Source organism: Aphis gossypii, chromosome 2 (genome assembly GCF_020184175.1).
Source record: "Aphis gossypii isolate Hap1 chromosome 2, ASM2018417v2, whole genome shotgun sequence".
Lineage (NCBI taxonomy): Eukaryota > Metazoa > Arthropoda > Insecta > Hemiptera > Aphididae > Aphis > Aphis gossypii.
Genome location: NC_065531.1, coordinates 5,320,053 through 5,464,231, shown reverse-complemented (window position 1 = coordinate 5,464,231; position 144,179 = coordinate 5,320,053). Strand labels below are relative to the sequence as shown.

The 144,179-nt window shown below is 26.9% G+C and overlaps 5 protein-coding genes and 1 long non-coding RNA gene across 8 annotated transcripts in view; 3 read left to right on the top strand and 3 right to left on the bottom strand.

Annotated features, from left to right (window-relative positions):
• LOC114129775 (alpha-N-acetylgalactosaminidase-like) overlaps nucleotides 1–1,876 on the bottom strand; it is a 3,339-nt gene extending 1,463 nt beyond the window's left edge. The window contains exons 1-6 of the mRNA XM_027994606.2: nucleotides 1,515–1,876; nucleotides 1,269–1,443; nucleotides 663–837; nucleotides 494–588; nucleotides 92–253; nucleotides 1–5 (exon numbers count right to left, since the gene is read on the bottom strand). The exon at nucleotides 1–5 is cut by the window's left edge and continues 193 nt beyond it. Coding sequence (XP_027850407.1) covers nucleotides 1–5; nucleotides 92–253; nucleotides 494–588; nucleotides 663–837; nucleotides 1,269–1,443; nucleotides 1,515–1,684 — 782 coding nt within the window. The 5' untranslated portion in view covers nucleotides 1,685–1,876. The remainder of the gene's footprint in view (nucleotides 6–91; nucleotides 254–493; nucleotides 589–662; nucleotides 838–1,268; nucleotides 1,444–1,514) is intronic.
• LOC114129774 (oxysterol-binding protein 1) overlaps nucleotides 1–12,289 on the top strand; it is a 16,691-nt gene extending 4,402 nt beyond the window's left edge. For both annotated transcript variants that reach the window (XM_027994605.2, XM_050202093.1), the window contains 12 exons: nucleotides 3,501–3,706; nucleotides 3,923–4,164; nucleotides 4,778–4,937; nucleotides 7,193–7,341; nucleotides 7,400–7,531; nucleotides 7,611–7,811; nucleotides 7,875–8,120; nucleotides 8,180–8,327; nucleotides 8,413–8,582; nucleotides 8,645–8,811; nucleotides 8,908–9,137; nucleotides 9,734–12,289. In XM_027994605.2, the coding sequence (XP_027850406.1) occupies nucleotides 3,501–3,706; nucleotides 3,923–4,164; nucleotides 4,778–4,937; nucleotides 7,193–7,341; nucleotides 7,400–7,531; nucleotides 7,611–7,811; nucleotides 7,875–8,120; nucleotides 8,180–8,327; nucleotides 8,413–8,582; nucleotides 8,645–8,811; nucleotides 8,908–9,137; nucleotides 9,734–9,903 (2,221 nt within the window). In that variant the 3' untranslated portion in view covers nucleotides 9,904–12,289. The remainder of the gene's footprint in view (nucleotides 1–3,500; nucleotides 3,707–3,922; nucleotides 4,165–4,777; nucleotides 4,938–7,192; nucleotides 7,342–7,399; nucleotides 7,532–7,610; nucleotides 7,812–7,874; nucleotides 8,121–8,179; nucleotides 8,328–8,412; nucleotides 8,583–8,644; nucleotides 8,812–8,907; nucleotides 9,138–9,733) is intronic.
• Nucleotides 12,290–27,308: 15,019 nt separating this feature from the next.
• Nucleotides 27,309–128,738, top strand: LOC114129789 (TWiK family of potassium channels protein 7-like). 2 transcript variants are annotated; one of them, XM_027994627.2, is made up of 5 exons: nucleotides 27,309–27,827; nucleotides 42,885–42,917; nucleotides 97,444–97,631; nucleotides 110,647–111,164; nucleotides 126,397–128,738. In XM_027994627.2, exons 3-5 carry the CDS (start codon nucleotides 97,492–97,494, stop codon nucleotides 127,269–127,271), a joined length of 1,533 nt encoding a protein of 510 aa, XP_027850428.2. In that variant the 5' UTR covers nucleotides 27,309–27,827; nucleotides 42,885–42,917; nucleotides 97,444–97,491; the 3' UTR covers nucleotides 127,272–128,738. The 2 variants fall into 2 exon arrangements, with proteins under 2 accessions (XP_027850428.2, XP_050055646.1); XM_050199689.1 differs by lacking the exons at nucleotides 27,309–27,827; nucleotides 42,885–42,917; nucleotides 97,444–97,631 and adding an exon at nucleotides 100,474–100,733.
• LOC114129790 (uncharacterized) lies at nucleotides 44,332–67,312 on the bottom strand. The gene is made up of 18 exons (XM_027994628.2): nucleotides 67,220–67,312; nucleotides 63,432–63,510; nucleotides 61,837–61,949; nucleotides 60,792–61,305; nucleotides 59,205–59,531; nucleotides 58,985–59,139; nucleotides 57,958–58,086; nucleotides 57,283–57,431; nucleotides 57,114–57,215; nucleotides 53,820–54,090; nucleotides 51,562–51,772; nucleotides 50,057–50,208; nucleotides 49,362–49,482; nucleotides 48,967–49,170; nucleotides 48,683–48,814; nucleotides 46,752–46,878; nucleotides 46,487–46,595; nucleotides 44,332–44,474 (listed from the first exon to the last, which is right to left on the bottom strand). Exons 1-18 carry the CDS (start codon nucleotides 67,294–67,296, stop codon nucleotides 44,381–44,383), a joined length of 3,066 nt encoding a protein of 1,021 aa, XP_027850429.2. The 5' UTR covers nucleotides 67,297–67,312; the 3' UTR covers nucleotides 44,332–44,380.
• Nucleotides 67,309–78,378, bottom strand: LOC126550550 (uncharacterized; the record flags this gene model as incomplete). Its single annotated transcript, XM_050202370.1, has 9 exons — nucleotides 78,286–78,378; nucleotides 78,129–78,222; nucleotides 77,932–78,064; nucleotides 76,713–76,962; nucleotides 73,889–74,091; nucleotides 72,469–72,594; nucleotides 69,741–69,839; nucleotides 69,486–69,586; nucleotides 67,309–67,420 (listed from the first exon to the last, which is right to left on the bottom strand). Coding segments are annotated over exons 1-9 (1,152 nt in total), but the record flags the coding sequence as incomplete, so codon positions are not given.
• A 10,256-nt stretch (nucleotides 128,739–138,994) lies between the features above and the next one.
• LOC126550196 (uncharacterized) lies at nucleotides 138,995–141,918 on the top strand. Its single transcript, XR_007604235.1, has 3 exons — nucleotides 138,995–139,488; nucleotides 141,270–141,535; nucleotides 141,615–141,918. It is a non-coding gene; the product is annotated as an uncharacterized LOC126550196 (long non-coding RNA).
• The last annotated feature ends 2,261 nt before the right edge of the window (nucleotides 141,919–144,179 follow it).

The following is a 144,179-nucleotide window of genomic DNA, read 5'->3' as shown; positions in this document are numbered from 1 at the left end:
AATAACTTAAAAAATAAATCATTTTTTATTAATATTTTGTATTGATTTAAAATTTGAGATAAACTATTTTATAACTATTTTAAAATCTTACCATGTCTGGGTCATTCCAATGTCCTGGACCTGCATATTGAGCCCAAATATCTTGTTTCACCGCAAAATTATCAAGAACATCGATTAAAGAATCATATGATTCTTGTATATCTCCATAGTTTCTCCATAAATTACAAGATTGTGATACAAGTGTATAGTTGACCTTTTTTTAACAGTATTTAAGTAATTAATTTAATATTAAGTGCCAAGCTACATTATCTGTTTTATCTGGTATCAGTTTATATTGTGCTATGATCTGGAAAAATTGTTTACCATCTATATACATATAAATGTGTTTTATTCTTAATTAGTTTTAACTTATCTGTTTTTATACATTTACTGGTCCACCTAGTCAAAATGTTTGTAGCTTGGCATTTTATCTTAAAATTATTTTTCTACTTACCTGCATTCCTTTACCTTCTTGATAAAATGGCCAACAACAAGAGTAAATCATTGGTCTTCCAGTTTCATTTAAATATTTTCCAAATTGCGGAAAATCTATTAAATTTATTGTATAATTTGAATTTGTTTTTATGTAAATAATTAAATTACTATAGAAAGTATGAAATTACTTGTGTCCATTTTTCGTTCATCTGTATAGCATCCATCTAATTTCACATAATCAACTCCCCATTCTGCAAATGTCTGAGCATCAATTTTTTCATAACCTTTAATACCAGCATATCCTTCACAAGATTTTGTTCCAACACTTTCATAAATTCCAAATTTTAACCCTTTTGAATGGACCTAAAAATATCAACATTTTAGCGTAAAAGTAATAAATTGTTTTATGTGGAAGAAATATTTATTTATTTTTGTGTTCATTTACATAATTTTAATTTTAAATTAAATGTTCATATGTAATCATTTATAGTAGGTTATGATTCAAATATATTAAATTTTTTTTTTATGTTGTGTGATTAGTTTCTTAATAATTGAATTATTACTTAAAATAGTTACTTAATAAATAATAATTAATTGTATCAAAAATATTTTGGTTTTATTATAATTTATAAATATACATAATATATATTAAAGTATTATAAGTTTGGCATTTTATTTAATTAATTATAAATAAACTAAAAACTATTTGGTTACTAAAAATGCATTATTTAATAATAATTATGAAATTCCGCTATTAAAGTTTTTCTTATGATAAGACTTGTTTATTTACTTACATAATCAGCTAAAGCTTTAATTCCATGTGGAAATCGTTTTTCATCAGCTTGTAATTTTCCATCTGCTGTTCGATTGTGTGTCATCCAACAATCATCAATTACAACATATTTGTATCCGACTTTATCATAGCCTTCACTTACTAATAAATCAGCAGTAGTCATAAACAATTTTTCACTATTTAAGAAATTATTTTCATGATAACCATATACATTATATTTAATTTTAATTATATATTTTAATTTTACCTTACACATTCGTCTGGAAATGTTTCACAATCAATAGTACATCTGAATCGTTGCCAAGCAAGCCAACCCATTGGTGGTGTTAAAGCTAATCCATTATTAAGTGCTGATGATATTTTGCAGGCTACTAGTATACATAACCATACTCTAATTTTAATTTTATAACCCAACATTTTTGATTAAATAATTACTATAAATATTAAATTTGTCTAATAGATAACTATACTTATAATAATACAAATAATTTAAAATTATTAACAATTAATTATCAAATAAGTTAAATATTTTTGATCAAAAATTTGTTATTTTAAACTATTATTGTGTATGCCAAGAACGCAAGAATCTCACTTTTATCTAACAGTGTTTTTAATCTGAATATCAGGTAACCTTATGAATACACAGATAATGAATGAATCATATTGTGTAATTGCTGGTTGTTATATAGTATATTAGTCCGTATATTAGTTATGAACGTTCAAACAAAATTAATGAATAACCTCTTCATTAACAGTTAACAACATTATTTTCTTCACCTACTTTACACATTTCTAGTCAGATAATTTTAAATATATCATCAACAATATTAATTATATAGGTGTAAAACCTAATGACTTATTTATAGTTGTTATTCTGTATATAAATTTTAAAGTAAAACACAAATTAGAAAAATAAATAGTTAAATAAACAATAAACAATATATGAAAATTGCACTCCTTGAAAATTAACTTTGTCTACATTTACTTGCTTATATTTTCTTATTTAACTAGCTAATATTTATATGAATTGTAAATGTAACTTAGTTGAAGGGGGATATCTTATTCATTCAGAAAATATATATTAAACTTGTATTCATTTAGTTTGTATAATATTATGTATAGCTTAAATATATTATTATGTATTAAAATAAAATCAACAATATAATTGAACTCCGTAAAAACTTTACTTCAATAGCTTAAGTTATCATATTATTTTGTTTGGTATACTCTAAAATCAGCTTCTGTTGTGTTTATATTTTGCTTTAAATAATTTTTACTGTGTTATTTTGTAAATATTTTGAACATTTATCATATTATAAGTTTCTTGTGTTTAAATACAATGTTGAAAGTTTCAACATTTTAAGTTTATATTGATGTTCCGAATCATATTATATAACATTATAACTTACTATTTTAAATACATTGGTTTCTATTTTATACGACCTTCAAAGTTCATTTCCTTATAGTCAAAATATATTTTTTGTTTTCTTTATATATACATTGAAATTCTTAATAAATTAACATAATGAGTTTTTAACTTAATTTTATGTGTAAGATGTATAAATAGAAGTTTAATTTTAATATTTTTTAAGTGGACAGAGTTAAATAACATATGCATAATATATTGCTTTAATTGTTTAAAATGTTAGCATAGTTGCTCACAATTAATTTTCTTTGGTACCTACCTATATTGATTATGGCAAATTTTTAGTTATACATTTTAATTTAAAGTTAAATTTTTTAAATTAGGTACTCTTAAGTTCAATGAATACAATTAAGTTGATCCAAGCTTATTTTCACTATGTATTTAAAAGTATAATTAGGTAAAACGTTATACAGACATTATTGAAAAAAACAAAAAATATAATTTTTATATAATCACAAAATTATTTATTATTTCTAAAAGAGATCAATATAAAGTTATTTAAATATTTTATAGGTATCTATAAGAAATTATGTATTTATTTTTTATTTTTGGCAGAAATCTTGAAATTATTGCTATGTTATGTGTTTTAAAATAATATTGAATAATATTAATTGAATATTAATGTTATATAAATTATTTGTGTGAGTTCATTGTTCATAAATATGTGTGCTCTTCTAAGTGCTGTATAGATAGATAGTAATGTATGTTAGTATTTAATTTATGTTATCTTAGAATGAGAAACTGATGTTACTTACATAACTATATAGGTGTATAATCTTTTTTTAATAATAATTATTTCTTTTTCAGAACTCAAGCTGAAATATCACAGTTATGTCGTGGTACCATTAGTTTGAATGGGGCTACAATACACACTGAAGATTCATGCACAATTGTTATATCAAATGGCGGCACTCAAACTTTTCACCTCCGTGCTACTAGTGAAGTAGAACGGCAAAGATGGGTAACTGAATTAGAGTTGGCCAAGGCTCGAGAAATTGGACATACAAATACTGGTAAATGTAGTAAAGATATTAAAACATATCTTATTTTTTTTTACATTTTCTTTATCTTTTTTTCTTATACAATTTTATGGCTTGACTATATAATAGTTAAACTATTAACATAATTAACTTAATAATCTTGCATGTTTTTACAATTTTTTTACTGTGGTATGATAATCTTCAAATTATTTATAATGTATTTAATATTTATTAAATTACTGTTTTTAGATAGAGGCAAGGAAAAAGAATTGAGTGCAAACTTAGAAGTTTCATCTGTAGTGTCATCATTAAATACTAAATTATCTGAACTGCGATCTCAAAGTGAGATTATATCTAAACATAGCAAAGCTCTTCAACGGTGCTTAACTGAACTAGAAACCATAGACATACCTCCTGATGTCTCCACAAAAATAAAAGCATGGATGGAACGTGCAAATTTGATACGTATAGCGTCAGTTGGTATGGTAACCGTGAGTATATAAATACAATTATTAGTTTGTAGTTGTACCTACACAATTATTATATTAAGTAAAAATATAAGGAAACATCATTTGTATGTAGTATTGGTTTTATAGAAGAAGACATTTTATCATACCAAGTTTGAAATTTACATTTGTTTAATAATTTTGAATAAAGTTAATTTAGATTTCATGTTACCAACTCCATTTGAGATAAATTCTTGAAATTAAAACAAAAATCAAAATTGGTTTTTTCAAAACTCGGTGTTGTATAAATATTTAAAATCTCTCCCTTTAAACTGGTTTCCTAATTATATAAAAAAAGAATTGTTTGGAATTTCTAACTTTTCATTCCCTCTTTAAAGTATTTACTAGATCAAATTTGTTTCAAGACTGCGTTTAAAGTTGAATATTGAAGCAAATTTTGTGGAATGATATGGTATAAATATAATATTATAAAAACTAAAAGAAATTATTCAATTTTTATATAAAAGTTTTTGATACATTATAGTGTACTACCATAAACTATTATATATTCATAGTTATTATAGTTTACTTGGTAATATTTAAAATTATTGTTAACCAAAGTTCATTAATTATTGTAAAAATATACTATGTATTTTAGAATTGTTCGGAGTATTTAGATTTGGCTCAAAGTCAGGGTAATAAATGGCAAAAGATGTTGTATAATGAACGGCGACAGCGTATACAGTTAGTAGAAATGGTGGATCAAATTGCTAGGGAACAAACTGTATTGGAGCATGTAGCTAATAACGACAAACAAGGTAATTAAATATTAATAATATATACCAGTATAAACAAAGACATTTTATAGTATATTTATATATTATTATACAGATAGATTCATTTTAGTATTGTGTTTGATTATGGTAAAATAAAAATAAAAATAAATTATCATTTGAACCATTAATTTGATTATGTGAATTAATATTATCTTAATTGTATAAATCAATAAACATTATTAACTTGCATGAGTTAATTGAAGATCCAATGAATGTTAAATGAATTTACTATTTATTTATCACTAATATTTTATAGGGTTTCCTTTTATACATTTGTATATTTTTTCATACAAGTATAGATTAAGTTTAAATGATACAGATTATAATGATCACATATTAATAGATTATTTTAAAATTTATAGAATAGCCGCTGAATAAAATTATTTAAAAATAAAAAAATAAATAAAATTTTATCCATTTGATTTTGTTATTTCATGGCTTTTTAATTTTTTTTCTTCAAAAGTTATACAATTAGAAGAAATGAAAGATCTAAGTTCGAATAATTTATTCTCGATTTTAAACATTCTTTTTATGTCAAAAATTATAATCAACTATTAATATAATATTATCTGTTTAAAATTTTTTAGTTGACATTATCAGACTTAAAATATATTTAAATTTAAAATATTAATATAAACTTTTATTTAAAAATTTAAAATAATTAATAGATAATTTATGACATAGTATAATTAGTTATTATATCAATTCAATTAAATTTTTTTACTGTGCTCTCGTCAGACCGATTTTTGAGTACAGTTCAATGGTTTACAATCCACATTGTGATAATTTGTATTGTTCAACTTGAAGATGTCCAAAAGAAGAAATACCTCAGTTATGCCAGTTATACTTCGTAGTCAAGAAACCTTCCTCATGATTTCTCCTGTCCTAACTATACTCAACCTATCCATTTTAGCTAACAGTTAATACTTACATAAGTTATCCTTCTTCAGAAAACTCATTTTTTAAAATATTGATACTTCCTCTCTTTTTCCTCTTGTAAATTTTAAAGTATCCTTATGGCCTTATGTCTTATTTTCAGTAAAATTTCTTTTCATATTTCTCTCTGTTCTACTAATCGTATGACTAATGAGCCAATTAATCATTTAATGAAGCTGGCAAATGAGAGCCTTTTTTTTCTTAATATTATATGAATCCATTAGTGTTATTTACTTATTATATGTTTATCTATACTTGTTATTTACTAATTGTTATATTGTTTGATATTACATTATATTATATTATTTACCCTATTTACTTGGGCGCAAGCCAATTTTGTATAAAACAAAAATATGTTATAACATTATTATAACTTTTTTTTTACAAAGTTAGGTATTAAAAATTATTCTCAAATTAAATTCTAAATTAAATTGTCATCTTCTAGGATAAAATATTAAAGGTTTAAGAGAGAAATACTTAATAGTTATTTATTGTGGTGTAATAAAAATTAATCAAAAAAATAGCTGGAATTTTGGAAATCGTAAATCATAAATATAATGCTTTATCAATATGATTTTATAATTTATAATAATTGTGTTATTACTGAAACAATAAAAAAAATTTTAAACAAAATGACTTATTTTTATACATGTGTTTTGTTGTATTTTCTTTGGTGTAACAAAAAGACATACATTTTCTTAAATTCATTAATTAGTCTTGCCTTGAATATTTTTTATCAATTAAATCTTATGATAAACCTATTACAGTATTTTATTTGTTTATAATAACGATTCAAAGGTTATATTTACATACTATGTGTTATTGTTTCTACATTATAATTAGAGAAACCTTATTAATAAATATCAAAAATATAATATTATTAACTGTAAATATCATAATATGTTTGTTTTCATTTTAAAGATTTGTATTATTAAAGTATATTATATACAATTTTTATATTAATACGTATGTTAGCTTTATTTTTACTTTGTATATATTTTTAAAACTTATCAATATACTTGATTTTTAATTTTTGTTAAAATATTTTTAATTTGTATGATTTTTACTTAGATAATATACACAATAATGTGTATTATCTAAGGATTTTTATAATAATAATTATATTGATTAGGTTAGTGTTAATCATATATTTCTTTTAATCGTTGCATTCGAATAAACAATAGTATACAATATACATAAATGCGTTATTATATTATTCACAATGTAATATTATTATTTATTATTGTAATTATTTTCTTACTTAATATATGTATCTAAATATTATGTTTGTATATTTTTAGGTGATTCTACCGATGAAGATGATGCTTCAGACAGTTGTGAATTTTTTGATGCTCAAGGTGGTGATTCCTTTGATGTAACCACAAATAATTATCTAGTTAATTGTCAGTCTCAAAATATTATCCAACATAAATCTCTTTCAAGCTCACAGGTATTTTATAGAATTTATTTTGATTGCTTTTAACTAACTAAACTAAAAATTATTTAAGGTTCTTGAAAAATTAGTTAATGAAGAATTAGATTGTAGTGGTGGATCTAGTAGTGATATTGATGATCCTGCTGAATCATCAGCTATATTAACAGCTGCGATTTGTTCATCAACTGGTTTAAATACTGATCGTGTATGTATATATGTATTATATTATCAATATTGCATAGCAAATCTAAAATTATTTTGTTTTAATTATTATTTATTTTTAGGATGAAAATAATAAATCTGCTAGGATGTTTCCTCAACTCTCTGAACATGCAAAAAAAATTCTAGAGGATGTTATTAAACATCCTTTAAAACAAAAAGACCAACGAAGATGTAGAGTCACTGACAAGCCAAATCACCCATTACATATTTGGAGTATTTTGAAAAATTGTATTGGAAAAGATTTGTCTAAAATACCAATGCCGGTATTGTTAAATTAATTTTCTTGATTAAATTTTTAGTTTAATTTAATGTAATTTTTGTTTTAGGTCAATTTTTCTGAACCACTATCAATGTTACAAAGAATTACTGAGGATTTTGAATATTCAAATATTTTAGATACAGCAGCTCAATGTAAAGATTCATTTGAGCAGATGGCCTATGTTGCTGCATTTACAATTTCATCATATTCAACAACTGTAAACCGGACAAGTAAACCTTTTAATCCATTGTTGGGTGAAACATATGAATGTGATAGAATGTCAGACCTTGGTTGGAAAGCATTTAATGAACAAGTAAAAATAGTATTATTAATTAATCGTAAGTAACTGTTTAATTAAAAATTGTAATCAAGGTTTCACATCATCCTCCAATTTCGGCCCAGTATTGTTCGGGTAAAGAATGGTCTTGTTGGCAAGAATTTTCAATGTCCTCAAAATTTCGCGGTAAATACTTACAAGCAATTCCCAATGGTATTGCTCATCTTGAATTCTCAGCATCTGGTTAGTTGTGAATCTTCAATTTATTGAAAATTAAATGCAAACTATTTATAGATTTTAATTTTTAACAATTGTTCTTTATTTGCAGGGAATCATTATACTTGGACTAAAGTCACAACTACTGTTCATAATATAATTGTTGGTAAATTGTGGGTTGATCAAACAGGTGATATGACAATAACAAATCATAAAGATGGTTCTAAATGCCGTTTAAGTTATATACCCTACAGTTATTTCACTAGGGATCAGCAAAGAAAAGTGTGTTAAAAATGCTGTAAATCTGTATGTATTTTGTAATTTATAAACATTTTTGAGTTTAGGTAAAGGGATATGTTATGGATAAAGATAATGAAATTAAATGGGTTATAAATGGTACCTGGGACAATAAAGTTGAAATAGCGCCTGTTACCAAATTTGAAGGCCCTATTGAAAGTCCTACATGTCAAACAGGAAGTTATATAACTGCCTGGCAAAGACAAGCACCTCCGTGAGTTTTGTAGAAAGCAAAAATACATGTAATACATAATAATGATAAATAGTATAATCATGTATTTTTGTTTTATTATTATTGACATATATGAAGATCTGACAATGAAAAATACTACTATTTCACCGTGTTGGCAAGCCAATTGAATGAAATTGAAGAAGGTATAGCACCAACAGATTCAAGGTTACGACCAGATCAACGTTTAATGGAGTTTGGTCTTTGGGATGAAGCTAATATTGAGAAACTTAGGTTAGAGGAAATGCAGAGAGTCCGAAATCGCAAAGCAAACAACAGGATAGCAGATTCTAATCAAATCAACGAAAATGGTACAATATTTAATACTATAATAAACATTATTTGAAAATACTTTATAACCATTAGATGTTTGATTAAATCAGTAGTAAATAATATTCTAAGAGGACACTACACACTCATAATTTATTTATGAAAATGATTTTATGCAAGACAAACTTATGTAGGTAACATTTACAGTAGCCTTATTAAATTTCTGCCATAAATTATTGATTAATTATTTTATTTTTATTTATTACAAGTTAGAGTATTGATATAAAAATATAAAAACACTATGACACAGATAAAGTTATTTTCCATGCAATGTGGAAATTCGGTAAATCTACTGTAAATAATATTATAATAATATACTTATAACTAGTTATAAGTTTACAAGTTTACAAGTTTGTACCGTATTAAAGCGGTTTTTTATACAATCTTATTTTTACGTAATAATTATTGTTGGCACTGATAACCACTTAAAAATTACTTTTAAGTAGTATTTTTAATATATTTAAGATAAAACATTTTAACTCTTCTCAAAATTTAATTAAAATTGTCTATAGTAAACTCTTTACATATTGGGTATGTGTCATTCTCATTAAATGATTTTTATAATTTTATTTTATAGAAGAAGAAGATGATGATACAATCCAAGAAAATGATAACAGTGCTATCAAACCAGCATGGTTTAAACGAGATGTGTGCAAATGGACAAAAAAGCCTTGTTTTACTTATACACATGAATATTGGGAGTGCAAACAAAAAGGAGACTGGAGCAGATGTCCATCTTTATTTTAAATACATGTGATAATTTGTTTTATTAAGCTTAAGCAACATTATTTATGGCCATAATATGTTGAAATCTTAGATTAAATTTGAACAGAAAGAAGTATCCCAAAATTTAAGTATACTACAAAATACTCCAAAATTCACGGTAGGCCTTTTCATGTTAATATTATCTTCGTAACTACTTTATGACTAGTAATTTTTGAGTATTTTTCCACAATTTGATTTCTGAATCTATTGCACTGTGCAAATCTTGTAGACAAAATTAGCCTAAAGACAATATTTTAATTAATTTGTAAATTTACAAATTATTGTTTATGTACTTTATTTTTACATACACATTTCATCTTTAATATGCTTTGTTACCTAAATTATTTACACCATTGTTGTCCTTGTATTATTTATTTATTATCAATTTACTTCCAATTATTTATATTTGTTTTATTCAATCATTGTACAATTTAATGATAATTTTGAAATTATTTCTTTGAAAGATATTATGGTATAATATTTAAATTATTAACATGACAAAGTCTATATAAAAATATTAAAATGTTTGAATAATAATATATTTGTTCATTGAAAATATTATGTTTAATGTGTTTTATAAAAATATTAATTGAATACTTCTTGTATATTAATAATTGGTGTTAGATGTATTTTTAAAACAAGCTTCAACTCAATTAAAAAAAAAAAATTATTGATTCAAATTATTTTGAAAGGTGATAACAAATAATAATAATTATTTTTTTGTAACTCAATCAGTTTTTAATAATTATTATATCTATTAATGTTTCTATACATTTATTTTGGAGTTGTTGTTTACACTAACATAAATAAAAAAAGGTTCTAAGAAGTTAAATAGATATTGTTTAAAATTGTTTTTATAAAAAGATTTTTTTGATATACCTATGACAATAAATTGTCTTATTACTCACCTACAAGAGCGTTATGTATGTGAATCACTGTTTAGCTTTAAATTATCTAATTAATATAAATTATGAGTGGCAAAATAATCAACCATAGGTTGTAGGTATTCTGTTTATAGGCATAAAAAAATAAGAATGACCGGGAAAAAAAAAATGTATATTATTTGGCTAGTATTTTTAATTTATAGCATTCCATTGATATAATTGTATTTTTTTTTAAATCTATTCAAAATGTTATTTTGTTAAATAATTCTCATATGTATATTATTTAATTTTATCTTGTTAGACATACAAGAAAACATAGTTGCTTTTGCAATGGCTCCAGTTTTCTTTTTCATATTTTTAATTCATCTATATTCTCGTTATAAAAATAAATTATTCAGATATTATTTGTTATACTAGTATTGGTACATGTAAAACATAGGTCCATAATATACATATATTTATTTTTTGTTTTTGTTTTGTTTTGTTAAAATATTTACACAACTTGTACGACTAACTAGAATTTATGACTGTTTATATTTAATTTTAAAATTTAAATTTGACATGTAACTGTTTACTCTATCTATTCTAATTTTTAATAGTCGTTTAATATATTTGAAATATGTAAACATGTTACAATGTTATTATTGATAACTCATTATTAAGTATTATTATTTTATATAGATTTATTAATAATTTATTTGTGAAACAACTGTATCTTATAAATATGGTTAATTTTTAATTTTTCTTATTATTGTCTTTAAACTTTTTTTACACATTCAACACTATAAATTTATATACAATTTAAATATTTTAAATTATAAATTTTAAAATAAAGTCAAAACAAATTCTAAAGGAAATTATTAGGTACAATATAAATATATTCTAGTGAGCCGTACAACTTGATATATAATTTATTTTGTATTAAATTAGTCATTCTATGTTACCATATAATAATGTTCTTGTAACACTGTGTTTGAAGATATAATAGTCAACAGTTTTATTTTATTTTAATTAAACTTAAGGGCTGTGAAAAAAAAATCAAGAATAAATGCTATAAGCATAGGTTATCAGTATTATACAAAAATTGTCAATGTATTATTTAATATATATTATATTTTGATGTTTATGTATCTGAATAATTGTCAACACAAAAATGTAAATTTAATTATTATACATGTATAATTTTACTGTATGGATCAACAGAAATATACATAATATATTTATACATATTTTTAGTTCAAAAGAGATTAGTATCTAAGCAAAAAACGGGTGTGGGTAAACCATTTCGTTTATAATACAGTTTTGTTTTAAAGTTATTAATATTAATTTAAGGTTATAATACGTACTTATAGTTTTGTTTTGTTTTATGTATTTGTGTTTAAAATTTATTATATAACTATCAAATAAGTACCAATAGTATAATATAATATGATAAATTATATTATAAATTTATGAGAAATAAAATCTATGATAACAAAGAAAAATTATGTTATTAATTATTGTTGAGATGTTTTTAGTAATATTACCATTATTTAACAACACACGACAAATTGTGAAAAAATAATGTTACACAGATAAGTAGAGAACAAATTAAATATTTTTTCCACCATTCGACCTACGTAGAATGTATGTCTTTTATTTTATTTGTTATAAAAATAATGTCTTTTGCTTTTAAGTAGGAATGATTTATTTTCAGAACAGGTAGGTACATAACACAGTGTCTATCAGTCATCGCGATAGTTTGTTATATGTTCTTAGGTTAATCAGACCTTGTTAGAGCTCAAATCAGATTCTTATAATATTCACAATATTATATTCTTTTTATATAATTCTTAAAATGATTAATTATTATTGATTATCCTTTTGTAATCAATTTGGTTTTTGTACTATTCAATTAGTATTCATGTATATCTACTTGTATAATCTTTCATGCTTTTTATAATTGTCAAATTGGCTCTTCCAGCAGCAAAGTTCACTTAACATAGTGCCATTATCATTTGATTCTTAATGTTTTGGCTAGGGTTTCTATTCATAGCACAATAGTTTCTTCTTTGTCCTATCTTTACATTGAAGTTGCCCAAACTAGTATAATGTTTTCCTTTACAGACACATAAAGGTCTTTTTCTATTTTGCAAAATAGACCTTTTTCATACATTGACACATGGGTATATTAGTATGTTTGCACAAAAATTATTAATTGGAATTAATTTAATAACCAATAGATAATAAAATAACAAATTTGTCATATTAAACGTTTAAAATAGTTTTTAAAAGCATCTAAAACTTATAATTTTTCATACTAATATATAGGTACATGGTACTTTTAATATTAATAATATCACTATCATCATGGCATTTAGCAAAATTCTTTATAATATCGTCAAAATTTAACAATTTTGCTTCAAACTTTTCTTTAGTAATTATGCTTAAGCTAGATGGAATATTGTGGAGCATAGATAATGTCTCGAGTATGTTTTTATCCTTTTCATATAGTTAAAAACACTTTAATTTATGTGGCTTGAATTGGTACCTACATACTTTTCAAAATGTTTAAAACGATGTTTACTCACCTACATTACAATATTCTAATGCTTACACATTGTGTCACAATATTTTTGTATTCCTATCGGTCTTAATTTTCAAGGACCAATTAATGATTGTGTTTTATTTTAAAACTATAAAAATTGAATGAATCCCAACTTAATAAACTTACATTTTTGGTTGGGCCTTGGGGGCTTCAGATTTTTTTAGATTTATTTAGGGCTACTCTGGTCCACCCTGGACGCCTCAACTTGTACCTATTTATTATATTTTATAAAGTTTTTAGTTTTAAAAACAAATAAAGTTATTTCCGATCAAGGCACTGCTATATTGGCCACTTTCGATCTTCGTTTAATTACGTTTTATCAGAATCAGGAATCAAATACTACTTAAAATAATATTATACTTTTACATGTAACATGTATGGGTAGTGATTCTCATGACCAGTAAAAGTTTCGCGATGTCAGGCGTTATTGCGAACGGGTTCGAAGGGGCGGACCGGGGTAAGTGATGCACGCAATCGTTTAGTAAATAAAAGTCGCGTATTATAAAATAGAATGTGTTACGGACTGTATTATATGGGTATCTAACATAATAAACCCTCGCACACATTATTCTATATATATATATACATCCGTATTTGAGTATTTCGATATGGCTGAGTAGAATTATATATTATTTTCTCGTCAAATTGAAAACCGGATCTTTTGTGAGGCTCGTGTCGCTTGGTATATCATTGTACATCAGCAGTAGTTGTAGATAGATAAGTATAGGTATAATATATATTGTGATGGTTGTGGGTCTTTCGGTTATTAATCAATTTCCCCTAATACGGTATCCTGGGCCCTCGGGTGTGTACGGCGGAGATATATACCTATAATAAGTAATACATGTTATTAGACTTATGTCCTGTATAGAACGATTCTTATTTTGACGGTGACTGAAAACTTATCATTCGGAACTTTTTTTCGCTACACTCAGTGTACCTACGATACACGTGACCATTAAAATTTCATTTTAAATTTCCGATACTTTTCTTTCCCTCTGAATTCAGGGTAAATTTCTAATTATTTTTTTTATTTTTATTCGAGTGTTTGACTTAAATTTTCTGGAAAAGTGTATACGGTTTTCAGAAATAACTAGTTCACTGTTAAAATAATCACACTGAAAATTAAAGTCTACGTATATAATGTCTATTGTACTGCGGGTATATAATACAGGTGTAGGTATAATACCGCTACGAAGATACGGTCGACGAGATTTTATTTTGTGTACGGGTAGGTGCGGTTAACTCGATGCCGGAATAGCTACACTTAATTGAATAACACTATATACATATAGATATACTCGTTTTGAATTCCACACCGCAAATCGGCTTACCGAAACAATCTAAATGCGGGGTATCTGTGTATGTTTTTATTTACCTACAGTGTGTTAATTAATTAAAAAGTTTTGTACCCGATCCTAGTTGTTGTAGGATGTAGTGCAAATATTTGAGCATAATTTATTTAAATGTAATATTATACCTATTACGTCTAATATCCGTAGACCTTATACTATGATATACACACGTATGTTATAATATATTACCTACATTAAACAAAGCTGCGTGCATTAAAATATTCACGCTACTATTAACACCAGAAGGATTTTCATGAAAAAATATTAAAAATTTACTAGGTACGTAGTATCATTTCTTCTCGTGTTTAAAACATTAGGTATTTGTGCCTATGCTAATTATATTTTAAATTATATATTATGAAAACTAATTAATTTTTGTATTAAGTCACCGCCTGTGTTGTTTAATTGTAAAAAATAGAAAATATACAAACAAAATTAGAAAACAACTATAGGAAAGTTTTGTTTTTTCATAATAACATATAAATCATAACCTATAACTATCAAATATAATATAGTTATATTTTATTTAATGTTAACATTTATTCTTCTTCTGCCCTATTAATACGGACCATTAAGGTCCTTTTCCGCTTCCATAATCCTTCTCCACTGATCCCTATCCTCTACTATTTCGATATTGAAGTTGTTGTTTATTTTGGACAGGTCTCCGTCTCTCTACACCGTATCAAACAATTTCTGGCGCGGTCTCAATATTAACATTTAATATTTATTTAATATTATGAATTCTGCGTATTTTCTCATAGTATGTTAGACGTACTTTTAATACGTTTGTTTAACATGTAATTTCAACGCAAAATGATGTAAATGTTTTTGTGAAACAAAAAAATAATATTAATTGTTTCTTAGATTCAAAACTTACAAAGTTTTATATTATTTCGATTAATTTAAGTGTTAGTAATTTTAAAATTCTTACTTTGACTCTTTAATCCTTTATTAGTATACTAGTTTTGAAATATAAGAATGTCTCATTTAATTCTAAAAGCAACGGTTTTTTGAATTTTGTAGATCTTTCAAATCTGAAATCTGTAGGATTGTTGATTGTTTGATAAACTATGTGAAAACATTATTTAATATTCTGTTTAAAATGTTCTTAATCTATTTTTTTTAAACTCAAAAGATTGAATTTAAACACTTCAATTTAGTTCTTCTTAAGCTTGGCGTCTTTTAGTATTATATTCTATTCATTTTTAGTTTGGAGATGTTATTTCTTTCAAAAAATAACACCGTGTGAAAAAGAGAATTCAAATTCAAATTACATTAGTATACGAATACAAATATAATAATATAGGTTGTTTAGATTATTTATTTTTTGGACTTCCTAAGCGTAAGCTATGTGTCCATGTCTACTGAGAATAGTTTTCTTGACATGCAATTGTAATGGTTTAGTGGTGGTATATATTAAGTTATTCTACTTGCTGTTACAACACGCCACTGGCTTTAACTATATGCGACTGGTGTGTAATAATTGGGATACCAAGAATTCCACAACACAACCTTAACCACGTATGTTTGGTCGAGAAGTGCGTCATCTTGGCCAATTTTTTCGTTATCAAGTTTACGTTTTACAATTTAGATTCCAAGCAAAACCTTGGAATGTTTTCATTTTAGGTATATGGTTACTTGCTTTAAAAGTTTCTTATAAATTGTACATTGGTCACAGATGTTGTACTTTAGATATCAAGATAATTTTTAAGATTTCCCAGTTGTTTTCGAGAAAATTGCAAAAACAGCGAAGTTTTTGTCACACGGGAGAAAAATTGTTTGGATTATTTTACAACTTTTACATTTTTTTGATGATATTATTTTTCGATTTAATTTTACAACACGGAACAAAAAATATGTTCATGATTAAGAGTAAGTAGTATTTGATTCTGAGCGGAGTGACACTACGAATGTATTGCTTTTTACAGTGATATGTGATTTTTAAATTTTTTGTTTTGTATTTAGAGTTTAGACACACTTCATCATCTTTTGGAGAAGTAAAAATGTTTCAATTTACAACTGTGGTTTCTTCGTCATGGCTGCATAATATGTTGCGTATCGAGCATTGTAAAATTTAGTACATTTGATATAGTCTTATATTTGTGCTAACTTGCTTCATAAGTCACAAGTTTTTTTGCATACTGTATAATATCGACAAGTGAATGGTGACTTGTGAGGTAGTATTACTTGTTATCTACATACCAAAAATCACTGGGTATTTGAATGCCTCACGAAATCGATTGAAACGTAATGGTTACAATAATTGTTTAATTAAAACAATAAATATAATATGTCGGTTTCGATTATAAAGTTTTCTGCTCCAGTATCCTAATTTAAAAATAAATATTCATTCTTATATTCCTTAATACTAGGTGGTATCACCGGAACTTAAAAACGTGAATTAACATGAGCATACGGGACGTGGCGTTACAATCAATACGCTCGTGGTAGCGAAGGAGTACACGTCAGACGTGAAAAACAACCATTTTGTTAATAGTCTATACCTTCTAATTTGTTTTATACATGTATAAATTTGAGTGAATTTATCACCCACTAGAAGTGAAGATTGTGGAAATTTGTCGTAAATAAGCGGTTTAAACTTTAAATAGCTTAATGTTATGTAAGTTTTTAAGAATTCATTTAATGGGCGACGTAAAAGTATAAACTTGACAACAAATAGATGTATTATTATATTTAAGATGCCGGTTAAAAGCCGAGTATTGTAAATACTTTTTTTTTATTCAAAAATTAGACCTTTCTAACTTTATGAATAAACATATTACCTGGCTAGCTATTAGTAGCTACACTCCAACCGCAGTTTTTAGTTGTCAGCCATATTTATACTCTATAAATTATAATTTTTATGATATACAATATTGTTTATTTAGTAGGTATTTTACATTGATTGATTATTATAGTGACCTATAAATACTGGAGAAATAAATTGTACTGTAGTATAAAATATTTTCAATTTCTAATGAGAGCTGCGAGTTTCAAAATATTAGTTATGTGCACAATAAAATTGTCACGACTGCAGTCGTATTCGCCTATTTAACGCCATCGCGTTTATCTCTGTAACAATGTATTTTAAGCCGCACAGCCGGTGTTCAGACTCACCCTATTCATTTATCAAACAGACCACTGCCGTTAACCATGTATTTTTTCAAACAACGATGGTAAAGGATTGTAGTAAAACGCCAATTTATTTAAACAAATGTATACGCTTTTTGCTACTGACTACTGTCTCACGACTCTTGCTGACTTCTGACTAATGGACTAATGGTGTGTAAGAACTATGCGTCTATGCAGTGTATTCGTATTCTAAGAAAGATAGAGGTACTAAGAGATCGAAAAAAATATAATATATAGATTCCAAATGAAGACAATTTTATTTTGACAAAAACAAATTATAAAATGAAGTTTATAGACTGTTTATTGTTTTTTAAATGTTTTGATATTATCTATATGCTAGGGAGGTATATTATTGCAATATTATATTATACATGCTTCACAAAACCCAAATGAACCAAAGCGTTTGAATATTAACTATTCAGCATATAACGTCATATGTATAGAATTTTTGAAAACGCTATATTTAAAATATAGATAAAAACTTTCGTTTGTGTTTTTTTTTTATATTTTACGTTATAATATGTATTATTGATAATTTCCAGAAAAAAAAGGTGAGAAATTGGGTATCAAGTAGCTGTATAATAGATGTCAAGTGAGTCACTGTAATGAATGTGTTAATTTTTTATTCAATTATACGTCATTGTATACGAAAAACTATTCTGAGTGGAAACGATCTATTAGTCAATAGATAGTATATATATATAAAAGCACTTATAATAGATGTTTAATAACTAATAAGTAATATATTTTATCTTGTACATAATCTACGTTATTTTGTAATATTCTTATTATATACGTATAATTTAATATGGTAGTACACAAATTAAAAATGTTTGTACGATTAAATTGAATGTGTCAGTTATAAATTCTTCATATTATGAAATGAAATCAATAATAATAAATTCATTGTAATTATTTATAACACTTGCAACAATAATAATAAAAAAAAATGAAATATGAAAATATTCTAAACAATAGGTATGCATATAATCAGCTTTTTCACGAATTATTTTTTTCCTGGATTGATATTAATTAAAATCATGATCATGTCACTACAATATTTTATAGCATTCATAATGTATATATATACAATTTATATCGATATTAAACCATACATACATCATAAGTTACAATAACTTTAGTTATACATACATATTATATAATAATATCTAAGCTTGTATTTATTTCAAAATCGTTTTAGTAACTATTATGAAAACTCTGATGTATCAAAAATATGTTTTTAAACAAAACATATAATATTGGGTTTATGTAGGTACATTACCGATTTGTTTATTGACCTGACATATCGTCTTCTCTATAAATATTTGATTCTAAATAATAATAATATGTAAAATTCAATATTTGTTATATCCAGACTCGTTTGGGATTTACTGAAGTGCAAAATTATCAACGTGCGTTCTGCTGAAATCGTCAAGACGGTTTTCGTAGATTGTACAGCTCGCTTATTCGTTGCGGTAACCGCAGCGACGTTCGTCGAAAAACTGAACGGAATATTTTGTCGTTTCGTGAACTACGAAGATACATTAAATGAGAATGTTGGTCTCTAAATCTCAAGCAATGTACGATTTCCTATGAGCCGTATGTGTAGAATTATGTGACAACTATGAGGTACTTATCTGTTGATTGGTGAGACGACGATCCACATAGTAACCCGTATTTTAGCGATGCTGCGGTTTGTCTGTCTATGTGACGAGACGATGAGCTTTAAAACCTTATCGAAATCTTAGAGTATCACAGACACACAGATAATAATATATAGTCCTTTCTGTCACAAGCATCACTATCGATAAAATAGCAGAACACCTTAACTCTCCGGTTTTTGTCAGAGACAGTTCACTGTAGGTTGATCGTTTTCATGGTCTGAAGCGCCTTCTGTTTCGCCGCCTATTGCCACTAATTTTTTGTGACCCGTTGCTCCTAGGTCTTTGTGGCTTGTAGTTGACGCTACTTATTCGAGACCACAAGTCAAATCGTCCTCGTAGATTATCAAAACTGTGTCTTCGCAGACAGTTGTCGAGTTATCTTCGTGGTTCGTTACTGCTACACAGTCTCAGACAGAAACTATTTTGTATGAAACACTTCGGTCAGTGAAGGCTCGACATATATATTCGGTCAAGTTCATTGTTGCTTCGACCGCCTTTATCAGGGCGATGACAGATAATTTCGAGGCCTAAACGAGACGCCAGGCAGACAAATATTTGTCCATCACAATCGTGTGTGATGGCTTTCCCTACGAAAGACTGGCCATATGGTCTTATGACGATGGAGCGTCAGCTGATGACCAGACAGTTCGTTTTGAGGTACAGAGGAACAGTCTCACCGAGTCCTTGGGGCATCAATGCGATGGAGGTAGACCTCTGTATTATAGAATACCGCTTAACGAGAATTCGCATGACTTGTGGTGAATTGTTATCGTTCATGAAGCGGCCGATAATTTAAATAAAACTATAAACATTATTAGAATAGCAATACCACTTATGTGTTACAAGTGATGTAATATTATAGTATACGCTTTTCCGTCTTTGTGACAACATATATATATATTTTTCACATATATAAATATGTTGGTTTTGCGGTAACGTATCTTTTTTTTTATTTTTACATGTACAAAAATTTAATGTTACCAAGGTAATTTTTGGATTTTTCTAAATTAAAAATGTCCTTAAATTATTATTTATGTTTTTGTATTTAATAATATGTGATAATTAATAATGTATTAAGTGAACAAAAGCTCAGACTGACATAATCCGTCGATGTATATAGAAGCTATATGAATATTATTTATTCTTTGTACAAGGTAAGTACCTACATTTTTTTTAAACGAAAATTGATTATTGGATATATTCAATGATTAGTATTGTGAGCAGTAGAAAACATCATGTATAAGACGAAATAAAAAAATGTACAGTACTGCAGTAACAGTAAAAACACCATAAAAAACATACACACATACAATATGTGTATATTATATACACAGTGTATCATGGAGGTATGACATTTTACATTAAAATTACATTTTAACCCGTAAAATCATTATGTTACGCTTTGTACATGAACCGGTTAAATTATTTTTATTTATGATTCGTTCATGTATAATAATCAGTTAGTCTGCTGTATAATATACATATATCGTAAAAACACTTCTTCCAATAAAGCACAGACAATGCTGTTACATTTAAGTATGATTATAGCACGATGAGAATGTTAATATATTATAATACAATAAAATTAAACTAATCGTACTACTGACCATAATCTGTTCGTGCTTATGTGCATTGGCAGACAAAGGAAACAATGCATAACCGAGGGTGTGGTATAAAACATATTATTATTTATTACCATTTGTTATAAATACTAATATTTAACTATAATTTTTTATCGCTATTTAATTTTACTAGTACTTATATTTATACAATCAATGCTATTATGATATTATTATTAAGCTCATGCCTTGCTCATGTACAATATGCATAGTGCACAATAAATTCACGAGTAGTTGATAAAACATCATGAGAACTTTATTATAAAAATATTTGACTTGAATAGAATTATATAAGAAAAAAATAACTTTTTACAGAAAAAGTTTAATTTAAGAACTAATAAATTAAAAAATAAGTATCTTAACATTTAAAAATCATTCAAATACACACACATATATAATTATTATTTAAGTAATATTATTAATTTATAAACGATAAATTATGAGTTTAAAGCACTAAAAAATCTATCTTTTTAAAATTATTATGTTCAATATTCTTTTCATACCCATAATGATTTGGACGGTTTTTCTAAATTGATAGTGGATACCTAGTTTCTTTCATTATTTTTTCATATATTAGCCTGAGAATAAATTATTATTTAGTTTCACGATTCATAGATGCACTTATGTATATATATTTTTTGTTTTTGATTTGCTTATCTAATTATTCTTTTTATTCCAGTATGCAAATCAATTTAATATTTATACCACTAAATATAATTGCATTTTCTAATTTGGTATTAACTTCTTTAGACACTATCATTCGCTTCACTAACAATAATACAATTTAGCAAACTGTAATTATGTTATTACATATTGTAATTGATTCACCTAAGCAGTCGCCAGTCAACAGTATAAGACGTTTATAAGTGTTCAAGTTATCAACTTTGTTATGGGACTTCTAAAAATTATATAATATTTTAAACTATTAGTATTTAATTATAATGATATATTTATTTAAATCATATTATATTATTGTTATTAACTTTTGATTCAATATTATAAGGTATTAGTTAATATATTAATTGCTTGCTTTAAGTTTTTAAATTGTTAATTGTTGTACCCCTAAAAAATTTGCTCAAAAATTCCTATAATTTCATAATGCTTACTTATTAAAACTACAAATTTGAAGTATATTTTAATTGTTTTCTATTATTGTACATATACCTGTATGAAGTAAAAATGTGAATATTTTTATAGTTTTATTAATATCATTACATATTAATTTATAATGTATATATGTATTTATTTATATTATACATTTATAAAACTCGTTGATAGCTGGCTAGAAAATAATCAAAGTTTTCTCGAGTAATTTTTCCTATAAGGGTCCATAACATTGAACTACAACTACGTAGTATTGCATTCTGTAAAATAAGATAAGCAAAAAGTTTTTTTCACTCGTGATTTTCCAAACTCAATTTCGAACATTTTCAAAACAAATTTGTTTCCGTCAAAACCACCAAAACTTCAGATGGAGAAAATCTAACGCCTGATTTATCATTTCCTTCATATAGTGTTATCTGTATAGTGTTAAAGCCCCAATCTATTTTCAGTGTACACAACCCACCAATGATAAAACAATATATATATAGTTTCCTTAGTTTAAATTGGAAAATACTTATTTTCCGTTGAATGGCCGACGGCCGTATATATGTAGAGACCAATATTAGGTTGATTTTTATAAACTAAAATCTTGACTCTTTAGATAAAATAAGTAAGTAAATGATAATTTGATAGTATCATACTAACATTTATAAGCTACAAATAATTTAATATCGTGCTTTATTAAACTTCAAAATAGAAATAAATATACGAGGAAAATTATGGCTTAACGGATACTAAATGTAAGCATATATATACCTCGCGATGTGTATATTTTCTATAGAGTTATATACTTATGTATATATATAATGTTTGATTTAGTACTTCATTTTGCTCGTGGGTTGATGGTATTATAATTAAAATGATTTTATACCAAGAATATTCTCAAATAACGTATGTGGTTCAAGAACTTTCTTATAGATTAACTTTCTTTAAATTTTATTTTACTACTTAAAACATTTCATGCATTATGAGTCATTTTTCAAAAGTTTTTTTTAAGTATTGTAAAACTTGTTGTTACAGATTTAATGAGTTTAAGAAAATGGAATTTGAGAATATAAGTATACTATAACCATAGGTAATATTTTTATGAAGGTTATAAACGCTGTACACGTCAATCACTCGTAAGATGGAGAGTAATAGCTACAAAATCTATTAAAATATAAAATGCAAAATAGATTTTAAATTGTTTAAAAAAATGTTTGAGAAAGTATTTGAAATATAAAACACAAAATACAGGATATTTGAAACACATTATTCGGTGATAACTATTGACATTTGGCAATAAATTAAAACTGCTTTAAAGTAATTTAGAATTGTAGACTGTAGTTAATTATTACATAAAAATCATGATAAATTAATTTTAGGTGGAAATTACTCAATATAAATAAAATGCAATATATTTGATTTAATTAAACTTAACCATGTTTAGATGTAAATATTACGTTTGTACTAAATTCATAATGATTTGATGTAAAATATAATTAAACAATAAAAATTAAAAATGAGTATTTATAAATTAAAAAAAAAATTATATAAAATAGACTCAATATAGTACTTATAAGTAATAATGAATAAACTATAAAAAATGTATGTAGGTTTAACTTATACTTTATCACATTTAGTTCGTGTTTTTATTGTACAAAAAGAAGTAGTGTTGATTAATACTAACATAAATATCTATAGAAAATAGGTGATTAATCGTTGTACGTCAATCCACTTCAAATATTTGGTATGGCGCTCTCAAAATGTCTGTCGTCACATGACATCCATTATATTAAGCAGCATAGATTGTATGAAATTGGAGTTAATAATGAGGCAATTCGTGAGTGTGAGTTTATCTAGACTGATGTTCACTTGGTGTTTTGATGTAGGAAATTAATAAACTCTAAAATACCTACTTAGTTATTCGTAATTACGAAGGAAGAAGAACTGTGTCAATAATTATTCATATTCATTTTAATACAGCTTCACTATTTTAATTGGTATTCATAATATATTGTAATAAAATAAAATATTCCGAATTAAGTACAAATATTTAATGTATTATAATTCATAATATCTAAGTAGTATAATATATTATGTATTTTTAAATTAACTATTTAAGATTATATTATAATTTATGTATACAATTAATAACTATGTATTAATTGATACTATATTATGTTGTATCATGTTTCAATAAATCAACTCATTTATAGTTAATATGAGTTTTAATGAATTTTCATACAATATATTACATACTATAAACTAAAAATACATAGTAACTTGAATAAAAGCAATAAAATATCGAGTTTGAACTAATACAAATATTTAAAATTATTAGGTTAAATATTTTTTGCCTCACGAGTATATAAATTGTAATTTTAAATTAATAATTATAATAGGAAAGCAATTAATAAAATAATATAAATATAATATAATTTTAAAACGTAGAAAACTACTACATGCATTTTAAACTTGTTCGATCAATTTCATTAATCGCTCAATTTTAAAGTTCAGGAAGGTAAAACAATAGTAAAAGTTTGAGGGAACTGTTGAAAAAGTTTTCATTCATCAATTTTAATTAACAGTAAAATAATGAAACCATGCAATAAATAATAAGTGAAATTATCACACAAAGAAGTTAGCTAGTAGGAGTTGATACAGCAATAATTATCATATTATTATTTTGTTGTTATAGAATGTTAATGTATTTATATATTGTTTAATTTAAATTTGAAATTAAATATTTTAAGTTTGATTTTAATGTATTATTTACCATTTTTTCAATGTGATTCTTTTAAATTATATAAGTTATATTTATTATTATGTAAAATATAATATTGGAGTACATATAACTATTTGCACACATATTAATTAAATATCAACTATTCAATATATAATATATATATTAGCAGAGTAATTATTATTAATAATAATCATAATAATAACAATATCAATATTATAAAATACACAAAATATATTTTATACAAACATAATAATATAATATTACAAACCTTTCAAATATTTCAATAGTATAATTATAGTAACACGGCGTCTTGGATAGGCAATTTAGCTACATTTAAGTTGTGGTTTAATTTTTCCAGTATCATAAAATAATAATTAATAGTATTGGATTAAAACTAATATTTAGGTTTGAATATAACCATAAAATATTAAAAAAAAAAAAAAAAATCATTTGTTGGATTTAAATAAAAAATTTAAGTAATTTTGCATAAAATAATAAGTACAATTCACAAAGTATATAATTACATAAGTTTGCTTAAAGGATAAATATTACAATATAATTGTGATTATATCATCTACTCTTATTTATTAACTCTTTTACTTATAAACATTTATTTAAAATGTTTGAATATAATTTGATTTTTAAATATCTTATTATTTGTTTATGCTGTTTAAATAATGCCAACACAGTGCAACAAACTATTGTATCGTGTCTTGTTATAAAAAAGTCCATGTTTTGCACATTCGTCTTGACTTTTCATTAAAAAAAAAACAACTACAAATTTACTCAGGGTTTATTGTCACAATACGTATTATTTTTGTCTGTAATGTCAGAAAGGTCGCCAATTTTATAACATCCAAGAGGGTTGAAAATAAAACAAAAAAATTCTTGCAAGTAAAAATGTACGTGCTCTAAGCATAGAACGAGTTATCAACTTTTTTAATTAAGACATATACTGAAAAGTAAAAAGTAAAATTAAATCAAATATAATATATTATTTATTATTAAGCTAAACTAATATTTATAAATGTAATGTTCTGGTAAAAAATTAAATCAATGTATCACAAGACTAAAATAAATGACTAGCAACATCAAAAAAAATATCATGATATTATATACTTAGTGTATAGACTGACAGATCGTATCCGCTCAGATTTGTTTTTTGTTTACAATGATAATATAATATAATTGAATTTACATTTAATACATCCATCACATGAATCCACTCTACGCCTACTGTATAGCAGACTGGTAATCACTTGCTTACCTTTTTTTGAGCTCATCCCAACTTTATTTATTTTTTCGGTAGAAAGTGGTTACTAGAGCGTTGATCTGTTCATAATTGGATCCCCGGTCAATTAATTTGTAATGAGTTTCGACGCCTCATACAGACTTAAAAAAAATTAACTCCTTTATTTTATTTTTAGTTAAAAAATAATGTATTACTTTAAAATAATTTGTTATTATAATTATAAATAATAATAAAAAATATAGATAATTAAATAAAATATAAACAAACTAATAGTTTTTTTTTTAAACTTCTTGACGGAAGACCCCGGAAATTCTAGTAATTTTATCTTTGTTAATCAATCTAATGATTTTTTTTATTCAGCAAACAGACAAACTAAATGATCCAGATATTTTCTGTTTATCGAAGATGTAAGTTTAGTTTTTGAAATACTCGTTCACACTAATAATTAACCAACGTAAAAAAATCAACTAAATATAGACTTATGTATACGAAAGCGAACGCTGCCGTTCGAAAAATAAATTTGGGATCTCTCACTCGTCACTCACAAGTCGTTATATTTAAACGTACGCATTTCCATTTGGAAAAACGGGTTCCGATGTCGGAAAAGTCCTCGGGCGACCCACATCACCGACACCGTGACGAAGTCATTATAGCCAATGAAGTGCCGATCGGAGCACGTCGGACGGGACGCGGCGGCCGACTCTGCCGAATGCACAAATCTTCGGGACACGTCGTCGTCATCAACCGTCGGCGATCGGACTACGCTGGAAACGACTCGGCGTCAAAACTAGCCGCCCGGCGAGTCTTCCGCCGGCCGCGAAGGTCGGGTCATCGGTCGCCGTCCGTCAGCGGAGACGCCGCGCGGTCCTCCGGTCACACGGACCCGACGGCGTGGCTGTTGCCTCCACCGTCGCTGTTGCGGTGACGGCGGCGGACGCTGTGCCGCACACAATCGATGGGGGTCGATACGGGCGGCCACTTGCCATGCGCTACCGCCGACGGCGTCGACGACGACGACGACGCCGCCGCCACCGGCACCGCCACCGCGGCCGCGACCACGGAATACGCACGCAGTGTGTCAGTCAGTCGCGCACGTACGCCGGCGGCCGGTCCGTCTGTCGTGTCCATCGGTGTGTCCACACGCGTTTCCGCTCACGTCCGTTTATCGCGTCAGTCCGCCAGTGTCCGCGATCTCGTCGTTTACGTGGTTTTTTTTCCGTTCCGGTTTTGTTTTGTTTCGTTTCGTTTCGTTTTTTTTTTTTAAAAATTTTCCGCCGTTCGCCCCACCGCCCGTCGACCACCCCCTTCCAGCCGCCGTTCGCCCCCGAGAACGCGACGCGACGTGTTCCCATCCAGACCGTTTTATGCGTTCGACCGTCGCCGCACTCGTTTCCGTCTCGGCCGTCACCGTTCGCGACGCGTTGCGTGCCGTCCCGTTGAAAACGATTATATCATAATATATTATTATTGCCGCCTTCCACTTACGATTTTCCGAATCAGTTCGTCTTAGCGTTTTCAACGTTTACGTGCACATTTGTTATAACTTCGTCGTACAGCAGCACTTTCGTTTTCCGATGACATGTGAGTATAATGATATTCATAATATACGACAATAGAGCTGAATAAATTCGTGAGATCACGAAATTCCGAGGTTCTGGTATATCGTCCTGTGTAGATCTCGCCGTGCCCATTCCGCGACGACTAAAATTTTAACAATTTTTTATCACACCGTCTATTATGGCCGTGTAACGTTCTCTCGCCGGTCGTCTTTGTGGCTTTGATTGTTGTCCGGGTAGAAGAGGAATCGGCGTCTCAGTGATATCTCTGTTCATCCGACCGGGTTTTATCTTTTATTTTCTCACTCTTCGGGCTGATTCATTAATCAGTCGGACGACGTGCCGTGCGACGCTTACACTCATATATATCACGATAATTGATGTCTTTTTGAAATCGTTAAGTTCTAGAAATCATTGTATACTGTGAGTAACGGACAATCGTATCAATTGTTCTTATGATTGTCATATAAAATCGCATGCAATTAGCTCCATTGTCACGTGCTATATGGCCAGTTAAAGATATGATTTAATTTATTAAACTTTTGAAAAGTGGTAATTTCCAATGGTGAAAATATGGTTCATATTATGATACATAAAAAAAAATTCTTCTATAATGTTTTATCTCAATTGAATAATATTGTTTTATCATCAATCACCACCGTTGCCTCTGCCACTGTAGTATAAATATAACATCGACAAAATTGCTTATGAAAGTATAATATATATATTATATACGTTTCGCTTAAAACTATAATATTATAGACAACTTCACTTATAATAATGTACTACGATTATGGTTTAAGCCCGGACTGGGACTTATAAAGAAAAAGAGTGAACGTTTTATAGATACGAACTCGATGAGGCAGAAATAAAAGTATCGGTAATACACGTCTGCAGTGAACTTAGTGTGACACAGACGAATACGCGGTGTACTGCAGTATAAAGCTTTCGAGGAACTATTTAATTGCGGATTGGGAAATCGCTAATAGTGTGTAAAATAGGAATCAATGAAAATGTTACGCATGAATGCCTGTTCAATATTGAATTTATCTCGATACCGTTACATTTACAAGTGAATTTATATTTCACATTAAAAACAATAGAAGTTTTTAAAACCATTGAGATAGCCACTAGGTATATGATCACAATAAATTTATTATTTGCGCATATCATTTATGTATTGATTTTGACAATATTCCAAAAAAAATAGCTGATAGATTATAAATATAATAATATTATACTTAAATAAATAAATATGATATTTACTTAAATGTTAAAATTGTATAGTAATAATTAATAAATATATCGTTTGTAGAAAAAAATATATTTTGTTTCATAAACAAACACCTTATGTTTGTCACTTATCTGGGTATAAGATTTTAAAACAATGAAATTATTAACTCTTAACTCTTGAATGCTTCAGCATTAACCTTTTCAAACAATTGATTTATCAAAAATGTTTAGTCTTGTTTTACTGTAAAATTTCATTGAAAAGACTTTTTAGTAGTATAGTATTTGGCTTGCAATTATGATAATTTATTTAGCATTCAATCTAGATTAGATGAATAAATGGGATTTTGAATTGTACCGTATATGTTTTTGTTGACCTTAGATATAGAGCTATATACAAAAATAAACTATCTGAAAAAATCATATAAGCAATGAAAAAATAAAATATAATATTTTAACTCTATTGTAGGTTGTTAAAAATGAACAATTATATGGAATGATACAAATTTATGTTTTGAAAATAAGCTGAAAGACATTTTAAATCTAAGTTGATCTGATGCTTCTCTATTCATTACAATTACGTGTTCCAAAAGGGTATAAAGTGGTTAAAAGGAGGCGTAGTCGAGATGTTTAACCTCTTGACAACTTAATAAATGTCCTAGTGAAACTTGTTACAACCTTTTATCCCTGTTCATCATTTTTATATCAATACATTTTTAAATTATTTAAAAACTTTTTATTGCTTGAATACTATTATGGTTTATGATATTATTATTGAATTAACATTTACATTCAAGAAAAAATTTTATCAAATACTTCAAATAACTCAAAAAATAAATTAAAATATTTCATTGATTTTAGATAACTCTCGACTTTTTTTACAAGTAATCGGTAGTAAGGTCCTGTTATCTATTTTAAGTTGGTGATTATAATAAATTATACCTAAATTCTACTTAAATAAATTATATTTTTAAATAATAATAAGTATGAAACTTTTTGGTACAATATAGTAAGTACTTGGTATGAGCAATATATAGATACAGAAAATTCTAAGACATTTAATTGCTTTCCTAAAATATTATTTAGTTTTTAAAATAAAATAATTTTATTTGGTCATTTCGAAAGTCGCATTACGTTTTCTTATGAAAAAATATGAGCTAAAATGTCATAAAACTACCTTTCTATTACCACTTGTTGCTGTAATATAGTCTAATACCTGAGAGTAAAATGAGTATTGCATAGTATAAAGTTTTCCACTGTTCTTTCATATTCATGTAATTTATATAATAAAGCCTATACTTCTTTCCAAATAACACATTTATTTATCTCTGTCAACTACTATGAAATTTAAGAATTTAGAGACACAATTTGTATACGTTTTTATGTTATGTGATCACTCAATACATTTAGATATATGCAGATATATGCTTATTAATTAAAAAATCTATGTGCATAAACTATGGTTATAATTCATTATATATAATTAAATATACGATATTTTATAGTCAATTTATTATTTTAAATGAATGAACAATACTGAAAAAGTACTTAATCAATCAAAACATGAATAATTTTCATATAATTATTCATCAGTTATTGTTAATATTAGATCAATATGGTATGAAAATTAATACAATCATAGTTTTCTTATAAATCTATTAAGACTTGTTGGCAATAAATGAAACCGAATTTAAATTTTTTAATTAGTTTAAACTTTAACTAAATAACAAAAATTTATATTGAAAAATAATTATATTATTATTATCGTCCTTTAGATCTGTGTTAATTTTATTTTATATTGTTTTTAACTTGAGGCTCTAATAATATATTTTTGATTTTTACAATTAGATTAGAATGACAATATACTTATTTAAAGCTCTTAAAAAATTTTATTTTTTTAATATGATTCTTTGTGAAAAGTTGATATAATGATTTCTGTTTTACTTTAATACAACAAAATATGGAAAGCATAAAATCCTTATTAGAAATTTTCATATTTCGTCTCTTGGAATCTATGGTGTAGGAATTGTACATATTTTATTTCCGAAAGAAACTTCGGATGACATTTAAACTTTAATGTGGTACACAATTTTATTATTTCCATGAGTTAGACGCGTGTTTTAAACGAACTAATGCGATAAATCAGAACAGCTGCTCTTTGACCCGTAAACACCAAATACTTACGAACCGAATATTTCGTATGCGTTTGTTTTCATGGTTGGGAGTGGAGAAGTTATGGGGGTGTAATTTAAAGCCAACGACTATTTGTATCGGCCTGGAATTCCGCTTACCATTTAGATATGTATGCTATTGCAAAGAGAGGACAGTCACACACGAATAGCCTGGATAAACAATAGGGCCTGATATTTCTTTTTCTGGCTATTCACCCTATCTGTTCTTTGAATTTTTCTTTTTTTCGACATTGTTTTACCATTTAGAAAGATATAGATGATGGCATTTAGTTGTTTGGAGTGGTTGTTCTTGAAATCTGGTGATAAAAAATGGTAATAAAATATTTATTGCTTATATACGCTTGGTATTGTCGCGTTTGATTTTTTCTGTAAAGTTTCTTATACTAATATGTATAATTAAATATATCATTTAATAAACACATAATATAGTATTATTAAAAGTTAAAAGTAAGTCAATAAAAGTAATTAGTTATTTTTAAGTTATTAGTTTTAAATTTTTTATGCTGAATATTTGATATACATATATTTATATCTAAATACATAAAAAATAATAATATAAATTGTATAGTTGTATGTAAATAATTGATTGTTATTTAGTAAGATGAGAGAAAAACGTATAGGACCATAAGTTTTTGTAGCTGACGTTAAAATATGTAAATAATTAATATATACTATAGTGTTGTTAAAATTAGAAAAGTCAACATTCATCAATTTCAATACTTAATTTTAAATTTGAGCTTTCTCGCTCTTAGTATATCTGATAAATCACAAAAATATGAAATAAAAACATTTTGAAACCCTTTCTATGTCAAATTATGCTGCTTCTTTATTTTAATATGTTTAATTAAAGGTTTATCAAATTATGATATTCGTACGATTAAAACAGAGGTTCTTATTTCTGATATTTTTAACAAATGTTTATGTAGTCTTAATTATAAAATTTTGATCATACATTCTAATGAATTAAAATAGGTAATTATAAAATATATTCATATTAAAATATTGGACGATTTTAAAATATTTATTAAATAACAATAGGTCTAGTTTTTAAATGTAACTACAAAGTGATTCATTTTTGTAGAACATAAAAGGATAATAAGTTAGACTTTAATTACAGTATTGTGTACAATGAATGTTATACTCCATAATTATATTTGACATTTTTTTAATATTTTGGGTTGCTAGATAATCGTTTGGTTATTAAATTTTAATAAGAATATTAAAGTGTACTTAAATATTTTTAAGAATTATTATTTTTCAATAACAAAAGTGAAAGTTTTTTTTTATTTATTTAAAATAATATTTACAATCTATGCTACAAGGCATAATAAGTAAACTTGAACATACAGAGGGATACCATACAGTGATAAAACCCAGCAAAAATTAAAGTTATAACATTGAAATGACAAAAAGGAATCAGGTGAAAATGAACATTAAATGTTTATTTTATACGTGTATTTAATTTTTGATTATAAAATAGTATAGAAGTTAGTATTTATAATTATTGTGGGTATATTATTTTACAAATAAAATAAATAAGTAGTTAAAGCAGAGATTAAAAGGTTTTAAACAATTTTTCAAAGTGTATTGGAATCCAATATTTATCTTTTTTTCTATAACTTATTTTTGTTATTAATACAATAAATTACTTGTAGATATTATGCGTTGATTACAATTTTTAATAATTATTTAAGAAAAAATAATTTTCCCCAAAAGGAAATCGTGGTGAGTTAAATCTTTTATCAGTATTACATTGTGATGATAATATTAGAGATGAATTTTACTATATTGCGTAACATAACAAAAATATGTTTAAGGAATTTACGTGTTTATAACTTATTTCTAAGAAAATATTTAATGAGAATATTCACTATGGAATTATAATGATTTTTCATTCTAAGTAGTATTTACTCGAGCAAGTCCTAATTGAATGCTTTTAGAAATATTTTCAATTCGAAATATTGTTTTAGTGGATGTTGAGGTTTATGAAAACGAATTTTTAATCAAACGTATGTATACACACCAACAATATTTGAAATATTAGATGTACCTAATTGTTTTGTTAGATTAGTTAGTTACTTCTGTATAATAATAAATAACTGTATGGAATACATTCTTTAAAATAAAAATCATAAACATTTAAAAAGGAAATAAGTATAACATTTGTAATTCGACACCGCAAAATACTGTACTAAAAATAATTGAGATATTATCAATCAAACATCGTTAAGACCAAATAGAAGTTTTTGGTTGTTTTTTTATTTTCTTTGTTATAATAGGTTTATATAATAGTATTTTTTTTATTTTTCTTATTCAGATTTTATTTCGTAAGAACTTTAAATATTTTTACGAAAAATTATCATTCCAGCACAAGTGTATCTTATAATAAATAACCAAAATGGCTTATGTAATTTAGTTGTAATTGATTCAGGTTGTTTTATACCAAAATACGATTTAAATACATGGTTTTGGCAGATGGTCATATAACCTGTCACAAAAGATTTTGAAATATGATATAGTCGAGAGCTCAGCAGGGGAGAGAGTTATTTTCTTCGTGTTTATTTCCTTTGGGATTTCAAATGTAAAACTTCTTAAGTACTTTACATCCACGTTATACAAATTGTCCGTGATACATACAAATTAGATCTACAACTATTTTCTTTATATTTTTTCAACATATTTTTTAATTTACGTTTGATTTGTGTATATATTTTAAAATCTGAGTCTTTAGTTTTTTTAAACTACATTCATAAGTTTAGCGGTAAAAATTCTATCTTTGTTCTAAACAATATATTTAATTTTAATTTTGCACTTATTTGTTGTTTAAACGAAGAATATTTTATACATTTTTTATTTAACTACTCGTAATAACAAAAGATATTCTATATTTCTTATATATTTAAATAACCCACAATATCATAAAATATAATACTTTATTTCTATTGTTTTTGTAAACATTTTTAATAAAAATTTTGGTCAACATAATGTTGATAGTATCTGTACCATTAAAAAAATATTATTTTTCACATAGTCTAGTTCAATACTTATTATATTATTTGAATTTAATGTTTTCATTGTTTGGTTCAAAATTAGGTACTTCGAATATTTTGTTAGTGAGTTATTTACTTCTATAAGACAATAAAATATTTATTACATTTTAAATTATCAAAAGCCATTTAGTTTAACTTGATAAGAAAACGTAAACTAATGGTTGTTAAAAATTACATCTTGTGGTTGAATTATCGATAAGGTATGTTCTGGGTGATACTATGTCTCCACGTGCCAACTTTTTCCGTCATAGACATATATCTTCCTTAAGCTAATATGTGTTTTGTAGGGTGAAAAATACAGATCATGGAAAAGATTTAATATTTTTTTTATTCTGTTTTTTTGTTTGTTTGTTAGGTATTGCAGTATTTATTCTTTACAAATGAAAAAAAAACCGTGTGAAAATGGCAATAAAAGTCTAACAGCTCGTTGCACATACACTCATTGTATAGACTACAATCTAAAAAATAATGTATGGATATGTCAAAATTTTAAACTTTAAAGTTCTAAGTTATGATATTTAGTATAAACATGAAAAATATAAAATATAAAATGATTGACATTGCATTTAAGTATAGTCAATAAAAATAAATTAGTAATAATTAATTAGATGCGTGAAATAATATAATATTTCGAACATATCAATAGAGAAAACTGAACATCGTTTAAGTTTAGATTCTTTATTTACTTAATTTTAGTCTAGTTTTATTAAAATAAATAATTTAAGTCGAAAAATCATGTTTTGTTATACTAATAAAAAATTATATATTGTAAAAATAAGTATTCATTATTCAATCTTGATTGAAGACACTGAAAATGGTTACCTATTAAATAGAAATTTTAAATTTAATTAGTCATAAGATATTTTGCTTCGTTTTTATCATTTGCAATATAATCTTGTTTGGAAGTTTTTTTGTAACTAGTTGGACTAAGACAATTTCAAAGAATTTTTAACATATTAAAATAGATAAATAACTTTGAAATTTAAGATGTTAAAAATGAAATGGAAGTTATTAAAAGTAATGAGTTAAGAGGAAATCATGCAGATTTTCTATAGTTTATGTATATAATTTGTGAGCTTACAAAATTAAATTAATGAAATTATTAAATATAACCAAAAATATATCTTAATAAAATGTAATTATATGTTAAAATTTACTTTATAAAATTATATTTGATAAAAATAGTGTAACACATAATAAATTTCGTAGTCGTTACATGTAGTAGTAAAAGTATGAATTAATAGTACATAGTATAGAACTTATAATATATAATATACTATATAGTATACAAATAACTTTATTTGAAAACACATTAAGCGGATTAATCACATTTCAAGTTCCTTTATCATTATAGCACAGTTTACCTTATCAATATAGTGTGGGTATATAGTTATTTAAAGTATTATTGAGCAATATTAATACTTAGTGTTAACCAGTATAAATTTATTTTTATAATATAAATGATAATATGGTAGTGAGTTTTGACGAATTTTCGTATAAGTTTTTAAATATTAAAGATAAAGTATATTTCATCTAAGAAATCGATAATATTCAATTGTTAAAAAAAACATTCTAAGTTTTATAAATTAAATAAGGTACATATAAATTACATTATCTATTTACATAGCTCCTAACATGAATTTAACTTAAATCGAAAATTCTGTTGTACAGAAATTGGAGATTTTAACCCCGTAATGGTTAAACAATGAATATGATACATAGGCCGAGTATCTTTGACAATTAGTTGTGTAAAACGTTATATTATCATAAACTATCATCGAGCAACAATCCTCGTCTATTTCAGTGCGTAGCCATAGTACTCATTATTAATTCATCAGAACCCATGGCCACAAACAGTAAAATAAGTATTTACGAATATGATTACATTTCTATACATAATATGTATACATTTAATACTAATTTAAATTTAAAAAAAAAATATATTCATTATTTATCAAATTGAATTTGTTTAAATTTATTTATTAAACAATTTAAGCTTAATATGCAATAATAATTTATAAATATAATAATTAAATACTCAACTTATTTCAAATCGTATAGAAATATTTCATTAAAAATAAAAATGTAGTGATAAAATTAGTGGATTTTACTCCTTTATAAATTATAAATTCATGTAAGTATACAGTAATTTATATTTATAAGTTTTATATGTAAACGCATTAAATTATTTAACCGTTACATATTATCTGTTCGTCTCTAAAATAGTGTATCATGAAATCATTAGGTAAAGTTTTCTTTTGAGTTTTTCTGAGAGGAGTGTTGTTCAAAAATACTTTAAACAATTTATTTATTGTATATAATACAACTATTGTTTAAGTTGTGTGGAAAAGAAAGCTTTTATAGATGAATACAGAAAACAAGAATATTAGGAAGTTTTTAATACATAGTATAAAAACATAAAACAGTTTTTAAAATGAAATAACAAAAAATACTAGTATGTCATAAACTAATATTTATTAATAAAATAATTGAAAATAAACATAATAAGATTTTTCTTATAATATAGATTATCTTGAGTTATTTACGTATCTAGATAAATTGCTGTTATTTTGGTGAACATTTAATTGATGATTAACATTTTTACAGTGCTGTAAAAATGAGATAACAAACTAGGAGAAATAAATATTTTTAATTTTTCACAATCATGTGTACAGACGGTGAAAATTATCGTAATATATTTATCAAAAGTAAACAAAAATTAATTATATTGACTGTTAAGTACAAATATTTTATTATCAAGCTAAGCATTTTGAAGAAAAACAATTAAACTACTCAAAGTGTTCTCTTAAATAATGCAAACTAAGACGTTGTTTTAAATTATATATTTAACATTCATTTTATACTTTCGTTATTAAACTATTAACTAGTGCAGAATGTTAAAGTTGAGATTTTATAAACTATAATTAATATTTTGTAGTATTCATAATACAAGGTGATTATTCTAAAACACAACATTAGATATATAAAATTCATAACTTAAGTTGAAATGTATCATAATCTTTGTTAATAGGTACAAAAATATTGAAATAAGTGGTACTTATTACAAATTTAAATGAATTTTGCAAAAATAACGTGATGATAATAATATATTAAAATGAATAATGTGTTTATTTAATGTTTTCATATTATGGTAGTATATATCTCTCAATGAAAAATAAAATTAAAAATTGCATAAACAAAATTATATTAACTTTTATAAATCAAAAAATTAAGTTTAAGGAAAATACATATATTTGGATTAACATAGAAAAACATGATTTGTGGTCTTCACATATGTGTAATATAATGTTATAAAATCGAAAAAGGTGGTTTACAAAATCACGTTATTTATAATGAGTTGATATATAAACTAATATAAACAAACTTTAGGTAAAACTTTTGATTCGCTTAATCTTAAAAGTAATTTATACGTTTATGGCTGTACCTATATTTCCGTAGTTGCGTTAGTTGTATAGAGTGAGGTTGTGCGGATAAATTCGATTTTGAAACGTTCACCTTGTGTGGATAGTGTAAGGCTATTATTTTCGACAAGAAAAAGTTGGCCTCGTTGTCACCACCGTCCACATTATTTCATTTCATCCTTCGACCTTTTATCGAGTTATAGGAAAACCAGTGAAAAGGGGATGAATAGAAGTGGAGCATGAGGAAAAAAGTTTTGCCATTATGACCCGATGGCTATGGCGGTAAAAGATAAACCAATATTAATTTTTATTTCCCGACTGCGCTAGAAAATTCTGATAACTATCCATTTGAAATATAATGAAAGCATCACTGTGTAGAATTTTATGATTTGTGTGTTTAGATGAGGTTATTTGTTAAATTGCTGATACATTAAGGAATAGTATATGAAATCATTATTCGAAAATTGAACCAGTACCGTCATAATTTTTAGCTATTTCCACAGTACTACAGATTTCTATATATATATTTTTTTTTTGAGCCAATGTTGAATGAATATATGAATACTCGTACATACACAAGTGGCAGTAAAGTAAATTATTTATTATTCTACGTTATATAAAAAATGCGTTAAAAAAAAAAAAACTAAATTAAGTTTAAAACTAACTAAAATTACAGTCGTATTTTGTTTTATTAAATTTAACATTACTCAAAATTTAGTGCTTTTTATTGAAATATAAAAAAAACCTAATATTATAGAAGAAAATACAAGAGAATATTGTAAGTTTTTAATAAAGTTAAATTTTATCTTATATTTTCTTAAAAATTAGACGTACTTGAATTTGATGTATATTTTAATCAAAGTAAAATAAATAGGTCATTTAAAAAAGTATTTATTATATTTTTAGTTGAATAATGATTTCTTAAAATTATATTATTTGTTGATTACTTATCATTGTAAATTTATATTTCCTAGTATTTGGTGAACAAAATTATGAGCGTACATTTTTCATGTTCATCTTGTGGATTGGAAATTTATTATGAACAGGATTTTATTATAAACTTATACGCCAATTGTTATAAAAATCCAAAACATTTTCAAATGATTTTTAGTCTAGGAATGTTCATGAATTTTAGCGATTTATTATTAATATTTTTTTTAAGTTTCATTATACTAATTATTGGAATTAAACAATTTGATTCAAAACTACTTAAGCTGGTAAGCTAGGGAATACATAGATACATATTTATACATGGAATCCTACCTTCAGATTTTTATTTTTATGTTTTTTGTTATATTAATGCCATACAAATGTTGATGATTGATACAAATTACTAACTAATTATAATTTATACAAAAAAAAAAAAACCATTTAATATTATAAAGAAAATATGCTGAAATTTAATTATACATGCTTATTTTTAAATATACAAGTCTTTTCTATTATACGGATCAATATCGTAATAATTTATTTAGCACGTTATTTTATTTCCGGTGGACTATATAACTAGTGTATTAAAATTATATACATAGCACATAAATAGGTCAAATTTATTAAATATTATATTATAGGAGTTTTAAATATTTAATTTTTATTAAGGTTGAGGTACAACATATTAATCTATCTCTCATCATATATTATTATAAAATAAATTCAAAACAAAAAGGTTGAAGAAAATAAAAATAAAGTCTTTGCCTAATACCGTTTTTAACATTTTAAGCTTAAGATGAAAATTATTTTATTTTACGTTTGAAATATACGAGGCGTATGTGTAATGAAAAAGTAATGTAATTATATAAATACAATTTTTTTTAAACTATAATTTGAAAATAATATCTTAATTAATAGTATATTTTTTATGATTTATTCAAGTTAATAATAAATGGCATCATCAAAAATATTCAAATAATAATAATTGATGTATTCTTTAAACTGTAATTTTAAGAGCTATTTTTTTTACCTTTTATAACGCAAATTTTCTTACTTTATTAATATTCTATAGAATTTATTCATTATGTACTAGATACAATGTCATTAATAATTTTTGTTAAGAATAATAATTAACTAATAGTATGCAATTTTATGTTAAACTAAAATGTATTATTTATAATTACACAGTTAATAAAAGTTTATTAATTTTGCACTTACTCTATATAAAATCAAAGTATGTTATTAAAAAGCCAATATTATTAATTTAATTATACATCTAAAATAGTTAATTAAGTATATTTTTAAGTGACAGAATCATCAAAATTAACACAATATGTGTTGGCTGTGAAAATATAATTATGTAACGGTATACATTTATTTAATATTATATGATTAAACATTATTTTATTATATTACATAAACTTCAAATTAATAATACATTTGGTAGAATTATACTAAGGCTACTTAAAATACCTACTAATTGCAAATTTTAGTGTCTAAGTAGGTACTTATATTATTTAAGTGTGACATTATCGTAAAAATATGTATATCACATATTAATGTAGTATTTTATTAAAAAGTAGTTTATCCATTGACTAATTAGATATCAAATTTTAAAATACGACTGTTTTAAAAAAATAAAAAAAAAGTTTGTTCCTTCACCAAAAAATATTTCAATAATTATTTCGAAGTTTAATTGTAGGCTATATTATAATTTTATGACACACGGTAGTACAAAAATTAACTTGAAAAATTAATAAAACAAACCATTTAAAATAATTACTATTCAACTAGTTTTTAATTATTTCTATTTTTTATTTTATTAAGATTAAGCCTCCGTAGGTTTTGACCATTAGATGTTTCTAAAATTGATTTGTTGATTTATTATATTGTTATAATAAATTACAGGTTAATTATTAAATGTTAGTTTTGTTTTTTATAAAAATTATAAAAATTAATTTCTTTAGTATAAAGTTTAGTTTTTTTTTATCCTACCTTCATCTGTTTCCGGTAACCTGTAATTCTCCGGAACTTGTACTTATAATATTCAAAAAGATTTTAGGATAGTAGTTCAGAATAAAATAATATCGAATTCGGCAAAAATTTTATTTTTGTCAAAAGGCTGAAAAAAGGCTCAAACAAATCATTTTGTATGTAAAAAGGAAATATAGTATATTGTAAAATATTAAAATTAATTCTCTTAAATCAAAAACAATGATTTTTGGTGTGTTATATGATACACTGAACATATTAAATATTTATATATAAAATTTTTAATCGATTGCTGTCTTAACCTCGCGGGTGTAAAGGCTTTGCAAGATATTATTCTAACATAATATTACTTTCCTTGTGTATATTTTAAAATTGCCAATTCATCGTGTAATTGAGTTTATTTTAAACATGATATTATAATCATATTCTACTTTTTTGATGCATAATAAGACTACAAATCACGGATGAAAGCAGAAAAATTATTTCTCTAGATGAGCGATAGTGGTGAATATTTGTATGATGATTTACAATGCAAGATTCATGACCCAGAACGTTACTTCTTATGGCATAACCTAACAATATACGTAGGCAGAATTCGAATCAGTAAACAGATATTGTAAATATTACATAAGATATTGACAAGGTTTGGATGGTATAATTGTATCGGGGTGTTTTTTTGAAAAAATTGCTTTGCATATAATTATGGAGTTTATTAGTATTCAGATACACGTTTATTTTCTGTACATTTCTCATCTTAGCTTATTTCTGAATATATTAGTTCTTGATAAAAAATAATCGCTTTACGTTTTAGTTTTAGTATCAAATAATGTTATGGTCATAACAATATAATATATAGTTTATACTTATTAGATTACTATAAATTTAATAAATTTGTTTCTACATAATATTGAGATATTAAAGGGTCGTGAATAGTAAAGGTACCTACTAATATTTTTATTTTTGTATATACATTTTGTATCTGTGGTATTAATGTATTATTGATCAAAAACTAATAACTTTTTAAATTATTTATGTTTTTATGACAGCTAATTAAAATTAGTATAAATTTACAGTTTTATATTTTGTGTATTTTTTTTTTTAATATTAAATACTACTATAAAATATATGCTAAAATTATACTAAAAGTAACAAACATGAATATTATTAATATATTAATAATTTAAAAAATTAAATAGTATTTCTTTAAGTTGGTTAAATTATTGATTATGCTTGTATCTTATAAAAATTAGTTTTTAAATATAGTTGAATTTAATTAATTAAGAAACTGTGAACTTAATTAACAAAATTGGATTAATAGCATTTTTGAAAACTAGAATGATTTTCAAAAATTTTCCACTTTCATAGTAATTACTAATCCACCAGCCACTTAATTTTAAAAAAAAATGTTGTTATTGGATAAATGACAAAAGTACTTGTAAAAACGTTCAAAATATGATATTTACTGGATTGTGCATTTATTTGGTGAATAATTACTCGTGATTACTTTAACTTATTAACCTATTTATGACGTAACAGCTAATACTTATCCACATTTGTTATTACGAGTATTGAATAAGTGCCAATAACATGAACTATCTTCATACCATTTTTAACTTACGGACATCTGAAAAACTATACAATCAAATATTTTTGGCAATGGTTAGCAATAGTTGGCAGAAAAGCATTCTGTGAAACCATTAAAATTACTAAATAGGGTTTCAAGTAGAACATTTATGTAATTAATGAATTTAACGTATATTTTAAATAATAACTATGCATAATGCATATTAATATACTATAAATTAATCAATCTATTGAAAAACAAATTAAATATGTTATGTACACTAAACAACATTGTATAAAATATATATTTCATTATTAGTGAAAGAAATTAATGAGCGCTAAAGTAATCATAGTTGAATGATAAACATAATATATATATATATAATTTTAGTATCTATAAAAGAAAATTAAACAAATCAATACATTTTTATGAAAATAAATTATATTTTATGTTATTTAAATATGTTATAGTTTGTTCTATATAATCGATTGAATATTGATAAATTCAATTTTCTTAATTATAGTACATTACTCAATTAATTTTTTATAATCTTTTAGTGTGCATAATTTATAGATATTTAATGCGTGAGGTTTGAACTGACGTCTTTGTCTTGTACACGGCTACTCCATTGTTTATAGAATATTTAGTTGAATATTTTTTATGATCTGAATAATAATATTTATAATTTTAAATATGTTTTAGGTGGTTTTTACTTTGATATCTACTCTTCGGTTGGTAAGTACATTACGATAATACACTTTTCCACTTTTTTAGAAAGTAAATTGTGATTAACTTTTTTTTAAGACAACATTTCGTTAAGATTTAATTAGGTGCTAATGAAAACAATTATTATATGAAAATGTACTGGATTATACAGTATATGTATTGAATTATTAGATAGGTACCATATTTTAGTACATTTTCAAATTTTATAATATTTATTAAAGTGCTCTACTACTAGTTTAACTAGGTATAATAAAACTTGTGAGGCAGTCAAATTGTTCGAATATTAATAATTTAAAATAAGTTACCAATAATATGATACTATGATAACAACTTATCTGACAATGCTTTAATGTGATGTAAAAATATAGTGTAAAATCTATAAGTATAACATAAATAAATGAAATATTATTTAAAATGCCACCTTTCTATATTTCAAATTTAAAACAAAGTCGTATTACTAGAATAAAGTTTTATCTAGGAAGTCATTAACAATTAAATTAAAATTAATAATTGTTATTACTTATTTAATAATATTGTTCAGAATTTATTATTTATTGCACATTTTTAAATAAAACAAATTTAAAAGAACGGTGTTTGAAAAATTCAAGAATTAGATTAATTAGCGTTGATTGATCCATAAAAACATATATCTTGATAATGTTTTTAATTATATTCAAGCAATAAAAATTATTATTCATCGTTGAAGTATATAATTTCATCCAAATTTAAACTTCAAATGCATATAAAAAAATAATACTAGTATATTTTTATTCAGATATAATACAGAAATAATTTATATAGGATCTTGAATTAATAGTCTAGAATTTTTATCGAGTCAATAATTAAAGATCAATAGTTTATAAATTAAATTATTTTGAAAATTATAATCATTTGAAATTCGGCTAAATTTTTCTATCTAATCATTTTTTTTTTTTTTAATTATAACAAAATAAACAATTCAATTTTATCAAAAACAGGTGTAGTGTCAACATTTCTGTGTTTTGTTAATTGTTTTTGTTGTGTTCCCTATCATTCAGAAAAATACTGATAATTTTAACTGTTAACCCCCAAAATATCAATTATCCTATTCGCTATTAGAAACTTGAAGAAGTAAAAATATATATATTATACATTAATTCTTTTACTTAAAATCTTAAAGTAGTTTATAGAAAACGTTGATAATTATAGTGTAAGTATTTGTTATGAAACCTCTTTTCATTTGTAAACATTTTATTAATAAAATATATAACGATTTTTAAAAGATTAGTGTGACGTATATTACTATTTAATAATATTTTTTTTTCATGAGCACTTAAAATTTAAAGGAAAAACTTTAGTAAACTGTATTACTCTATATTTTATGTTTTTGAGCTTCAGAGATATATCCGTTTAAAACTTTTTAGGTCAAATACAAAAGTGTAAATAGTAAGTAGAAAATGTTTTATTATACTACATAAGCTTGTACACTGAAATTATTTTATCCCTAATCCAGATACTTCGAGAAAAATTACATCCGTGGGTATTGTTGTCAAAATTTCAATCTTTTTCAAGTACTTTTCATCAGCTCTTGAACATAAAACATTAATTACTTTAATAAAAATAAAATAAACAATATGTATTATAATGCTAAAAAGAATTACAGTAAATATATTAATATTTATTATTATTTTATCTGTTTATTACAAACTGTTAATTGTTATAAAAGTGTTATTATGGTTAGTATGTATATTTATCCTATATTGATTTAACAGCACGTTGGTATGTAAAGATAATATATTGATCTCTAAAAAAATCCTTTTAATAACTATTTTTCTTATTATTAAAAAAAAAAATGTTAATTGTAAGAAATAAATCATACATTGTATATGTATAATGCCATATTGGTCAGTCTTTTCAGTCTTTTATAAAATTTTATTTTTATATGTCATTTTTTAATTTTTTTTAAGTTATGAAATATAATATATGAATAAAAACAAGTTAACAGCGAGTGTTAAATATATAGTTGAATTTTTTATAAAATATTTTCAATGTTTATCGGAGCATTTTAAGGAACTCGAAAGAATGATATAAATATTTATTATCGTTGTTATATTTTACGTCTTGAATTTCCTCCAAGCTTTGAGTAAAAAATTCTCGGAATATCAGAAATTTAAAAAAAAAAATGATTATTCTTTTAGTCTTAGATCTTTTTACATGAATCTATAAATCGTAATATTATTATTAAATGTATCCATGTTTAATTTATAGTTTCAAATCATGGAATTCAATATTATAGCAAATTAAATAATAAATCACTTATCAATACTATTACCTATTTAAAAAAATACCATTCATAATGATTGAAATAATATGCAAAATGTTGTAATTATAGAGTAAGAACGCAGTTAGTATAATATAAAGTTGTATTCGAAACAAATGCTATGATCACATTTTATTGAAATCGTTAGAAAATTATGAGTGTACATACGAATAAACTTTTATACTTATAAACGGATTCTTTTTTACATTTCATAATTTTTGCGTGATAAAAAATAAATAATAATTCACCTACCGATGGTAACTTTTGAGTGCAAGAGTAGCAATGGTACGTAGCACTGTCGTATAGCATACTCTTTAATGATCATTTATACTTCATATGTACGCACATGTAAGCACATAGTATAGCCTATGTTTAACTCATTAAAAGTGGTTTATTTCAACTCTCTTAAATTATATTATTCAGAATTAAAGTTTATATGGATTCAAATTAAGATAAGTGTATGATATAGTTTAAATAAAAATATTTGTTTCACTAATAATTATTTACTTCTGTGTGTCCAACAGTTGTGAGTGTAACAAATTTAAACATTTTACAGTTGAACTAATGTATGATATGTGGTAGTTTGAATTTTTAATTACTTTTAATTAAAACTTTAAAGTAGATCTTACATTGTATTCTTGTAGACATTAACACCAGTTTGTAACTGTACAGTTTTATACTGACTAATAGCTTTTTTTTTTTTAATCTTATGAAAAAGAGTGATCTGGAAAAAGCTTTTAAGTTTATCCTCAACTTTTTAACATTAAAATGTCAAAAACAAATTACGTTTTTTAGAAAATGATAAAAACTTTGTTCACAAGTTCCTCGATAAATTCAATCAGCATTAAATCTTTTTACAAGTCATTAAATTTGACTTTGAACATGTGAATGATGATGAATATTAGTCACTTTGAATAGAAAATTATTTCAAGATTTTTAAAAGCTATTAGTTTAAAACGACGATCAAATACAATAAAATAATAAAAGTATAAAATTACAAATATTCATTTTTTTTGGAAATAATATAATAAATTATTTATGTGCTTTTACTTTATACTGAGATTAGTATGTTTATTAACTTTTTTTTTTACGAGTGGTTTAAAAAAAATAGATAACATATTATAATTAAACACTGATAAATTAATTTTTAATATGAATTAGTTCACTCAAATATTGAAATTGATCTTTAAAAAAAAAAATTACGATTTTTAATAAATATAATTTCTATTTTATAAAATTTAAATTAAATTGTTTTGAAAATTGATTAAAACGAACTCACTTGGGTTTAAACGAGATTACAAGTGGGATTGGCTTATTCGATACGACACCATCTGGTGGTGATATTGTGAATACTTTGTCAACGGAGCGCGTAACAAAACGTTCAGGACCTTTAGAAAAAAATCAAAAAATCGTATAAGCAAACACCATCGAACGATGAGCTCACAGGCGATTTGATGCCCAACAAGGTGGAAACCGGGTCGGCAAAGTTAATCTATACGTTTATTATTTCACTTGTTAGTCTGTGTGAGCATATATGCGTGTACCTGAATAAGAAGATAACATCACGTTTATGCTTTTAGTTTCCTCTACGACCACTTGACCAAAATTTATGTAGTCCGTTGACAGTTTTAGTATGGGAAAGTCTATGTGCATTTTGAATGTTGCAACCATCTAAACAAAAGACCATACTATCACGTATCTACCATGAATACTAATAATTAAATTGATAGATAGCAACTTTGTATCCGTTTGTTTTTGTATTAGCGTTTCACTAATATGATGCATAATAATATATATTATACTGGATGATTCTTTTATTTATCACATTTCGAAATTTATTAACGTTTTTGAAAATATTGTTTTTACATAGTTTCCAGTCAAAATAAAACTATTTTTAAATATTTAATATTTTACTTGTTTAGATGACAACATACATTTTTAATTTCATATTTTGAAACATAATATTTTTTGAGTATTCTGATACATAAAATATCAAAGTTTGGACTAGTAGTTTATGCGTTATAAGCCTAGGGAAGTGGTAAATATTTGTCTACTACTATGCTCATATAAACTTTAAAAACTTATTATTTATTATAAGTAAAAGCTACTTGTCTAAAATTCGATTTTTATTTATCAAAATATTCTGAAAAATATTTTGTTTCAGAATATTAAATTAAAAATGTATATTTCTATTCAAAAAAGTAAAAACCATAAACAAATTATAACGATAAAAAATATTAAAAAAATATAATTTTTTGAAAAAAATGTTTTTATTTCGACTGAAAATTATGTAAAAACAATATTTTCAAAAACATTAATAGATTTTGAAATAATGAGTGTTGTTTGATAAAAGAATTTCTCTTCATAATATGGCCTATCCATATTTATTTTTAAGTTAAAATAATGTACAATGATTAAATCCTAGATGAAATATATAAATATATATATAATTATTGTTAAAGAGGTATTGAAAAATTATAGGAACAAATATAATATATTATAATATTATACAATATATAAATATTAGTCTTATTATATTAAATATGATTCTTTTTTTTTATTAGCAATATAAAATATCAAAATAATGAAATTAAATATATAATATTCCATAAAGTATAAATACGCCTATTTTTTTATCATGATTAATTAATTAATATATTTTAATAAAATATCTTCCTTATTGAATACTTTGGTGCTTTATAGTATAAAATAAACAATACACCTTTAATATGATATCTAAGGAATAATCATTTATTACGAGTACATGTTCATAAATAAAATATGCTTATATAATATATTATTGTGGTAACCCATTCTTTTTTGAAATCGTATAGTTCGATTCAACCTTAACCGGATGCTTTTTATGCAGTTATAAAGAATAGAAATCCGGGAAATAGCCAATTGTTTTGGAAAATAATAGCTTTCAATTGGATTTTGGACAAAATATTATAAAAATATCATTTTATTGGAAATATAATATAGTCCAAGATTTAACACAAATGTTTTTATAAAAGTCTTAACTTTTAATACAAATATATAGAATCGAATACATAAATGTTATATAGTTAGATATACTAATATTTTTAATAATCTGTATACCCTAGAGATAAAAATACATAAAGAATACTTGATATGGGTTAAATTTAATGAGTGACACTTTTGTTAAAGTCCCTGGAAAGCATAATACATAAATCATTAAATTATTTGTGGAATTAATATTTATTACTATTTGCATTAGATACTTAAAATATTTTATATATAAGTTAGATATATACAATTTTAAATGCAATTTGTGAATAAAATGTATTAATTATTATTCAAAATAATAATAATATTATATCGAATACCTAGTAATAATAGATTTGAAACATGTAATTAATCCATAATTTTGTCTTTTAAATTTAATCATAAATTCAATATTGATTGAAAATAATTTTTGATATTAAGATTAATACTTCTTTTTTGCGGTAAATACCTTAGGTTTAAAATAACTATTTTCATAAACAGCGCTTAAATATCCCATTCTTTCGTATTTTCTGGGTAATAGATTTGTTGGCATTTTCGGTATATAAACTTGTTTAATATCTATTCTAAGTTGCAGTTCGATCTAAAAGAATATCATAAAAATTAAACATATCATGAGAGGGACGTTAAAAAAAGGTAAATATAGGTAATTGATATTTTTAAACAAAAATATCACTTTATAATATTTAATCAAAAATCAGAACTCAATAAAACATTATGTAATAAATTTCATACTTCGACTAAATCCTGATGAAACAAATAAATATTAGCTTTTCCGGAACGAATACCACATCTCAATGATCTTAAACTTTTTATGATGAATGGGCTATTGATTTCGAACGAAATGTTTCCAGGATATCTTAAGTGATTACACATGCTAAACAATCGAGTTTCTGTATAACATTGGGATTGAGAGTTGAATATTTGCGACGCTGACACCTAAAAATTATCACAACTGTATCATCCACTGATGTATTTGATTAAGATATTTTTTCTTAGAAGGAAGTAAAAGAATAAATGATGCGTTCATGCAATAAAAAACAATACAACATATGCCTCGTAGATTGTTTTTTATCCCATTAAAATAGTTCTTATGTTGTTTTTTAATGACACATAACATATTTTATTACTTGGAAAATATTATTCAACTCTCGTATGACTAAGTTTGGTTGTATCGAATGTCTAGTTTCAGAATAAAGCTTAACAATAGCGGGTTTCATTTTAAATCCATCTTTTCTTATGCAATATTCTCTGAAATAATTACAGAAATATTATTGTACTATTTATTCTTCTATAAATATTGGATAGATATCGTTTTGAATTATGACTATTCCTGTTAATTTATTTAAATAGTTTAAAATTATATACCAATTTATCATTATATCACGAGTGATACATTTTAATATTTAAGACTCGAAACAAAATAATTATTATTTAAGGAAAATTTGATATTTTTTGAATAATAACAGTAGATGATATAAGTATTTGCTGATAGTAAAATTTCAAAGTTTTTTATTTTTGTTTAGCTATACTTTAAAAAGTGTTAGAACTTATAGTTGTGTATAATTTACAAATTAATAATGCTATTGGTAATTTTAGATGTTGATCATATCATTATATCTACCACTAAGCAATTAGTTTCCATAAATGTTAACACTCAAAAATTTTAAATTATGAATAAAGTGTTATTACTATTAATGAAAAAATGTGTATTATTTTATAAAAAAACATGGTAGAATTTAAATTTAATAATTAATTTTTTATGTTGAATGTGTGTATAAATAAGTATAATATTGTAATTAAAGTAAGATCTTATATTATTTACCCAGCTGGTTCAAGAGCAGTCACTATTCCAACTGCTTTTCCATTTACTATATAATTTTCATCATGGTTTATGGATATTTCTTTAGTTCGATCTAAAGAAAATGTTACATATCCTAATGTTTTTGGTTCTAATATCAATATAATAGGTTCAATCTGAAAAAAAATAGTTATTTTATGAAAATACAAGTTCATTGTTAAATAAGATATAAAAAAAGTAGGTCAGCACATTTCGGTAGTGGAATATATGTCCATCGTCCCTTCGGTCCTCGGACAGGATAGTGTAATTTTACTGTAGATATTCGATTTGAATGCAATATGATTGCATTCGATAAAAAACGATTCTGAGCGAACGAGGAGATCTTTTTTATTTAATTTTATTCGTTTGTATGGTGATAAACAAAGCCGTAATTATTTTATATTATATAATTGTAGAGTTGTACATTTTTTCTCTTTAACAGCTTTTATTTCGAGCATAATTTTGAAAATCGAAAAATGACTTTTTTAAAGTACCAGCTCAAGAACATTACCTTTCAGAAAATATGCTACAATTGTACTTTTGAGCAAGTTTAGGGGGAGAAAAAGTATTAAAAGAATAAAAAAGAAATAAACATCATTGTAAAACCAATACATTTCTCGCTCCGCTCAGAATCTAAAATTAGCTATAAGGTGATATAATATATATTATATATCAATTGTTATTGAAATTTGGTTTTATAAAACAGTTTTTATTAGTTTGTATAGTATATTAATATTGGTTTTAGCATTGATTTTTATAGGTGTTTATTAATATGTATTGCTCTGTTGTAAAAAAAAAATAATGTAGGTTAAGAGCAAAAACTGTGGTATTGTCAAGCGTTCTTAATTTGCTGAAAATAGATTAATCATGCACGCTTTTAGAATAGTGATTATAGCAAGAGGTTTGATGTTGGTATTTTTATATTACGTTTATATCACATGTAATGAATTTCTGTATATTTTTTTTTATATATTTTTAGTGGAAACTTTTCTTTAAAACAATTTAAATACATTATCGTCTCAATGTCTTAATTACATTAATTACATAATGTAGGTGGAAATATTGAGTTCTTCTTTACTAAAATTTAAGATTTTTATAAACATGTTTTCATTTTTATAGCATTGTAAATAATGCATTTTGATTATACTTTTATTAAAATAGAAGTTATCAATCTGTATTATGCATTTTTTTATGAGTAATAATTGAATATAGCACAGATAGACAAATTTTTAATGCTAGAAAAAAAATACTTAATACTTAAAAATACTTCTTATTAAATATTCAAGAAATATTGTATAGATTGAATAAACAAAAATATGTTACTAGTGTTCAATGTTAACTAATAGAAATGTATATTTTTTTAAAATCTAAAATTATATACATTATTATAGTAGAGATGCGAATAATTTAAAAAGTTAAAAAGTGGCATCTTAAAACTTCAAATTATGTTTTCTTGTTGAATGATTAAGTGATAATAATATCTTACTTACTTTAAAATATCGAGGATTTTCTAAGCCATCATAATTAGTGATTCTGAAAGACCAATGGTCTGGATGGTCGGGAGTTAATGTGTCAATTAATACTCCAAATGGTTTATTTTCTTTACTTTTATTGTACATACGCCAAGATATTTTAACCGAAATTTCACTATTATTCAATATTTGTAATCGATTTTCTGATTCCATTGAATAAAGGCTGAAGCTTAACAAATAATAGATCACATAAGATAAAAGCGTTACTTACTTAATATTTATAGGGTGGTATGCAATAGTCATAAAATACATTTAATTTCTATGCATATTATATATGTTAGCGTTAACGTATGTATCACGTTATTTTATTAAATAACTAGTTATTCCATAAAATTCATAAATAATATGCTCGTTAATATATAAATAGCACGGGTTTACTCGTTTAGAATACCAGTTGGGTTTTCGATAATGTATAAAATTTTTAGTCATCGTTTGGTAGATAGCCGATACTGGAGTAGATAACATACAATATTTTTTGGCGTAGCCGTTTTATTATTAAAAATAATAAGATCGGTAATTAAAACAAATTTAGGCAAGGTCACAATTTAGTTTATGTGCAAGCAAGTTTAATTCGCTAGGTGACGTCCCAGATGAAAATATTTGTATTTGAAAGGCATCCGAATCCCAATCACTAGGTAATAGTCAAGGATTTTTCAAATGCACATGTCAACAAAATTGTACCAAAAAATAGTGCATATGTTCAATAAAAGGTACTTTTTGAGAACCAAAAAGTTCATGTACTAATAAATAAACTTTAATTTGTAAAAATAATAATAATTGTAAATAAAAATTGTAATTACAATAATTTAATAATCCTAATAAATTGAAGTTGTATAAATCAGCATTGACTTATTTATATTTTATTTACAGATTCAAAAAAAAAGTTTTAAATACAAAAAATAAATCATTATTATTAGTTTATAAAATATCTACTTAGTATGTAGAGTAACTAGTTGACGTATGTATTTATGGATTCATTCAATACATTAACTGAAAGTACTCATAATAACTAGTTATTTTATAGAATTATAGAATTTCATACATTAACGCTAACATAATAATATATACTCTTATACCATACTACTCAATAAGCATAATGATTTTGAATTTTCTCTTTCAATTTATGTATTTTTGTTAATGCGAACTTATGTAAAGTGAAGAATATATTGGTTTTACAATGGATGAAATTTTTTTTCAGTTAGCTAACATGTAAGTAAACATTTTTTTTTTTTCAATATGAGTTTCTCTAAAAGTTTCATGTAACCCTTTGTATAACCCTTTTATAGGTTTGTATTGAGCACAGATGGTACTTTAGAAAGGTCATTATTTATATTTTCCGTTAGTTTTCGGAGAAATGCAAAAACTTTTGAAAATTCCTGGAAATACTTTGAAATTTGTAACAAAACATCTTTGCCTAACATGTATTTTGGTTATTTTGTTACTGTTTAGTTTATAAAATAATTTAACATAGTAAAATTATCCATTGTTTTTGGTTTAAAACATAAAATTTTGTTATTATTTTTTTATTATTAAATTTAATAGGCAAAACTTAATATTCATAACATAATATTCAGTTAATTATCTTAAATAGTTTTTGATAAAAAATAACCGTTTGTAAATTTAACATACTTCAAACAACTGGAGCATATAACAACTATATATTATAGAAGTTGTATAAAATATAATTGGTTATATATTATATATTTTATTCTTGTTTAAACTACACTATACATTTGAAACTCATATACGATCTGTTATCATAAATTATGTAATATTCATATTTTAAATTAAAAAATGTTCTTTAAATACAAAAATAAACTGAAATCATCTCAAAATTATTTCTTTAACTGAATCTGGAGTTAATTTAAATTATTTTATGTGCATTTATATTTCATAGAATTTTCACGTGTTAAATTTATAGTAACTATCCAGGTATATAAATTACTATTAAAACGAATATTGAATAAAAATAGGTTATTATTTAATAGTTTTCATTTGGAATAATACACTTAGTTAAAAAAGCGTTTTCTAAAAAAAAACCCGATATTTTTCATATTGATGCTGTACAGTGTACATGCGTAGTTTTGAAAAAAGAAATATGACACAGTAATGATATACTTATTTTTATGAGATATTTCATATAAGTAGTCGTTGTCTTTGTTTGCTGTCCCAGTTGACTAAAAATTGAATTACGTTGTGAAAATGTCGTGACTTACTTGATGGTTGGTTTGTGAACGTCTTTAGCTAAAGGGAATTCTATAGGGAACGTAATGGCATTGATGATGAGTGGTATGTGGATGACCGGTAGAATATCGAGCCCTACGTGTAATTCAATAGTCACCACGTCCTCATACCGTCCCCAAGTCGTGGCCAACACCCATATGGACACTTTGAATTCATCTTGCCCATTTAAAATGTTGTCATCTCTTTCTATCCATATTGAACAACATTTTTTCGATGCAATTCCCATGCTATCTTCGTAGGTGTCTACGAAGTAAATAAAATTATAATTTTTAAATTTCTTATTTTATTATTCAGTCAAATGATGTATTGCAGACTGTATACCTGTACTTACCAACTTAAAAAAATCTAAATATTATGATAAATTATAATTAAGAATAACATCTGTACTAATCATAATGACGAGACTAAGATTAAAATTACTTTTATAAAACTCAATATTATATTTAAAAATATTGTTAAATTAAAGAATATTATGTAATTATTAAAAGAAAATTTCTGATTGAACTTAAATGTTGCTTGTTAAGTGGATTAACTTGAAAATAAGATGTACTTCGAGTAAGAAATATTTTTAATATAAATAAGTTGAACATAAAAAAAAAGTACATAGTAACATTATTTTGTTTCAAAAATTTATAATGTATATATTTTTATTTAGTCTTTGTAACAGAATAGTTAAAATAATTTATTTATCCGTTTTCGTGATATTTTCTAATGTTACTAGAGCTCTTAAATTTAAATCCGAATTTAGCATGGAGGGAGTTATATACATGGAATATGATTGTAATCATTAAAGTTGAAATATTATTATTATTCACAACAATACTCAGAAGAGAGTTACATTTTGTTATAACAGCAGTTGTCGAAATTAACTTTTGTTATTAGTTCTTGTTTATATAATGTTTCTTTACGTTTAAGTACACAATAATATAATGTACATTCTAATAAAATATCAAGTATAAGTAATAATAACTGCAAACAGCTGTTCTTTGCATATTTTATATGTTTGTCTAACCTATAAATATTTGTCTCACAATCAATTATGTATTTTCATAGTTTTATTTATAGTTAAAATACAAGATTTATAGAGATATTATGTAATAATAAAATAATAATAAAAATAATGTATCATAATTCACATACATTGTACATAATAACATAATTAAAAATATTTTAATAATTAGGCATAATATTACAAAAATAATAAATATTTAGTTAAAATAAATCGTTATAGGAGCTTACTTATAAATATGTTCTTGATTAAAATTATGTCTTTAAAATACAGTATATTATCATTTAAAAGTTAGTAATAGATAGACTAGAACTAAAGAGTATTTTTTATCAAGCAAAAAATAAGCAATTAAAGATATGTAATATTTTATAAATTATAATATAGTACATGCCTAAAAAATAATATTATTTAATGAGAATTTACTTAAACGCGGAAAAATACCCTATAACTGATATTATTGTTAATATATGTTCATTTGAAAGTTTTTTTTAATAATAAAAAAAAAACTCCGGCTAGTATAGCCATTATGTGGTGTGGTTTGAATGGACAAGTTACATTACCTATACATAATCTATTCCGTATACATTATTAACATTTAACCTCCATACATACAAAATGTTTAGAAATGACGTCTGACAGTAAATACAACTTACCATGAATAAAAATGGTTTAGCATGAAATGTGAAATATTATTATGTTTTGTATTGATTATTATTATATATCATTTTGTATAATCATTAATGATGGGACATGAGTGCATATACTCTACATACTCTACATTAATTTAAATTCAAAATTATTACTGTAAATAATAACATTATACATAGTTATTAAACGTATCTTGGTAAGTGTATGAAATATTACAGAATTTGGTTAGTGTGAATTAATAAATTATAGGTTTTTGTAAATCTGGCCAGAATATACAGTAAAAAGTATAAATTAAACTAGTTAAGGTAATTCTGTGGAAAAAAAATTGTGTTACTTTTTTAGAAATATAATGTAGTAAATAAAAATCACTGAGACACATTATTTTATCAATCTAGTTTTTTGCACTGATTTCTTTGACTTTCTGCCATTTCTATTTTATATCTTAATCAGTACAGTTGTCATTCGGGATCAAGAACGAAAAGATATGCGTTTTAATCAACTTTTTTTTTAAATTTAAATGCCTATCCTCTGAAGAAAATACAAAAATACTCAGCTAGTTAAACTTGGTATCAATTTGAGATACTAATAACAATAATTACATAACAACTTAAATTGTACATAACTAGCTTAAATTGAAAATTTTCATTATATTATTATTATTGTTATGTCTTGTGTATTTAAAAAATAAAATAATTTACCAGACAATACATTTATTTTCTGAAAAAAAAAAATCGCTTTTTCTTATGATTAATTAATTGTTATTAGGAGTACCTAAGGTAATCTGTTGGATTAGGAAGACTGTGAGTTCTGGAACGTGTAAGATGGTTGCATGGTCTATAATTTAATCCTTAATGTCATACTCTGCAGTTTGAATTATTAAGATGGTTATAATACTTATTATATTATTATTGAACTAACAATACATTACGAAAAGAGAATAATAAATCAGTCATAGTAAACCTATTATTTGATAATCTATCTTTCATTACATTGTGCAATTAGTTTTATTATACTCATTTCACTTAATTAAGTATAAAATAAAATAAATAGGTATATCGAATAAACATTTATAAAATAATAAATCCGTTTTTTGAAATTTTGAATTTTTCTTGTTAAATATATAGTTATTGATAAAATTTTAACCATGTTTCTAATTTTTAAATAAATACATTTTTAAATAATTTTATATTATAATTTTAGATTATTTTATTCTGTATAACAAAAAAATAATTACCTACGTATGTATTTTATTTTATTTGGAATTTTAAATAAGCGATAATTCAGTGATTAAATACGTAATTTTAATAGGTGGGTATTTACCCGTTCTCATCAATCATTTGGATGACATAGTATTTGGACAACGATAAAAAAAACCTTGTCCCCACTTATAATAATATGCTTAATATTATATGTTGTTATGGGGTTATTATAGTCTCCCTCAAGTCCTTTGCACTCTTTTAAATGTGAAACTGTTATAGATATATTCGTACAGTGAAAAAAAACATTTGTATTCTTCATATATGCTTATTATTATGTTTTATAGCGACTAAATTTATTTGGTTCGATAATAGTTTGTAATCTTAATTCACAAATATTCATGTGTACTCACTTTCTATTCTGCCCGGTGTAGAATAGTCATAATATCTAACTTTTGTTTTAACTTGACAAGGAATTTTCGTAGTATTTTGAATTGTTATACTCTGTTCCATAGCTAAACATTTAAGAATAAAGACATAAAATAGATTATCGCCTATTGTATCGAATATGAATATTAGTGCCTGTATTGCATTCTATGTCTTTAAACGCCATAACGGGATGGTAGTAGTCCAGCTCTCTTTGAAATTGTTCGACCAACGGTGAGCATAACGGTGTGTCACGTCTCGGCCATTCTCCAAAACGCCATTTGGTCGGTTCCTGGTCTTCCGGCCTATACACCGCAATCGCATCCGGTCATTTTATGGTTTCCCTGTTAGCTTTTATCAGAGCTTTTATGCTCAACGAGCTAGAAAGTTTTATGCGTACTCGCATAATCGTTTACTGTGGTTATATAATTATTGTAAGAAGATTTTTTTATGTATAGGTTCATATTTATAGTTTTTGATTATTTAATGTACTATAAACTTTTTTAATAGTCATGTAGCTATATATGATTAAAGTTCTAAATTTATTTACTTTTACAATGATTTTAAAAATTAGCTTAATTAGGTTACTCCATAAGTTTAAAATTTAAAATTAACAGGTAGTAATAAGAATTGAAGAAAGTTAATGAAATATGAGTCCATATTTACAAGTTTAGTATTCACTGTTGAATGTTGATATTGTCTACATAATCTTATAAGGATTTGAAAGATTGAGAGAAATATAATAATAGATCAGTGTTGCTCTGGGTTTTTATCTAGAACTTTATGACTCGTTTGATAAAGTAAATATTTTTTTTTTTATTGTAACTTTACTCGATTTCATATTCTTCTACATTTTCCATTTCAGAATTATTTAAATACTTGGTTATTGAAGTTTGATTGCTTTCGGATTCTAATAAATCAATTTCCATTTGTTCTGTATTAACAATCCATTGTTTTTTACTAATAAACATAAATGTGAAAATAAGCAATGCTGTCTAGAACGTTAAAATAATAAATTTTCTTTTGAAAATTATTATTAAATGTTGAGTTAATAATATGTACTTAACTAAATGACGTTTAATTTAATATGCATGTTAATTAAATTATTATAACTATAAGTCATTAAAAGTAATAAGCAATTTCCAACGTCTATTTAGAAATTTAATCAAATACTCACTACTATTATTGTTAAAAATTATAGTACAAATTAAGTGATATTTGGTTAATTAACTAGGTAACTAAATAATAACTAACGAGGAATGATGTATTAAACAGAATTATGTCAATGTAAAAAAAGTCAAAAGTCATTCATGTGGTTGAAAATTTAAAACTAAATTTATTATTATCGTGATGTATACGTGTTTGTATTAAAATAATATAAAAAAAGTACATTTCTCCAAAATCTAAATTATTTATTGAACAAAGAATCATATTTTGATATTTTAATCTTTATAAAAGGAAAACAATAATGATCATAGACTTATTAGTACGTTATATTTTAGTTAAGAAAACTTTTGTTGAATTTCTGTTAGTGCTTTTTGTATTTAATTTTGCTGTTGGCAGTAGGTATACATGGAAGCAGTAATTTCTATTAAACAACCTTATTTTTAAGTAATGGATAAAATAAACTGCAATTTAATATTTACTAAACACAATCAATGTCATTTTTATAATATTAAATTATTATTGAATTGTTCATCCATAGATAGATTTTATTATTATTATCTACTTACAAAATTTAATAGAAATATTATCACGAAAATCAGAATTATTAGTGGTTTTGACAAACTTTTATATCTTTGTAAAATTTGTTAATTTATTAACTTAAAACAAAATATCGATGAATTATTGTACGTACTTGTCTTGCCACGTTATGCTATATTGTGTACCACATACGTTGACATATGTCACTGTAGCGCTGAATTCATTTATCCAACATTCAAGACTTATCTGTTGTGGTGCAAGTGCATTGCACTGTACAAAACACGGTATATAGCATTTGCTTAAATGGCCCTAGACAAAATCAATACATTTTGGATCACTTGTATTTCATTAGAATTCAGTGCCGTAGTTCTTACACTTTTTTTTGGCGTTACAATAAAGTCAAACTCAATATTCGAATCACCATTAACAGTCCCACTGCTGGGCTTAAACATGCAATCTATTTTATCCGTATCCGATCCCATTGGGTTGCCCCAAGAGTAGACAAAATCACAATGTGCATTATTGAGTAACTGAATTCCTTTGTGGGTGTGAGGTATGCCCCTGTAAAGAGACTCGGCAATGGAAATGGTGTTAACATTCAAACGCACATCTGGGAGTGTCGCGTAAGTAACAGACTGGGTATGGACCGTCTTTGACCCGGCGAACGACCATTTGGCTAATTGACACGAGATCCCAGTCGCCTAAAGGTTCACAAGATATTATTGTGGAGGACTTATCAGGTAGTAGGTACCTGCCCTTAGTGATTATGAATTAATAAATGAACATATAAACTAATTTAAGCAGACTCGTATAATCACTTATTCGCCTGACAAGATACACTTAAGTTATTCTGCACCATTTAATTAAAACACGAGGATGGAAATGATTTAAATTTTGTGAAATATAGTTTGAATTATTTTTTCAAATTTTTTTTTTTTTTATACAATTTAATATCTTCCAAAAATGATTAAACTTTTTATTTTAATATATAATACATAATAGATTATATTATTACTCTGTAAAAAATTAATTAATAATTTACTGTTAATAATTATGCTGTATTTTTTATTTCAGATACTACCTATATTATGTATGTCGTTAGTTAAATTATATTATTATTATTATTTTTACTCTTTAAATATAACTTATAACTTAGTTTTTTTTAAAAAATTATTTAATAATCTTTTTCGACCTAATGTAATATTGTACTGAGAAAATTGAATGAAAATATTACTATTATTGACTATATAAAGTAAAATGGCGTTATTTAACACCTCCGAGCTACTATAAATAATGATAAATTACTTTTTATGACATTCACTATTCCTAATTTCTATTATATGCATAATATACATACAATGCATATTTATAGTAGATATTATGAAGTGTACGAGTACAATTTGAGTAATGTATCTATCCACAAAAAAAATTGATAATAATAATTAATAATATTTTATGGCACTATAGTAAATTAAAATCAACATATTATTATTTAGAATCTTTTTACTTTATTTAATACAAAAATAAAGTAACTGGGTAGTGGGTAGACACATTAACAAGTGGAACAATTTTTATTAGTTAATCTTAGATCTTATTATCATGTAATAATTATAATACTATTTGAAGTATACCTAATTAAAAACAAGAAAAAAAATGTACAATAGATGAAACAAATGTGTAACGTGATACCTATTTATCCGATAACTACACGTCAAAAGGTTTTTATTGTCTACAGCTTTAATAATGACATTTCAGAATGTATTAGTAAATGTGAATTCCGCGATACATGAAACGTTAGGTTATGAATACATTGTTCACGTCATATACTTTTTTTTTTCTTTTGATTGTTAAAGAAAATTATGTTAGAAAGAGTTAAATTTCGTATTAGCTGCATTTTATTTCCTACCAGATTCGTTTAACTCGTTCTTTGATCGAGATTTTTTCCTGAACTATTTACTTACTTCGGTTTCAATTGGCGTTTTAAAGTTTAACGTAGAATACATCATATTTTCGTTTCCGTACGGGCCAAATGATTTTACGTCACCGCGCAAACTTAGTGTACCGATTGTGTCGAATTCGTATAGATACCTTTCCACAGAAAATGGGCCGTGGGATATTACATTAAATTCGACGTTGTATGACTCAAGTGTACCGGCGCAGATGTTGTCGAGCGGTGCTATTGCTGGCCGAACACGCACGTTAGGAATCTGTTCGACCGTCCCGCGTACGTAAATAATTGTTTCGCCTGTGTCGCAGTCCCGGTTTTTGGTCACGAACCTTAACATCTCCCGAAATGGACCAGGACATAAGGGTTCGACATGCACACTGATTTTGGCCCGATCTGTAACTTCAAAGGACTTGGGTTCTACCTCTATGGATGCGTGAGCGTTATCGGTGCTAGGAATCCACGAAACGTGCACGGGATATGACCCGTTGTTGAAAAAGTTTACTGATTCTTTTATGCACAAATCAGTACTACACGAAACACGTTATAAGTTTATTAATAAAAAGGTAGGTCATCAGCGCATTTCGGTAGTGGATGTTTGTCCATCGTCCCTTTGGTCCTCGGACAGGATAGTGTAATTTTACTGTAGGTATTCGATTTGAATGCAATATGATTGCATTCGATAAAAAACAATTCTGAGCGGATGAGGGGATCTTTTTTATTTGATTTTATTCATTTCTATGGTGATAAACAAAGCCGTAATTATTTTATATTATATAATTGTGAAGTGGTAAATTTTTTCTCCTTCAATCGTTTTTATTTCGAGTATCATTTCGAAAATCAAAAAATGACTTTTTTAAGTACCAGCTCAATAACATTACCTTTCAGAAAATATGCTACACTTGTACTTTTGAGCAAGTTTAAGGGGAGAAAAAGTGTTAACAGAATAAAAAAGAAATAAACAACATTGTAAAACCAATACATTCCTCGCTCCGCTCAAAATCTTAAAAAAAAGGTTGTATAACAAATGGGTATATAATATTATTTCCGTTTTTGTTTACCTTAGTTGGTGCCAATTTAAATCTACAATTATGCGATCCGTATATAATGATATTCGTTCTTTCCCGCTATAATGAGATATTACTTCAATTTGAGCCATTTCTATCGACAGCAACTATAAACCAGATTGTACAGTCATTTGAAAACGTTAGTTGTTTTGAAAGACTAAATAAATACGTTTATTTTTCATTCATTATTTCAAAACTGATTGTAAATGTTTAGAATTTTTTCGATTAAATCATTTTTATTCAAGTCAAATAACGACTAGAAAACTAATACTAAACTGTGATATACTACAATTTTTATTAAGAATCAACTCAAAATTTAAGGTGCTAAATGTTAAATATTTTATGTATTTATAAGGTTCACCTGGATAAAAATAGAAAAAAAAGTGTTAAAATGATGATTGACTTTTGATAATATTTTATGGGAAATTGAAGTAAAAATATTTTAAAAACTATCTTAGTTATTTTTATTTGTGCTTAATAATTATGTTTGTTTACCTATACATTTATAAAAATACATTTTCATTTTGGTTATAATTAATACTTGATTGATCTGAACCATTCGTTTATCTTAAGTATACACATTGTAAAACTAAATTGTCTTAAAAATGTAAAAAACGTATATGTATTATAATATATTTTATTCGACATATTGTCATTAAAACGTATTATAATACGTTTTAATTAAAAAACGTTTGAAATAAAATAACAGTCTCTAATTATCTGCACGTTAAAGTTATTGTTATTAATGATGTTTGATACAGACGGTCATCTCATAAAATTGTCCTCATTCTGCAAGAAAACAATTGCCATAAATTTAACTACACGTAGTTCCGTAGCTTAGAGACATTATAATATACATTATGTACGGGTTTACTGCCGTGTTATATTTTATCGAGTAATGTTATGTTCAAAGTTGCTGAAATGACCATGTCCAAGTTGTCGGAGAAATGATAAAACGGTTAGGAAACCTATCTAATATTAAACTCACATACAGTAATTTTAGTATGAGTATGTATACTACAATATATAGTAATTACATACTACGATCTACATAATAATATACATTCATTACCTGCAGTTTCTCGTGGTTATACCCTTCTATGGCTCAGAACGAATTTAATTTAAGTTGATTAGTTTTATTTTTAAAATACAATCGTCAATCCCCTTTCGTTTAGATATGTGCATTGTTAAGTAAAAATGTGAGGAAAAAATTATCAAACATAAAGCAAGTTATTGCGTTTGTAACACAACAAATATTAGTTTACTTAAATTTGATTCTAATAAATACCCTAGAAAAAGTAAGTGGTACACAATATTTTTTATACAGTCCTATCATTCTTATCCAAAAATTTTTTGCAGTTTAATCATCGTGAGTTTATTATTGACTGCTTTCAAATATTATAAGATTAAATAATGGTTTTTTTTCTTCACTCTACCGTATTATGATGTCATTATATATTATACTCTGTATATTGTAATATACTTATATTTATATCACCAATTCACAAGGTGATTATAAAATGTGATTGAACTCTTATTAATCATGGATAATTAATTAATATTTAATTAATTATACTTAGATATTTTACCTCTGGGTTGTCCTCTTGTTCTTCGAAATATATATTTTGATCACCGATACTTTCTTTGGGGATATCATCAATCATCATGCTTTTTATTTTTGTATATATAAAAAAAAAAAAATAAACAAATAAACAAATAAGTAGATATAAACTTATATTTAAATCAAATTAGACTCTGGTTTAGTGAGTAGATATAAAATATTTTTGTATAAATAAATAATGTAGTGTTAACAAAATATTGATCCATAATATTTTTAAACTAATAATTTTGTAATAACAGAGCTCATAAAACGTAACTGTATAAAGTCTAACAAACTTGTAAGAAATAAAGATAAATAAACGTTAAACAAGTTTTGATGTTATTAACATTTTATTATTTATTTATTTATTTATTTATAGATAATCCTCTACCGGTTTTTAGTTCTAATATTTTATATTTTTGGAAACAAATTATTAGTCTAATTCTTAACTTAATGTAGAGTAGTGACATTTGTGTAATTGTTCTTAGTATTTGTTTGTAGTTTATCAAATTAAATAAGGTTATGTCAATATATTTTATCAACAACGATTGTTGATCATAGCACACTTTAATTTTTCTTTATTTCTAACTTAATATAGAATTTATATATAGGAATTGAGTTAAATGAAACTATCGAATATAATGACTACATATTGATTTGTCTAATTACATATTTAAAAACTTTATTAATAGTAAACAATAATAATAGTATTAATTATGTTAATTCAATTTATATAAACAAAAGTAGAGTAATTTAACGAAAATTACGGCAATTATAATTCGAGTCACTAACCTATATTTTCACTAGCTATAAAACGAGTATAATATGTCGTCTGCATAAATAAATTTATTAGTAGGTACTCTATAACCCTTATAAACTAAATAATGTATTAAATTTAATTATTTTTAACTATTTAAACCTTGAATTAAAAACATTATTATACATTGTGTATTAAGTATGTTAGCAATACATTATATTGTGTTAAATATAATTTAACACTGTTTCCTATACTATTTACTAATTAGTTATTTGTAAATGTAATTACGGACTACATTTTAGACTACAGTATAATATGTAGCGCTTATTATAGAAAAAGATACCAGAATGTTGAATTATTTGCTCAAAATTTTTATTTAGTCGGGTATCTTGAAATTTGTAAGAATACCTACCTAAAATAATAAATAATTATTGTATTTATTCAATAAACAAGTCGAGGCCACGCAAAAACAAAAATGAATTTTCTAGTATGTTAAAATAATTTTGTAATTTTTACTTACTTAGTAAAAGTAAAATTTACAATAAAATACTTTTTACTATAATATTAATATTCTAAATCAACTTTAATAAATACTTAAAAAAATTATAGAGCGAACAAAAAACAATAAAATATAGTATCATTAAAAGATTAATAATAATAATTTGAAATGAAAGATAAACATTTTTATAATTAATTCTTCAGAGATAATATTAACCTTTAAATATTCGATTATACATATTTATAATTTAATAATTTATATTTCAGAACAATAAACAAATTATGTTTTTAAAAATATACTTGATAAATCGGAATACTTGATCAGGGTTTATGTTTTCGTTGTTTAACTAATTTGAGATCAAATTTTTGTTTCTATTTAACTCTAGTATACTCAGTATATTCAGTATTTATTTCAGATATTCATTAACTGCTATTTTTACGCGATATTTTTTGATATCGTTCTTACTTGTTTAGAAAAAAATATGCATTCATAACTTAGTTTTAGGGAGATTTATAAAAGTTTTATGATAACTTTTAATAAAACTGGGGTATAGTGTAAATTACGCGTTACCTTTATTTATGGTACACATCAAAATTAATGTACCAAACCCAAAATTAGCATAAAAATACAATCTAGAGTTCCCATTTAAACGTTCTAATTTCAAACTATTTTTATTTTAAATTAAGCAACTATGACATTCGCCATAATCCTGTTTTTTCATTATAAAGAACCCTACGAATCCCATGGATGACATATTCAATTATAATATTTCGTATTAAAACGTCTTTATATACTAGTATGTCTTATAAATCTATTCTGACATTCAATCAAATGACACAATTAGTATAGGTACCCATTTTATGTTATACTTATCTTATAAAATATTTAAAACTATATTTTGGTTTCTATTTAATCAGAAAATCTAATTCAAAGAGTTACAAGAAATAAAAAACTCAAATTATTTCAATGAGTACTATTCAATAACTTCTAGTAAATCTATAATATTTGGAATAATAAGATAGATTTTTTCAAAATTCATTAGAAAAAAAACAATGTTCTAAAAACTTTTAGCTATGAAATAAGTATTAATAAAATATAGAAGATATTAAAATGTATCATTTATAATGACATGTGATTTGAATTATTATTTGAATAGTTGGGATATTACACCTACTCATATTTACTTTTGATAAAATTATGTCGTTTAGTATTACTGATTGATGGACAAACTGATCTTTACCCAATCTAATATTATTTTTTGTCTACTTTCTTCATACGATTGTTAGTCCTCTCCACTATTCCATACCTATTAGTATCCATTGATTTAGACAAAATATTTTCAACTCAATTGTAGTTGGATATGAACATTAATATATTATGTTCTTTACGACAGTAATATTGTTACAGTCGTTATGTTATCATAATATTTATAACTATCCAAATTAATTTATTAGTTTAAATTTCCAAGAAAAAAACAATTTAAAATAATTATAGAAAGTTAAAATCATATAAATAAAATGTTAAGTGTCGCCATTGAGTAGCTTCTTTTTTCACGTGTCTCTTGTCAAAAAAATGTATATATTATATATTTAAATGTCCGAACTCATGCTTGATTGTAAAATATTAAATATGTAAATTATTTATTTTAAAATAAAGTTAAAAACATGTATATAAATAAATATTCATGTATGAAATAATATAAAAATAAATAACATTTATGTATACTTTCCTTTTCTCTTATATCAGAATAATATCTTAGTACATAATTAGTTTCATCCAGCAAAGATGTTATTAATATTATTGTGAGACATATAAAAACACTAAAACATTTTACAAAATTATAAATAGGTCAGGCACGTAAGCAGAAAAAAATTCCATGGGGGAACAACCTCCATCTCATTCTGTATACGTGCCTTGTATACGTATACGTTGTTTTTATTAGTGTGGATTTTTTTTAATCTATTTTAATAAATTTATGTGTCTGATCAATAAAATGTAAATGTAAATAGCGTTTAATGGTTTTAATTGCTAAAATGTTTTTTTGACTAAACAATTTAACTGATTATAGTACACGTTTGTTCAATTTATTACTTATTACACTCGAAAAAAAAAATAAAATTCATTGACCTAATTTTAATTTGAAAATTTAATAATTTTTTTCCAAACGCAGTGTTGTTCAAGATAATACAACAGTAAATAATTATAATAATAACAACTATTTTGTTTTGTTTGGAAAATGTATGTATCTATAACTTAAGTACAATATTAATAATTTTGGTAACACCTAAAATCTATATTTATAATATTATATTGGTTGAATATAAATCTTGACGTATTTAATAACATCTTTGATGTAGTAAATATGAATAGTCAATATTTTGTTATAAGTGTACTCTTTTCACGGTTTAATACGTATGTTTTTCAACGATATTAATTGCTTAATTTCGTTTTAAGTTACCATTTTTATTATATGAATATATTTTATGATAAAAAAATAATATAAAAAACACGTAATACTTACGTAGCAGTTACACTATACTTGCCCGTAAGTTGTTCATTGACTATCTCGTTGGAGACGCCGCATTCTACTCGAAACATCGTTTTCGAGAACTTGTCTAATAACCCAGTTGACGGATGAATGTTGAAATTTACTTTGGCGTTTTTTGAACCTATATTGTCGATTGCATGATTAATGATCCAGCGATACGGATATTTGATACGACTATTTGAGAGGACAAAAAAATAAGAAAAAAAGAACAACAAAAAATAAAAAAAAAAAATAAAAAAAAGAGATTTATGGTATTTTATATCGAACAAGCTAATAATTGATACGTTTTATATATATCGCACATTTTTCTCCCACCCGCATGTATTTAAGTGTTGTAAAACTTCATAATTCATTTTTTAATAATATAGTTTACAATTTTTTTTTTACATTCTAACCCGACATTCGAAAAATGACGTGATTAAAAAGAAAAACGAGATATTTACGATAAAGCCAGTCCATGTACAATATATAATTTGAACCAATGCAAGAAATCATTAAAAGATAAAAACTCTTAGACTATTAGTTTTAGTGTTAATGACTTGTAATAAATGTATTCATTATTGTACTTGTTCTCTATAATAAATTTATTATAGAATTCGTAATTCATGGTTAAAATGAAAATATTAAATAATTCAACGGTAATCATTGACGTAGTAAGTATAGTAATAAATAATACATTTTTAAATGTATTTTATTTTAATAATACCTATTACTGTATAAAACAAATTTGGTTTTCATAAACTTCTCACGATTTACCGTAAATTAAAATTCATTGGAGCTTAATCATTATATAAAGACTTATTTCGTAAATATCTTCAAATTTAGAGTTAACAATACTTTCTAGTTTCTACCTATATTAATATAATGCCGTGTTCGTATTTGATTATTAAAATGCCAATGACTGATGAATATAGTAGGTGTCAACATTTCGTTTTTAAACTATGTGTGTTGGACGAATTGTGTTCAATGAAAGTAATGCATATTTTTAAATATTCGGTTCCTCAATTATAAAGTATGGAAATTGATAATGTTATGACAGTATTTGAAAAAATTACAGAAAATTCATGTTATTATGACAATTTATTTATATTTTATCGATTCAGTTTCTTCTTTAAAAATATATATCATGGCCGTTTTTTTTTTCATCATGTCATAAACAGAACATTGTTTCGATGTCTACTAGGTACAATTCATCTACAGGCCATACAATTTAATTGGTTCTCGTCTTAAATCATAACCATAAGTATACTTTGTAAGTTGCTCAAAATCGATGCCGATATTTGTTAAGCACAAGATAGTATTCTTGATTTTAGCTTGTATGTGCTCAGCTTTCAAAGTGAAAACAAATATTAACAATTCAGAGTAGAGTTGAAATATTTGCGTTTTATACAGTACGCCTAATATCCATATTTACAAAAATGATACAATTCTATTCATAAGTAGAGTGATGTGCGTTTATATCATTAAATCTCGAGTATTGGCTGGTGAGCATTGAATCAAAATTATCATATTAAATGTTCTTGTCACATCGCTATAACATTGGTAAAATTTCAGAACGTAATATGAGACGAATGAAAAAAATTGATGTTTTATTAGAAACTAAATGCACGGGGTACATTATACAAATAGGTATCTGACGTCATAAATGTCACTTATGTGTTTTATGTTTGCAAACAGAAATCGTGTACTCGGGTCGAACTGATCAAAACCACGTTTTTGAACAGCACAATTTTTCGCTGTGCGATATTATAACAATTTAATATTATGAGCGTACACCTACATATCATTTGGGTTTTCAAATCGTACGGGTACAATGTCCCGTTATCATTACTATTAATATAAAGTTGTTTTCGGATTACTATTAGCTTTCAAAGTTACTGCGGTCCGCCTGCAGCTCATTCCAATACTCGTGTGGTATACTGTGTGTACATTATACCTGTACACCCTGGGCGCAGTTTTAACTTTATCACGTGCGTCCCATCCATCGTCTCACGTCAAACACACACCAACGCGCCCACCCGTACCCATATTCTGGTTCCTAACGTCACGCCCTTCTCCATTCGTAAATGAACGAGAATTGGTCCTCCCAGAGAATTGTTTAATTATTGTATCGCATAATAACTGAAATATCCAAATACAAACACACACACACACACACACACACACACACACACACGTTTTCCTACGACCGTCGTCGTGCCGGTCACGTGGGGTTATCCGTAATCGCGTTTGGCTGTACCTCGTGTTTTTCGCGTACACGTAACGGACGACCTCGCCAATTTTTCCCATGTCGAGCACGTAACTTCCTGCCTCCGCCCGAATGCACAGCAAACCAGGTCCCTACGGCAGGTCATACAAAGGTAAAAATGTGTATATATATATATAAGAACACATACACACATACTCACACACCGTTAGGCGGTATGGTAGCTTTATAGTGGTTTTGTTTTACCATCCCTTCCCCCTACCCTATCATCCCGTGCCGGCTTCTTACCGTCAGTTGAACGCTCCGAGCGCCAAACATCTGACCATCGCCAAACACGTTCACATCTTGCGCGCACGAATTGTCCGACACGATTATAAATCTGGTACACTGCGAACCCAAAAACAACGTCGGTCGGTTATCGATTTTTGGTATTGTGGGCGGGGGCGTTTTATCACAAGGCAGTGCGCGTCGTCTCCGACCGGGACAATTGGCACGCCGCGTTGTGGTGCACGTGACATCCCTCCCGACCATTGGCATGACTATTATTATATTTTGTATAGATACGTAAATTATTATGTATATATTTATTTATTATTACGGATTCACGCGGACTAGTTATGTCTCCGAACTTGAGTGCAATGACAAAACGTTTCCGTACGACTCTAGGTGGGTGTGAGAGGTAAACGTTTATTACTTAGCGCAGTATTTGTCTCCCTTTGTCTAAACGTGTATGTGTGGAGCTTTGTCTTTAAAATGGCTGGGTTCACACCGAGACTCGACGACTGGTGCAGTATAAAGGGCGGAAATACCGACTTTAATATAGACTATATCAAAGTATTACAAAAATTTGACATCATAAAGTTTGATATAATTTCCTGTCACACCTGGGAACACATATACCGAGTAAAATCTTCATTGTTGTGCAGGCGGCCGTAAAACGCCGTATGCAAAGATAAATAGAAGGAATACTGGGATTAATCTTGACTGGAAAACTTTTATTTTTATTATTCATATGCAACAACAGTCTAGAATTGAGGTTCGAGATGAAAGATCATTTTGGAAAAGTTATGTAACGGAACAGCCGGGAAGCTCGTGAATATTACTATTATTATTATGTAAGTACTCGACGTGTAAACAAAGTCAAAGTAGATAGAAACATCTCAATGGCTTTTGAACATGCGCCAAATGTAAATAGCTTTTACACGTAAGACTATCGAAACAATGTGTGTATTTGTAATGTAATGAGGATATGTTTCATAAAATAGACACGTACAATATACGGCATTTATCTGAATAGAAATGAAATAAGGGACGAATGATAGTATAAGACTAGTAGGAGAAGAAGTAATAATAATAGTTATAACAATAATAGTAATAATAATAACAAGTTTCTAACCGTAACTTTTGGGGTAAAACATCTAAGTCAATGTGTTTTCGAATCCCATAAGCAGAAAGTCTAAGGAGACCAATACAATTTTAGTTATTGAAAAACGAATAATAACTTATGATTATTATTATTTTTCGTAAATTTTTTGAGAACGTATTACTAGATTCAAAGTATTAATAGTTTGAAATAATGGTTGGCTATAAAACCAAATACTTATTAGATGATCAGTATTTATAAAAAAAAAAATATAAGAATATGATATAATTTGACAAATATATACCTACAATAAAATTTAATTTTTGAATTGATAATCGAATAATAATTGTAAAATATTATGTGATTTGAACATAAATTGTATGCTTGTTGATCTCAAAGGAAACACACTGTGCAATGTTTCAGTTGTTACATTGAATTAGCTAATAAACTTAAGATTTATGACTCTAAAAAATTAATTAAGAATAACTGAGTTATCTATGGAAACGTTTAACATTATGAAAATAAATTATTAGTGTTTAAACAATTTAAGGTGTTTTTAGTGATTCTTAGATCCATCAAATTTTTATTTTTATTGTAGCTATTTTGTAAAACATTTCATTTGTTAATTTCAATTAATATTTGTGTGTTTATCGAGCTTAATTAAATAATTACTAAGACAAATCTTAACTCTTTTCAGGTCACAAAAATTTACTACAAAATTGATTTAAGCATTGTAAAAAATACATAATTTTAAACAAACGATATTTTATAAACTGTTAGCGAATGCAATTTAATTTTGATGTATTTTTTATATGAACACCATACTTAAAATTCTAATGATAAACATTATTATTTTTTTATATATCCTTTTCTTTTAGCCTGGTTTATGAAGTGAAAATAGTGATTAATTGTATCCAAATGAGAATATATTAATTTTAACTTCTAAGTTCATTAACAAGCACTTAAACGTTTTTTATTTTAAATTTATACTTGTAAGTTTACTTTTTCATAATTTCGACTAAAATCTTTTATTGATAGAACTATGAATTGTTGTTAGTATTTTTAAATACGATTTTATAACATTTTTTCAACGTATGAAATATCTTAATAATATATTTTAATGAGAATTTATATTTGAATATTCAAAAACAAACATACAATAGCCTACAGCTGCAGTGTTGGATATTTTAGAGCTATACGTCTGCCGGAATTCAAACTTAGTAATTTATTTTTATTTTAACGAAAATATCTTGTTTATCTTTCTGCTCATTTTAAAAAGGTTTAAGGTTAATCGGCTTACTGCTTATGAAAAAAAAGGAATGAATATAAAATACTCATAGATTAGATTCTTTGAAATGAACAGAATTTCATTGACAAATAATACTTTCGATAATATAAATCAAAATTTAGTAGAGCGCTGTCCCCTGGCTGCAATTATTATTAAATTACGTATAATGTAGATAGATATTTTGTAAAATATCGATCACAGTTTTCTCTTAGTTGTCTGTTTATATTTATTGGAAATTTTAGTAGTATTTAATGTAGTATATATGTAGGTACACTTATTAATGTCATTAGTGTCATTATAATTTAGATCATTAAATATTCTGTCGTATTTTGAAAATGTAAACTTTAAAATTAAAAGAAACATACGTAAAATGATGGTAAATGTGGCTCAAATACAACAGTTAATTCTCTTGTCTGTTCAAAGTCAATCTCAAATATTGACGGTGTAATTGTAAATGCACCTAAATTTAGTGTTTCATTCCAATCAACATCCTAAAACATACATTTATATACATAATATATAGATATTTGTTAATTTATAAAATGCACTGCTTCATTCAATAATACTGAATGACAAAAATAAAATAATTTACATTTACATTAAATCTATTTTTATGTTACTTAAATATTTCATTATAAGATTAGATAAATAGAAAATATATAAATATATATATATATAATATATTACTTTGGTCAAAAAAATTACACTGAAGGCTAAATACATTTATAATAATAATTATGTTATATTCAACATATACCTTTTTCTGCTCTTGAGCTCTTATTGTTAGCGACCCTTTTATTTATATTATTATACACACGTAGTTAAAAATCCAATCCATTAAATGTTGTGACGGTACATCAATTTATTATCGTAATCATGTAACTTCCTATTACAGTTTTGAGTGTGATTTATTTAAAATAATATTGATCCATATCAGCCATTTAATGTTTAATTTATATATGTATATTGTGAATTAAATTTATGTAGCTACGTTACTTTATAAACTCAAGTTAATTGAGTGATTTAAATTGCTTATATATATATATTTTTTATACAGTATGACTTTATAATGTTGCTCATTTAAATTTGGTGGATAAATAAATCCCATTAGCTGAGTGAATAATTTTGTATACATCACTGCTGAACTTCGTAAAAGCAAAGACGATATTCGGCTAAGTGTGTATATATTTGACTATGCGTCAAATGTATTTACTAACACATTAATTATTCAGTATTTAAATAGAACGAGTAGTTTGATAAATAGTTTTACTTGTTTCATTGGATTTCTTTGCTTATATACCCATTACTCTTGCAGCTTATCGTGTAACATTAAACTATTTAAATTTTTATACTATATAATGTAATTTCAATACTGAATGTAATATAAAACCTTTTTAATGTGAAACAAAAAAACGATTTTTTTTAGTATAATAAACGTTTTTATTTTAAAGATAGTATTGCAGCAGTAACTGCTATAAACAGTGTATTTATGTATCAAATATCAATTTTCGATACAATTCGACACCTACTTACACTTATTTGTATAATAATATTTATGAAATATTTATGTAATAATACTTAAATTTTAATATTTAATTCATAAAATGATATAAAATTATTGTATAAAATAACTTAATTTTGTTTGGACTTTAAATATTATGTGTAATGTTTGTCTAATGTTTATTCGCAGTATAATCGTTAAATTCGACTTTCAAACTTGTAAGGCGTTTGACCTTTTCGTATTTGGATTAAATATTACAAAATACGTGAAATACGTGAACTCACTTCTGCTGGTTTTGTGTACCATACGTTTTCAGGAACTAAAATAAATTTTGATGATCGTCCAGTATTTTTTATCTTGACGATCATTGTCTTACGAGCACCCACCAAACAAGCATTGCACTCAAACAAGCAGACACTTGATGGTTTTCGAAGAGCTAATTTTTTACAGTCAGTAGTTTTCATGTCATCATAACATTCTAGAATATCTAGAAACACATAAAATTTAAGTAGTTTAAATATAAGTAGATACATTTGTTATGATAGTGTAGAGTTTTAAATAAGATTATAATAATTTTGTTTATAGGCATTTTTTAAAAAAAAACAACATTTATATACTATAATATACATATTATATATAGTTAAAAAAAACTAATATAGTATAGTTGAATGATATTCAATGATAATAAATAAATGTCTAATCAAACCTCGCAATATTCAAAATGGTTTGGATAAAACTCAAAAAGCCTGAATTAAGTTTTTGAAAATTTATAAATCCTCTTGAGCGTGCTCTATTTTTACACATAGGAATGCACTAATTTGAATTCAAAATTTATATTGATTTTGTTTACATTTTATTAATATAATGAATAATATTATTAAATAATATATTAAATTAAAAAAATAAAATATAATAACTAAAATATGTCGTTTTTGAGGAGGATATTATGTATTATTTTTGGTCATAAATTTTTTAATAAGTATGTACAACGCACAATATAATAATAAATGCATAGTTTTGAGTTAAATAAAATAAAATGTAATTAATCTTATTTGACCTAAAACAAAAAACAAATGTTTGAATACTATCATTTTTAATAATTTTCATACGTTCATCAATACTCTTACAAGTAAACAAAGTCACACTAAATACTAAATAGAATAGTACTACCTATAATATTTTATTTATATTGCATAAACACGTCCTATTTCTTACAAGTTTATTGAATAGCCAATATTTTAATAATAATATTACAATATATAATATATGGTTTGATTTAATTAGAATTTCCACTTTACAGTGCACGTGAACACATTGTTTGTGGCCACGTAGGTATTTAGCGCCATGGGTCTTATTTTAATAACTAATGTAGAAAGCCGTTCAAAATTACTATTCCGAATACTTATAGCTTGTGTACCTAATGAAACTATATATTGACAAACTGCCTTTGTTAGTATGGTTGTCGGCGGGCGGTGGGTGGATGACAGGTGAAGGGTTGTTAGGTGGTAGTTGCTGCTGTCCAATAGTGTTCACAATTGTGTAGGTATATATCGACGACCATTTATAACAATCTCGTCTCAGCGATCACTGTGTGACTGCATCGTGTTCAAAACTGTTTGTTTGACCCGTGGTCACCGTCTTCATATCACTCACACCACCCATTGCGGCAATATGGTGTTTGCGGGATCAGTGTTCAATGTTCATATAGCGCTAAAAGTGTATACCTCGCTATGTGTACACCCGAAACGAAGTTAACCGATTGCGTGGGTGAACGATTTTAAATTAGTATCTGCGCCACGCGTATATTATCGTGCAAGGGTCGAGGGAAATTAAATACGGTTTAAAATGAAAAAGAGTTGAATTTTCTTGAATACGATATAATAGTACCAACCGTATAAAACGTGTAGCTACCCCGAATGCAGCCAATATTATTGAGTACTTAGAGCATGACATGTTATGGATTCGATATGCCTACGTAAAACTCGTTTAACGTATTATATTATGGTAAAAGATTAGAAAAGTGAAAATGACGTTATTTTCCTGTAAATATTATAAGTATACAGAACGATTCACCATGTTTACTGAATTCATTTATTATTAAAATTAAAATTTCAGATGTTAGGAAATTTTAAATATAGGTACTTAATATAATATACAGTATATACTGAGTAAACCTAACCTATATTATTTTTAAATTCTTCAGATTTTTATATTTACTTGAGAACTGTGCTGCAGTAATACAAAATTCTGTTTTTCAAATGTGATTCCCCTTTGTTATTGTAAACTATTTAGTGGATATTTTATTTTCTATTTTTGAAATGTTGATATTATACCGAATTCAAAATTGGAATGAGAGTTTTTTAGTTATTAACATTTCTAAACTTATGATAATAATCATTAAAAATGTATAAATAGATATAATGTTTTGAGTTAATGCTATATATTCGTTATATTTTAGTACTTCACGATGCTTCTGTTTCCATATTTATTATAAAGTTACTTTATTGTTTTCACTAGATATTTTAGGCGAAAACATGTTTTGATACTTACTTATATATTTATTATATAAACTCTTATATTCTTATCTTTAACGCACCAAACGGCTAGCATGACACGTTTTTATCTTAGGTAACTTAATATGTTTTCGCTCAAGACATTTAGTACCTATTTAAGTAATATTTATTGAAATAAATAAATAGATAACTATTTATATTCGCTTAATTAAAGTACAAATTTTCTCATATAAATAAAAAATGGATATTTATCATCATATTCACTAGTAAATTACGTAAACTGTTATTTTATACATCGCAAGTATATTTTAATATTTAAGAAAATAGAAAATAAAAACAAAACATTCGATTTTTAAATATTTGAAACTTTTAAACAGTATCTATTCGCTTGCAGATTTTGAGTTATAATTTTATTGTTTGTTCCTAAGTAAAAACCTTTTTTTATTGCTTGTGTGTTTCATGCTGATTTTTTAGAGGCATACTAATATATAATAATGACTTGAAAAATTATTTTATAATTTCAAAATAAGAAAACCGAGAACGGTGAAATAAATACTTATCATCATAGAAAATACGTTTTTTTCATTATACTTACAGTTCAGTATTGGTGACTCGTTTTCTGCGCCGACGAGAATATTAATTTTTTTATTCTCATTTGTTATTATTGTTATCAGTTCATATGTATCTTCCATTGACGTACATTTAAATGTAATAGTAAGCTTAGCGTTCATACCGGCAGCAAGTGGACATGCAGGCTTATAATCGTAATCAAACCCCGATAAATTGTTTGTTAATAATTTAAATGTTATCAATCTTTTTCCAGAATTTCCAATAATAACTGTTTTCTGAAAAAAGTATTTTTTATTAACCAATGTCTAATGGAAAAATGTTCTTTAAATTTGAAGTACATAATAAATATTTTAATATTTTCTACATTAAAAGTTAATATTGATTCATTAATAATTTCATTGTTATTTATAGGTATCACATAATAATATTAATCTGTCGTTATATTAAAGATATGACAGCTTAATATTTAAATAAAATTACTCTACAAATTTATTTTAAAAATATTAAGAAGTTAAATCAAGGAGAATTTATAATTTTAGTGAAATAAAATGCTGATTTAGTTAAAAACTATTAAAGTAGATACTGTATCAAAAGTTGATCTCTTGCTACACTTCGCATTTATTATTTGAATGTAAGTTGGTACCTAAGTGGTAATTCTGAAACTAAAGTTTCACAGACAGGCAACTTTTTTCTATTTATACCATTTAAGTCAAGTTTTTTCATTAAAATTACTCCTTAAATTGATACTTTATAACTTTTACCGCTAACCAAAAACTTAAATAAGTTATTCATGCTTAAATAATGTTATATAATTCAAACGAAAATGGCTTTTGTATATTTTTAAGAAATATCCTTAAATTATGCATTCGAAACTGAATTACAAAAAAAATGTTTGTATAAGCCTCTTTTTGATGCTAATTCACATTTTGTTTGTTTTATAACTTTTTGTTAAAAGTGTTATCCTATTAAAATCGAATTTAAACATATCCATTACATCAAAACCACAAGTCCACAAAACTTATCCAAATTATTACTTTTAAACACTTTATTTTTTATTAAAATTGTAATATTACAGTTATTTTTCTTTGTAATATTTTTTTTGTTAAAAATGATAACAATGACATGTATTTTATACCAGAGTTTTGCTATAAAAATATATTATTATATATGAAATATATTTTATTTAAAAATGGATAGTGTTACACTTAATGTTTATGAACCTACAAAATTATAATGGTTCTTACTTTGTAAATACCACCAGGAATGAAACGATTAAACCTCACAATATTGGTATTTACGAACAATCCATTATTCATGGTTTTATCTAAAATAGGTAATTTTCTTGGGATTTTGGTTACACAATGTGGTAAGCTCAATCTAAACAAGATATTTTAATCTTTTGGATAGTATACATACACACACGTATGTTAAGTCCACTAACCTGCGTCGTTCTTTAATTAGGCCCAGTCTGAGTCGTCTCATCTCGCTGTGTATCCCATAAACGTTTTTCTTAACAATATTGTCATTTGAAACACCTAATTTAAAATTTACATGCTAACCTAATAAAAATGCATTATATAAAAAAATGTAATATACACCTTCATTTTGTTCGTTAGCGTCGAGGGCGAACATCCGTGGACACAGAAGTGAATAATTCTCGACGTTCCACGGCTTCAGTTTAATCCAATCACCTTTGTTACCAACCCTTAAAAGACGCTCTTGCACTTCCATCACGTCTTTTTCCGCTCTCCGTATATCTTCAATCAACGATAAATGCTCTTTGAGTTCCTACAATACATTCATTATACTATATTAATGTGTAACCAATTAGACAATTTTTGTAATTAGTTCTTAGATTCTAAGTGAAGTAATGAATGTATTAATTTTACAATTATATGTGTTTATTGTGTCTAAACGTTTTTTTGGGCAGTAAAAATGTTTTAATATTTAAATGTTAGAGGTAGTTTCTAATAGATAATTGTAACTAATTGGTATTTTGGTATAGCTAAAAAAAAAAACAAATAATATTTGTAGATAATTAGAAATTTTCGTAAAATATCTATGTTATCATTTTTGATTTAAGATAACATTTTCAAAATATTTCAAATAGTTTTGAGCTATTTATAGGAATGAAAAATTTCAATAAAATTTACCTAACCTTCAAGTTTCAAACCTAAAATAGTTATCTACTCGACACCTATAATGTACAGCAGAGCGGTACGTACTTGCTTACCTTTTTTCTTTGCCTTGATAGATTATTAAATAAATGTCTTTGGTATTTTATCATAATAAATCGCTGTCAGTAATATTGTATCTAATAAGTTATTTTCGATAAAAAATCATTAAATTTTACACATATACTAACCAGTGAATTAAATAATTGTTTCTTGTTCCCAGGAGGTTCACGACATAAATAATCTCGAAATGCATCATTTACTATATGGTCGACGTCATGTATTTTTAAAGGTTCAACGATAAGTGGAACTCCATATTCTATTTTTGACGGTTTCCCTTTAATTATTTGAAAACCAAAATATAAATTAATTATAAATATTGATAGAAAATGTAAAAAGAAGAAGAAAATAGTAGGATGACTAATGGTAAGCTATAAATAAAATTCTTTTGAAAATAATACATATACATATGCACTTTTTATTAAATATTGCAGTTTATACTTGCCAATAATTTGATAATTTTTTTAATATGACCTTGAAAATTTTAAGTTAACTAAATACATTTAATATACAATACTAGAGAAATATGAACTCTTTGCAAAATTTACATTGATAATGATATTGCATTACATTTTACCTGTTGCTTTACCGTGATGAATAAATAGTAATTTTAAAAATTGATATGTGTAATCAGAAAAATAATGTAAAATATATTATACATTAATTTTATTTGATTATTGTAATAAACATAAATTTAAATTTATAGTTATTGTCATAGTTTATATTGATGTTGTTAGTTTAGTAGTGTATTCAATACGAGTACTTATTTGCGTTAGGTTAATTTTGCGAAATCTACCTGATGTTTTTTCCCACACAAGTACGTCTGTCAGTTGATTCTCTTGGGAAGCGTTTACTGTTTTAATAATATTTTCAACCATAACTATATTTTAATAATAAAAACATAATATAATTTATATTAAGTTTATCAACCACTTATAGTATAATATAATATTTTCACCTGACATTTGTTGTTTATGTTTCTTCAATGTTGTTATGTATGCTTTCAGTTCTGATACGCCACTCAATGGGTTCACAATACTCTTTTCGAAATCTGAACATAATTAAAATAACAGTCATCGAGTCATTCATTAAAATATGTTAAATATAAAAAGAATTCACCCTCTGAATGCGTATCCAATACAAAACTTTGATCCATGTTCTGTTGACGTCTATCAAATGTTTCTGGATTGGGTTTTTTCTAAAAAAAAAAAAACAATAATAGTAACTATAACATAAAGTTTGAAACAAACTTTGTATGACTGAAAATCGAACATTGATTATGTTTACCATCATGTTTAACGATCATTAGTGAAAAACAATTGAGAGAAGTGAAAATTAATCTATTGATATAGGTGAAAAAAATATCTTATGCAAAAAAAAAAAAACTGTCAAAAAAATTACTCTACCAGGGTTACGTTGTGTGATGGTTTTTTTTTTATTATTAGCCAATTATTAAAGTTTTCGAATTTCACCGTTCTTTTGTACGATAAAACGGCCGTACGTGCAGTGTGTCATTTATATTATTACAAAGCAAAATTAAAATTTGGTGTATCCTAGTTACATAGATTAATGGAAATTTTAACTAGTGTTAATTGAGTTAAATCATTACTATGGACGTTATAAGTTATAATGTTATAATTTTTAATAGTTAACAGAATATATATAAATATAATTATTAAAATTTAGAATTTATGTTGAGATAGGTACATATAAATTTAATTTAGTTAAAAATAAATTACACAAGCAGCATTTTTTTTTTTTTTTTTTTTTTTTTATAGAATCTGAATCGTTGTCATGTAATTGTTTAAATAATAAATACATATTTTATTAAAAAATAAGTGCATTCTATTATTCCTTCTTGTTGTACTCTGGCTTTAATAATTTAAGATTCAGGATAGTATTTGCTAATTTATAAGTCGTTATAGTCATTACTTGAACCAATTACACGCTTGACGCTTGTGTCATCTACATTATTAAACCAAGGAACATGAATTTGTTTGTTTTATCAAAATTTATTATAAAAAACGTGATTAGATGATAAAATAGTTAACTAATTCGTTTTAATTACAGTAGAAATTGCTTAACGTGACATTAAAGAAACCACGTAGTCTGGTCACGTAAACAGATAAGTTATATAAAACGATATAAATAAACATTGGGAATTCAGCTTAAAACTTTGTCCTTATCAACCGGAGTGATTTCTACTGTAGTTATACCTATAGGTACATGAGTTTAACTTTAAGAATGATTTGATTCTTTTATTAAAAAACATGAGTTTTTAACCTTTTTGATTATTAGGTATGTTAACAATGCTGCCAAATTTACTGCAAGTTATGAATTTTCGTACACATGCAAATGAACGCGGATCAATTAGAATAATAATTATATTTATTTATTAATAATTGATTTCATATAATTTATTCTACAAAAATAATTGTTAATTTTCTCGTTTCCCGCCGGAGTCGGTCATTACTTACATTATTTGTCGTCGCGCATTTATAATAAACTTCCTACGGGCTACGGGTATTTTAGCTAAGTACTACGTACACCGTACGAGTTGATTGGCTTTGTGCAGTTGGTGCGATACTCGCAGTTTCTCTGAATTTGTATATAATATACAACCAAGAGAACCTCATACATCATTCCCTCGTCACCGCTATTCACATAATATAATAATATTATTATTCCCAGCGGACCAATACTACTTATATTATGATGTACACTATAATATTTTATGCCTTACGGGGCGTCAAGTCGTCGCTGTTATTATTATTGTACACACGTTTTCGATTGTATTCGGAGATTATGTTTCTGTGGATACGTCGAAGTTCTTCATAATAATATGACGTATGGTTTAATTCGTTTTGACGGCATAGCAGCGTCTATACTCATTTCAATACATTGAATTTAAGGGATGTAATCTACAACGCTTGATTCGTGCACCCATTAGAAAATGATGTTCGAGAGAGTGAAAGGAATTGAAAAGAAACGGAAAAAAACAAATACGTCGATCAGTAGTTGAAATATTCATAGAATCAAAATCGACAAAATAAAAAACTATTCAACCCATCTCAGTACAATTACATTTGAGTACGGAAAAAATATAAAAAAAAAATTTTTTTCAAACGATTGTCATCGACACGATTAAGATTTAAAAAATATATAGGTATGTGTTCTAATGAGTGCAAATGTGTCGAAAACGAGGACTTTTCTAAAAACCTGGGTAAAGTGGCCGTAGAACGAGTAGCATTATAGGGCGATTGACTCATAAACTTGCAAAAAATAAATAACAATAACAGTGGCACACAGGCGAGTTTGCCAAACGTTTCAAATGCCTGTGGTTTTGTGAGGGGTGGCTGTGAATAAATGAAATTCCTCAATAACAATGCATTATAATAATTCATTTCTTGTGAATTACCTATGTAAAAAAAAAAAAAAAAAAAATAGAAAACATTTTTTTGCATACGAAAAAAATGGATGTGTAGTAATATACACTGTATTCACTGCACGTGAAACAAAATCAGAAAATTCATCGTGCGACACCGATGTTATAACTACCGCACTGGATTGGTCGAACCAGAAAATCGTCACTCAGTGGTTCAGGTCACATCTCACGTCCGCCCGAGCGATGTCATTATAATATAATATTATACATATGTATTACGACAGCACGGTAGATGGCTTGTGAGTGCGTGTAGGGCTTAAGCCGTCCAACACACAGCGGCACACACGACAGCGACGCCGGCGCGTCGTATCGATTCGACATTAACGCGTGGTGGCAGCGGCAAAACCTTCTTGGCCCGCGACGCGAACACGGTTTTTACATTTGCCACCATTACCGGCAGTAATACGGCAGTCACCGTACTTAGCCCCCGCCAAACACCGGACGCCACAACTCCTATACCCCGTGCCCTCGTCTCCGGACGAGGTGTGGCTTTTGTGCGCGTCCGGACCGGTAACCGATTACCACTCGCTAACCGCGCCCCGTGCTAACACTCCGGTTAATATATCCGGACGTCGCGGAAAATGTGCGGTTGGGCTTAATTCATTTCTCAGCCGTACAGTGTAGTGCTTACGGGTACCCATCATCCGGCGTAAACGACGAATATGATGTCGAGATCTATGGCGAAATAAATTTATTAGAAAATAAAACAATATCGCGTACTATATAGGTAATATCCAGCAATACTGCGAAACATAAACCTACTCGTATAATATTATTATATTATTACTTTCCGTCTGTGTTTTATCGATCGAAATATTAATGTAATGAGTTTATGAAATAATGAGATATTTTTGTTGGTAGGTATTTTTGACCAGTCGGTATATTTTATTCAATTACTTATGTGCAATGTAAAATTAGACATTTATTAAGAGGGAGGGGGGAGAGTTTATGAATGTTAAATAAGATTCAAAAACAAATTATAAATCATACCTGTTGAGAATCGTACTTCTTTTATTATATTATTATTTTCTGTAAAGAGAATCGAAAATGAAAACATTGATATACTTGTGATAATCGATCCACGATAATAATAATAGATTAGTAAAATTATTTTGTAAAATCTTACCAAATAAATAAATTATAATCTAATACAACAAATATTTTTTACTTTGAAGGATTTAAATCTTTAGTATAAATATTTAAAGTTTTGAAGAATTCAAGAACAATTCTCATGATTTTTTTTGAAAATATATTTTGTATCATTTATCTCTTTAATGGTTTACAGAAAACTTAGTTGATTTAAATTTTAAAATAAATAAGTTAATGATATTACAGAATACTCCTTAAATCGAATAGAAATTTAAACTATAAAATTAAATAAGATCTTGATCCACAAGTATATTTTGCTTGACAATATCAAACATTAGTATTAGTATTTGAATAAATTTGTTATTAAAGGTAAAAATGGAGTGAAGTAATCTATACACTTACATGTGTGTATTTTATTTTAATTTGATAGATATTTAGAATATTTTAATTCTGTAAGTAGGGGTAATTTTACATTGTTTGTAAATTTATTAACATTTGATGGACATTTTTTGGTATTAATTGAGACTTTTTCAAATTTTACATTAGTGTGGAATTTGATAGATATTATAGTGTAGATGTTATTATATATGGAGAATAATCTCCTAGAATGCTTGTATAATACATATTTGTGATAGCTTTGTATAACCCTAAATTTATATAGCATCTTTTCACATAGGCCTTAAAATAGGTTTATAGTTTGCACATAATGAGTTATGTGTAGGTTGAAAGAATCGATGTTATATATATGCGTGGTATATTTAATTAGCCTTTGAGAATTTTTCTTTTCAATTTAAGACGTGAGCAAATCGAAGTTAATATTTGCTTTTCAAAGAGTTGAAATTGTGTAGAGATGGAGTGTTAGATCTATCTAACGTAAGTGGTACATATTAATATATAGATTTCTCTTGGTTGGGTGAAGGTGGAATAGTATACGTCAGTGAAATTGGCACCCCCACTTTATGCTATTGACTTCGAAACAGTACCTACCTATATTTTGAAACTCAATTTTAATAATCGACGATTTCAGAGTTTGAGGAGAATTTGTTAATATTATATTATGGAACATTTAGTTATCTTAAGTTTTAAAAATCTACAAAGTGCATATAAATGCAATAACGAGCTTTCATCATTATATCACTGCATGACTTATCTACTGTTCAGACGCGAAGTTGGGGATTTTTTTTTCTGTTTTCTGATGCCACTACCACACAGAATCAAACCTGTAACAGAATCTAAAACGATTTTCATGACTGTCGAAATATTAAAAGCTTTTTAACAATTTTATACGTTGATTTTAATTTGCATTACATGTATCCACTAAATGCATTTCCAAGTATACGTCAAATAAGATTATGTATGTCGTTGAAAACTGTAATATACTTATTAAATTCTATTTTTCTATTTTTAATTATATATATATATATATAAGTAAATTTAACATAGAACAATTAAATGCACTGAATTTGTGAGCTTTTATTTTACTTATGTGTGTATATTAATACCGTTTAATGAATCGTTTACCAAAATGTAGAAAACTTTTTTATTGAACGCGATTTATCGAAAATTAACTTATTTAACTAACCAAATTCTTGATAAAACATGTTTACATACCTCTTATTTAAAGTTTTCATCTGGTTAGTAGTTTACTCTTCTTTTGACATTAAATCAAATATATTGTAAATTAAAATCACTGAAGTAAATCCATTAAGCTATTTGATCATCGTACACAGTTATTTATAAATTCAAAAAAATGATGGATGTAATTTTAAGATGGATTTCGATTAATACAACTTACTACTGTAAACTAGAATAGATCTAAGGAAAGTCGTACTTTGAAGTAACCCATTCGGTAATCAAAAATCTTTCTTATAACTTCCTTTATAATCTTCTCTTTTAAAGAAATCAAATAGGACATTCCCGTGGGATGTATATACTATTAGGGAACTATACATATTATACTACCTATATAAATAAAGTAGTTTATATGAGAACATTTTGTGTTTAACAGTGAACAACATAATAATATATTCTTTTTTTATGAACGATATTACGTTTTGTTTGTGCTAAATTGCTCGTGTTTGACCAATTTTGCTTTTTAGAAAAAAAAATAATTATCAAACACTTTCTAGCTTTTGGTATGTTCATATCAACTTTTAAAACTTTAATACGAACAATTCAAGGTGCGGAACGAAAATATGTAAATGTAATAAAATATTACGGTACCTATAAAAAATTTGTTGCGTTATATATTTTTATTTTTGCTTTGTTACAATGTAAAAGCGAAGGGTTGAAAATAAAATAAATAATTTATGTGAATTTTCATTTTCATCCTGGTCTATTCATTGATTTTTTTCATTGTTAAATTTTTAATACGAAAACGCGAACAGAGTTTAACTAAAATAAATAGACGAATTTTATGAAATCAAATTTAATACATTTACGATTTAAAGTAAATTTTGTGCTTCTTAATAATATAATAAATAATGCATACTGGGTTTAATGGTATACACAAGACACCCCTTTTAAATAAGACACTGGTCGATGTAAGTACAATCATAGAGTTGATTTTAATTAAATCGCTGTGAAAGGCTTTTTAAGTGAATTCATACCGTGACACTACTGTACTTATAGGAAATTTCCAGAAAATATTCTACCGTACAAAGAATAATAATTAATACTCTTGACGCTTTATACAGATGTGTGAACATCGGCGGAACTAACGTTACTGTCACGAATCATACTCGAGGGGAGTACTTTTATAGGCAGTGTACATCTAAAGGAGGAAAAAATTAATTATTAAATAAGCCACGTTTTAGTTTCTTATCTCTTAACATAAATGTCGTATATTCATTTCTATGCCTGCTCATGAATTATTTTATGAAAAGTAAATGATAAAAAAAAAAGAATTTCTGAAAATTATTTTATATATTCAAAGTATAGCAATGATAAGTCTTGTGTTTTTTTTTTAATAAAACAGCTATACATAAGACTTGATTTTTGATGCACTGCTTAAGGAAGTTTTTAGGTTATTGGAAGATATAGAAATAGATTTTTCAAATAAGTTCTTACCCTTTCTAACAAAAATTATGTAACAAATTTTTTTTCTGAAACTATTGGTGAATCAAAATTAAAATTCTAACGAGTAGTTTTTGAGTTGAGAAAGTGTAGGTACCTACTTAGGATGATAAGTTTATGTTAATATGGTTTTTGAAGATATATGAAACGTTGAGAAGTTCGTGAAGTTAGGATGCTTGGTGAATCACTCGTTTTAGTACCTGCGCAATAAACATATAACAACATATACCATTATTATTACTGTCAATTTCCGTCACTTTATGTACGTATATAATATTATACATATTATATAGAGTTACACGAATAAATTGTGTTAACGGTCGCAGCGGTTCGCACAGTCTAGTAATAATTAAAGGCTACATCCATTATTGCGCGAATTGTTAATAACCTCCGACAACGCACGAATAATGTTGCTTCAAATTCGTTTTTACGAGAGTACCTTATACGTTTTATAACAGTGTAGACCACGAGCCCACTCGAAACCGTCCGGGGCGTATTCCTTTATAAAATTAACTGGTGTCTCAGTAAATTTTGATTTGCGTGCGACCAAGCTTACACCAATTCGAGTCGTTATGATCTCGATACATTTCGCTAACGTTTCCGCCAGCGTTTGTTATCCGCACTCGTGTGCCGATTATTTACCCCTCACAGTTATTATTATTATTTAGAGCACGTTGCAGACAGTCTAAAATCTTAATAGGTCGTCTTGAATCGTAATTATGATTGCTTATTGTTTGCGCGTTGCAGCTTTGTTTATGCGTATCGGTATTTCGTATTTTGTATAATTTATGGACACGTGAGCAATTATTAACGAGAGAAAAACAAATGCCGTAACGATAATAATCGATAAGTATCGCATAAAAGTGTCTCGTATTTATATCGATTCTATACAATTGTAGTTAAGTGAGGAGTATATTAACGCGGCGTGTTGCGAAGTGTTTCATTATTATATAATTACCTCTACTTCAGTGTTTTGTTTCTAAACATACGAATACTCCACATCGGCCAATAGAAGATAATATTATATCGATTTTAGACTTTCATTTATTAATTTACTGGGAGTAAAAAATTGTAAGTTTATTTTAAATCTCAATAGTTAGTAACTATTTATACCAATGAATAACGATATAATTTAATCGACTATCATATAAGAGAACAATTTTTATTTTCTAACATAAATATAATTATTTATATTTTTGTCGTACATCGTAGGCTTTTTGAAATATTACTTAACTTCGTTAGCAGTTACATAATTTATTATGATGCAATAATTTTTTTTATAGATATTTTATATTTCTTTCGTCTGTTACATTACCGCTTGCTAGTAACACGGGATTGAATGAACTTATTTGAAAAGTAATAAAAGAGATGTGACAGGTATAGTATAAAGTAGGTAACTATATTTTAACCCGTCAATGAATGTTTGATGTTTCTTATTATTACTAATAGACCTGTATCCCTTTTGCAGACTTGATATATAATAACAAATATTATATTGTTTAATAATAAAATATATTATTTGTTATTATTGTCGCATTGCAAAATTTCGTGAAAAATAAAAAAAAAGTGTAGAATAACGTCATGAAAATAGTATAGTTACCTACTTGTCTAAGTATTTATGAAAGAAAACTTTCGAAAAAAAACGAATGTTTTACGATTAATTTCCGTCAAGTCTCTTGGCAAAGAAAATGGGTAACTGTAATAGGCAGTAGACGTCTACTGAACATACAGGATTATATAATATAATATATATATATGTAGTATCGACTCAACGGAACAATATTCAGACCATAAAAACAGATCGCTACTCTTGAGATTGTTTTTTGAGTACTCGAACCTTTTCTTCTTCTTCTAGTTTTTTTCTTTATTATTGTATCGACCGCGACAGACCTGTCGGCTGACATCGCTTGATCGGTCGATTGCGCCTCGAAGTTACATTATTCTGTTTGCGGACGGGCACAGATGGCGTCGACAAAACCGTAAAGTATCCAATTGGCGAGTTTGTGGACCATCTGCGCCTTGTTCTTGCGACCTATCTGGAGGGGAATGGGTGGTTGGATTTCAGAGGAGGCATCAAGTTTTATATTATCGAGTTTCTGACGATGTTATATGCAAAACATCGGTTATTACCCGAACACGCACATATATATACCCACTCACCTCCCCCCTCTCGTCCACCATACCCACATGTCTATTTTCCATTGGCGTTATACCAATGCTTTTATACGTCAACCTTTTCTTGACGCTTAAAGAAAAAAAAATAATAACATGCGATACAATACAAAGTATTATATACCCTTACAGTGTGTATATATTACAAAATATCCGAATATACGCAGAGGATATTTAGGAACATTGAATTAATTTTTTTCAAATTGAAATAAAATAATTATCTAAGGGCAAGCAAATGGGGTCTTTATAACAGCGCAACTTTATTGTACAGTTTCTGTGTGAATTATTAAAATGCACCAATAGATATGCACTCATATAAAAGAACATATATTTTTATGGAGTTACTCGAAGTGTTTTTCGAAACTTCATTCGTAAAAACGCTTTTTAGTGATTGTGTGGTTTCAGTCATTTTAGTCGTCATGATCTTTAAACGGTTCTATAACTCAAAATTCGAATATGACTAAAGCTTCTCTTACTTTCACGGTACTATTATAATATATATACTACAGTGAAAAGTATATTTTTGTTCTCTTTAAACCCGTGTGATCCAAAAATTGAAGTTTTATTGTACTACTCAAAATTTTACTCACTATAAATCGACCTTATAACTTTATATCATACCTTTAAATTTTTTTGATATCAGCCTTATATATAAAAATTAATGTGTATTTGTTTATTGTCCTATTGAACTGTTGTCTATGTAATTAATTTAATAAAATATTAGTTAGTGATTTTTTTCATATATAATTATTGTTACCTAATTAAAGTTAAAAATCCCAATTGTGCAACTAATAGTATTGACAATTAAGTCATATGATATTTAATAAACATTTTATATATATATTAATATTATCTAATAATAAACAAGACCCAAATTAAATAAATTAAATATAAATAATAAATAATATTTTCAGTGTGTAATATAATTATTGACTAGAAATTAAAATTATTTCTATAATTATCGTCAACTGAATTTATTTTTTTATTTTAAATGGTTTAGTAAATTTTATAATATTATCATATCTGAAATCATAATTTTTATTTTTACAATTTATCGTTGTAGTACCTTTTTTATATTATCTTATTTCATCGTTTACTTCTCGAAAAATCAAGGTTAGTTTCTAATATAGTCTAAGTAATTATTACACTTTTGTATCTCGTTTTTTTTTTTGTTTTTATAAGTTAGGCTCATAATTATTTTATCATTGTCACACTGTTTTTTTAAATCTCCTTAATTTTATGTTTTAAAAAAGTTTTTTTATATTCCATATAGAAAGTTAACATTTTACTAAAGCTCATAAAGATTCTTTCACAGTATACTTAATTCTTTGCTTATCCATAAGATAACTTCACTCGCTAAATCCTTTTATGAAATTTTCCACTACTTTACTGTTTTGTCATCTTATTCTACTTCTCGTCTTCCATTTGAACATTAACTAAGATAACGCCAAAAACAGATCTATCCTTCATCCTTTCTTACATGCCGTATATCCCACCGGCATCTATAATTCTCAGTCTCGACCGTACTTAGTAATCGTTTTTCGCAATGCTGAAAGCTCAAATTATACTCTCCATGACACACCTTTCCATATTATGTAAACCTGTTAAATTGTATTAATTTCAGATTTTACTATACATTATTTTACCCTTTCTACTACCCATGAAGTCCATTTGACGATGATCATTATTTTCGACTTAATATTAACTGTTCGTACAATATTCTGGTGCAAGTTGTACTGTTAAAAAAATTGTTAAATTCTAGTATTATAGTATTTTATATTTTTAGTCAAGTAATTTAAACAAAAACATAATTTAATTACATAAGTTTAGTACATACAAAGAAATTACTTATTTTGGAATTGTGTTTACACATTTTTCAGATTTATCTTTGGTATTTGCTGTATTGTTTTATTTCATTTTTATAAATCTAAGGAATCATCAAAATTACTTTAATATTAAAATGGTTATTATGGATGTTTTTTATATCAAAACATTCGTTGTTGTTACAATTGTATAACATAAGTTCTTTTGATAATTAATTATACCAAAATATTTTGTACTTGAAACCTATAACATTGATTTTTTGACACCAAATTATTTTTGTAGTACAGTATTTAGTGAATCACATATTAATTAACAATTATATATATATTATAAGAATATAGTTAATGTCGTTAACTTTTTAAAATTTTTAATCAATATTAGTAACCCTAGTGTGTTATTATTTAATTAAAAATACCGATTTATTTCCACAAATATGATCCACAGTATAGTAAAAAAAAAAAAAAATGTTAAATGTCCCATTTTTATCAATTTTTTTTTTATACGAATTGCCAATCAAATCCATTTTAAATGCATGGAAATTTAACGACGTGTAGCGATCAAAATAACATTTAAGCTGGTTAAATTATTTCCACTGCATTAGAATTTATTACAGACAAATCGAATGTAAGCCGAGCGGGTTTGATATTGAAACATTTTCTACAAGACTGAGCTGGTTGTGCATGGCAATTTCTACTGCCGTCTCGTCTAGTAAGATAAAATCCAAAGACCGAATAGCGATTATTATCAGTTTTTTCTCGTTTCATGGCGATATATTATAATATGTGTAGTATATATAATACTAACAGTATTATATAGTTCGTTTTATTTATTTATTTTTAGTAACAATTTCCTCATAAATAATTTTATATGATAATAAATAAAATGTTATCGATTGTAAGTTATACTTATTATTAACCTTCACTTGACGTGCGCGAGGTAATTACTCATCCCAGTATATTTTTAAACATCCATAAATTATTTTTTTTATTTTGAAATTGAAGTGAGTTTTACTATTTTCTTATCATTAAGATAAGAATAACAATAAAAACTAAACGTTTGCGGTGTTATCAACATTGTTATGCAAATAATTGCATGCGAAATGTTCGTAACTTGAAAAATTACGCCACTCCCGCTTCCGCGATCAAAATATAATAAAACATGAACAATAGAATAAAAAAATATATCATATTTTTACATTTTTGATCGTTACTCACATGATAATAATTGAATATAATAATAACAACGTAATTAAATAAATAAAACGTACTATTCACCATGCGAGTTAATAATTAGACACAGTTTACTTCAATACATTGTGAATAGTATTATAGTTATATACTGGAAAATATATATTAATTAATTTAACAGAAATACAACATCAATAAATCCATAAATACATACTAACTAACATAAAGGATAAAAGATGATTATATGGATTTGTTAAAAATACTATAAATTATTAAAAATTTAGACATTTTGAATAATTCCCAATATATTCTTCAGCTTTGTTAAACATACTTCTATAAATTTTTGTTTGGAAATACTATGCATTTTAAAAATGTGCTTTTTTCCCTTAGCACCAAATCATGGATAGGCGCAAACTATATACGTAGAGTAAATTTTAAAATTTCTATCTGCTTCTACGTAATAATTATATTTATTATTTTTATTATGGTAGTATACGGTTCGTAATACTCAATTATATGACGCATAAAATATAAAAATACATTATTATAACACGAGTTTCATGATAACTCACTCATCTTTAAACATATATTTATTATAATATAATATTTTTAAGCTACTACATCTTAAGCTTCGCCGACTGCTATTCATTGAATAGCAGTAAAACCTTTTTTTTTTATTTCTTTTTAACACGGCGTTATGAGTAGGCAAATTAGGTACATCCTTGGTGAATTTATTTTTCTGCTATTTTTAAAAGTCCGAGAAGTTAGCCACTCATTTTAAAACATTTTAATTCAAATTTTCATAGTAGTTCCTAAATAGTTTGTAAGTATTTATAAGTACAAATTTAAAAAGTCATCCCTCTCTTAATTATTTTTTTAAAGTAGGTAAGCTATTCTTCATAGAACATAATAATATATAAAAAAAATTATGATTAAATGTCATAATTTACGCAAGGTGATTCATCAAAAATGCTAACTTTGTTTTATTTTTTTACAATACTTTTATGATAAAATGATTTCAAATTTTAAGTACTACATTTTAGGTTACTTTTCGCTGTAAAAGGTGGTTTGCATTTCAAAAATAAACTTGTATAACACAAGACACTTTTTAAATAGTTTTAAAATATAAGTATTCAAAAACATGGTTATTATAAAGAATAGAAAATTCTAAAAACTATATTTCAATATTTATATAATATACATAATTAAATGATAATGTAACGATACTTGGTGAAATACCCAGTACATAAAAAAACTAACCCAAATCAAGTTACATCTGTTTGAAATTATATTATTATTCGATAGAAAGTAACCAGCTATAACGGCTAGATAATAAAAACATTAATAATAATCATTATATAAGCCAAATTATGTTTTTGAACACGCTCAATAACTTTTTATGATTTTAATGAAAAATTATAGGTTTCTGCTTCGATTTTCATCAATATTAGGTATACAATAAAAGTTTCAAACCGTAGGTATATGTATAATATATATTCATCAATTAGTTTTAAATCATCATTATAGTTGGTATGATGCGTAAAATTCTTCAAGCACCAAACTTTGTTGCTAATTTATAAGTTACGATGAAAATTTTTTGGTCGTTAAATATGTTTAGAACCAATAAACCGAAAGTTTAGAAGTAATAAAATAAAATAGTAGACCAAAGTTTGTTCAAGATATCCGTTTTTGACAATGAATTCATTACTCGCAATAACCAACTTCTGAATTACTATACCAATTATAATATTATAATAACATATTTTTACACTGCGTGGAATTAGGTATGTCATAAAAATAAAAATATTAATTATTGAGATGTTTTACACAAGTTTTATTTAGCCTTGTAACTTAATATAGTGATATTGTGCGTACAAAACATATTTAGATATTATTTTGCAGTGATTCATCAAATTAAGTTAAAAAAACAATAAATCGTTTTTTTATATCTTATAAATTGTTTTTAAATATATTTATTTCATGTTTGTGAAATATACTCAAAAATTGAAACTATGGAAAATAGTGTATATGACTAGTATACATTCGTAATAACGTCCGTCAATTAAACAGTTAGTCGTATTTCAATTAACCGGAAAGTAATTTTTATATGATGACACCGTGTCGCATAATCCATTACCATTGTCAGATATATTATTACACTGTAGTTATGGATGTTTTTGGTATTCCGGTATTGGGGATTTCCTATAAATACAAAAATAATAACTTTTATTTAAACGACAAACCTACTTTACGAGTTCATAAATAAAAGAGTTTTTAATTCGTTATATTATTTTAACATAATATTTTAATTTAAAAATTAATAAATTCCTTATTTTGCAGTTTTTTATTATTTTATACAAGAAAAAATTCTATTTCCACATTTTAGCCTAGGTTGTCTAGGTTCATATCATACGTATATCGCTGATTGAGGAAAATTAAATTATTCATGGTTCAATGATTACATTTAATTGAAAGTTATACGTAATTGACTTTTCTGTTTAAAAGTTGTATAGTATGTAAAATCAAATTGAAATTGTACATGTTTTAACTAATAAAATTTATGATGAGAATTTTAGTAGTTATGGTTTAATGTACGCATGTGGCATATTATAAAAGTTCTATGGCGTTTTATTTTCAGTTTCATCGAATTTTCTCTGAAATAGTCCATATGAAATAAATTTACTTCAATCTAAATATTGTTGGTAATTTATCCCATATTTTTTTTTTTTTTTTTGTAATTGTTACTAAAAATATACGATATAACTTTGCCTGGAACACTCGGATATAAAACTGTATAGCCTGAAATTATAAGCATAAAAGAAAAACTTCGAAGTGTTTCATAATATGTTAGATTAAGAAAAAAATTCATAGAATTATCTATTAATTTTTTTCTCTGTCCTCTCCTTTCTTTTTTTTTAATTATAAAATGAGACATTTTTATCCTATGGTTATTTATTGTCAATGGATGATACCAAATAATAAGTTGCTGACTATTTTAACAAATTGATTACAAATATAGTTATACTCAGAAGTGTATACTAGTTTGTAGAGTCATAGACAAAAAAAAAAAAAAAAAAAAAAAAAACACTAAAAATGAATCGATGTTTTAAGAACATATGGATGGAATTTACCTGATAAGGTTGTATGGATGGTAGCGTTTTAAAACATTTGAAAGTTGTAGTGTAATGAAATAATTTTCTTACAATATGTGAGATGCACATAATTGATACACTGGTTTCAAAAATGTATATTTTCTAATCTCAATCATTAAAAAATTAAATCATTGTAATTGATACAGAAAAAAAACTTTTACTATTCCCAGTGCATTTATTGTTATTGTTAAATTACACTGAAAATGTGTAGAATTTTTTTTACGTTTAAATAAGCAAAAATTGAGAAAATGAATGTTAGATGCGTTCCATAGAATATAAAATTTGCTGGAATTGTCATGACGAAAAACGCGACGCTTCATATCAAAGTTACTTCGGATTGACTTGAAAACAACTTACAAATATAATATGTTATCAATTTTAAATTTATTTTATAGTATTATGCATATTATGTATACGCGTGTCTCTAGTGACTATATTGTAACGACAATGTTTCAAATGCAAGCGTGTTAACGTGTAAGTCTATGAAATTTTCGACGGACGTTTATAATAGTTTATAATAGTAATCATTGTTAATAGTTGTCATGTGTGTTATTAGTTTAGTCTAGAAATTATTCATTCGTTGCCTATGAATGCATTATTAATGGAGGAAAATGCGTATATTTTACTCAGTTATTGTTATTAAAATAGGTACATAGGCATAGAGCTGTTAAAATTTCTTATCGTAATTATTAATATTATACTGCAAAAAAGTCAACAACTTAGTCTACTATTAATAAAGTATACCGAGTTACTACTAAGAAATATTATTATGTAAGATGAAATTATAACTTTGTCTAAAAGCCAAGAATTTATGTAAAACAGATTTCATCTAATCGTGTAAAATATTATTTACAATCATTTTGGCATGATAATATTTTAATACTATTTTAATGATATTTAACTGAAATAATTTTTGTTTATTATTCTGGTTGAATGGATATATTTTATAGTATGATAGATAATAGGTTTAATATTGTGATAAATTATAATTATCTTGAAGTATTAAAATTAAGTTTGTAATTTAAACGAATTAATTATTGAATGAGGTTGTTTGAAAACCAACAATGCAAACTCGAAATAATTATTCTTTTTAATTAGAACAATATATTTATAAATGTACATCGTAGTTACGTATAATGTTATAGGTATATTTTAATTTAATTTAACTGTAAATATGTTTAATGTTTATGGGACAAGATAATGAACAATAAAATGGAATCCAAATAATACATTGTAATATAATATATTTTATGTGTTAATGTAATTATTATTCTGATCAGTTAGTGAGATTCAGTAATTCATTTTAAAGCACATTTTTGTTTTTGTTTTATATAGTTCTCATTTGAATAAGTATTAAATTTCATAGGTGCATAAACATATTCGTAAATTGAATTACTAATTTAAATCGTATTTATTTTCGCTTACAGCCGCATAGCCTTCCTGTGCTGATTAGATTCAAAAAACCTCAAAATTTTAGAGAAGAAACAAATGAAGTTTAATATTTATAAATGATAATATTTACTCACTATGAAATATAATGCGCTTATATTTTATAAAATTGATTTCAAACATTTCAAATTTTTAGACACACTGTACGGTGGTTTGTGTAGTAGTATTTGTATAAATAATATTTATTTGCCCTCCCCCTAAGGAATGTAAGAATGTTTAGCGGTTAGCTAGTAAGATTAAAAATCAAAACTTAAAATATAATAGTTGAAAAATCGTATTTTTACAACCTTAAAAAATGAAAAAACCGGTAAATTCCGCTCCACCGATATCGTTTTATATACAGTATATACACGTCAAAACAAGACAAACAATTTATAATAATACTATATTATATCGTTATCAAAACAACGTGTACCTGTATTATAATTTAAATATATTAAATGAAACGCAAATATACGATCAATAACTTTAAGTGTGCGAGCAGCAGTCGTAATTTATGAAGCATATTAGAGTCTAACTATATTATATATAGTAGTTAGTAATTTATATAAACGACGTATAGGCACTGCGGTATACTTACTGCAGGAGTGATGAATACTGCAGTTGTTACCGCGACATTTAGCCTAGTATCGATTATGGTACAGAAATCGACGCAGTACTTCATCATAACAATATATCCCCGTACGTACAAGTAGATAGTTTAGTCTGAGAAAACTGATGACTCGCAACAAAGTTTTTGAAAACATTCGTTATCGATTTTTTGAAACATCCGATGAAGGTGTCTATAATTTACATGGTTAAGGCGTATTTTTTCACTAATTAAAAAAAAAAAAACAAAAAAAAAAAACAATATTTTCCATCCATGTTTTTGACGTATAACGGAATTTCTATAGTATCGAGGAGCGGGTACTTTATACAATGTCGACGTGCATATCTGTATATTTAATTACCCAAAGGTAAAATATTAAAAAAAAAAAACAACTAGAAATCGAATTTATTTAAAATTTCGATAGATAACCGTTGGCTCGTAGTGTATTCACAATCGTCTAGTATAATAATGTAAATGTATACAATATTAATAGTGACATTAATGATATTCAAAGTCCGTTTGTCGGTTGGTATTTTGCAGGTCACGAGGTCGTTGCAAGCGATGCCGTAGCGGCGGTGCGGTGCCGGAATGACAAACAGCCCTGGGGCCTACCATGCCGCCGAAAACAACCGTAACATCGGTCACGCAGCTGCGACGTCTACGTCGACGACAGCGCAGGGACGCCGCAGTCAGACGGACGCTTCTCACTACATCATGCCAGCGGACCCGTAAGACCTTTTTTGTTACATCGTTATTTTTATTTATTTTCTGCCACAACTTTGCGCGTGACTTCGTTTGTATGCGATCCTTATTTTATTTATAGAACCGGGGATGATAATGAAAATGTAATACTATAAGTTCGAAATGTAAAAAAATAAATCATAAACAAAAATCGAGTCAGGCCGTGGTAAAACGTAATCTACCGTGACACGCTATATTGATGTTTTAATAGGTTGATTGATTTTAATAATATTATATAATTAAAAATAACGAATATTTAAATTAGTAAATGATAGCAGGTAAGATAATGTAATCGAAAGTAAAAATATACTATTACGGTCCTTCATTCATTCCGAGCACTTATTTTAAGAATAATAATATTATGTGTTCTGGATCAGCGTTTATGCATTAAGTTTATCTTTGTTCACAGAATCCCGAGTAAGTTTCGTTAACCTATAAAATATATGATATATACATATAAGTATTTTGCTAGTTGAATTTTTTCCCCGAATGGAAGTTTTCGTTTGATATCGTGTTTAACTTGGTTTTAGCCCGAACAACAAGGCAGTAAGAGTTCCGAGAAACTAGCAAACCAGTAAATCGATCAAGTACGTGTAATGCATGACCATATGGCCTTTGCAGACTATGTTAGGCTCAAATGGAAGTGGAGAGGGAGTTATATTAAGTACACGATAATATATGTGGAAATTACGTAACATTTATAATAAAGGTATTTGATATTTGAAATTAATGTTATTTACGTGTGGACAAATTCAAAGGATGGAACACAATATCACTAGTACACTCAAAAAAAGTTCCCTAAAAAAATTAAAATAATAACGAATTTGGAATGTGGCACTTGCGTAGTATTATTAAATGCTATCATGTGCAATTTTCAATTCAGTTATCACCCATTAACATCGAATCGATGACATATAAGACGACAAAGTTGGAAAAATACCTAACCAAGTAGGCATAGAAACGAGAATATTACTTGACGTACCTGAGGGAGATCCTCTCGAAAAATTGTTTCGATATTATAGTGATAGCTTACGTAATAATTTATCATCGGAGACATAATGTTGTACATTATCGTAATAATAATACGTTTATTACGGCTAAATACATTTGCGACAACAATACTTTTACACTACCTCGATTTAACTTATATGTTTGTTTGTCATGTACCTAAGTGGTTTTAAAATTGCGAACGTACATCAAATTAATATTATTATGATGGTTAAGCCTCAAAACGTTTTCAGCTGTATTATCGCTCTTCACTTTATCCCGTCATGTTTATTTCTATGTATTAATGTCTGCGGTGTGTTGGATAAACTTTATTTTTGTTTTCTACGTCGACCCTCTTCAAAGACTATTCTCGTTATGGTCGAACCGGCGTATAATATGTATATTGCTGATGGAATAGTAGAGTCGGGTACTCGAGACTGGTATAAAAGCCGCACGATGGACTTGAAGACATGGGTCGGGTGTGGGATTCTGCCACTCGGTCGCTGTCACGTCCGTGGTGTGTTTTTTATACCGAAAATCCTCATTTTACCAGTTATTTAATGATAACAATGAAAAAAATGTGAAACTCCGGAATTAGAGCAAAGGTCATCTAATAGTATGTATATTGTACAATATGGAAAAGTTTAACTATGTGCGAAAATATAATATTATGACGGTTTGATTGAGATAATATAACGGGAAGCGATTAAGAGTATTATTATGGTTTTGTTATTGCGATGCGTATGATAGTTCCGTTTACCGTTTTAAATGCCATGATTGCCGACGTTCTTAGAACAACACGGTAAAGTCAATATACAGTGTGTACCTTAATAAATGGATGAATTTTATTCGGGTTTTATTAGTCGTTGGTTTGTAGTATAAAGAGATAATTTTGGAACATTGGATTAGTAACATGAACTAGAAAAGTGTACCAAGACTGTTATGCGCTCAACATTTAAAATACGTGATCCCTCCCATCTCAAAAAAAAGCCTTTTTATATTATAATAGTTTAATTATTTTTAAGCAATTATTATCAATAATCAAAATGGACAATTTAGTGCTTAACTACCGTTTATTCAAATAAATATAACTTACTGGACAGGAAAATAATGTCAAATTGTATTATATGTGACAATTTTTTTTGTAAAGATGTAATTATTTAACTTATATTGATATAATATATAACATAAACCCTAATTAACCAGATTGGTAGACTAATGCAGTTTTAATTGGTATCATGTATTAGTCTAAAATACACTTTGCATTCGTAGTAGAGATATTTTTTGCAAACCAACCATTAGTTGTAGTGATATTACACGTGTTATGGTTGCACGAGTATTCTAAAATTTCAAAAAACGTCTTACCAAGTGTACTCATATCCTATTAATAATCGCCATATGGATGATATTATTTTTTTGTTTGAAACAACAAATTGAATTTGTATTAGCATTTTGTAAATATTATAATATTATAAAAATCTCTTTTTAAGATAATTTTTTGATTTTGCAAATATATTCAATTCGCATATTCTATCTACCCTGTATAATAATATACGCACCGTAAATTCCCGATTATACGTAACATGATGCTTATTGCACGTTCTACGAATAAATTTTGAGCTTTATGCCAAAGCGTTTATATTATAATAATATGTATATGGTCAGTGCAAATATTAATAATAATATACCAAGTATCATCGTAACGAATGCGATTTCGAATATTTTTCTCCTTCGTGTAACCTAACCCGTATCTGCTAAGCCGATAAACGCAATAAACTTCTGTTTGCTCAATACTATATAATACTATGCGTAGTTGCATTTAAACACGCGCTGAGTTTCGACGTTTACAACGCTTTATTTATTCGATTTTAATACTGAGACAAAATAATATTATAAAGTCGTGTTGTGATCGGTATCTATTCTATTTATAAAAAAAAAGTATCGAAACCAAAATTGTAATAAAACAAAATATGATATCATGAAAACCTCAACCAAATCGTTTTGTTTTATTATTTTTTTTTGTTGATATTTTTAGTATTAAATTATGAAAATAATAAAAACTAATGGCTGGTACGAGAATAACAACAAGTATTGTAGGACTAGTAAGTATAACTATATTATTATATACACCATAGGTACGTTTTGTTGGAGTTACATGAACATAAAATTTAATGAGATCTCGTAAAAAAATAGAAATCCACGGTTGTATCAATATGTTTCGGGGTTGGCTGGAAGGTGGTTGATACGGTTACAATGAAAAGGATAATAGCGCAGCGAAATATTAGTTTAAAAAAAATAAAAGCACTTATACTGTGAAGGTAGTTTTATTTTTATGGCACGTTCTCAAGGAGAATCGTACTGAATACAAACTAACACCGAGAGAAAATACAAATACTTAAAAAGTTATAATCCCGTTTTCGTAAGATTATATATAGAACGTTACATCCGACATAAAATTATGGGTTAACAAGTTGTTCAATTTAGATTAAATATTGTTTAATTAAGTACAGTTTCAGCATTTCGGATTAAGTTAATTCTTTTTTTAAAACAATCAAGGAAATTTATTTTCAATCATCACGATAATTTTTGAGTTCAAAATGATTTAACTCATTTTGATATTTTGTTTAATATAATCTATAAAATGGCCTTAAAACACAAACATTTGTGCTTAATAAATTATTAAATGAAAATTCTATAAATTTTTCTTTTTGTTCTTTAAATCAAATTATTTTGAATATAAATATAATTCAAACAATAAAAAAAAATGCCAAGTTTTAATGTCGGTTTTAATATACTACATAATGTTATATAGTAGGTTTCGAATGTAACTAGTCGTCATTGTAGAAATAGCTATGCTTAAATTTGAATTTAATAGAAAATCATTATTTTATAAAAAATAATGATTCTAAACGTACACACGTACACTATCATGAGATTTGATGAATTATCAATTAACAGTATTATTATTTTATAAATTGTGTAGTTAGAATTAATATTCACCTAAAATATTGCAATTAACTTATAGTTACAAATTTAATAATGTACTGTTACTAGTCATATCACTTTATATAGTATTACATTTTTTTTCTAATTCTAAGAAAAGCATTGCGATTTACTTGTGTTTACACTTAGAAGAATATTAATGCTTTAAAATGATGCGATAGGCATACAAATATTTATTGATTATCTATGTATTACTAAATAAAAATACAAAATATTACATAGATATAACATAATATAGTGTACGATGACACAATGTATCAATGTATAATGGGACTAACTGAGTAATCAAACAATCTATAAAATTTATTAAATCAAAAGTATTATAATGTATGAGGGTAATATTTATTAAGCTCTAAGTGTAACTAAAGTGTTCAACTAATTAAATTTTTTTATAATATTTTACTAAGTACGATCAAAGAATTTTTTTGAGTTTTATTGAATTATAAAATTAAAAAAAAATTTTGTGATTAAAAATATCTGCGAAAAATACACAAGATCATGAATAAATTAAACAATCGAATTTCACGTTACAAAATTATTAATTAGGAAAAATGTTATTGACTGTAACTAACGCATCGATATTCCGTTGTTGTATATTTCGTAACGGATAAAAGTTATCAACAAATTAATGTTATTAACCGTTCTACACCATACAGTACTATATAGGTTCGGACCGTGCGGTAACACGGCTTGTACGCCGTTTTGTAGGACTCTAGAGATGCACACTAATGCCAAAATGTCGAGACGCACATCTAGGCTATTTATGTAATGAAAACGGTTTCGGTCGTAACAAAAACGGAACAAAAAAAAAAAAAAATAATAATAATAACATAAAATATAACGAATACACAATACGAGAAAAATCGTTTGGCAACAGTAGCTGCTGCGACTGACCGGCCGCGACGACTCGTGCCAGGGTTACGGGTTCGACCGTTTCTACTTCGAATTTTATTTATTTATTTTCTTTGAAACGACCTAGTTTTGTGTTTGTAAGTCGTCGTTGTCGTATACTATCGTTTCGCGCGTGAAAAAAAACGTGCGTGCGCGCGGATATCCGGTAGTCAACAAACAGACTTTTCCCCCCTCTCCCGACTCTGATCCCTTTGGCGATACACGTTCGCACAAGTCGCTTGAGGCGGAATTAATGAGGTTCGTCGGTGGTGGCAGATGTCGAGACGTGCTGAAAAATTTGTCATTTTGAGCACGCGACGTAATGGGCACGCTGTAATAACGATAACGATGTAATATATATATATATATATACAATAAATTGTATAAACTCTATATATTATGCACGATGTATACCTCTGGGTCCAGGTTATCCAACACACTCGCTGTTCACGTTTTCGCGTACAATGAGTCGATTTACATGCGACCTGAAATCCCCGGACCTTTGCGGAAACGGCGCGCGCCGAGTATATATAACGATAATAATAATAACAATAACAGCGCAAAAGGCTATCCGTGTCGGACAAAAACTACCCCTATCCGATGGCAATGTGGGGATACAGTTCAAAATCGTGCTGTAGTTACGTTTCACCTACGTCGCTGCAATCTGAGTATAGGTATAGGTACTATATTATAATGTATATAGTACGCGTATAGATTTAGATAACTTCTTTATATGCGATAACATCGATATCATACGATCATAAATTATTATAATATGTTAGTCTTATGTGCGGTTTGGTCGTGCACGGAACTCCGTGGCAGTGCCCTCCCGTGGCGTTTGACCGGCTAAAAGAGTCGTCCTCCTCTACCGACCGGTATTATTGTTACTCAAAACCTGTGCATAAAATGAGTAGGTACTGCGAACTTAAATATTTGCTGGAATTTGCCTATACTATTTTATACAGATAGAGACACAAACTCAGTATTTTAATATAGGTTTAAATTAATAATACTATAAAATACCTACACAAATAATTTTAAAACATGTTTTAACGTGCTAATTAGGTATTTTAGGTACAATATAAAAAAGAACAGAGTAAAATATGCACATAGTTAATAATTGATCAATTTTATTTAAGTAATTAAGTATGTATTTAACAGAAATAGAGAATAAATTATGGATAGTTTATATCTGTAATTTGAAAAAAAAAACAGTAAAAGGTTGTATATTTGTAATTTGGTGTAAATTGTAGACTAATAGGTAGCTTATATTATTTTTTGAAAAAGACAAAAAAATGGTTTGTGCATACTATTAAATTTTGTGTTGGATGTTAGTTGATAATATTATATGATATTATATTTACGATAATCAATTATAAAAAATTAACAAATCACTAATTGATAACAAATTCAATAAATTTTTTATTGATACAATTGTATGATGTACATTTACCGTACTCATATCTCTAATAAGTACTTATTCAGTGGTGTGCAATTGAAATTATAAACGATGTTATAATGTAAATGAGAAATTTGTTTAATAGTTTATTGAAAATACTATTTTATACACATGGTGCTTGTTATTAGCATTTATAATTTTATCATGATTACTGTACATTAATGTGCTAAGTTTATAATGAGATTAATTTATGGATAATAATGATTACGAAAACGATTACTGATAATAATTTTAGACAAAAGACTTTGAAGAGTATACACAAAATTAATTGTGAACGAAATTGGAATTAATCTTTACACTATGATTATGACAAGATATTCGAAAATAGTAATAAAATAGGAGATCAAACTCATTTTACGAAAAACTTGCTTATAATGTGGCTAACCCACATAGCATTTCGTTCAACAAAAAAATATTTACAGTCCTTTTATATTCAGTATTAACATTGAAATAGTTATCTTTATTTTTTTCTTGTCTATTAAAGAAACCAACACCTTGAATAATTTACAATCTTCATATTAGTATATACAATTGCATATTATTTTATATTTAATAATCATAATTCAACAAATTGAATTCTTTAATACGTCATTATATTGCTTCAATTATTGTATTGCAAATTGTATGTCTACCTATTTTCGTTTATTTTTAATAATATGCAATTTATCCATTGCAATAAACTCAATTATTTGATATATCATAAAATATAAACAATGAATTTAAGATATTAAGTATACAATTTTGCATACTTAATACTTTAAATTATAATATAGTTTTCTTGTTGTAATTTATAATGGTCAGTAAACATTTTAACACGATAATAATCAAACATATTATGAATTATTGAATTCAGACTGTATTGAAAAAATAATATTATAAAATAAAAACATTTCACGGAGTGATATAAATTTGCAATAAGTACTATTAGTTCTTCATTATCATAATTTTTCTTTTCCACCAGCAGCAACAGTAGCATCGGAATACGTTTACTATTGGAAAATATTTATTATGGTAATAATGCAACTCGCTAAGTAAATATGAAATGCCATTATAATAATATATATATATATATATATATATATTGGGATTCATTCCGGTTCAGGTGTTTCACCCCGACCATTAAAGTGGTTCAGCTCTATTAATTAGTTTTCAAAATACAATATGAAATGGCAAGGGTGTACAATGTACATATACAATAATAACTAATAGTAAATTATAACTTATTTAAGAGCGAGTGCACACTCATCCACCAACCCGACCACCAACACATACACACATCAATGAATGCATACGCGTAACTTCACATGAAATTGTGTACAGCAGATGATTCATTAAAGTGTCTACATTTTATATTTAAAAATGTTTTAACTATTTTTAGTAAAAAATATTTTTTTTCCATAAATCAAATTTTTATCTTATCATAATATTTTTTTAAGTAATTTATTTTTTAAACTATTTTTTTTGACAACAGCGTACGTTTTTAATATTTAATTTCGAAGCTAAATATTATTAATAATATTTCTGTACCTAAGTTAAAATTGAATTTTAAATGAGACGTTAATTTGATTTTTATGTATCAAAGAATTCCGAAAAATATTTTGTTTTGGAGTATTAAATAAATAGTGTATGTTGCAATTTAATAATGCCTACAACTTAAGAAATAAAAAAAAGATAGAATATTTAAAAAAACATTGTTTTGAAATAACTACAAATTATGCAAAAACAATATCGAATAAAATAAAAACTATTCGAAATAATGATTGTAGACACATGAAAATCGCTTTATGTAGCTACTTATATACAAACAGAAAACGGCAGTGGTCAAACAATCAATATTTTAAAACGATGTGAACATAATAATATTATTGTGACTTTGCTTAGCGTGATGTATACGGTAGATAAAAAAAAAAAAATAGATAAATAAATAAAAAGTTAGATTTACCTAAATAACTTATTGCCGTAATTGTAGAAATTGTTTGATCATAATATTTCTACGTTATTTTTTATTGGAATTCGAAACTTAAGTATTTATTGTATGTATCTAAAAGGGACATGGTTACTGTCCAAAGCTATTTTATAATTTTAACTTTAATAGTGGGCAAATGTTTTAGGGTATAACCAAAAAGGGTTCATCAGATATACTATTTCAATATTACGATTAATAATTTTATTATTTTAACCATTTAAATTATAAATTTTAAAGTAAGGTATTGATCTAAAAGCATTTTCAAATTTATATATTGTAATATAGTTTTTTTTTTTTTTTTTTTAATATAATTGTTCTAAATAACTGTATAAAAAGGAGTATATATAATATTTGATTCACGATTCAATTTTTCAGCAGGTCATAGGATAGTTTAAAGAAAACACAGACATACGCTACAATTTTATTGTAAAAACAAATTATACGTAGAATTATTTAAGATGCTCCACTTAAAAATTGGTAGGTACTTAGATTGAAATACATGTGTTCTCTTTATCTTTTTTTAGCCAAATGTGAACAAAAAACTATCTGTAAAAAAAAAAATCATTAAATTATTCATACACCTCGCCGAAAAACTAAAACATTGAAATACAATGTGTGTCATCCTCTCTCTTTTCCACACCTGGTCAAATATGGGAAATACTACAACGATGATGCATTTAAGGAAAGAAGAAGATTAGGTTACAACTCCTTGTAACAACTCTGTGATAAAAAATTCGTGAAATTATTCAAATGCCTCTTCGAAACACTAGAACATTGATACACAACATGTATCCTCTCCTCTCTTCAAAAGACCAAAAATGGAAAATACAATGAAGGTGTGACATTTGGAAGAGGGAGGTTATTCGGTACAAAAAAAAAAAAAAAAATAGAAAAAATAGTGAAATTATTCAAAAGTTTCGTTTAAAAAAGTGTAGAAACGATATACAACGTGTGCTCTCTGCAAGCCTTTCCCTTGGTCAACAATGTGGAAAAGGGCAACCCGAGAACACTTGGAGTAGTATTATTTGAAAAACTCACGAGGAGAAAAAATATTAAAAATTTCAATAATACCGTCAGAAGCGTAGTGGTAGATACATACAATAGACCTGTTATTTTATATACATAGTATTGTATAAAGATAAGTATATAAGGATTACATTGCATTGCGTTGAACTGTTCCACTCGCAACGGTATGCTTATGTATTAATAATATATCATTTACTCTTTACGGGAAAAATACTCGTAAAAATATTATACTTGATGTGCATTATATATCGAAAAATAATATAGTGGTCATCTGCACGTGGAAAACAAGCTCCGGTGTGTACATTGCTCGCTATAAACGTGAGACGCCCACGGAACACACGATGCCACAAATTAGCTAATGGCCGTACTTCTATAATTTGATGTTTTTCAATTACCTTATACTACAGTTTCTTAGAAGTAGTCCATAGTGAACGTATTGGATCGGCGGTTACGGTTTGGTAGTACACACGCAGTTTCGACAGTTTCGTGTGGTTGTTGTAGTCGTAGGACGTGACCAAAATAATTTTATTACTCGTTTGTTTTAAGAAACCCAAAATGAGAGTCCACCGAATTCCTTATACAGCTATAAATAACACATACATACACAGACAAACTGATTATAAGTAAGACTTTCGCGATACACTCTGTTATACTGTTGTACTATTCGGCTATACTGCAGTATAAATCATTTAATATTTATCTACATTTTACGACAAACCGATCGATTAAGTATTTGCTTCTTTTTCAATTAATCTCAAAATAATAAATTTGAATAAATTTTATACATAAAGCAAATAGCAGCTCCACACAAATATTTACTGTAGTGATGTTCAGAGTCTTATTAAATAGCATCAGACCCGAAAAATATGACGTAACTTCGCATATTACTATTTTAACACATATTATAATATCTCGTAATGTATCAATATATTAAAGTCTTTGGACACATAACTCTAAGCAGTATGGTTGATTTATCATATTATTTTAGCTGAAAATGTGATTGCTTTATTTTGATTTAATTTAAATATTTTAATAATTATTTTAGCTGGAAACGATGATTTTTATTTCGTTTGAACTATTTAAATGTCATTCAAACAATAGCTACACCAAGATATTTTCGTCGTAATTTCTTATAGTATTGTATACCATTTGAAGTTAATACGTTTCTTCTTCTTAGGTGTATGACTGTGTTGTTAAACTTTGGTCGTTCGTTGTGATACTCGTATCAAAGTATGCACTTATACGATTCCGATACATCCTACGAGGGGAATAAAAGTACTTCTACTAATACTGCTGTAGTAGCATTGTACATTGTGTTTTAGAAAGTTATAGACGTACTTAACTACACATTGTTTTCCGAATAACTGTCTGTGTTTTTAGCTATTACATTTTAGCTATAATCGTGAAAATGTTAAGTTACAACCTTAATATTCTTAATTTTTTAATTTAAAATACACAATTATCTTTTTCATAATAAATATTATATTGTTTTATTAAAACTTAAAACATTTTGAATGGTCATAATATAATTAGCAGCAAAATCATAATATACTTATCACCGATGGTATATTTAAAATATTATGGCAATTTTCATTTATAATAATTATAAAAAAAATAATAATAATAATCAAACCATTTACTATTGCATTAAATGAATCAGCATTGTGTTTACATTCATGTTTTTAGTTATGGTTTCAATTTGCAAGTGAGCATTATGATTGGATTCCGTTTTTAAACTAACAGATTTTCGTATCCCTCTACTGTTTCTTCGTTTTGGTTCTTTACTAAAAGAAAACACGTAGGAACGTTAACCCAATGGGTAAAAAAATGTCATTTTTCGTTATTGTGTGACTTTCTACGATCTACATTTCATTCACTAACTCTCACCTTTCAACTAAACATTCCGCTTCTTACGCATTTTATTCGCGTCCGTGTTATTTGTCTTTTTGGTTTTACTACTATTCTAGCTTTTTTTGCTTCCTTCATTCCATTTACATGTGAATTTCGTTTTTCATTTTAAATGTTAAAAAAAAAATCTCATATTGTCTAACTTCGCATTATTTTTACCAGTCAGTACCGTGACGCATTTCTGCAGTAGTGATTTAAAGTATAACCGTTTTGTACTACGATCTGAGATTGGAATAGTGTCACGTCGTTCCATTTAAACATTCCCAAAAAGTCCATTTACAATTTTAATGGTGCTAAATGACAGTTTGAAGCGTATTTGCGTATTGATAACATTTTAGTGCTTGTGTACAACATCTATAATATGTAATATGTATCGCTACCATCACTATACCAACCGTTTGCAGGGTCTCAATGCAATTTTTTTTAATAGTATTTCCGTATTGAGCAAAATTATAGCGTAGCTGTTACCAGGTTAAATTGGCAATTATAATTAATGTATGACAAAACTTAAAAACCAATAAGTTATTCCTTAGAGATGTTGTTCGTCATAAAAATATTTTTACACGTCTTGCTAATACGGTTTATGAATTAGGTATATATAAATTATAAAATATTAATACAGTTCAAACGATAATTTTAACTTGAAATTATTATCATTATATGTATTTTATCGTTTTTAATAGATATTGATTGTAACATGATTTGAACAATAAATTCAATTTAATATTCAACAGATTGAACGTGACAGTGTAAATATTTAATTCTGAAATGTTTTAGTTTCGTAAAATATAACTATATTTTTATGGTGATATATAGGTATATATATATACTGTTATTGGTTGTTAAAATAAACTCCGGCGTCATATTAAAATGTTAACGAGAAAATACTTATATATTTTAAAAAAACAACATAAAACAACAGTTTTTTTTTTAAATTCGTTCGTATCGGTACACAGTGGATGTTATTATGATATTCTAAATATTAGTAAGTTATATTGAGTTGTTCCATAGTTAAGGAACAACGCGTTAACTGCAGGACTATTTCTTTCAACACCAAACACAATAGAAATATATTGTTCAAATGTGCCGGGATTTACTGATGGTAAGTAATCTCTGTTTTCTAACAAAACATGACTCAATGAAAAGTCCCTTTTTGTTCGTCGTATAAAAGTTTACATACATAAATAGTATTATTTCTCGTTTTCCATTTATAAATGTAAAAAGTCCAATAAATATATGTATGTGCTTTATACATACATACAAGTTTGTACGTATGTTTCACGGTGGTATAAAATATAAGTACTTTTTTTCCAAGTGTTTGTTTATCGTATATTATAATGTATGGGTTTGGTCACTCGCGAAAGTACCAAAGTACTAATATATAGGTGTATAGAGCACTGACAACTGAATACAAAATGTTTAAAACATTTTGTCCACTATATTATTAATGTTTTTTTTTTTTTTTAATTTCAAAGTAAATTGCTATTATTATTATTATTTTTACTCCAGTTTCAATCATTGTGTATTAAAATATATAGGTAGGTAGTAAAATTAGTACATTTCATCATACAAAAATTAAAAATTAGGTTATGATCAAAAACAACGAGATGAGTTCTTATTTGAAAAATTCAGATTTTATTTAATGGATGTTAAATATTCAAAGAGGACTCGTATTTAAAATTTACTGAAAATGGCGCAAGCAGAGCTAATTTTTAATAATTAAAAATATTTTTAAAATAAATTTTTTTTGTTATGTTTCTAGCCACAGTTGTTGTGACCCTGCTCCGACCGTGCTTTCGGGTGCTGGCATATGCTTGATAGTGTTGGGCTACACAATGTTTGGCGCTTTCACTTTCATGACGTTGGAAAACGGTGGACGAGACAGTGTGCAATCAATCCGAGGCGGTCAGCAGCAGCATCAACAACCACAACCCCAACCTCAGACCCAGCAACAGCAACAACAACAACAGCAGCACAACCAGCCGCAACAGCATCAGCAACAGCAACAGCAACACCAGCAACAGCAACAATCGCAATCACAGTATCAGCTAGCGAGGAACGATAAGCTCAGGGCGCAGACTGTTGAGAAGCTGTGGAAAATCACAGAAGATTTAAATATCCTTTACCGTGACAACTGGACTAGGCTTGCCGAAGAGGAGATTCTCAAGTTCCAGGACTCGTTGATCAGAAAGTACGGCGGTCCCAACCAGGTAGACCGAAGACATCGTTGGAATTTTGCATCTTCGTTCCTGTACTCATTGACGTTGATCACCACTATTGGTAAGTCTAACTATATGTAACATAAAAACCATGGCTAATAATACTATGATCTACATACACTTCTTCTACCAACAGTCAAATAACTGATGTGTAACAACAAAAACAATTATAATATTTCCTCTTAAACAGAAACAATCATACTTCATGTATATCCAAAAAAAAAAATAAATTCTAATACATCTAATGAATTACCTAATATATTTATCTAATGATTCTTTAACATGATTAAGTGTCTCTCATGATTGGTCTATTCAATGTTAGTAAATCATTAAACCAATCAATATATTTATGCAACTTGGAATAAATATAATTAAATTAAATTATATACATGTATGCAGATCCATTTGTACTTTCATGTAGGTATTATAATAACGTTTGGTGTATAATAAATTGTATTATCAAAGGTTGATCCGGTACATCGACAATATAATGTTAACATAATGTTATTGTTATTATTAAAAATATAATATATTATATGAAAACTGAGTTACATACAATATTGGAATAACGTCATTATTCTTATAGTATTGGAATTTGTTCGTATTTTATACTCTTGCATCGATCGATTTATTAATTAATAACATTCTTTCGAGTACCAAAGTAAAAAGAAATAATTTGAAATTTTCTATTATTTCGTGGAAAGAAATATGATTAGTTTTTTTTTATGATTACTTTATTACTTCTGTCGATTTAATGTGGTTTTTATATATTTTTACACTTTTACACTTCGAAAACTACTAACACCGAATGATTATTAATCTTGCTGTCAACTTTTGAAATTTTCTGTCATGCGTTTCAAAGCAAATTTTAATGGAAGACAAACGAAAACCAATTTAATTAAATATTTTGTATTATAAATTTACTATTAATTCTTAATAATTCGGTAACGAGTTATGTCAGCATTTTCAGCATAATTATGTCAAATTAGTTGTTGAGAGTAAAGGAACATTTTAACATTCATTCGAAATATTGTGAAGTGACTCATTTATAAAATAGTTGGTACTTAAAACGTGGTTTGGATATTATGTACATTTGTAATAATTATTACAGAAGAGACATTATATAATAGGCATATTATATTATGCTAAATTTTTAACATATTTGTCGACTGCGTTGAAATGTTATATAGGTGTACAAGCACACGTGTATTTTACTTTCAACAACACCTCGACACGTGTCAAATCTTTTGATGCTTTTTCTGTGTCAGCTCCGTTGATAAATTATTAATTAAACTGCAAGATGTCAGTTTTCACTGTAGGGCACTATAAATTAAAATATTTTAATGGTAAATGAATAATTTGATAAACAACATTACTTGCATCTAATAACTATTTCAATCGACTTTGTACACACAAGTAGTACATAAATAAGGAAAAAGTTTTATCAATCACAAATGAGAAGGGGAAGCGAAATTAGAATAAAAAATATGACAAGTTGAACTGTATATTTCATACGTCGTAACTCGTAAAATTTTTATCCATAGAAATTAAAAATGTTTTACAAATCACTAATAAATAATTAAATTTTCATAGGTTTTAAAAAAACTTGATATTCATTAACAATAATATCCTAAGTATATACTTGTTATTGTAGTAGAATCCATTTTAGTACACACACTACGTATGCCATTAAATTATAAAACAGAGAAATAATCCAAATGATTCTCCTTCTCTTAATACCGCCCTTGATGTAAATTATAATATTAAGAGTATCTTCGTTATAAAACATAAAAAGGCATGTATCATAAATGGATTTAATAATGTTCACAAGTAGAAAATGGTACTCACATGTGTTATAAAATATAATATGTATCTGTATTAAACATTTAATTACGCAATATAATTGCATACCGTCTTGAGTTTATGTAATTTATTTTTATTGGCAATTATAAGATGAAATATACGAGTATGTTCGTGAGAAAATTTGTCGTCCCTTGGTATACAGAATTTTAGTTTTTAATTATACCGTTTGGATTAGAATCTGACAAATGTGAGAAAATGTCAACGTTTTTAAATAAGTGTACTGTGGGTTGTTTCAGTGTATCATAATCGAGGAAAATTTCGATGAAATAACAATAGTTTATCAAACGAAGCCGAAAAAGAACAATGGATATTTTTAAATATATACGTCCACGCTAAAATGTCTTTATATTGATTAAATGTATTAAAAAAAAAAAAAAAAAGTTGAAATAATAACTGAGGGAATAATAATAAACCACATTGGTGTGCAAAATTTAGAAATATATATTAAAAAGGGCTATTCGTATGAAACAGTTTTACAGTGCTTAAAATGCTTCATTTTCATATACTATAATCTCGAAGTATATATATATTTTTTTCTGAAATGACACTTGTAAATTATATTTTTTATTAATTAAAATATTCCATGTTCGTATAGCGCTGTAAGTCAGGGCTTAAGCTATCACATTATAAAAACTAACATGAAGTGAAACTGATTTAAAGCTGAAAACTAATATTTTTTTTAATATTAAATAAAGTAAAATATTTTTTGAAGAGAAACATTGCATTCAAATGAATAATGTAAACTAAGTAAACTAACCAACCAGGAAGTAATTTAGTTTTAAAAAATGAGTTAATAAGTACTTATTAAAAAAAAAAAAAACTTTTCCAATTATTATTTGAATATATTTTTCAAAACGTATTTATCTACAAATATAGTTTAAAAGCATTTAAAATATTTTTAAATACTTATATTTTTAAAATTATAATTTATAAAATAGTTATATTGATTTATAACTATGATTAAAAACTTATTAATTATTACTTATTTGATATAAAATATTAAAGACACACATATTTTTAAAGCTATCTTCTCAACGGCTCCTAGCAATACGCTGTAGTTATAACAGAATTATTTAATGCTGAATGTATTAAATCTTTACGGTATTTTATTTTAAAAATTTGTATGTATTTAATATTTTTAAATATACAAGATATAAAAATAAGTAGGTAGGAATTTGAAATGTATTTAAAATACAAAAATACATACTCGTATTTAAGTACTTTAAAATTTTGTATTTGTGTATACAATTAATATGAACTCAATAACCTAAATATTTTAAATCCTATATTAAAACTGAAACATATTGGTATTTTTGACTTTTTACAATGATGTAAGTACCTATAGTATTTTGGTTATAACAGCGATTCGAATGTTCATACTAATTTATTGAAAATCTAATTTAGTTGTCCAGTTAGTCCAGTGTTTTTTTTTTTACATTTTTAGATTTGTTTACTATGATTTTTCTAAGTACTTAGTAAACAAATTACAACTATCAAACATTTTCAAAGTAATTTAAGCATATATAAGAATGATTTTTAATAAAAAAAAAAAAAATGTTGTATGAAATTTAATTTCTTATTGCTCTGTATTTAATAACAAGTATACTGAATACCGCAATCTTTTGAAAAAGTTTGATCGTATATATAATAAGGTGTACAATAATATTATAAACAAAGCAATAGTAAGCAAGGTTTTAATAATTTGTTTCTAGTCTTATTAAAATTAAATTTATCTGATTTCAAAGAATAATTCAAATATCAAATACCTATAGTTTATTTATATTTTCTTTATTGGAGAAAATATTATTGATATAATACATCTTATTAATAAGGTTTTGGTTAAATATATTTTAAAAAATAAAGCAAAGCTTTTAACATGCTCTTTTTTATTCATATTACTATGTTATTGTATACGAATTTTCTATGATATTAATTGATAATATACAATTGTGTTAATTATGATTAATACTCTTAAATACTTGAACTGCTGTAAAGAGTAAACAACAAAATTATCTACCAATTATAATCAAAAATATACCTAACCACAAACATTATTATGCTTTTATTCACATAAATAAATAAAATAAAAATAACCCAATTTTTTTTATAACAAAGGATCTGTAAGAGAATTCTTAAGTTTTTTTTTACCGTTTTTTTATTGCTTTAATATATTGTAAGTGTAATAGTAAATAGTTTGGTTTAGAATTTGAGTTACAAAAAAAAAAAAAAAAAATCAAAATTATGCTCTTTAAAACAATTTCAGCTCTAGAAATAAATAATCGTCAAACGCATTATGCATCCCAAACGTTGTAATAATAATTTTTTTTCGAATATATTATTACGTGCAAAAGTTATTCAAATCGTTTTACCAGTAATTTCGATTTGTATGAAACTCAACGTACCGTCGAACTCAGCGATGTATGTTTAAATTATGGTGCTGAAAAAAACACATTTTTTTCTTGTTTATTTGTTCGGCGGTGAAAAGAAAAACGTTAGTCGACCTTATGGAAATATACGCATACACGCATCTATACATCATTCGGGTAGTATCTCTGTGTTGAGTTTTCTTTTCTATTCTACATTTTTTCTTCCCCTTAAACTCGAGGGTGTTCAAAGCGTATACATTATAATATAAACATCGTAAGATAAATTAGTATCCAGTAACCGAATGTATTATATTTATTTTCTTATACGCACTTTGAAAAATTAATACAGTTCAAATTCAGTTAAAATTAAATTAGATTAGAATCTAATGTGTGTGTTAAACGCGTATTTTCCGAAAACATCTACCAGATCTAACTTTAAAACTAACCTTAACAAAACTTATCGTAAATAAACACCGTTTATTATGTTGATGAATATCGACTTTTAGAAAATTATTAATACGTTTAATATGATTGTCCTGAATATTTACGTATATTTATTGACTTTTTCAAGTTTATAAACAGTAAATCATTAAAACCAAAATTTGATTGAGTGTTTTTCAGTCATTTTATTTTGTTTACGAAAAATAACCGATCCTTGATAATAAGTTTCAAAGATATTGGAAGTATGAAGATTTGAACATATAATTATTGATTTATGTATATTAATTTATCAAAATTCATAAAAACGCCTAGGTATAATAAATATTAAACAACATATTATTACATATATATTTTCGTTTTTTAAAACATTTTTAAGGTCGAATACTCTTAATATAAATATTTTGAAAACTGGACAACTATGTGTTCAAATTTTAAATAAATTATAAATACTTGCATGCAATTTTTCAGAAAAAAAAAAATTTAAACAATTTAGTATAAAAATTGGTGGTTCAAATTTTCTAAAATAACCCAAGTCCACCTCATCTCATTATCCTTTTTAAGTAAGTAGTAAAAAAGCGATTTAGAATCATATGTTATTCAAGAATAATTAATAATTCCAAAAATTAGTTTATTAGATTTGAGTAAATTCATTATTAAATTAAAAAATTGCGTTGAATTAAAAATGAATCTTTTAAAGGCAAAATCGTAAAATGTTAACGATTTAGGTTTTTCATTCGTATACATCGATTTGGAAATAAAAAATATCTGACGCGCGAGAGTGTAATGTATAGTTTTATACATTTAATGCATAAATTTACGTATGACTGATCTACGTCAGGTATACCAATTTACCAATCGTAATATTATACGAAGTTTTCGATCTAAATAATATACATAATATAACTATCATCAAAAATATATTATGTATTCATTACGTCAGTAGAACGTCAAAAATACTGTCAGAATATTCTTCGATATTAATTTTTATTTTTGGCTTTTTTTTCTTGTAACTACGTATAGATACAGCGATACGCTTAACTGTATAAAAGTTAAATACATCACCTCTTTCCATGCATTCCTTTTCCTGCGCAATGACTTTTAATTAATTGCAAAATTCAAACGCGTATAATAATAATATATGGATCGTGTTCGGCTGGTAATACGCGCACACTTCTTAGCACAATAGCACACGGCTATACGGTGAACATTTATTTTATTCTAATAAAATGGCTTGTGATGTACATAACGCGTATGAACTTGTTTCAAAGGTAAAATTTAATATAATTTACTATCGCCGTATAAAGGTATAATATAGTACTAGACTGCACCCGCATTCACGCATATTGTGCTTACAGGTACCTATAAGCTCGTTCTAAAAACAAACTGTTAAACTGTAAGCTGTAGCGGTAGGTAGGTAGGTAGTTCATCGTTGTAATATTATATTCAGTGTAGATGGTTCTGAATGTTAAACGCATAACTTACGGAATGGATTTTTTTCTCTCTTTATAGAAATATATTATTTTTGTCAAAAAAATATTATACCTACCAGGATAAACAACCCCTAACGGTGTGACCTTTAATAATTCATCTTAATTTGTTGCGACTTTTTCCGTGTACGGCTGTTGTTTTTATTTTTCGTAAAAATACGGACACGTATAATAATTTATACATGCCGTTTGGGCGTCTATACTGCACTAGGTGCTTATACTTGGAAACTAATAAAGTAACACGCTTTTCGCATGTACATCATAAATAATATATAATTATTTCATATTTGACATATTAATATGTTCTATATATTATATAACAGTTTTATTTTTCGTGAATTACTATATATTATTGTATCACGTTTAGGCGTTTGGGTTAAAACAATATTCAAAACTAAAAACAAATTACACATCGTTTTCACATATCTACTTTAAAATCGTCGTAGAGATAATTGTATTTTTTTTTCACTATAGTGAAAAAGATCTTTTGGAATCAAAAGATAAAAATATATTTTATTTAATATAGTACGAATCTTAACTAATCTGAAATAAAGACCGCGTTAAATAGCAATGTCAATATTATGACACGTTTATACATAAACAAAAAATTATTTCATTGTCGACCTACAATACATAAAATATCAATAATCATATAATTTATGACAATAACATAAAATGATAATTTATGTAGTTGGATTAAAGTTGTACGTCTAATAATAATAAAAATTGCTATTGTCGTAGCACTTTATTTATTTGTTCAGAAACCACGCCTTATTCTCACATGATTGGCATTTATCGGATCCCCTCTTTGTTATTCGCTTGTACTAACCTTTTTTTTCAATTTAATGGTCAGATTGGATTTGTAGATGATATATATATTATACATCCACTAACTGAGCTGTACAATATAATACACGCTATTGTTTTTACCCTCTTTATTTATATAATATGTTTATTTTATAGAGCCACCATAATAATTTAATATACCTGCCCCAGTTTATAATTTATATGCGAATACAAAAACAATAATTATTTTAATATGGTTTTAATTTAATACAAAATATACTACAACTGTTGTCTTTTAATATTTAATATTTATCAATTTAAAGTTAGAGAATAGTTTTGAAAATAAACTATTAATAAACTTAACTTAACAAAGTGAAAATATTATTATTTCAGTCTAGTATTTTTAAATTAAAAAAATTAATTCATTTTAAGAAGATTACTACATCAAAAGATGTTTTATAAGAGTTAACTGTGATAGTATTAAGTCAAAATATAATAATAATTATTATTATAGAAAAATGAACATAGAGATTGTGCAGTTTGGGATGTAACAATGACTATTTATTAAAATAATTATATTATAGATTTACTATAGCATAGTAAGTATATTAAATATTTTGGTTTAAACACTAGGAAATATTCTCCGAGCGTTTTAAAATGTTGTAGAAATATTGTAAAGACCATTAATACAAAACTTTGGTAAATTATTGAAGAATACAATGTAATTTAATAAGCATTTAAAAAAAGCTGATGTTGAATGATATTTTGACTTAAATAGATAATTATTGTTTTTTAATTATTAATTATAAGTCAAATAAATATCTTAAGCAGTTTACGTCAAATAATGGAAATTAATTTTTTATCAAAAAAATATTTTACCTACCTATCATTATAATAATTTATTTTATAAGGTGCCTTTAATTTTCCAAGAAAAATATATTATCAGAAATTATAAAATAAAATGGATGTTGAAGTATTTTAATCACAAAAGTTTGATTTTTTTTTTTTTTTGTTACCGTGTTTGGTTTATAACCACCGGCTATAATAATAATATTTTTGTGTCATAAAAATATAACATCGGGAGTGCGTATAATATTTCAAAGCATTGTCGCATTCTCGAATGCAAATATTCATAACGATAATAATTGTGAACGAGAAAAAATCAAATAAATATTTAAATTAGGAATCTCATCAAAAATCAACTATAATCGTACCTAGGGTGCACAGAAAAATTATCGTAGAATAAATGACAGAACACGCAACATAAATAAATGTTTATTTATAAGTGGTTTTGTTAGGAAAGTTGAAGAAAAGAGTTCCGGTTTTTACAAAGACTTTGTTTTTAATGAATGTGGCGAACTTCTCATAAATAACATTTTCACTGAAATACAAAATATATGTCGGAAGAACAAAATTCGAATATAGTTATATCGGAAAGCGCCATTTAATTGATTCATCGAATTTATCAATTTAATAGTATAACGAATATAATAAAATAAATATAGTATTTCGTTTGTATAGTATCATGGAGTGAAAAATATAGGTATCGGTATGTAATAATATGTGTTGCAGCCGTAAACTAAGTACCTACTATGCGTGTAAAAGATGTGTACGATCGATGTGCATGGAGTATTATAAATTTATATCCATCTTGAATTTCATAAAAACTGGTCATTTACTAGTAAAACTGAGGGAAGAATGAATGTAACAAAGAGATATAATATAGCATTTTAACAATTCGTAACGTAGTAAATGTATAATATGTAATATGTTACATTATGTTGTGTGCGTGTGATATAAAGGATTCGAATACCTGAATTGTATATATTGATATACGTATTAAATAATATTGTAACAGTATTATTATAAATAATAAGTCTAATATAAAAGAATTTTTGGACCTAAAATCGGCGTATTTAAAAATATATCTGTGTATAGGTTATGCAGTTTAACATACTGCAAATCCATTTACTAATTGTGACCATTTGGGAAACACATAATTAATATTATTAAAATTATACTTAGCCACATGGGCAGTATGGTCTTATATTGTGATTAGTTATTTTATACATCAGTAGATGGATAGATTTAATCTACTTAGTAAAGTAAAAACTGTTTCCTGCTGAAGTTCAAGAGCAAACATAAGGAAGTTGTGTCTGTTCTAACATTTATTATACAAATATATACTTCTATATTTTGTATAATTATATGTGTATTAAATTTATATACATGATATATAGTATAAAATAATTAATTTTGTTTAATAATATTTTAAAGTTCAAAAAAGATATAATTAGTTATGCAATTTTAGTACTCGTATATAATGTTTATAATGTTTCCAGTTTTCACCGTAGTGTATGATGATGAAAAAAGTTTATTATATAGGTTCACATATAAAATGTCTTAAACTTAATTGATTAAAAGATTAAATTATAATTTTATAAATTGTCTAATATTATATTCAGTTGAAGTCTCAAAATATAATTTTTATTTATTTGTGAGTTATTCCACAATCAGCTGTTGTACGTTCTTTTACAATAGTTATGCAATAATAAGTATATATTATACAAAATTGTGCGAGTAACTAATTTCTTTCAATTAAAACTAAATAGTTATTGTACTATACAACTACCACTAAAGATAACATTTATGTTAATTGTTTTCTAAAATTTTAAATTTAATTGGCGAAAATGTTAATTAATGTTAAATTGGAGTAAAAGTTAGAAATTAGTATGTATAAAATATAGATTTAAAAAGCCATTTTAAATTTAAATGTGAAGTATTATATTAAATTAATAATTATTATTGATGATTGATTAATTAAATTGAATACGGTGGTAAGTGGATCGGGCAGTAATTTACTTTTTTAAAACACTGTGACACCTTTAATACAATATATGTTGAACACTGTATGCTGCAGTATATGGTGTTTTCGGACATATAACTTGATTTAAACTATGTAGGTATGTAATACGAGAAAATGTATTTTGAACTTTTGATTTTTTATATTAAATATTATATATTTATTATTATCCAGTCGTCGTGTCAGCCTGTAATTTTATGGAACATCATGATTTTTGTGGTAATTACTAAAATGGGTATAGGTAATTACTTAAACTTGTTCTAATAGATAATTGAATGTATTCAATCAAACTCGTTAAGTTAGAAAGTTACTATGAATTAAAATTAACTAGGTTTAAACTAAAAATGTTTTCATTAAACGAAACTTTAAAATTTAACTTTAATTTTCCGGCTAGATATTTCTAAGTTTTTATAGTATAGGTATTTTAAAATCAAACGTGAGAGTTGTATCCAGTAATTCGACTAGATTCGTGCAAAATTTACTGAGACTGAATGCGTCCAATGTTGTAAGTAAATGTTTAAAATAAAAAAAATATATGTATTAAATTGAAGTATGTAGATTATAGACCCTCTGAGTTCAAACATTTGTGAGTAATTTTCCTACTAGATTATGCAAATATAAACTCCACCTTAAATTATTTTTATCTAAAATAATACGTAATTATTGGATGCCTCAAACATCTTAAATACGTTTACATGAGTGTATGTTTCAAGTTTTACTATCAGTGCACTCAGTGCAGCTGATGTATTATTATTGAATTAAAGTTTGTGAAGGTTTTGAAAATGTCGTAAACATTGTTTCATCTTCATTAAGTGTTAGATTGTTGTCACAAAGACACTTATAAACTTTATTCAAACCACTAGTAACTTGAGAAGGAATTCCTTCTTATGATTTTTCCATGAGAAGTAAACAAGTAACTTGTGCTTATTTATATATGTATTTATTTTTCTTGTTGCTCTTTTTGATGATCAAATATTTTTGTCATTATACTGTTCACTATTATACGTTTTTACGTATATTATGTTATCATGCGTTCTTTAAACGAATAAACGTATCGATAAATGTTTACGTGTATATCTATTTGTGTTTAAATTGTTCAATGTTTTTCGCAACACGAATGAAACAATTATTGTGTTACCTACATTATATTAAAATGTCGATGGTTGCATGGACCGTATATAATATATTATGTACTAGTATAATATATTATAATAGTGTGATAAACGTCGTGTTAACAGTTCAATACGTGCGCGAGAAGTAAATACGAAAAAATATCAAATCAAAATATTAAGACTCTATTTCGTCACTATTTTCCCGTTTTATTTTTCTCCAATACTTTCATTTCAACACGTTTTCTATGATTCCGCTATAAAATATAGTTCAGTGTACATAATATAATATCGTCTAATTATTATGAGTATATACGTATTGTATTGTATAACAAATATTAATAATATAATATTATATGTATTCAATATCCTTTAAAAAAAAAAGCCAATTCTTTTACTATAAAGTTGAAAGTTAAAATTATTATCTAATACATCTAGGAAGAATGTATTTATATTTTAGTTAAGAATTGTCTATAAGAATGATAAGAACTGTAGTGTTGTAATGTAATTAACTAGTGAGCATTTTAAAATTATCATAACTAGTTTCAAAATTTGAATATCAATACAAATCTTCAAGATTTCATCATAGATAATAATCTCCACTTTTAAGGTAATTAATTTTTATAATTGAGAAATCCACTCAAATATTGAAAACAAAAAATTAAAATATATTATTATGAATGTGAAACTATCAATATTATAATTTTATAGATGGGGACAATGCACGCGTTTATGGTACCTAACCTGCTTAGTATAATTCGAGTATTTTCCTTTATATCTTTGGCTATAATTGCATCTGTTGTATTTTCCAAAGAACATATTTATAACCTGTGTTATTCCATGTGTTAATTTCTACAGTTGCAAGTTTGTGATATCTATGTTCGGGAAACACGTCCTATATCTTCTTGATTCCAAGGTGTTTCGTTTGTTGAGATTTGATATGTCCAAGTAACGGTTGTTGTTCTCCATTAATTGTATTGCAAAGTTATTAGCTTAATCTAAGGATACTAATGTTGATGTCAATCATAGTTTTTTATGGATGTTTTTAGGTATGTTACTTATTTAAAAAAGTTTTTCCTCGATAATGGACTACAGTTTGCTTAGAGCCAGCTATTAATGGTGTGGATGTTTTTATTCAAAAACCTATATTGTTTTTATATATTGCTGGTCACGCTCATCCTGCAGATGTCTAAGGATGCTATAATAGCAACGACTTGCTCTAAAAAAGTTCAGGTGTTGGTTTTGCCAGCTGCTAAGTGATATATTTAATTTAAGGCTACATTTACCTTCTTCACGTGACACGATCTGTTCATTACTAGGGATGAATATTCCCCGTCTTAATATCCTAAGACAATTTCAGTTATTATAGTATCAGCTGCAGGAGATTAGCTCACCTTGTTGTCACGGTTAGTTTCCCAAGTAAGTTATTTCATGCTGTGATTACCATCTAACTATTTTGCAATTATTTTAAAATATCTTGTCATGGTGATTATTATAGGTAAGTTGGTGTTAATGTTTATTGAAGATTAATGTCTCACTATTTCTTCAATTTCTAACTAGTTTTCATTAATTTCAAACAACAATTAACAGAAAATAAAATATTCTGTTAAAAACAAATACAATTTTTTATGTTTAAAATAAATGATTCCGATTTTAACGTTAAAACGATAAAAATATGATTATTAAAATGCATTATTTATTTATATATATATATATATAATTTGAAACTATTAGTGCTTATAATAGTATATTGAAACGTCCCGCTAGGTATTTTTGCGAAAAAACATAAATATAACAATATAACAAACAAATATGTTTTTAGAAAATCGTAACAATTTATTCATGCCACAGTCATCAAAGTCAATAGTAATTAATACGTCGAACCCACAGTCATTTGCAATTCGTACACATCTATTACTATCATCATATATCAATAACGATGTCCGAATACGACCCGTGGCTATGGAGCCGATCACTTTGCAGTCTTTAAACTGAGTCAGATTGTATTATATTCTATATTATATCGTTATAATGCATAGCTAAATTACCATTGTATTGAAATGTAATAATTATGACACGATCGTGCTTTTAGTATACACTGCACAATATACATACTATACCCGAGACCCAAATTCGTGTATTATAATATTGTCGCACAGAACGGTGCTACATTGATATTGTCCTATGTAAATAATAATATTTGTATATATTATTATGTACTCGTTGGTCAATATATTATTTCAGAGTTATAACATGAATTTTCGATTGTAACAAAATCGTGAACAAAACTACCGATAACGAAATTAAAATGGTGGTCGCTGAAAGTGGTCAGGGTACAATTTTCAATATTGGATAGTATAATTACATACTCTATAATGTATTTAGTACAATGAAATAATATACGTATATTGTAAATGTGATTGCAAAGGCGTATGTGTGTGCTCTTAATGTAATTATAGACACGGTTCGGGTACTTAAATTACTTTGGCGATGAAGTAAATATGTAATGAATTTTAAAAAAAAATACCGTAAATATTGATTAAAAACGCGCCACATTTGTAATAACAAGCGTTTTTTTAAAAAATTTAAATATTTTACATTTTAGCGTTCGATTATTGATATTGTTGTTTCTCGGAATTATATAAATATTTAATACACTATTGGCTTTATAAACTACGTAAATTCATTAATTAAGTGCTTATACAATTTTATGAAATATTTCAATTTTGACTTGTTATGATGTTTAAAGAATAAAGTATACTCAAACATAGTATCTAGTTACAAATTGTATTATTATGTCTTATACAGTTTTAAGGTAGGCAATTAAAATATCGATTTCTTCAAAAATTTTAACGTTTAGATAAATTGATAATCAAACGATAACGATTTATTATTACACATATTATATAGTATACGGTTTTTGTTTTTGTTTTTTTGTAAATTGTAAAAAAACTAAATTCTCGAGAGACACTTTATTTATTTTCGATCATAGGTGACAGGCTCAATATTGTTCCGTGAAAATATGTGTATGTGCGGTTATGTGATACAAATATTCACTCGCTTGTATGCTTAAAAATATGTTGCCACTCGATTTATTCTTGTAAATTACAATAGTGCAGTTGAGTAGTTCAAGCGTTAAAGTGCTTTATACCTGACGGCCGTTGTCTCACATGAACATTTTTAAATTTATATTTCTAGGGTACCCTCGACACATATATCTCCTGACTCCTTCTTATATAACATAATATACTTCTTGTAAGTACTGTATTTATTTTGAAAATGATTTTCAATTAACATATTAATTAATAAATAAAAAGCAAATTACACTTTACCATAGTCAAAAAGAAAAAAAATCCTGATGATAACTTGCACAGTATGAATGTTTTAGATATTATATAATAATATTATAGTATTATTAGTATTAAACTGTACTCAACTAAATTGGTTGTGCAGCGTACAATTTTATCATTTATGACCTTTAGAGCGTATGATGAATAATAATTTTCGTCCAAAGTATGTTATTACGTAAGTTGTTAAGACTTAAGGTAATTATAATAAGGTGTGTCTAGAAACTTTGATATATAACCACACATTGGTAGTGCGGATTACGTCTAATCTATATATTATACTAAATGATAATATACACGTAACGGTTTAATAATTTTAAGTAGCTTTAATTTAATTAACAAACTATATTTAATTCGTTATTATTATTATCTACCAAGGTTAAATAACAAATTTAGGGTTTTCAAACATTTTAACATAACCAAACCTTAACCAAACAACTAAATGATTCATGCCAGTCGTTGAAGCGTTTTGGTCATCTATAACCATTGTTTATTTATGGAAGACAGTCATTCGTAAACTAGGTTATATCCGATTCTGTTTTTATATATTTTTTTTTATGCTATCAAATGATTTACGTCAATTGAGTTCACGAATTTTTAACTTTTTTTACAGAAAATAGTTGGCAAAAAACGCTCTTGCCGTATATATATATTCCTTTTAGAAAAAAAAGTGTACTTTTAAATATTTCCCTTGCACCATTTATATGTAAATCACTATTTATACTCGGGAGATCGAGGTTGTACGAAATTCGCGAATCGGCATACCAATCCGTGCAAAAAGCACACTAAATTTTATGGCGTTGAAAATCCAGCCCAAACAACGTCCATTGTTTAAACCGAATAGTGTGGGGGGAGTTTATGGCAGAAATGTTTCGAAAAAAGAATCGTGGATTTCTCCATCGCTTGTAACGCGCCCTCATGTATATGATAACTTTTACCGTCTAAACAATCAAACGTTTCGTTTGTCCACTCCGTATAAAAAAAAAAACAAGACTCATCTCTGATCATCGACCGTTTGTATTATTTTTCAGGTTACGGAAGCGTGACGCCGCAGACGCCATGGGGCCGAGTGATCACGATCGTGTACGCGCTGATCGGCATACCGCTAATGTTGCTGTACCTGTCGACGATGGGCGAGACGCTGGCCAAGAACTTCCGGCGCATCTACTCGAGAATGTGTTCGCCCGGAAACCGCGACGACAGAGACGACGGAGGCGGACGTGGCAGACACGGCGGCGGCAAGAGGACGCCGCCCAACACGGTGTCCAGCAATCACGTGGGAGGCGGTGATTATTACCGTCACCGTTACGAATTCGAAACCGTGTCGGGCGCGGCCGCCTACTCGGACACCGCGGCCGCTAGCGTTTCGTCCGGCGGCGGTGGACAGAAACGCGTGCCCGTGCTGCTGTCGCTGTCCGTGGTCGCGGCGTACGTCGCGCTGGGCGCGTTCATCTACCAAAAGCTCGAACGGTGGACGCTGCTGGAGGGCTCGTACTTTTGCTTCACGAGCTTGGGCACCATCGGGTTCGGCGAGCTAGTGCCGGGCGGCGTCGAGTCCACCAAGGACGTGTCCGTGTTCGTGTCGTCCGGTTACATACTGGTCGGCATGGCCGTGGTGGCCATGTGTTTCCAGCTGCTGCAGGACGAATTGGCCGCTATGTCGCGCAACTGTCGGTGGTGCTGCTGTTGGTGGTGGATGTGGTCGCAGCAGCAGCAGCATCACCAGCAGCACCAGCAGCACAAGGACGGCAACATGGTCGTGTGCACCGTGGCCGGAACCGTAGACGGCGGCGGCGGTGGCTGCGACGACGACGACTGCGGCGGCGGCGGCGGCGGATCGATTTCGTCCACTCACCGCGGACGGCAGCCGCACAACCACAACAACGGCGTGGCCGCCGGTTCCTGACACGGGGACTTTGGGCCGCCGCCGGACGCGACGGCCGCGGCCATCGACCTGAAACCGCTGGCCCCTCCGCCCTCGCCGCCACTGCCACCGCCACCCAAACTTCCCCTCTTGCCGCCGCCAGCGTTCGACGACTGCGACGACGGCGGCGGCGGCGGCGGCGGCGGCCTGTCGCTCCCCGCACCCCCGCCGCCGTTCCAGCGGCAGTCGGCCGGACGGTGTTCCGTGCAGCAACCGATGATGGGCCACCACCGGAATCCGGCCCACTATTCCGGAAGTGGAGGAGCAGCAAGCGTCGTTTCCGAGTATTTTATACCGCGAAGCGCCAGCGCGCACGACCTGTGCTCGGCCATCGAGATGCAGAAGATCCCTCCGCCGCTGCCGCCGTCGGCGTTGCGCACGGCCGCGGCCACGCTCGCCCGGCCGCCCCGACAGCCGGCCGCGTTCCGCGACAAGATGGTCACGTTCGAGGACGAGAAACGGGCGGCGGCGTTCGACCACCACCAGTCGCAGCTGCCGCATCACCGGCAGAACCATTACGGTCACAACCAGCAACAGGATCAGCAGCAGAAGCATCATCACAGGTCCAGCGGCGATCTGATCGTGTAGAGACGCGCGTGTAGCCCAAGTCGGCGGCTTGTACAGTTTAAGTTTTATACATATTTATTATTTATAAATAGTTATATTATATATTAACGTTAATGTATAACTATTATTTATATATATATATATATATTATTACGACATATTATCTACCTATTATATAATTACGTATTGTGTAAAGAAAAGTTTTTGTAAAACTCGCCGTGACGTGTCGCTCATTATATTATTATTATTAATACACTATATTATTATGACATAAATATTATCGTTGTATACAATTAATAAAACGTTCCGTCCGCCTCGTGTGCGCGTGTCAGGTGTGTCAGTCCGCCAATAATCGTTGAACATTAACAGTCTCTTTGAAACCGAGTTTATAACAGAAGAAGATGCGTACCTATCGACTGGAAATCGTATTTGTTTGTTATTTTAAGTGTTGACAATAATATTACAAAATGGGATTTTTTTTCTTTTTCGAAGCGAATTATCAGCAAACTTAAGATATACACTTACCTGTCAGCACTTTTGGGCCGACGATTAATGATGACACTCCGACGTTACACGTAAATCATGACGTTTGTAATGTTTTGAGGCGGCGGACGTGGGACTCGATAAACCGTGTAATAAATATAATATATTATATTGTACTTTTGTTAAACGCGTATATAATAATAATATTATATATACATAAAAACTACGTACGCCGATTTTAGTCGGCACCGTTTGGAAATTCGTTTGTTCGGATTTCCGTTTGTTTGTTTGTACGTTTTTTTTTTTTTTTTTGTTTTTAAATGTTCTAAACTGTTTATTGATACATTAGTGTTATTGAGAATAATAATAATATAATATAATATATGAATCCAAAGTGTATTCGACAAGTTGTTCATCATCATTATTATTATTATTTTTTTTTTTATAACATCCAAGACATTTACAATTTTTTTCATTTCAAGTTTTCTCACTACAACATCGATTTATATTTCCACGAATTTAATAATTTACAGATTAAATAAAACGTACCAAAGCGCTTTACCCAACAAGGCTGAGAAATGAATAAAATGACTCCAACAGTCGTCAATGCCTGCAGCGATATAAGTTGTGGTATTTTGGTGCTCCAATCGTTACACAAAGTTGACTTATAAAAAACACCTCCGTATGAACAGCGCAATAGTTGTATTGCCAGAAAATACATGACGAACGACGTTATATAATTAAATTCTTAATTCGACGATTTTCACTACGATCGTTTGAAGCTGAGCTTCCTCGCTAGATCAGTATGGCAGTCCGTTGCTCACGACGTTTATCGAGGGACCTAGAAATTAAGTTAGGCATCTAGTGAATCCCAAAAAGGTGTAATTTTTACAAATTCATCAATTGTTGGCAATTATTTGAGTTACAACACGACTTATTGTTTACATTCATCACGTTATTATTCTTGATAATATTATTATCAGTATGTGTTTATAGCTTCAATTGATATTTTTTTTTCATTAGCGACTGTATTATCAGTCTTTATTAATGTAGGTATAATTACTTAGGAAGGGTTTAGCGCACTTTAACCTCATTCTTTAAGGAGATCATTTTTGACGTGTGTGGAAGTCACTCTGAGTGGAGTGGGTCCGGTTGAGTATTTGGAACAACACCAGGAGAATATGAAGTAATATTATTTTTCACTGTTCTGAGGTTTGAACCGATGAAATATGACCATTGCACCACACTACTCAACAATATTTCCGAATTTAACAGACAATTCGTTTTTTTTTTTAAGCAAGTTTTAAATTAATAACATTAAGTATAAAATACTTGTTTTAAAAAACTATGTTTTGAAATATTCTAATGTTATAATATATTATATTTACCTGAATATTATCTGCTAAATACTAAGTTTTGTGTCAAAAGCATAAAATATCCGTACACATATACTTTAGGACCTTTAGGTCGTTCTGCACAGTATGGTACGTCCAATATATGCGCATAAATCTTTTGTTTAATTCGATTTGTATATTTGCGTTTTATTTTACAAAACCGCAATGACGTAGGTACAATGCGAGCCGTGGATATCAATATTTTCTATCCAGATTTTCAACGACCGGGAAAACTAGATATTGTAAACGGTAGTGAATTGAAAGTAAATCGCCGCAACCGATTGGACGGAACGAGTGTGACCGTCCATGAAATCGAATATAAAAACATAATAATATTGTTATTGCACACAATAATAATATGGTAATACAAAAATGGGATCCACGGCAGCAAAAGTGTATATATCAGAGCGCGTGCGAGCGTATCGAAAACCGACAGAATTGAGACAATATTCACTGCATGCACAATACTAATAGCGGTAATTTCTTATAAAATTCAAAATGTAAAAATGTAGAAAAATAATAATTTTTCATATTTTAAATTAGGTACTTAACTTATTTTGTAAAATTGTTTACATTAAGTTTATAAAATAAAATGTAAATTAAAATGTTTACGAAATACGATTAAATACAAACATAAATTATAATTGGATAGTGTTTTGCTACAAAACTTATTGTATTGATTAAAAACGATATTATACTCGTACGTTTACTAACTGTGTTTACAACTTAAACACTCAATCTGTTGAACTCAAAACCTCTGAAAATACTACCTACTAGTCCCAGTACAAAAACATGATTTCGCATAATTTTTTGTTCAGAATATCATACTGTTCAATTCAAATGTTTTGTTACTGATATAGGGAATGTTATTAGAATATCTGTCTGTGGGTGCGTGTATGAGTATGTATTACGTGGAAAGAAAATCCTTACTGAAATATTTTTTCAGCATCTCATTTTTTTTCAATGAGAACCTTCTATTTGTTCTTTAAAATATTGTGCTTAGTACATTAACTTTGATTCCTCAAATTTACTGGCTTAGAATCTTGATTTATACATTATCGATATTAAAAAATATATATAATAAAATAAAATAAAAATCTACTTAAAAATGTAAAGTAAAATAGTGTTTTACATTTGGAAAAAATAGGTCACTCAAAAACCTACTTACCTAATTCACAGTTAGAATTCCAATATAATTAATGCATCAAGTCTACAAATATCAACTAATACGATTGTTACATCACTCGGAAAAACAATACTGCACTAACACAAGCGTTTTATTAATTAAAGTAATGGCCTGATATATTATACGAACTAAATAAAATAATTAATATCATCTACACACTACACTAAAATTTAAATACTAAGACAGAAAAATCATGTTAATATATTATGGTATAATGCCACTTCACCATTCAATAGCATTTAAACAGCAGTTCTCAAATTGAGTACCTAACATAACCCATTACTTGACTTATAAATTATAATATTATGTTACCACTGATATTTCCAGGATCAATAATATTTCACTGTCGTGCTACATTTCTTTAATGGGACTTACCAACCTACATATATCTTATTATTCTAATCACTCAGTTTTTTTTAAACATTGCTATCTTTCCACTATTGCCAATGTTCGGTAAATATGATTAATTTTTATTAAAAATGTCCAAGAGCGGACTGACATATTGGAAAATCGGGAAATCTTCCGAAAAATTGAATTGTGGGGCCATACAGTCGATCCGGGCAGTTTGGTTATAAAAGTAATTTATTATGATTTTTATACAATAATATTAGTTTTTAGTTTTTGGTCTATTTAAAATTTATAAAATATAACTTGAATACATCGGAAGTAATCATACCTAAAATTATATTTTGTTGTTCTGAGAAACATTATTTACATAAATAGAAATGACAAAAAAAAAGAATTCGATAAAATCCATTATGTATTCATTAGTATCCTCATACTAAACTAAATTCAAATAAACATTTCTCAATTAAAAAAATGACTTCAACTTGTACACTTGATGTCTCTTTTCGCGTACTTAGATAAAATAACTGGAATGGTGATTTATTATCGTAATTTTAAGTAAAATATTAACGTTCAGAGGGGTTACGAATTGATAATTTCCTTAATCATGCTTTTCGAGTTTAATATCATATTCTAACGCACATACCGTGTTGAATAACTTAAAATAATATTTTATTTTTTAATTAATTAAACAAATTTACTTAATAATTCCACTAATCACAACTTGAATAAATAATGCATAGTAAAGAATAAAATAGCAGTGAGCATGTTTGGTGAATCACCCTGCATTTTATTTCGTTTAAATGGGTTAGGTTAGGTTATCATAGCATGGTACATGATGACGTCATTTGATCCAATCTTATTTTCTATTAAGTAATAGATTAACTGTAATAATATTGCCGTGTCGTCAAGTCGTGAGAAACGTGTTTCCGTTTTAAATCCTTGCTTCCTGCAAACCCTACGTGGGAGTATAAATGCGCGTCTGTGTATAGTGTGTACCTATTACTATGAACAGTAACACACAGGTAGTCATGTTTATCGTTTCCACGTTATTCCCTCGTGAATCCAGCAGCAATTCACTGTATAAAGTAACGGACATATTATTTTTTTTTCTAATCAAACGTCAATCGAACGGTTCATTAAAAACGCTGTAGTCGGCAGCCCGCATCATTTCGAGCCAAATCTACGCGAGTAAATGTATGTGTATTTGATTTGTTTGCACAGCTCTAAATTGTTGTTAAAAAATAAAGTTAAAATTCCCCGGAATTCGTGTATCAGTCATTATAATATGTAATAATACTCATTTAAAACAATATTATTATGTGTTAACACCACTGCAAATAATATTACATTGTTGCAATATTATTAGTCACAAGCTACAAAGTTTACAATAGACATTACCGATTTTTGTGCTCTATACCGTCAAAGGGCAATATCGTAGACCTTTGGTAGTTCCATTACCTCCACCGTTTAGAGTTTAGAATAGGTATATATATAATATATATACTCGTATTGATTTACTTGATCACTCGTTGCCACCTCCAGAAAAAAGACCTCTTTGATGAGTGATAACACACAATAGTAATCAAATTAATAATAATGATGGTACAATTCGGTTTTAGGAACTTCGGAAACGGATATCCGTATTCTCGGAAAAACTGTAATCGGAGTTTCATTGTTACTACCTATAAGTATAACAATTATACATGTACAACAAGTGGTTAAAAAATTGTTCAGAATTATTTACAAAGCATTCTTCTAACCCCTACTTTTTAAAAAAAATATTTAATTAATTAAATTTTTTTTTTCATTTTCAGAAATTTTAAATGAAATGATACTCAAAAACAGAGATTGATATACTTTAAAATTCTTGAATTTAATTTACTATCTAGGGAGTATCTGTGAAGATGAAAACTTTTTTTTTTCAAAATAAGAACTCTTCATTTTACTGTAAGGTATTTTGTGAATAAAAAATATGGATATGAGTCTCTCCTATATCGGCTGTATCTTCCAAAACATAATCGTGACCTATATATTATCTTTAGAATATAAAATTAAATAACTTAGAAACTACTCTTTCAAATTATTTTTATTTTTATTTATTTTTTAATTTAATTAAATTTATAAAAATATTCCACTGAAAAATTTACAATAAAAATCGAGTTTCATTTAAAAAATAGAATTTCGTATCTTAGCGCACCCTTTATAAATAGTAAAAGAATCTTAATAATTTAAAATATGGTTTTTAAGTATGTTTAAAAATTTAAAAAATCAGATTTTGATTTACTGCATTACTGAAGAATAAATAGTGGTAGGGTTGAGCATTTTTGATAAATCACCTATTAAATTAATAATAATAACTAATTTCCGAGACTATCCGACACTGATCAGCTAGTGTGCAGTGAAGAGATTAGAGATGGGAATTCTTCCAGTAAATTGTATGTAAATTTTTTAATATCACGTAATGTTTTTGTTTAGTAAACTTAATACTTTCTTAAATTATATTTTTATAACTTAACTAACCAATACACCACCTTTTGCTACAAATATATTTATAACTAATTTGAAATTGTTTAAGCTTTGAAAATAATAACCAGCCTATAATTATTGTTTACTATAATTAATATAATTATATTGATTGTTATTCTTACAGATATTGAGAATTGAGACATACATACAGCAAATAAAATATAATTTTACTAGTCAGATTTAAAAAGTGATTTATCGTCACTTAAAATATCAAGTTCAACTTAGAGGACACGGAAGTCACTATACTTTGTTATGCACATGCAAAAAATTGAAATAAGTGGTCACTCAATATTAAAACGGTAAAAAAAATATCGATAGAATTTACGTAAATTAATCTTACTGGAAAAATTTACCAGGTAAATTTACAGAGCTAGCTCCCAACTCTAGTACAAGATACGCAATTTTCGGGTTTTCATAAAATCACATACGCACACCGAAAACTCGGACCATAAACTATAATGCCACGTTTTTACTATTGAAACGCAGTCAGTGAATTTCTGAAAGATTTATGACAGCTTCTGTATGTAGCATGCACCGACAGTTAGAACTCAAATATTTCGGCGAAAACGACGACCATAAATCGCAGAGTTGTCGCGATAAATCCAAATGGTGCAAACGACATTAATATTATTATTATTTAACGTTCCTCGTCTATCAATGTACATAATATCTCGATACCGTAGTATTATTGTACACCATAATAACACATAATATTACACTGTAGACGCAGTACTAGAAAACGCGCTCAGTAAACAGAATTCCATTAGGGCGGACAACGGGGAATCGAAAATACATGACGTTCGAAACAACAGCAGTAATAATAATATATTTTGCAAACAACTATGACGTCCGGTACACTATATCGTAACGTTCCGTCGACACCGTACAATAATATACAATATAATAATCTACAACTGCCGCCAACAACGATATCGACGGTTGTGCACGTCCGATCGAGTGAGTGTGCCGCGGGTATACCTATACCGGGTTACCATATATTTCATCGCTCGCGTCTATGTCCATCGACGACTACGATTACGATGATAGTAGTGCATAATTTATGCTAGTTTTCCGGCAAAAGAGCTAGGTTTTGGGTCCCGAGGTTGATCGTTGATTTCCGAACACTACTCATAAAGTTTATCTCGTCTAAACCGTCATCGCTGACCTCCCGATAACCGCGACTATGTTCATAATACATTATATTATTATTTCGAAGGATATAACCGTGCGTGGAACCGACATGATATAACGCGTGTGAAAATCGGCAGGGACAGTTGCGGAGATATCACACGCACGCACATCATTTGGTCCGGCCAGGGGTAGAGGAAGGAGAAATAAACGGACGTAGTTGCGAGAACAGCAGCTTTCGGAAGACTATCGATCGCCGGCAAAAACTGTTTTGTCGTGTTGCAGTGTGGTCGTGTACGATAACCGCCGCGCACATGATAGAGATAGATAGACGAACAGAGAGACGGATAGAATGGGGCGATAGGTCGCGTGAAAATATTATTAAATTATCCATGAAAACGACCGCCGGAAGCAAATTTCAGTCGCACCCAGAGAGAAAGAGATAGAGTGTTAGACAGAGAGAGAGAGAGATAAGTAGTATACAAGGATTTTTTAACACGAAACCCTCGTTTTATCAATAAAATTGAGTATTTTTCTTATACGAATAATCGTTTAAATTTACTAAATGTTTTGATAGTTTTTACCACAACGGTTCTTTAGATTCTTTAGTTTTCACGTGCAGCATTTATTTTTAATTATATACCAGCTTATTCAGAATACTTTTATGTAAAAAGTAATATTGTATTAAAATCCAAATCTCCTATATTATTTATAAACATAAATAAAATATAATACTTTAATACGATTAGATAAGTAAGTAAGTTTGACTAAGAGTTTTTGATGTTTCAGTACTCAGCTCGTCTTGATCTAATACTTATAAATAATAAACTACAAGCTTTTAATGTTCCATATTTATGGAACCATTTACGTATTATTTTTCTTAAAAAAAAAAAAAACAAACATAACTTTAGTATGTAAAATATAAAATTAGATTTACAGTTAAAAAAAAATATTAATACTGCACGACGATAAAAAAAAAATCAATAGTAAAATTCAAATAGTTAAATACAATATGTGGTAAGTTGATAATTCTTTAAATCATATGAAAACAAATTAAGTCTTTAATAATATTGAATATGATAATTGTAAATAGATAAAAAAAGTGAGTTCTTTGCATCGAAAGAATAAAAATCCCCTCATTTATTCCGCATAACAATAATAATATATTGTATATATTGGTATTATACACCGATGCTAGTTCTGCAGTTATTTTTTGGTGTTTCGCTGTATTTTTTCTAGTATTATTTTGCTTGTATAATATATATATCACAAGCTGTGCAATGCCTATTACTCGATATTAAGGACAAAAAAAATAAAAAAGAAGGAAAAAATGAAGTTAAGGAAAAAAGTTCCCAACCAGTCGTTTTCGATACATTTTTCATATGAATTTTTCCTTTTGAAACCCTCCGGCGGCAGGCGAACGAGTGTGTATATGATGGAACGTTTTCCCTCGATACGAAGCGAGAAAAATATTCGGCCAGAGATAGTAGTCAGTTGCACAGAGAGAGAAAAAGAGAGAGTGAGAGAAAGAGAACAGTAAAAGAGACATGAAAATATTGACGGACACAATAAAAAGCTGTGCTCCGTATTAGGTATGCGAATGATTCTGAATAAATATTTAATAATGACGGAAAATAGGCGTATGCGTGAGTACTGAGTAATGGTCACTGCAATCAAACACAGCTAAATATGGAAATACCTACGTTCATCTCTTTTAGTTGTTTATCCGTATCTTCTAGTAAATACTAATATAGTTCATTATGGTACAGTAATTATATAATGCTGTAACGGTGCAAATTTATTTATTTTCAACTCACGCTACAGTATTATAGAACCTCACTATTTTGAACTTCTGTACATCGTAGTTTCAATACGTCAATTTTTTTTTTTTTTGTTCCCCTGAGACTTCAAGAAACCGAAGTTTACTTTATAAGGAAGTAGTTCATATACATTTCCTTTACACTTATTTATCTCTGTCCTTACCGCAGAGGTCCCAATACACTACCAACATTTTAATGATAAAAAATCATGGTTGTTTTTCAACGGAATATATTTTTCCGCTTACATTTCCATATTTACTTAATATATAATATTGCATTATAGGTGAAGCATGTAAAAATATTTTTAGATTATTAAGATATAAAAACAAATATTTTTGTTTCGATATTCGTCTACTTTTATTACTGTAAAATTAAATCATATTCTCATATTTTTTAATAATATATTTTTTACTATTGTATATTATTTATTGAAAAATGGAATAATCAATACTTTTAATTTTATTAGATAAACCACGATTTGTGAATTCTGGTTAACACACATACAAACGTAAAAGAAATATTATATTTTATCATTATTTATTAGATAATAATGTCTGATAAAAATATCTACTCATCTCTCGTCTCTCACCAGCAGAAACTTCCTTTTTTCAGTTACGAGACAATAATAAATTGTCCAGAGTCAAAATCCGTTTCACCACTTTTCTAAATATTTATATATATTTCCGTCCAAGTGGGATTTTCTTACTTGTTTATACATTTTGTCCGGAAAAATAAAAGATATTATTTCAGCATCAAGCTCACACGTGGTGCATAGAAGGCACACCTTTGTGAGGTACGTGGGATATATGTTCATAACCTATACATGGGATGGTACCATATTATAAAATTCTTTTTTTTATCTCTCTTTTGAACCCAACCTTTATAATATCCATCGTATATTTGCTATTACGTTTTCATCGGGTTTGACAGTACGAAAAGACGTCTCCATTTGGTGAGAGCACCTGCATACACTAACGGTCACCATTAACAAAAATACTACAATTTTCAAGAGTTAAAAGTGTTAAAACCCAATAGTATAATTCATTTCAAATCAAAAAAATCCACAATTCGGTGGTTTAATGATGATTAGGAGTGTCGGAGCCGACAGGTTTTCGATACAAAACCTTCTTGCCACACAAGAACATTTCTCACACCTCATATTATAGACAGATCTGGATAATTTTTTATTTTAAATATAAAAATTTCATACTATTAAAATTGTCCTTCGATTTTTATAAGTTCATTTTCAGAGAATTTTTAAATTTTAATGAAGAAAATTATATATCACAAAGTTCTTAATATCATTATATATATTTTTCCGCTGCTAATTTAAGTTATCTAATTTAAAAATCAAAGTTTAAGAAGACCTAAATAAAGTTTGATTTTATTTCTTCATTTGGCTTTTATTGTATGGCCACCACCACTCTCTTTCAACAAGATTAGAAATTGTCTTTTTTTCGACTTTTAATAATAAAATGTTCCGAGTATCTCGTAGAGCTAGTGGTGAACCATTTGGAAACCACAAAAAAAATCGAAATAAAACGAAATGTTGAGTGAGTAAAATATCATAGGTCCAGGAGAATTCACACAATATAGGTGTTGTTATAATAATATACCTACCAGAGCTATCATAATTATTTCGTTTCGGAGCGCGGCGTGGTACAAAATGTAATCCGTCGGTTTCTATCGAATCGCGCTCAATTGTTTTCAAAGTTAAGATGTGTACTTCCACTGTGCAGAACAATATAAACTTTCAACACTTTGTCTGATCGTGTACTGTGTAATATATAACTTATATAATATTGTAATCGATTGTTATTAACAGTTATGCAATCGCTTTTCTCCGTCCGACAATAATTATTATATTAATAATATTTAGTAATATAATATAACCATCGCAATACGATGATATAGTACTACCTTCTACCCATTATATATATAGGTGAATTTTATATTATAGTTTGGCATTTATTACATAATAATAATAATAATATAATATTACGTGTATTTAGTTACGTGAAACAATTTCATTGAACGTACGAGGCTCCGTTGAATATGCTGTACTTATAAAGATATATTATTCCATACGAAAGCCTCTTATTCGTGGGATGAATCACAACGATTTCCAAGATATACTAAATACTTCAGTTTTAATTATACAAAGAAATAGAATATTAATTTTAGAGTCGTCACGAAAAACGTCTAATGGTTTCTTTTGGTGCTTTAGCTATCGTTAAATAAACATAAGTCGGAAGTAACGCTTAGGCAGTTTGTTTTCAAAAATAATTGCGTTGCCTGAACGAATATTTGCGTTGTGACAATATATCATCGACGTAAACGATTAAATATAATTTTCAATTTAAACTACACAATGGTACATCGCGACGAAAAATAATAATATGTAAAACTAAGATATTTCACGTCCAGGTATCTAAAACATAATATTTTGTCGAAATAGAATTTTGAAAGTGAAAAATAATATGCAATTGAATAAAATGAAAGGCGAACGACATATTTATATTATGTACATGTTTTATACATGGAAGTATATCTATATTGATATAAAGATATTATGTAATTCTTTTTTTCAGATGATAACGTTTTGAAATCTGTTTTACTTCTAGGAATGATCGTACTAAAACGGAAAACTTAATAACACTTGGGGACAAATAAAATCACTCACAATACACGTATATATCTCGGTTTCAATTCGCCCTCCAGATACGATTCACAACCCTACTATTGCGGTGAGTGGTGACGGTAATATTTCGCGTTCTAAATTTTTGTGCTTTGAAAGTTACGTCGTCGTTGTTGTTTTAATATCGATTTTGTCGATTGTTTTTCTTTTTTTCTTGCGAAGTTTACGACCGTGTACCTATGAGATCAACGCCAGAACGGCGTCTTAAATTAAACGTTATTCGTTCGTCGGAATGGTATCACTGTAATACTTGTACTCGTTCCAAAATACGTGTGTTGTGTTATTAATATTGTCGTATGTTCGCTGATAAATAATCTAATTGGAGTAAAAATGAGAAAAACCACGCTATACCGAGTGCACCGGGTGAAATAATGCGATTTCTGTAATAGGGTTTTGCCAAACGGACATTGTTATTATTTATTATTATTTGTTTTAATTCCACGTCGTACGGTCTCGACAAAAAAACAAAATAAATAAATAAATAAAATAACCGACGATAAACGTAAACTCGAAAATATTTGTGTACAATATACATATACTTCCTGAAACCGTTTTTATGGGTATGGAAAAAAAATTGAAATTTCCGTTGTAGTGTGTCGCATGTTTATTGATTTTGCGGCGATGGCGGCGTTGTTATAGTTGTCTGCGGATGTTTTTGCTAAGCAGTAGACAAGCCAATGCGTTATAATATAATACTATTATGTTCTATATAATGATATGATTAGGACTCAGATTTCAATTAAAAAACTACTAACTAGTTCGTTTATGAGTATATTCATTTTTAGTTTATATAAAATAAAGAAGTGCTAAAAATTCTGATTGTTGTCCATTTCCTAACGTTGTGTAGTTGCATGTCAATAAAAAAAAATATCTTTTTTAAAGGCATTATTGTGTTGAAATGGCATTATTGATAATATTTAAGAGTATTTTTGATAGATTTTAAGACCTAGTACTTAAATACGGACAAAGTACGTTATCGTTAAATCAGATTATAATATGTATGCAGTGTATACTCCCAAACGATTTACTAATCACATTCAATGCGCAAAGTGAAAATATTTGTTTTGGACAAGCTGAATTCATCTTTAGAATTGGGTTATGTCAATTCGCTAAATCGAAACATCTCGAAAATCCGATAGAAACACGTCGTTTGATGAATCTAAAATTATATACCAAAAAATAACACCTCCGGGGATTATTAAAAATATATATATTTGTCGACTTCACGCCTGTAACCTTTCTTGTACACAACGAACGGTCAGCTTCCCACAGTGGATTTAACAGTACAAATTCGGAAATTCGGACACGTAAGACTTGGATCCTCACATTATTTTTTTTTTTAAATCAAAAGCAGAATGGAATATGATTCGATTTAATAATTATATGAAAAATGTGTCATTGTGGAGGGCGTGTATTGACTGGGATAATAACAAAAATACGTCATCTCAAATATTTACTTGAATATAGATAATGTATACACATGTATTAAAAATAATTTTAAATGCCTAAATCATCTACAATTATTATAAATATTTCAAACTACATGATATAATTTACTCTAAACACAGCAAAGATAATATTTACCACCTATTAGTATTAATATATTTTATCCTTCCGTATTGTTTTATAAAAATTCTCTTTCTATCTATATTTCACTTAAAATACAACTATTTATTAAGGTACAACATTGATGTAAGATTTTATAGATATTAGAGGTATGTAAATGATTTGTAGTTATTTGTTAATTAAATCATAACTAAGATGATTACAAAAAATGTTGTCCCCCAACGAAAAATTATTTTATTGGGTCCTTTGTTGTGATGTTTTCAGACTTGAATTTTTTCCCAAAATCCGCAACATAAGTTTAAGTTGATAAATTTCGTGTACACACATTTTAACATTCTATAATCACTGTTTATTGTGAATTCCATGGAGTGAAGCAAGATTATGTCATAGAGTTTAGACATGAAGAGTCAATTACCACTTAGACGATGAGGTGACATTTTATTATGACATGATACCATATATCTATATAATTCATACACATATATTACGATGTAATGGAAGATCTTCCACGAATCGACCACATAACCTATGTAATATATTATTATATAATGTATTATTATTATTAATGTGTTTTTTCCGGATGTAATAATATATTTTTACTCCAAATAGCAATTTTTTCCATTAAGGCAATACGATGGTGGAATTGTCTTAGGGAGGAGTTAAAATGTTACCACTGGTACGTTACTCGATCTAAACCACAATGATCGTTGAAATAACATTATCATGAGACTTACAGACACAATAATTAATATATCATAATGTGACCCTCCGCTAAGCTAGACAGAAATTCAAATGACTAACGGAATTTTCGGAGTTTTTTTGCTGACGAAGCCAGTCAATGCAATACGCCAATTATTTTATTTAGTGCCAATGGACAAGAACAACTGGTATGGCGAAATTGTGAATACTTATAAAGTACCTATAGTATTATTATAAAAATTATAAAATATATGTTTTATTTAATAAAAATGTATTAATATTTGATCTTAAAAATATGAAATGAAACACCAGTTAATAACTTATAAACTTATGTAACTTATGTTATAATCTTTTAAGTGAAAATAAATTTTCTTCAATTATAGAAATAAAACCAGTGTTTCGGAATCAATTGGTCAAAATGTCATTAAATTAAAATTATTTAATATATAAAATAATAAGATGATTTATAAATTAGGAAAATATTATAAAATGGAACAAATATAAGTAAAATAATAAATACCCATAATAAAGTCTTATACGTAGACTTATACGTATAATACAACTGAAATATATATCATATTATAAATTACTAATTTGTATAATTTAATGCAACATAATCATTTAAAAATTGTGTTTTCTTATTTTTGGATTTTTATAAAAGTTGTAGAAGATATCAAAAAGGGGATAGATCATAACTGACGAATTATCTTGATTTTAAAATTATAAACAATTATCATATCATTTAAGAATAAAATAAAAAACTTCAACTTTTTTCTAACCATTTACTTTTAAACTAAAGAAACTTCAAATAATTATATTGGATAAACAATTTATCTCGATGTATACTTAATTTGGCTGATTTCCAACCTGATTTCCAAAAATCAGAATTAAATCATGTCCATGATTTAAAAAATTAAAATATCAAATCTTAAAATGGTTTTATAAGTGTTTGATGTAACATAATTTGTTAAAATCATTTGAAAATAATTTTGTAGTTAAAAATATATAAAAATTGCAATTTTAATACAATGCCTAATTTAATAACTGTAATCCGATATAATAATATAATATATAATATATATACATAATATTTGTTTAAAACTATGTCTGATTGTTAAATTGAATAGTTATTATTATTTGAAAAATAAAAATATGATTAATCTTGTTTAGTTGAAAAATATAAAATAAGGAATATAATATCTTTATCGAGTGAAAAAAATGTATCCTATGTTGAAGGGGATGTTAGTAGGTATATTTATAAAAGGACAAAAGTCAAATCACAGTGTCAATTTTGAGAGTTAAAAAAGTGACGGTTTAAGTTTGTGATTGATTCGTGGTTGTCATAGCTGAGCGTACAATGCTAGGGTTAAGCATTTAACGAAAATATAAGGAAATTAAACAAATGTAATGTGTGGCTAAAACGGAAACGGAAGAAAGAGATTATATGCGTTTCCTAAGGAGATTAAGGTTGTATTGCCAGTGTTGAGATGGAAAATAGTTTTATAATGTTAAGTTACAAAGTAAAGTGGGGGAACTTCACAATGGTTTAGCATAAAATCATTTAACAAATTGTAAAGTTAGAAGTTATGTGATTTTAATACTTCGACTTCCGAGTGCACTCGAGAAATGGTATAAAAATTAGTAAATTGTTTTTCAGTGAATTTGTGATCTGTGCTTCGTAAACCGTTTTCGTTATCATCCGGAAACATATTATTATCTACATATCGTCTTAGAAAGACTTCCGGTTTGCTGACCATGAATGAGCAAGTGCGAGTTAATATTAGTACCTACATACATAATAATATGAGACATTTTTCACTATCGATTTTACGCATTTATTTTCAACATTACCGGAAATGTTTTGTCCGACACGACGAGTGAGTATATTATATGACTTTGCAAGATTACGACTTCCGCTAGTGACGACCGTATACAGAAATGCGTGTATAATAGAGACAATATTGTGTTGTTATGATTATAATTTATAATTGCTCCATCTGTTCCTTTCATTCATTATGACTACGTATATTGCGCTCCGTTTCAAACTTGTAAAATAACGTTATGCCCATCGTTCGGATGAGCGATTTGATTATTATTTTTATTAGTCGTTATACTTCGATTATTGTTGTCATTGCGACGCGTTTTCAGAAAAGTTTAAAAAACATCTTTGAAAAAAGTCATACTGTTTTAACTAACAACGATATACTTACTAACCTTCTATTCCTGTTGATTTTTGTTACTAACTTGTTGGCATCATGTAGATTATTCTACATATTCTTGGACTAAATTGTCTTTGTGGTACACTAATCTTTCAAAACGGTTATTCATTTACTAAGTAGGTCCATAACTATAAACTATGACATTATATATTCGTAAAATATTATAATCATAATTCATATGTACCTTAGTGTTTATAATTGGATTATTTAAATTAGAAAAAATATACTACTGGTGGCTTTTATGAAGTGTAAATAT

What these genes read in the sequence shown, in the direction of transcription:
- LOC114129789 (XM_027994627.2), top strand. Translation starts at nt 97,492, where the DNA reads ATGACAAACAGCCCTGGGGCCTACCATGCCGCCGAAAACAACCGTAAC. An exon ending in TACATCATGCCAGCGGACCC is followed by an intron (nt 97,632 to 110,646) that starts GTAAGACCTTTT and finishes TTATGTTTCTAG; the next exon opens with CCACAGTTGTTGTGACCCTG. An exon ending in GACGTTGATCACCACTATTG is followed by an intron (nt 111,165 to 126,396) that starts GTAAGTCTAACT and finishes ATTATTTTTCAG; the next exon opens with GTTACGGAAGCGTGACGCCG.
- LOC114129790 (XM_027994628.2), bottom strand. Translation starts at nt 67,296, where the DNA reads ATGTTTCGAGTAGAATGCGGCGTCTCCAACGAGATAGTCAATGAACAA. An exon ending in AAGTATAGTGTAACTGCTAC is followed by an intron (nt 63,511 to 67,219) that starts GTAAGTATTACG and finishes AAAAATAAAAAG; the next exon opens with CATGATGATTGATGATATCC. An exon ending in ACTGCTCTTGAACCAGCTGG is followed by an intron (nt 49,483 to 50,056) that starts GTAAATAATATA and finishes TAATTATTTCAG; the next exon opens with AGAATATTGCATAAGAAAAG.